Here is a 112,385-nt window from a genome sequence, read left to right as displayed (position 1 = left end):
TTACTAACAAAAAAGTTGTTTATTTCCCCCCCACCAACTCCCATTGGTATGATAGCTGGGAATGTGGCTTAGTGGTAGAGTGCTTGCCTAGCATGCATGAAGTTCTGGGTTTGATTCCTCAGTACAACATAAATAGAAAAAGTAGAAAAAGCTGGAAGTGGCACTGTGGCTTAAGTGGTAGAGTGCTAGCCTTGAGCAAAAGAAGCTCACAATCAGTGCGCAAGCCCTGAGTTCAAGTCCTAGGATTGGAAAAAAAAGAATATTGATATTCTGACCTGGTCAAACCTATAATCCATTAGTTCATTTATCCATGTATACATTATAGATATGTTAGATACTGAAAACCCAAAGATAAATGAGACAGATTCACTTCTTTCATGTAATGTTTGTCTGGCAGCAAGTTGTAAGTTGTAGTTCACTTGCAAAATGAGGACAGCCTTACTGTTCACATTGCTAAGGTTCTGGCATCTCAACAAGATTAGCCATGCAATATAGTGCCTGCTGCTTTCTAAGTGCTCATTAAGTATGTTTTCTCCAACAACTTTACTAATCATTCTTGGTAGCTGGGTTAAAGTTACAAATTTCCAAAAAGAGAACTTGACTCTGCTTCCAACCAGGAAGTAGTGGAATGCTTTGTTGTCATCTTGCCTGAGGAACTTCTTTGTTTCCAAGCTACTGAGTCAACCATATTCTTCAAAACAACAATGAATTGTATCAGTGGTCATCATTTCTCGTAGGTGAATACCTAGGAGTAGAATTGTTGGGTTATGAGATGCAATTATATTATATTGTGTGTTCTTGTGATGTGATGTCATATCATACTTGTTGAATGTTATAAGGAGCTTCCAATTTTCCCAAAGTGCTTATACTATAAGCACTTTTGTTGGAACTGTGAAAGATCACTCTAGTTCATCAACCTCTGGTATTGTATTAGTCTATTTTCTGTGGCTGTAACAAAATTCTTGAGTAACTTGTAAAGAAAAGAAGTTGATTTAGCTTATAGTTTCGGTGGCTGAAAGTCCAAAACTGGGCAACCCCATCCATTTTTGGCTTATAGTATTGGCCTCTTGGCAGTTATATAGAATAGACAACATGGCAAGAAAAGAAGCAGAGTGATTCAGAGGCCCAGGCTTGCTTTTTAACAACCACTCTCCCTATCTCTCAGGAGTCCCATTAGAACTGCATTAATCCTCCCAAGGCCAATGACTCTAATGTCCTAATTACCTTTTATTAAATGATTCCATCACATTTAATGTGCCCCAGGGGAGGCGAAGAACCCACTACATGAACCCTTGGAGACACGTAGAGGCTGTATGCAAATCATAGTATGTATTGTCTATTTTGTTTTGTTCATTTTAGCAACATTTAGTGTATTATATCGCTTGTGTTTTGGTATGGAATCTCAGAAATCATTTTATAAGGTCATAAAGATTTGCAACTGTATGTTCTTCTAAGAGTTTTATAGTTCTTAGGTTTTAGAACTGGGATCTCCTTTGAGAGAATTTCTCTGTATGGTGTGGTGACTGTTGAGTTACACTGGATGAGCAGATGGCATACTTAGACACTAATGCCCACTTCTGTGGGGGCTGTTAAGTCTTCCTTATTTAAAGTCATCTGATTATGTATTCAGTTCCCTCTCCTCTGCAAAATGCCTTCATGGCAATATTTAAATGAGTGTTTCATTGAGAAACCAGGAGCAACAATCTAGCTACATTGATTCTGGAAAATTCTATCACACTTTTCCTAGAGGATTTTGTTTGCACATATTGGTTCAACTGGTAACTAAAATGTCACTGCTGAGATTTGAGTGCTTCCTGCGGGTATTTTCATTTTGTGAGAAAAAAAATTAGAACAAACCAAGCTGGGCACCTGTGACTCATGCCTGTAATCCTAGCTACTCAGGAGGTTGAGATCTGAGGACCACGGTTCAAAGTCAGCCTGGACACAAAAAGTCCATGAGACTCTTATCTCCAAATAACCATCAGAAAGCCAGAAGTGGAGTGGTGGCAATAGCTGTGGGTAGTGGTAGAGCCCTAGCATTGAGCTGAAGAGCTCAGGGACAATGCCCAGGCCCAGAATTCAAGCCTCACAATGACATAAATAGATAGATAGAGGAAGAAAGAAAGAAAGAAAGAAAGAAAGAAAGAAAGAAAGAAAGAACCAGTGGGAAAGTAAAATTAGACAAGGAATGAGTTGGGTTGGGGTTGGGATAGGACTGAAAGCTACTACAAAAATCTACAGACATGTTCACTCCATCAACCTCTTAAGTCTCCTGGGATATAAATCCTTTCTAATATTTTTATCTGCACAAAATTTTCCACTACTATATCAGCATATGGCTCCAACACCTCCTCATCACCACCTCCAGGTTTCCTTTCATGAACATCCTTTGCAGTCTACACCCAACATATCTACTTTTGGCCTTCCTCAACCCCCAGCTCTGTGCATGTGTTTATGGACTATACTTTACTCTCATGTTTAATCTGTCTTTTATAAATCAAATGGTTATTATTTGTTTATTGGTCTATCAGATATTTATCAAGGGTATATACCTGGCAGGGTGGATTTAACTCCTCCTCTAAAGATCCTGACTTTTTTTTTTTTCAGAGGAAAGAATGAAACCACCGGATAGAAGGAAGCACAGAAAAATGAATAGTGTGTTTTGATTGGAGGAGATGCTGCACAGAGGCCTTCAGCTTGAAGGTTAAGGATTTTGATGGGGAGAAAAGTGTATCAGGTTATATGAACTAGATGAAGAAACACAAGCAGTATCCAAGATGAAGCACTAATTCAGAAACCTGCTTGTGTGTCTGGGTGTAGGGTACAGGTGGTTAGATAACTTAACACAGAGGTTTGCTTTGTTTATGTAATGCTGAAGCCTGCTGTTGCTTAGAAGAGAGTAAGGTTTAGGATCAACTTAGAAGTGGTTAAAAGGGTAGGACAAAGTTGGAGAAAACAATATTTAAAAATTAAGGGGGAAGATATAAATTATTTTTGCTTCCACAGAGGCTTATCAGCTTATGACCTGGTGTTCAGCTTTCTGTCCTTTTAGGCTGCCCAAGGCCAACACTGATCTGCTTTTTCTTTTTCTTTTTCTTTTTTTTTTGCCAGTCCTGGGCTTGAGCTCAGGGCCTGAGCACTGTCCTTGGACTTTCTCAAGGCTAGAGCTCTACCCCTTGAGCCTCAGCACCACTTCTGGCTTTTATCTATGTATGTGGTACCGAGGAATGGAACCCGGGTCTTCATGCATGCTAGGCAAGCACTTTAACCACTAGGCCAAACTCCTGGCCCCTGATCTGCTTTTTCTAACTAGATTCATTTTGCCAAGTCTAGACTTCGTTAAATCATACAGTATGTATGATTTTTTTTTGTGCCTGTCTTCTTTGTTAAGCCTGATGAACTTAAAAATTCTCCAGGGTTCACAAGCTAGTATTTGACCATTTGAAAAATGCTGTGTGGGCTGGGCAAGATGGCTCATGCCTGTAATCCTACTCAGGAGGCTGAGATCTGAGGATTGGGGTTCAAAGCCAGCCCGTGCACTAAAGACCATGAGACTTTTATCGCCAGTTAACCACCAGAAAACCAAAAGTGGTGCTGTGGTGCTCTGGCTCCAGGGGTAGGGCAGTAGCCTTGAGCTGAAGAGCTCAGGGACAATGCCCAGGCCCAGGGGTAAGGTGGGTGCCTTGAGCTAAGGAGCAAAAGGACAGCGCCCAGGCCGAGTTCAAGCCCCATGACTGACAAAAAAATGCTATGTGGTATTTCATTGTATGAATAGACTCTAATTTGTTTATTCTTCTCTTGGTAGATATTTGGGTTGTTTCTAGTTTTGAAATAGAGCTCTGAGGAAATTTGTTTAGCTGGGTATTAGTGGTCCCCCTTCTGTGTTCCTGTTCTTTTTTTAGATCTATATTCTTCATTTGAGAGAAACCATGGCATTTGGCTTTCTGATTTTAGTCTATTTCACTTAATATAATCTCCAGTTCCATCCAGTTCCTCAGTATCAAATGAATAGAAAAAGCCAGAAGTGGTGCTGTTGTGCAAGTGGTAGAGTACTAGCTAGCCTTGAAGTACAGAGAGCCCAGCCCCTAAGTTTAAGCCCCAGGACTGGTTAAAAAAAAAACTCACAACGTTCTATAATGTTGAGATATCAAGGTGTCAGCTATGGGCAATGATGTTTTGTGTCACCAATATGAGAATCTTCCAGACCCTAAGATTTTTGAAAAAGGCACAAAATTGATAGGCCTTTTACTAGGAATTGAGGAAAAAAAATTGTTGATCTGCCATCATGTATCCATGTGACCAAAGTTATTATGGTCTGGATTCTGTATGCCGTAAGAATCATCAAGTAGTAATAGGCCTGATAGCAGCTAATATAATTTGCAAGTAGTACATCCAGCAAGGTCACAGGACACAGGCAGGTTATTTAGATGGCCATTACATTTATATATATTGCCAGTTTTATCATGTTTTTGGTGGTACTGAGCTTTGAATTCAGGACCTTGCACTGGTTAGGAAAGTGTGCCACCTTTTGGTTTTGTTTTTATGCCAGTTCTGGGCCTTGAACTCAGGGCCCAAGTGCTATCCCTGAGCTTGATTTCTGCTCAAGGCTAGCATTCCTACCACTTGAGCTACATCCCCATTTCAGGCTTTTTTGTTTTGCTTTGTTTTGTTTTTGGTAGTTTATTGAAGAGAAGTATCATGGACTTTCCTGCCCCAAGTGGCTTTGAACCAAATTTCTCAGATCTTATCCTCCTCAGTAGCCAGGATTATATACATGAGCCACTGGTGCTGGGATAAGCATGCTACCTTTTATGCCACATTCCAGACCTACTTTTGTGGTTTTGGTTAACATTACCTAAGTGAAAACATACCCACAAAACTTTAAGTAAAGGTTTACCTAGAAAGACAGAAAACTTGTATTTTATGGATTTATTACACTTTCCATTATTACATTGTCATCTATAATCTGTCAGCAATGGCAGACAGCTTTTTCCCTTGACTGGACATGAGGTGTTGGTCCTGGAACCAGGGTAGGAGTTACCTGGTGTACCAACTATCAACTTATTGTGTCTTCATTCTGTTGCTGGTGGTGGTCATGGGGTCTGAACTTGGGAGCTCTTTTGGTCAAGGCTGGTTATCTACCACATTGAGACACAGTTCCGCTTCTGGTTTTCTGGTGGCTAGTTGGTAATAGGAGTCTCATGGACTTTCCTGCCCAGGCTGTCTTTGAACTTCGATCCTTAGATGTCAGTCTCGTAAGTAGGTAGGATTACAGGCATAAACTACCAGCGTTTGCATACATTTTTGTAAGTAGATTATTTGCAGAGCTTTCAGGTAATACTTACCTATCATTTTGATTTCTGCCTTATGACTGAAATGCTGAAATGCATGGAATTTGAATCAAACATGACAGATTCCTAAGACATAGAATCTGTGACATAATACACTTGTGTTAAGGGCTACATTTATGGTAAAGTGTTATACAGCAATAGAAAACAGGTATTGCAAGTATTTGTCAGTTGGCACGTTATTAAGCATTGTCAATAGAGGGCGCTGAAGAAACACAGCAGGAAGAAGGTTTTTGTCTTTTTTTGATTGGCAGATCACCTGTGTCCCTGCAAGATGTGTCATATTTACAAGGCACACGTTCTGCAGTGCCCACGTACTGACGTGCATACAGCTTCTGTAGTACGTACCTCCTCGTTCTTCCCTTACAGCAGCTTTGAGGTGGTATCTCCTTGTAGATGGCTTCCCTCAGTACCCTACCATGTTCTGCAGACATGGCCCCTCTGCAAGCTTTTCCAATACCCAGTGAGGTATGGCTGTTAGTGAACAGCTTGATAAAAGGACACATGCACCCCTCCCTTTGCTTTCACTTTCACACCTCCTCACTAAGCTGTCAAAGAGAGTTACAAAAACAAAAAGATATTGCTTGCTCAAATCATTAGTATGCTCTGGGAACTGAATAAGAATATTTTAAATGAATACTTAAAGACATTTATGCTGGGGAATAAAGCCCATCTGATTAAAATGATTGCTTTGATCATAGACATATTTACAAAGAAAGGGGGATATTTTCTCAGGGGAGGGACACTAAGGGCCCATGGCTGAAACAAACAAACAAAAAAACCCAAACGTAATGAAACATCCTTTGTTTTAAAGGGATGCTGGATGGAGTTGGGATAGATCAGGGAGAATGATGAAGCATAGATGTACTGAAACATGGTTGAATTGGAAATGGATGCTCAGAGAAAACAGATAAGATCTGTAAACTGACCAGACTTAATTCCTCTAGCTTTTACAATGTCAATTCAGTATAATAGCAAGAATGATTTAACATACAGATTGTATTTGGGTAAGTCATTGCAGATGCCAGGGCATTCTTATTTTTTTCTTCTCCCAAAGCTGATGGTTACTTGTTAGACTGATGTTTGTGATGGGGTAAAAGAAATGGCTTTTAGGCAAAACTCATTTATCTCTGCAGTAGATTTACCTTCCAGGCAACATTACAGTAAAATGGAGGATGAGGAAGGAGAGGCCATTAGTGGTTTAATCCTTAAATCCTCACCTGCTGGGAGCTTTATTCTTAATCTAATAACCTCACAGAAAAATGTAGAAGAATGTTCTAGTTTAAAGTTATGCAGGCAATTAGTAACCTTAATTACCCTTTGCGATGTGACCTAACATATCCGTAGGTCCCAAGAATAAATCTTGGGTGGCTAAGTGGTGAAAACTTATTGATAGGAGCCATGGGGGCCAGGTGTTGAAGCTCGACATAATTCTTACTGTTCTGAGGATGATATTGGCTACAGCATTAAAAATTGTTCAAACAGCTGGGTGCCGGTGGTTCATACCTACCTGTATTAGCTTGGGGTGGGTGTGTGTGTGTGGGGGGGGTGCTGAGACCTGAGAATTGCAGTTCAAAGCCAGCCTGGGCAGGAAAGTCCATGAGATTCTTATTTAAAAAAAAAATATATATATATATATTAAAAAAAAGCGACGCCGTGTCTCTAATGGTTGAGTGTTAGCCTTGAGCGAAAGCAGCTAGGGACAGTGCCCAGGACCAGAGTTGAAGCCCCAAGGCTCGCAAAAAGAAAAAAAAAAAGTTCAAACAGGCAAGCTTGGGACTGCAGTCGTGTAGATGGAGTGCAGGGAGGACGTGCAGGCGCCTGTCATTTTCTGGTTGCATAATCCATGACGTCAGCCCCCAGGATGACAGCACCCGGTAGCTCGGGTGACACCAGCGGCTGTTTTACTCCCGTCCTCCGGCGGCCAAGGGCGCCCACCCTCTCCCACAAGACACCAACAAGCTCCAGGAGTCCCAAACGGATGAAATTTCGCGGAGCCCCCACGGGAATAACGGGTCCAAGGCCTGCTGAGGGAGCCGGGGAGGGTGGGAGGAGGTGTGACGTGCAGTCACGCGGACCGGAAGTGACGAAGTACGACCGCGCCACTTCCGGGCGTGACTGCGGCTTCTCTCTGCCTGGGTCTCGCTGGAGGCGCGTGACGGCTCACGGGACCGCGCTTTCCCGCTACCCGGCGTGAGGAGACATGAGCGTCTCTAGGCCATTGCCCCTAGACGGGGACCGGACAGGGCCCACCAGCAGCGCGGAGGCCGGCGAGCCGACGCTGGGTACGTGCTGTGATGGCGGCCGGGGCGGGAAGGAGGATGGCGTCACCCCCCCCCCCACCTCTTCCCACACAGGGCCTCCGGCCGGCGGGCTCGGGCTGCCGCGGAGGCGGCCCGGGCCCTCCCCGTGCGGGTGTGGAGCCGTGCTAGGCCCGCAGGCCCGCGGGGAAGCTCCGAATTGGGTGCGGTCGGTGGCTGTAGGTGGTGAAATCGTTTCCGAGTTAGCTTTCCGACATATGGGTTAGTGGTTGTGGGGGGGAGGACGAGTTGATCAGAAATCTGATCCCGTTTTAATTCACGGAAATATTCAACATTGGCACTGGTGAAATGCTGTGCCTTGCCTGGTGACGTGCCTTTTTTTTTTTTTTCCCCATCAGTGGCCTTTCTCATTCATTGTTCCAGGAGAGATTTGAATCGTAATACATGGAGGTATCCGTTGAGAGGACCGTATTAGCTGGTGCTGTTTATGTGCCATCTTTGGAAGAATCGAGAACGTTGTCCCTCAAAAGAATTTTTGTAGTTCATAGAACCCTAGGTGAGAAAGGCTGTAGTGCTGCATAAAATAATCATATATTGCAGAAATACACGGGGTCACCTCAGTATTCTGTTCTGAGCACTTTATGGTCATGTTTTTTCTTCAATGACTCTTCTATTAAAATGGCTTCCATATAATACTTACTTGCACCTTGGGCCCCACTCCTAACACTCACGTGTTCCTCTTTTTAAAATTTTTTTTCTTCTGGGTGCCCGGATGTGGTTGTTTTGCATATAACTCATAGCTTGTCCAAAGGTAAAAGCAGACGTTAACGAAGTGGTGCTGCGGCTCAAGGGGTAGGGCAATATCCTTGAGCTCTGAAGCTCAGGAACAGTGCTCAGACCCAGAGGTCAAGCCCCATGACCAGCAAAAAAAAAAAAAAAAAAAGAATGAAATCAGATGTTGTTGTTGGAGGTGTTAATATTTTGATAGGAAACTTTGAAATTGCTCTTAACATTTTGCTCTGTTTCCTTCTGTTTCGTGTAGGGTATTCTATATGGTTTTCATATTCCTTTTGTGAGCCACGCCATCCCCAGTGTGTTCCAGTCTGTAATATCACTACACCAAGATTAAGCTCCAGTCTTGTCACTTCCTTACTCATATTCCTTAAATGACTCCTCAGCACTACTAAATTAAGGGCCGGAGCCACTAATTTGGTACTCGGGTTCTCACAGACTGGCCATATGGCATCATAGCTGCTTGTTTTGCTATGCTCTGTATTCTCCACTCCAGAGAGACCCTGTATTCTCACTTCCCTTCATGCTGATTCCTTTACCTGCACTCTTTTTTTTTTTTTTTTTGCCAGTCCTGGGCTTGAGCTCAGGCCCTGAGCACTGTCCTTGGACTTTCTCAAGGCTAGCGCTCTTCCACTTGAGCCTCAGCACCACTTCCGTCTTTTTTCTACATATGCAGAACAGAGGAATCCAACCCGGGTCTTTGTGCATGCTAGGCAAGCACTCTACCACTAGGCCAAACTCCTGGCCCAGCATTCTCTGCACTCTTGTCATAGATTTTATTTTTTTTTTTACTTATTTTTATTTATTTTTTATTTTTTTTGCCAGTTCTGAGGCTTGAACTCAGAGCCTAGGCTCTGTCCCTAAACCTCTCTGTGCTCAAGGCTAGTACTTGAGCCACAGCACCACTTCTGGCTTTTTTTGTTTACCTGTTACTGAGGAATCAAACCTCAGCCTTCATGCACTTCTACCACTAAGCCACATTCCCAGCACCTGTCAGAATTGTTAAGCATTTAGAAATAGTCCACCAATAGATTGTTGGTAGCAATGTGAATTGGTGCCATCTCTTAGGAGGGCAATTTTACAATGTCAGAAGAATGCAAAAGCCTTTGTCTCAACTGTACTTCTAACACTGTATTCTACAGAAACTGATATGAATGTGCAAAGATCACAGTGCAACATTATTTGAAGTAGCAAAAAGATAAAAATAACTTCAATAACCCACCCATAGGGGGTTGATTATACAAACTATGGTATAGTTCTATTTGTTAAAAAAGGAGATTAACATGTGTTGCTATAGAAAGATACCCAAGATTATATGTACATATGTATATGTATATGAGAAAAGTTGATGGGCAGCATAGTACGAAAATCTCACCACTTGAGAGAGAGACAGAATGATAATGAGTTTGAGACCATCTTTTGCCACATAGCAATAGCAAGACCCTATCACAAACATACAGAAATGAAGTGGGGGTGGGAGGGAACAGAGTCAGGAAAAAAGTGCAGCAGTGGCGCACACTAGCTGACTGGACATTGATGAAAATGAGCAATGCAACTTGTGGGTGGAAATTGGAGGGAGGAAATGGGGAGAAAATGAAGGAACAGATGACACTGTGAAAGAAAATTTATTGCCTGATGTGTGTAAAGGTAGCCCTGTATTATATCACTTCTAAAGCAATAAATTAGAAAAAAGGTTTCACAACAAAAAAAATAAAGATAAGGTTTCACCATGCTATGAGTTATATTTCCTTTGTCATGAAAAGTTGATTTCTGAAAGGCTATGTAAGAAACTCCACTGAGGATTAAGAGGATAAGAAGGGCATCTTTACTTTCCAGCTTTACCTTCTATAATGAAAATTTTAGCCTGGCGCCACGGCTCACACCTGTAGATCCTAGTTACTTAGGAGGCTGAGATTTGAGGATCAAGGTTCAAAACCAGCCTTGACACAAAAGGACCTGAGACCCATCTCCAATTAACCTCTAGAAAATGGGAAGTGGGACTTGGCTCAAGGGTAGGGTAGTAGCTTGAGCTGAAGAGCTCTCAGGGATAACCCCCAGGCCCAGGGGTTGGGAGTAATTGAGCTAAAGACAGCTCATGGACAGCACCCAGGTGCTGACCCACCCCCCAAAAAAAAAATTAAAATAAGACATACTTAGAAAAAAGAAGGGAAGGCTCAGAAGGAAAGAGAGAACAAGCAAGCTTCAACTTATCCTTTGATGGCTAAAGAAATAAAATGTAAATGCACTTGTTTCATTGTTATTTTACATCTCACTTGTCAAATTAGCCTCACATGAAGGAAAAAAATGGCAAAAAAAAATTAAACTCAGAATTTAGTTCAGTATTTTAGATCCTTGAGTGAAGATTTGAAAGTTTCAGTTCATTGTATGATTTGTTTTTGTTTGTTTTTGTTTTTGTTGGTCATAGGGGCTTGAGCTCTGGGCCTGGGTCCTGTCCCTGAGCTCTTCAGCCCAAGGCTACTGCCCTACCCCTTGAGCCAAAGGGCGCTTCTGGTTTTCTAGTGATTAACTGGAGATAAGAGTCTCACATTCTTTAGGGCTGGCTTTGAAGCTTGATCCTCAGATTTCAGCATCCAGAGTATCTAGGATTACACGTGAGAGCCACCACGCCCTGCTATATGATTTGCCTTTAATGCTGTGCAACACTCATTTTTAGTATTATTGCCTTTTATTGCTTAGTTCCACAGGAATGAATGCCAATTATTTAATCATGTGAGTTGTTGTAGGATCTACCTTGAAAAATACATAAATAAAGAATTTGAACATTCCTTTGTTTTGTTTTTTGCCAGTCCTGGTGCTTGAACTTAGGGCATGAGCAATGTCTTTGAGCTTTCCTGAGGCTAGAACACTACCACCTGAGCCACTCTGCACCATTTCCAGCTTTTTCTTTTTTATTCTTTCTTTTCTCTTTTTTTTTTGCCAGTCCTGGGGCTTGAACTCAGCATCTGAGCACTGTCCTTGGGCGGTTTCCTCAAGACTCAGCACTCTGCCTCTTGAGCTGCAACACCACTTCCAGTTTTTCTCTGTGATACCAAGGAATCGAACCCAGGTCTTTGTGCATGCTAGGCGAGCCAAACTCTCCCAGTTAGTGTTCTTTACTTAGCACTCTACCACTAGGCCAAACTCTCCCAGCTAATGTTCTTTACTTTGGACTGCCTTATACTAGTAGTTTAAATATACTTTCTCCGTGTTGTGGTGTGCTATAATCCCAGAACTCAGAAGGCTGACACTGGAGAAATGTTAATTACAGGCCACCTTGGCCTATATAGACCCTGTTTAAAGAAATCAATAACAGAAAAAGCAACAATGCATCAGAATACTGTCTTTTTTTTTTTTTTCCTTATGGGTCATGGGGCTTGAACTTGGCGTAGCACTGTCTCTGAGCTCTTCAGCTCAAGGCTACTGCCCTACCCCTGGGCCTGGGTGGTGTCCATAAGCACTTCAGCTTGAGACTACTGCCCTACTCTGGAGCCAAGCCCCATTTCCCCCTTTCTTGAGGTAAACTGGAGATAAGAGTCTCAGGTCCTTTTGTGTCTGGGCTGGCTTTGAACTTTGATCCTCAGATCTCAGCCTTCTGAGTAGCTAGGATTACAGGCATGAGCTTCTGTGCCTGGCTCAAAATACTTTTTGAGCATTTATAATCCCCTCACCCCTTTTTGTTTTGGTGTCCATCTTGGGGCTTGAACTGAGGGCCTGGGTGCTGTCCCAGACTTTTGTGCTGATGGCTAGTACTGTGTCCCTTGAGCTACATAAAGTTCCACTTCTAGCTTTTTGGGTGGTTAATTAGAGATGGGCTTTTAGCCAAGGCTGGCTTCAAACTGTGATCTTCAGATCTCAGCCTCCTGACTAGCTAGGATTACAGATGTAAGCCATTGATATCCTACTAACCCCACCCCCCCATTTTTTTTTTTTTAAAGAAAGCTTAGAAGAAAAAACTTTTAAGAGAAAAGAATCTTTGTAGAGCTTGGTGCTGGTGGTTTACACCTGGTGGTTTAATCCTAGCTAGTCAGGAGGCTAAGATCACGGCTCAAAACCATTCCTGGAAGGGTTTTATGAGACTCATCTCTTATTACCAAAAAAATCCAAAAGTGCGTTGGGGGTGTTTGGTCTAGTGGTAGAATGCTCATCTAGCATGCATGAAGCCCTGGGTTTGATCCTTTGTACCATATACATAGAAATAGCTGGAAGTGGTACTGTGGCTCAAGTGGCAGAGTTCTAGCCTTGAGCAAAATAAAGTCCAAGGACAGTGCCCAGGCCCTGAGTTCAAGCCCCAGGACTGGCAAAAAAAAAAAAAAAAAGCCAAAAGTACGATTGTGGCTCAAGTTGGTACAATGCTAGCTTTGAGCAAAAAAGCTCAGGGGTAGTACCCAGGCTCTGAGTTAAAGCCCCAAGACTGGCACCTAAACGAAAAAATCCATGTAAGTTAGGATGGTAGATTTTTGCCTTTCCTCTCCACTGTGGGCCTCCTTCCCTCCTTCTTGCTATGGAATTAATTTGTTTACTAAATTTGATTTTTGCTTGGGGACAGGATTAAGTGATGCTTCTCCAGATGAAGGATTAGTAGAGGACTTGATTGTAGAAGACAAAGCTGTGGAGCAGCTGGCAGAAGGATTGCTTTCCCACTACTTGCCAGATCTGCAGAGATCCAAGCAGGCCCTGCAGGAACTCACGTAAGCTAACAACAACAAAAAAGCTAACTACTTATTTCCCCTTTGCTATTAAAGCTGCATAAATTTGTGTATGCATACGCGCACACATACATGTGTATGTTTCCTTTCTTTATTTTTTGAGTGGGGAGGGGGTTTGTTTGTGGGGCTTGAACTTAGGCTTGAGTCTCTTTTTATTTTTTTTTATTTATTGCCAGTCCTGGGCTTAAGCCAGGGCCTAAGCTCTATCCTTGGATTTTTCTCAAGGCTAGAACACTATCACTTGAGCTTCAGCACCACTTACAGCTTTTTTCTATGTATGTGGCATCAAGGAATTGAACCTGGGACTTCGTGCATGCTAGGCAAGCACTCAACCTCTAGACCAAACTCCCGGCGATTTGAGTCTCTTTTTGTGTTCAAGGCTAGCACTCTACCACTTCAGCCACAGTGTCACTCCCAGCTTTTTCTAAGTAGTTAATTGCAGATAAAAGTCTTTCAGAGACTTTTTTTTTTTTAATTTTATTGTCAGGGTGATGTATAGAGGGGTTACAGTTATATTTGCCTGGACAGGCTTTGAACCAAGATCCTCAGATCTCAGTCTCCTGACTCGTTAGGATTTCTAGGCATGAGCCATCAGTGCCCGACTTGGAGCACTGTAATTTTAATATAAAACATAGCAGGTGGGATGTGATAGGAGAAGTTTGTAATCCCAGTATAATCAGTAGCTGTGATTGGAGAATCATGGCTTGAGGCTGGCATGGGTAAAAAGCTAATGAGACTTCTCATTCCATCTCAGCATGGAAGGTCACAGATGCAATCCCCGCTAGAAGAGGCATTGGTAACAGGATATGTGAGGCAATTCCAGGAAAAAATATAGGAGATTTTACTTAAACAACTAAATAAAGGACTGAGATGTGGCTTAGGTAGTAGAGTATCTTCTTAGCAAGCCTGAAACCCTGAATTCAAACCCCTAGGACCTGCATTTAAAGAAGAAAAGAAAAGAAAAAACATTGAGTTTCTTAGGCTAGTTATTATAAACTAACTTTTTTTTGAGGGAAGACAATATAGTTACTAAAACTAATAGTAAAATGTAAGTTATTTGATTATTTTAGTTATTAGGGGCTGAACTTGAAGCAAGAATAAGTTGGTGCGGTGGCTCAGGCCTGTAATCCTAGCTACTCAGTAGGCTAAAATCTGAGGATTGAGGTTCAAAACAGCCAGGATACAAAAGACCATGAGACTCTCTTATCTCCAATTAATCACTAGAAAACAGCAAGTGGGACTGTGGCTGTGGTTCTAGGAGTAGGGTGGTAGCCTTGAGCTGAAGAGCTCAAGGACAGGACCCAGTCTCAGAGTTCAAGCCCCATGACCCTCCCCCCCCCCAAATATATCTTGAAAATATTATGCTGGGTGGGAGCATAGCCTAGAGGTAGAGTGCTCGCCCAGTATGCATGAAGCCCTGTGTTTGATTCCTCCATACCACATTCACAGAAAAAGTGATGCTGTGGCTCAAGTGGTAGAGTGCTAGCCTTGAGCAAAAAGTGTCCAAGGATGACAGTGCCCAGGCCCTGAGTTCAAGCCCTAGGACTGGCAAAAAAAAAAAAAAAAAAGTTAACAAGCCTTGGAGGGGCAGTCCATTTCCAACTTTCAACATTGACCCAGATAAATGTGATTCTTTTTTTTTTTTTTGGCCAGTCCTGGGCTTGAACTCACGGCCTGAGCACTGTCCTTGGGATTTCTCAAGGCTAGAGATCTACCACTTGAGCCTCAGCACCACTTTCAACTTTTTTCTTTGTATGTGGTACTGAGGAGTTGAACCCAGGTCCTCGTGCATGCTAGGCAAACACTCTACCACTAGGCCAAACTCCCAGCCCAAATGTGATTCTTTTTAATGAACTAAAAGTTAAAGTGCATGAGGTTTATTTGTCCATGTGCTTTTTGTTTCAGACAAAACCAAGTTGTATTACTAGATACACTGGAACAAGAGATTTCAAAATTTAAAGAATGCCATTCCATGTTGGATATTAATGCTTTGGTGAGTATGGTTTTCTTGATGTAATGGCATTCTATTGTACAACTAGCTAGATTTATCTCACCAGCACAATAGAGATTGATGTATCTTTAGGGTCTTATCCTCTAGTTTTCTTTTTTTTCATATATTTTTTATTGTAATCAATAGAAGGGTAACATTATATTCACCAGATAGAGGGTGCATTTCTTCACATACATTGGTACCCTTTCTCATGTCTTGGTCCTCTTCTTTTTTTTATTTTCTGGTCCTGGGGTTTATAAACTAAGGGTCTGGGTTCTGTCCGTGAGCCTCTCTGTACCAAGGCTAACACTACCACATGAGCCACAGCCCACTTCTGACGTTTTCTGAGTAGTTTACTGGAGTTAAGAGCCTCACCGCTTTCCTGCCTGGGCTGGCTTCAGCTGTGATCTTCTGATCTCAGCCTCCTGAATAGCTGGGCTTTCTAGCTGACTGAGCTTTTGTGCTCAAGGCTAGCACTCTACCACTTTGACTACAGCCCCACTTCTGGTTTTTTAGTGAAAAATCAGAAATAAGAGTCCTGCAGACTTTTCTGCTCAGGCAGACTTTTCTGCTCAGGTTGGCTTCGATCTTTGAATTCTCAGATTATAGCCTCCTGTGTAGTGAAGATTACAGGAGTAACCAGGTGCCAGTGGTTCATGCCTGTAATCCTAGCTACTCAGGAGGCTGAAGAGCTCAGGACAGTGCTCAGGCACTCAGTTCAAATCCCACAAATCCCACAACTGACCAAAAAGCAAAAAAAGATTATAGATGTCAGCCACTGGCTCCCAGTTTTTGGTCAGTCCTGGGCCTTGAACTCAGGAACTGAGCTTTCTCCTTGGGCTTTCTCAAGGCTAGAGCTGTACCACTTGAGCACCACAGCACCAATTCTGGCTTTTTTCTATGTGTGTGGTACCAAGGAATCGAACCTGGGTCTTCATGCATGCTAGGCAAGCACGCTATCACTAGGCCAAACGCCCGGCCCCCTTCCAAATTCTTGAATCGTTGTCTTTTATATGTTGGACATAACAACAGGCAGTTAAACTTATGAGTCTAGAATAGATCTGCTTATAATAAAAGGTATAGAAAAGAGAAGTGAGAAGAACGAACTTTGGGGAACTGTTTTTGCCATTAAGGGAAGTACAGTTTCTCTCAGTTACCTGATTTTTTTTTTTTTTTTTTTTTTTTGGTCAGTGTGGAGCTTAAACTCTGGGCCTACTCCCTGAGCTCTTCGGGCCTGCCCCTTGAGCCACCGTGCCACTTGCAGTTTTCTGGTGGTTAATTGGAGATAAGAGTTTTATGGACTTGCTCTTGCTGGCTTTGAACTGCGATCCTCAGATCTGAGGAGTACCTCCTAAGTAGCTAGGATTACAGGCATGAGCCACCATGCCTGGCTGGTTATATGATTTCTTAGGTTGATATTTCATTATCAGGCATGTGTACTGCCCATTGTAAGTTCATTTTGTGAGCTGGAATGGACACCTTAAGATTAGTTAGTTTCATCTTTTAGGATAAATAGTTGAGTGGTTGAATTTCTTCAGAAGCTGGTGAGAGGAACTGATAACTCTATTTTAAGAAAAGGGAACAGTACAAATAGGTAGTGGCCATTCTTCACTTTGAACATTAGGAATTATTGATTTGCGTGATTTTTGTAGGGATTTATAACTACCTCAGAGATGGATTTTCCACTGGTTTAGTAATATTCTCCTTATATACTAATGATAATAACAATAAAAGTATGTATTAGCATTGGAAAAAGGCCTGTTGTAAAATGTGCAGATCTTGTACACAGTAGTTCCTAACTTCTTGTGAAAGAGGTGAACAAGGCTACTCTGACCCACTGAATAGCTAGGATTGCAAGCATGAGCCACATATGGCTTTATTGAAGCACATGGAATTCTGTTGTTTCAGTCTAAAGAGTCAAAGACTGAATTAATTTTTTTATCTTCTTTCAGTCCAAGAGCTTTATTTATTTATTCATGCATGCATGCCAATCCTGGCTTGAAGTCAGGGCCTAAACACTCTCCCTGAGGTTATTTTGTTCAAGACTAGCACTCTACCACTTGAGCCACAGTGCCACTTCTGCTTTTTTCTGTTTATGTGGTACTGAGGAATCAAACCCAGGGTTCACCCACACTAGTTACGCACTCTACCACATTCCCATCCCCAAGAGTAGTTATATAAGCATTGAAAAGTGGAAGGCTCTGAATGATGCAGATAAGATTTGTTAATTCTAGAGCTCATCAGACTATGATTTTACTCACAGCTACATTAAGGTTTCACATCTGTCTGACTGACACTTTTCTGGTTTCTCTTCTTTCTGTTGCCTTGTCTGAGAACTAGGTGTTTTTCCCTTTTCTCCTACCACTGTGATCCTGCCTCATCCTCCCATCTTCTGACAGGAACTGGTAGGCTAACAGAGATGCATAGTATGCACTTGTAGCTTCTGGGGAAGTAGAGTGTCCTCACATAGGCTGTTCTGTTTGGTCCAACCTCAGAAACCAAAGGAACATGACTGAATATAACTGCTGTGCCCTTGGGGATTTCTGGCTTTAGCTTTGATTTTCCTGATAAGTAGATGAGTCACACTATCCTGTCCTTATATATTCTATGTACTTTAACTGTCTTTCCCTTATAAAGGAGAGTGTTTTAGAGAGGTTTTACATCTCTTAAATGAAATAGGTGGCACCATTGGATAGTTTGAATATATTTTAGATCTATATTTCATGTTTTAATTTATTTATTTATGCATGCATGCCAGTGTTTGGGCTTGAACTAAGGGTCTAAGGACTGTCCTTGGGCTTTCTCAAGGCTAGTGCTCTACCACTTGAGCTACAGCACCATTTCCAGTTTTTTCTATGTCTGTGTTACTAAGGAATCCAACCTGGGTCTTCATGCATGCTAGGCAAGCACTCTATCACTAGGCCAAACTCCCGGCTCTTGCACATCATGTATTTAAATTACAATGTAGTTTGTACTAAATTTAATGTGAATATCTTTTTGTTTTTAGTAACTTTTTAAAAAATCTGAACTGAATCAAAAATCTTCAAATTCCTGCCAATGGTTTAATTGAAATTCTATTCTGGGGTTTAAACATTACCTATTATTAAGGTCTACAAAATTGAGCAGTTTAGGAAGGATGAAATATAATTTAGGCATTAACATACTAACCCACTGTGATACACCAGTCTGTATTAACCTGACTTTTCATTTACTTTTCTGTGGTGAAGTTCACTGAAGCAAAGCACTATCATACCAAATTGGTGAATATAAGAAAAGAGATGCTGATGCTTCATGAGAAGACATCCAGGTTAAAAGTAAGTTGAAAACTTTAACATTCTTTATAAACCATAAAGTTTTGTTTTCATTTTTATGTCTCTCCCTACAGTAACATACTTAACACATCAACTTCTTTTAAAGATTGTCTTTTTTTTTTTTTTTTTTTTTTTTTGCCAGTCCTGGGGTTTGAACTCAGGCCTGGGCACTCTCCTTGAGCCTTTTTAGCTCAAGGTTAGCACTCCAGCACTTTAGCCATAACATCAGTTCTCGCTTTTTCTTTTTGTGTGGTACTAAGGAATCAAACCCAGGGCTTCATGCATGCTAGGTAAGCACATTCCCAATTCCTAAAAAATTGTCATTTTTGACCCCTTCTTAGCTTTACTGTAAGCTTGGGCTTGACAAGCTCATATTTTCTGCATGTACAACTACCATTTCATTTAATAAGAGTTTAGAGTAACACATTTTGTTGACTCAAAGTATCTGAATTACCAAGATCAAATTTATAAGCTAGGAAGTGGTGTTGTAGCTCACGTGGTAGAGTGTTAGCCTTGAGCTGAAGAGTTCAGGGGTAGCACCCTGGCCCAGAGTTCAAGCCCCATGACACACAAAACAAGATCAAATTTATAAGCTAAATGTCACGTCTTGATTATCTCAAGCCAAAGGAGTGCCTTTAAGTTAGGTTATCATTTTTAAATTAGGCCATAAACTATAACCCTTGGTTGTTGTCTTGAGTTTTCATTTTCTTCTTCTTTTTTGACACAGAAAAGAGCACTTAAACTGCAGCAGAAGCGGCAAAAAGAAGAACTGGAGAGGGAACAGCAGCGGGAGAAGGAATTTGAAAGGGAAAAGCAGTTAACGGCCAAGCCAGCTCGAAGGACATGAAAAGTTGTGTCTGTGTGCATTTTCTTTCCTTGTCCCATAGTCTTTGGATTTAAGAGGAAGTGTGCAATAAGGTTCAGGTAGTGCCTTGCAGCTTTGTGGTGGTTGTTTTGAGGTCCTTTTTCTGTGCTCCATATCTTTTAGTCATTCAAGAAACCTTTTTTTCCTAAGTAGTAGACACAATATCACCTGTTTCTGATATTTATTTGTATTTTTTCAATTTTTGATTAATTTAAGAATTCATTCTTTTGATCTTGAAATTATTTATAAAGTAGGAAATACTTTGATTAAGAGTGTAGACTCAGCCAAGTGCTGGTACCTCATGCCTGTAATCCTAGCTTCTCAAGAGGCTGAGTACTTGGGATCCTACTTCATAGCCAGCCTGAGCAGGAGGAGTCTGAGAGTTTAGGTCCCAAGACCAGCATACACACAAGAGGCTAGATTTCTAAGTAGCTCAAAATGAGTCTGAATGTTTTAGCTTGTTTGAGTGTAGATTTAAAAGTTTCATTTTATTATATAATATGACTTTTTTTTTTTCTTAGTGCAACACTTATTTTGGATAATGCCTTTTATTGTTTGGCTAAGAGATACCAATTGTTTAATCATGTGCACTGCTAGAAAAAAGAGAGGATAAGTCTTTTTGAAGAATGTAATGGGAAATAATAGCACCTTAGATTTAGGCTGTTGTGGGTGCCAGTTTCTACCCTCCCCCCCCATGTATTCTCTTGTTTCATAGTGTTGATGCCTAGTCAGATTTTGTCTTAATGTAGGTTATATCCATTCCTAAAGTTTGGCCACAATAGCAGAGCTATCACACACTCATCTGCACTTAGTCAAATGTAGTTATGGTCACATCACATACTGAGATACAGTTCCTTTATGTACAGCTTTTAAAACTCCATAAAGCGGAATGAAATATACCAACTCCCCACTTTACAGGTAGCTATAGGATTGGTAAAAAAAAAAATTAGTAAATAGTATCACAAAAGAGGCAGCATGATACCTTCAGTATTACTTAGGATTTTCTTCCTGATATTATAGATAGGAATCCTCACGTGAGGAAAATTTATGAAGTTATAAATCAAGAGTGTATAGTATATCCAACTGGTCTTTGATGTCTTATTATGTATGTGCTGTATAAAACCTGTGAAAGTGTCTAAGTAGAATGTATATCTTGTACAATCCATATCACATGGTAAGCTGGAATCACTACCTCTGACAATCTGTCAGGCCAATGATAAAGCATTAAAGCTGAATGTTAAGAACTGACCTGTTTAAAGGTTTAAATAATTTTATGAGTGAATGATGGCCTTAGAATTCACCTGACTTTGACATTATATTGAAAAAATATATTGTGTTTGAAAAAGGTAAGTTTTGGCCTCTCTTACTTGCTAAGTAACTTGCCTGGGGCAAGATTTGGTAGGACTTGCAGGCCAGTGTCTCCTAAATTGTTTACTGTACTTATTTATAATATAATGATACTCTGTATTGTTTTGCTAGAGTAGTTTTAGTCCAACTTCAGTAGTTATTTAAAATGCTGGTTACTGGATACGACTTCTCAGTTTGTTGAAGCAAATCTATTTTTGTTGTTTTTATTGGTGTTGCTCTATTTCATTTTTATTTTAAAAGGTTCTCCAGTGATTCTGATATATCTTAAACCACAGGTCTAGTGGCCAAGGTCTGGGCTTCTTCCTACACTAATGTTAGCTTCAGTTGGAAACTTGAAATATAGAAGTCTTGCTCAAAGTTTTGCTCATTAGTTCTGATGTGAAGTCCTTATGTTGTTAGATGCTCCCCAGATAATTGTGATAAAGAAACCAGCTGTTTAGAATAGTTTAACAGTAGAGTAGTTTTAAAAATTGTTCAATAGCATTTGGCATTAATCTTAACTTTTAAACTGCTGTTTTTGATATATACTCAGAATTAAGACTGAACCCTCGGTGGCAGGAAATAGGTATATAAATCTGGTAAATTAATTGAACTTCAGTGAGTTGAAGTAAATGAATCATGTTTATTTTAATGAGTGGTAAGGCACAGGGGCTTTCAGAATTTCATTGCTGAAGTTTTAAAAACTTAAAAATCACAAAGCAAATATACATTACCCACTATTGTAAGGTTTATTGGTAAATCAGAAGTACTCTTATTAAAATCTGAAACTTTAGCCCTGTTACAGTAACCTAGAAAAATATCTTATTAACTAAATGTGGAGCCCTTAGTCTTACCATGTTTTTCACAAGACAGGGAGTTAGTAGAGAATAATTGCCCTTGTTTTGAAACTCTGAAATATGTACTGAGCTGAGATAAATGTTACTGTGCAGTGAGCATTGTATAAATATGCAGACTTTGAATCTGATGCAGATTGTGTCCACAGGGAAGATTTTCATGGTTTCAGCTTACAACATACCAGTTACTGAACCTAAAACATTTGTCTAGTTTTTGTCTTGTAAAACAAGGAATACTCTGCATTTAATAAAAAGTCTCTTAGTTCTTCAATATCAAGCAACATCCTGTGCATGGTGTGATATAGTTCCTTTTTTTGTCTGTTATTTATGCATTCTACTGTTTTGCTGTTTTTCCTGCAAGGTTCTTCATGAGTAACAAAAATGTCAATCTACTCTTCAAGAAAAGTGATAGAAAATAAGTGAAAAGGATAGTAGAAATAATCTAACTTAATAAAGTTCTCTGTTGTGACAGTTATAATATTATTTTGACAATATTTGAATTTGAAATCAGGGCCTTACACTTACTAAGCTGGCTCTCTACCATTTCAGGCATACCTCCAGCCCTGTTTTTTGTTGGTTATTTCAAGATTATAGGTTGTGAACTTCTTTAGCTTGCGCTGGCCTTGAACTACAGTTATTCTGTTCTCAGTCTCTGACCTGTCTAGGATTGCAGGTATGAGCCACTAGTGCCCAATTCCCTTTACTATTCTTTCAGAATAAATACCGTAGCCATAACCTAGTGATGGTAACACGTGTCTGTAACCCCTCAGAGGCTGGATGTGGAAGGGGCATGGGTTTGAGGCTACCCTAAACTACATAGTGAGGTCTACCTTAAAAAAAAAATCGTTTTAGAGGTTTGGCAGATGCTTAGCTCAATTTTAGAGGTTCTTAGCTCAGTTTGCTTTGTGAAGCCAAATGCCATATGGTCTTCAGTAAGAGAGTGAAGCAAGAAACAAGTCTAATGATAAATTTAAAAAGCACTTAATGCCCAGTGCTAGTGACTCATGCTAGCTATGCAGGAGGCTGAGATCTGAGGGTTGTGGTTTTAGACCAGCAGGGGCAGGAAAGTCTGCAAGACTCAATTAACTATCAAAAAGCTGAAAATGAAGGTGTAGTCAAATGATAGAGCACTAGCCTTGAGCAAAAACACTTAGGAACAGTGCCCGAATTCAGACTTCATAGACACAATATAAATAAAGGAAAGGCAATCATTAGATAGGTAAAATTTGAGTATGGATGATAATCTAGAAGTAGAAAAGGAAAGGCTATGATCAAAGAAGACCAGGGTAGTTTATTCCTTATGAATATTCCATGAATAAGGCCTGTAGGCATGAAAAGAAAAAATAACTTTCACTTTTAGGTTGAAAAAAAGTAAAAGGTTGCCCCCCCTATTATCACTTCATGGTCAACTGAAGAAAAGGCAGCTGTTCTGCTTTATACGATGGATGTATTCCTGATGAACTCCAGAAGGTCTGCAATAGTCAAGTTCAGGTAAGGATGGCACAGAAAAATGACTGATGATATGTGGATGCTGAACACTTGCTTTTATACTTAGGATTTCTTTGTAAACCCATTAGAAATGACGGTTACAATATGAAGAAATACTAAGACATCAGATCTATAGACCTGAAGCTTTTTGGCCTCTGATGGTAAAATTTAAAAATAAAGCATTACGGCCTTAGTAATGAAAAGGTATTGGCAGGCTCTGAAATGGGACTTGTCTTGGTTCATCTCCCTACTTGATTTTGGGGCCTTGGGCTTTCTCAAAGCTAGTGCTCTACCACTTGAACCACAGCACTACTTTTAGCTTTTTTCTGTGTATGTGGCATTGAGGAATCAAATCCAGGTTTTTATGCATGCTAACTAAGCAAGTAGGCCACACTCCTGGCCCCTCTGTTTTGTCTACCCACCCTCCAACCCCCAACTACTTTTGTCTTTTTTGGTATTGGAGATCAAACCCAGGACATTGCATTTGGTAGGCAAGTGCCTTGCTGCTGAGCTACATCCTAGCCCCAGTTTCTGTCAAGTTAGAATAATTGAGTTTCTTCATAAGGTGGTAAAGTTTTGCAATTTTTATATAACAGTCATAATAAAACAGGAAGAGTTCAAATGTTGGGTATTGTATCAGTAATTTGATATCACACGTACAGTAAGGGGAGGATACTATTTCTTTTTTTATACCATTTTGCTTATAAGATTTCTATTGCCTAGAATCCTTTGTCCTATAATCTTCTGCTTGTCAAGATTCCATTCTTCTCATTTTATCCCCAAGAACTTTTCCTTTAGTACTTTTACTTGCTTCAGGATATTAAAAAAACAAAAAGCAAAACAGCTTTTTTTTTTTTTTTTGACAGTACTTTGGTTTGAACTCAGGACCTAACAGTTCCTAGGCAGGTACTCTAAGCTATTGCTTGAGCCAGACCCCTAGCAAAATCTTTTCTTTAAGAAAAAAAAATTATATATATATATATATATATATATACATATATTTTTTTTTTGCACCACCCACCCCTGGCCTTGAACTCAGGACCTACACACTCAAGGCTAAAGCTCTGCCACTTGAGCCACAGCACCACTTCTGGCTTTTTCTACGTATGTGGTACCAAGGAATTGAACCCAGGTCTTCGTGCATGTAGGCAAGCACTATACTACTAGGCCAAACTCCCAGCCTTTTAAATTTCTTTTTAAACATCTATTTTCAGTACTAGGGTTTGACTCCACTTCTTGTACTTACAAGGTAGATACTATACCACTTGAACCATGCCCCCAGCTCTCAAAGATATTTCTTGATTTTTCTTTTTCTGATCTGTAGTTGATATATAAGGGCTTTCCAGAAACAAAACCAGTAAGATGTTTATTATTAGTAGTTTTCATATATGTATAGGTAGAAGTACATGCATTCATAGAAATAAATTGGGGTGTGTGTAATATGTGTGGGAGGATGTAAGGAAAGGGAATGAGTAATGTAAGATTGAGGAATTGGCTTACATCTTAGATGATTGCAGAGACTAGCACGTCAAAGTCTTAGAGCAGGCTGGAGACTCAGAAGAATGTATTTTTATTTTGGTTTTTTTATTGTAATTAATAAAAGGGTTACATGATATTTGCCAGATAGAAGGTGCATTAATTCACATACATTGATACCCTTTCACATGTCTTGGTACCCATTACCCTCCCCTCCCTCTTGGTTTTCCCCCCTTGACTCAGAAGAATTTAATTTGCAGTTCAGAAGCTGGCAGAGTTGCCTCTTCTTCAGGATCCCAGTCCTTTTTTTTTTTTTTTTTTTTTTTTTTTTTTTTGCCAGTCCTGGGCTTAAGCTCAGGGCCTGAGCACTGTCCTTGGATTTTTCTCAAGGCTAGAGCTCTACCACTTGAGCCTCAGCACCACTTCCGGCTTTTTGTATGTATGTGGTACCAAGGAATTGAACCCGGGTCTTCGTGCATCCTAGGCAAGTACTTTAACCACTAGGCCAAACTCCCAGCCCTTTTTTTTTTTTTTTTTTTAAATGGAGAAAAACCTTCAGCTAGTTTTAAGTCTGTAAAGCTCAGTAGTGATAGGATGGACAACCTGCTTCATATGATGTGTACCAACTTGTTGATTTAAGGGGATCAAATGACTTTTCAGCGGAGGCAGGAAGGTCTCACTCCAAAAAAAAAAGTCCCAGAGTATTTTGTTTGTATTTACTACCAATATTGATGTTTGGTAGAAAAGTAGCCTTTGTGTATCCATCCAATCAGTTTAAAAGGATTCAGGGCAAAATAAGTTCTTGAGGTGTTAAGGAACAGATGAGATGGAAAGTGTGATTACCATTATGCAGAACCTTTTGGGAAGGGACGGATTAGTGTTGGGAACATACTAAGCAAGTTTAGCACTAAGTTATAGCCCCAGACACTCAGATTGATTTTTTTTTTTTTTTTGTGGGTTTTGGGGCTTGAACTCAGCCTGGGCACTGTCCCTGAGCTAAAAGCTACTGCCCTACCCCATGGGCCTGGGCATTGTTCCTGAGCTCCTTTTCAGCTCAAGGCTACTTCCCTACCCTCCAGCCAAGCCCCACTTCCCTTTTCTAGAGGTTAATTGGAGATAAAAGTCTCAGGTCCTTTTGTGCCCAGGCTGGCTTTGATTCTTGATCCTCATATCTCAGCCTCCTGAGTAGCTAGGATTACAGGCATGAGCCACAGCCTGTCTGCAAATTGGTTCTTGAACCGATAGGACATGAAGGATGGGAAATGCAACCATGTTCTTGCCAGTAGTCTGGGCAACAAGCTCTATGGAGACCGCAGTGATTAAAACTAGGGTCCATACAGGGCTGTGTCATACTGACCTTGTCAGGGTACCATGTAAAATAAGCTATTTTTTTTTAAAGTATATATTTAGGAATCTAGTAGAAAAACAATACGTTTTAAATGACCATAATGTTTATGCAACTACCACTGCTTTCATGCCTATATATTTAATGAGACTAAAAGCTGATAACAGGTACCAAGATCTTGGCATAAATTCAGAGTCAATGAGTAGAGAACAGAAAAATATATGCTACATGTACTGTTTAGATTTATGCCATCTCCATTTAATTGTGGCTGGTCAAGTCTCTTAGAGGAGAGGCCTGTAATTCCAGAGCAAGCTCAGCAGCTGAACCGGACAATGGATAAAGCATAGATGGCAGAATGCTGCCATCTTGTGGTAATACTCCCCCACCTACAAATTCTGGCATTCTACAAATTTTATTAGTCTCAATAGATTTAATGAGATTTGCCTAGGCCATTTAAACTATAATTCAGATGAACTTCTGTTTAAACAGTAAATCTTTGAAAGTTATAGGATTCAAGCTACATTTTTCTCACTTTGCCTTATTTAGTTTGATATTGGCCTGAGGACTTCAGAGATTTTTGTTCTCTACCTATCTATCATCTACCTGTTCTCAAGTAAGCTCAAACTCTCCTAAGAAAAGCATCTCAAGATCTTGCTGTGGACAAAAGCCCAGAGAATTTTATGGGATTTTTTTTAAACCTACCTTAGCTGATTGAATCTGGGTGGATACTTGGCTTGAGGTCTGGTAAAAGCTGTGGCATATAGTGAATTTCACTGACTTAGGTACTGTCTTCAACATTTCTATAAAATTAATAGTAATGATTCCATTTCTGTTTTCATATTTTAATAGATTTAATGTTCTTTCTGTCTTTCTCTGAGATGAAGTCTCACTTGCCAATGCTAATCTTCAACTTTGATTTCTCCTGCCTCAATTTCTTTGGGGTAACAGATGTGCTGGGAATCAGAGGACAGTTTCTGGTTCTCTCTCTTTTTTTCCATTGCCAGTTTGATTGGTATTTTCAAGGAACCAAACTTTTTTATTTCGTTTTCAAGATTCACTTATTTTATTACTCTCTTAGGTTGTAAAGTTAGGTTGCTGATTTGAGATCTTGTTTTATTTTAAATAATGAGCAATACACCAAGTAAGAACATGTAACAAATTTTTGAATTTTATCATGTAATTTTGATTGAGAAGCCCAAACAAATATATTATATTCATTACTCTAAACCTTACCTAGAATGGGCTACTTCAAAGTTGGTCATTGCTTCATACACATGACAAACAACCACCTATTACATTTTTTCATAGACAAAGCTCCTGACCTTCAAAAAGAAGTATAAGGGGAAAATTATTGAATGTAAAGATTTTTTTCCTATATCTAAGAAAAAAGTCAATGTTGATAAACATGCTGCTTGTATTAAATAACATAGAGAAGCAGATAATATATGCCCTTTACATCTCTAAGAATATGATTAAAAGTGAAATCTTTGGCTAACTTCTGAGTCTGAACAAGTAAGGTAGATTTTGTGTTGTCAAGGTGAAGAAAGCCACTCTGTAATACGTGTAAATAATACCGTTTCATAAGAATGTAGTTTTGAGTTTTGCTAAGTTTCACATAAGGCATAAAATAAAGGCATTTAAAATACTTTTCTATTGAAATGGCTTCTTCTTGTCTTACACTTGCTGTCCCCTTCCCCCTGCCCTGAGTTGTGGAGCCTAAACTATGAGCCTGGGTGTTTTTCAGCCCAAATCTAGTGCTCTACTACTTAGAACCAGTGCCACTTTGGGTTTTCTGGTGGTCCACTGGAGAGAGGAGTCTCATGGACTCTTGTGCCCAGGCTGGCTTTGAACTGCCATCCTCAGAGCTCAGCTTCTTGAGTAACTAGGATTACAGGTGTGAGCCACCAGCGTCTGGCTCTTGTCTTACCCATTTATGTGGTAGTTCTCCTGTATTTTTGTCTGGATATAGCAGACAAAGGCAGGGAGTTTATCCAAGACTGAATTCATTCTGGTTCTGCCAGGAGGTCTGAAGGATGGATATTTCCCCATTCTCCTCTGTTTTAGTGTTGCAGTGGTCATAGGATCCCAGTATGGTTCCTTCCTTGATCTGAACTCTCTTTTTGCAGGTTGAATTTTGGTTAGAGCTTACAGTCTTGGACATCTTGTTAGCCTACATTTCAGCCTGAAGTAGCTGCTGTATCTCCTACAATATGGATGAGCCATTTTGGCGGCCAGTGAGGTAAGTGATTTAAGTTGATCCAGTATTTCCTGGTGTCAGTTGACCTGGCTGCCTCCTGTCTTTTAGTGTAAGCATTTACAGTGACAGTTTCCTCTTAGCACAGCTTTTGCTGTGTCTCATAAGTTTTTGTATGTTGTGTTGTTGTCGTTGTTTTTTTTTGTGGGTCATGGGGCTTGAACTCTGGGCCTGGGTGCTGTCCCTGAGCTCCCCAGCTCAAGGCTACTAGCCCACCCTAACCCTGGGCCTAGGCTTTGTCCTTGAGCTCTTCAGCTCAAGGCTATTACTACCCTAGAGCCACAGCCCCATTCCCCATTTTCTAGTGATTAATTGGAGTCTCATAATCTTTAATGCCCAGGCTGGCTTTGAACCAGGATCCTCGGATCTCAGCCTCCTGAGTAGCTAGGATTATAGACATAAGCCACTGCACCTGGCTTTACAAACTTTTTGATTTAAATTTTGTTTTATCTAGGCCTGTTTACATGAGGTACATTAAAAAAATTATTTCACTTTTTTTTGTGACTTTTGGTGGAGTGTTTTCAAGTCAGCAAAAATTGGATCATATAGTTTAATTCATTGTATTGTCATCTATTCATTGGAGAGTTTAAGCTGTTTTAAGTAATTACTTAAGTAATCTGTTTTAAGTAATTATTTAAGTAACTATTATTTTAGTATTTGTTTCTCTTTGCCTTAGGCTCTTTCTCCCTTATTTCCTGCATTGATTAGTTGATTTTTTTTGTAGTAAGCATTTAAAAGCCTTTCTAATTTCCTTTCATATACATTCTTTTCTTTTCTGTTTTTGTTGGTCATAAGGCTTCAACTCTGGGCCTGGAAACTGTCCCTGAGCTCTTCAGCTCAAGGCTAGTCGCTAGTGAGCGACAGCATCACTTTTGGTTTTTGGTAGTTAATGGGGGTAAAAGTCTTACGTTTGCCCTGGCTAGCTTTGAACCTTGCTCATATCTCAGCCTCTTGAAGTAGCTAAGATTATAGATGTGAGCTTCTGGTGCCCAGCTCTTTCATATACATTTTGTAGGTATTTTTTGGTGACAGGAATGGGTGTTGCATTTAACATCCTTAAATTATAATATGCTAATATGAAATTATGCTGGGTTAACTTCAATAACATATAAAACTTTGCAGCTTTAATAACTGTCTCTACCCCTTTTGGCTATTGATATCACACATTTAAATCTTTATGTACTATATCTTAAATATCAACCAATAATTCTTTAAAATATGTTATATAAAATATAGAATTATAAAGTTGTAATTGCATCAGCCTTTAGACCATTAGTTGTTTTTATTTATTTATTTATTTATTTATTTATTTATTTATTTTTGCCAGTCGTGGGCTTGAGCTCAGGGCCTGAGAACTGTCCTGGGACTTTCTCAAGGCTAGAGCTCTACCACTTGAGCCTCAGCACCACTCCCGGCTTTTTTCTATAGGTGGTACCGAGGAATTGAACCCGGGTCTTCATGCATGCTAGGTAAGCACATTAACCACTAGGCCAAACTCCCGGCCCATTAGTTGTTTTTAAAAAGTATATTAGTCTATTAAGACATTTAGAAAATAAAAAGTAGACTTACAAACTACCTTGTAATGAAACCTTTTTGTAATTGTCTACACATTTATCTTTTTGAGTACTGGTGGTACTGGAGTTTGAATTTAGGGCTTTGTACTAGCTTGGCTTATTTGCGCAGCTGGCCCTGTATCACTTGAGCCATGCTTCTAGTCCTCCTGCCTTTTGTTGGTTATTTTGGAGATGAAGTCTAGCAATCTTTTTTGTCTGGAATAATTTCAAACATTGATCTTCTGATTTCAGCTTCCTGAATAGCTAGGTTTATAGGCATGAGCGATCAACAAGTAGCATACTATGAGAACATTTGATAACTATATCCATCACTTTCTCAGTCTCTTTTGTACTATATAACAGAAATACAAAGTCCAAGTAACTTATTATGAACAGATATTCATTAATTTGAGCTTGTAATCAACAGAAACACTATTGGCTTGCACTCTGAAGGCTGTTCAATATCAGCTGATACTGGCTGTTCAAGGGCCACCTTGATGTACAGCGTGAGTGTAAGGGGTGGTGAAGAGGACAAGAGCAGCAGAATTTGCTCTTTTATAATGCCATCAACCTCACCCAGAATACTTCCCCAAAGCTCCACTTTGTAATATTGCTATAATGGCAATAAAATTTCAACATGAGATTTGAAAGGGACAGATCATAGCATTAACATTATGGCTATAATAACTAAAATCCTAGTACCAATCACTAACTGAATGCTTACTTTATTCCAGGTAGAGCACTAATCATCTTTGTTTGTTTGTTTATTTATTTATTTATTGTGGTCATGGGGCCTGGGTGCTGTTCCTATGCTCTTCAGCTCAAGGCTAACGCCCTACCCCTGAGCTCCACTTCACATTTTCTAGTGATTAATTGGAGATAAGAGTCTCATAGTCTGTAGTGCCCAGGCTGGCTTTGAACCAGGATCTTCAGATCTCAGCCTCCTGAGTAGCTAGGATTATAGACATGAGCTACCACGTCTGGCTACTTTTTTATATAAACTTACTTTGTCTCTATAAAGATCATATGAGGTGTTTTAAAAAATACCCACTTACTAATACAGTTAACTGATGCCAGTTAATGCATTCTCAAAAATAAAGGTTCATATTCCAGTCTCTGCAGTTCTCATGAATTTTCTGCCTTGTCTGACTTCAAACTTCAATCCTCCTAATTTTAGCTTCACTATTAGCTAGGATTAGGGTGCACTTTACCTTGAGCCTTTTAATAATTCTTTTTCTACTTAAGATATCCAGAGCTGGTTCCTTGTTCTCAAAAAAGTATGCCATCTGAGACAGAACACCTCCATGTATATTAAGTGTTCATGGTCTGAAAAATAACTTGATCTTACCAGATACAGTGGCTCATGCCTGTAATCCAAGCTATTCAGGACACTGAGATCTGAGCATGGAGGTTCAAAGCCAGCCCAGGCTGGCTTAACCACCAGAAAAGCAGAAGTGGCACTGTGGCTCAAGGGGTAGGGCGGTAGCCTTGAGCTGAAGAGCTCAGGGACAGTGCCCAGGCCCAGAGTTCAAGCCCCGTGACTGGCAAAAAAAAAAAAAAATCAAAAAACAAAAAAGAAACAACAACTTGATCTTAAATGACACAGATGAAGAAACTACTCTGGAGCCTGATAACAGTTTTACTTATTATTTGATAAGCAGTTTGGTGGTGAGAAAACCAGCAATTTAAGAAGTGTCGTGAAGCATAAAACACACTCATTATTCTCTGTAGCTTACTTATTCTCTCTTGGTTCTGTGACTTCCTGGTGGTGTGACATGATGAACATGCCTGTGGCAGCTGCTTGATCCTAGTGCATAGCAGGACCACACCCTCAGCCCCCTGTCTGCAGTCTCCATGCCCACGTTCTGTCTCATTCAATGTGTCAGAAGTGCTATCATTTCGCTGGGTTGCTGTTGTCCTAGCTAGGGAGGAAGGTTTGTTGGGGGGCCAGTGTATGTTGCTTCTCTAGCTATTCACTCACCCAGGAAGCATTTGAAGTAGGGAAGGGTTGAGGATGAAGCATCCTTTGCAGTGCCAGTCCCTCCTCTTACATCCTTTTGCCACTGTTTAACCATGCTTGTCCTAGTTTTCAGTCTCTTTAAGTGTGCATTCATTATGTTGCAAACTTCATATGGGTAGGAATGAAGTCTGATGTTTTTCAAAGGCATGCCTAGTCAACAGGCACATAGTTTACTTGGCATATACAGTTGTAGACTCAGAGAATATCTATCAGAGGGAAGAATGGCTAATGAGTGAGTTAATTTTAAGTATGCCCTTCCATGTCTGACAGGCAGTTACCATCCCCTGTAGTCCCGATACTCACTCTTCAGTGAGTGAGATGATGGAATGATGTCTCCAGATGTGAGATTTGCTCAGGAAATGTTTCTCACCTCTGAAATCTGATTTCATAGCTACCAACTTCAATGTACCTAGCAAGCAGAAATTTGCCATAATTCCTCCTTGTCTAAATTCATCCTATGGGAATCAAGATTTCAAAACTGGGGTGAGGAAGTGGGAGGGTTCAAGAGAGGGATACTCATTTCGTAAATATAAGGGGGGGACAATATTTATTAAAATTTGATTCACAATTTATTGGCATTTAGTGGATGGGAAGGAGGGATGCCAACCTCCTGGGCTAAGTAGATTGTGCCATATCAGAAGGAACTGTACTGAGTCCTACCTCCACTATCACTGAAGTATGTAAATTATTTCTTGGTAAAATAAATTCAGTTTTAGCTATATTTGTTCCAAAATTAAGCATTTTTTGTCTTTTTAAGATACTGAAGTGTGTACTAATGGCTCTATTGGTAAAAATCAGTAGGAGATTATACTTTATTTTGTTTAGAATTTAGTTGCTCATTATTCACTATGGTAGAATTGAGGTCACAAAAGTAGGGTTGGGGGCATGGCTCAAGTGGGTAAATTGCTAGTTCAGCAAGCTTCAGACCTTGAATTCAAACCTTAGTACCATAAAAAACCAAGATGACTAGAAACAATGCTGTAAATGCAATTGAAAGTAAAAATCTCATTATCATTTATAATTAAGGTGTTCATGGTGATTTTTACCATACATATATTTAGGAAGTAGAGTTGTGGCTCAAGTGTAGAACACTAGCCTTAAGCAAAAAAGCTTAGGGACAATGACCACGCCCTGAATTCAAACCCTAGGACCAACACACATACACACACACACACAATCGACAACCATAAATACATTTAGTATAGAAACATTTTGTTTGAAACAAAAACTTCAAAACTTTGTTAAAAATTCAGAAAACTAAATTAGTGTAAAAGAAACAAATAATTTATTTTTAAAATAATTTTTTTGAGAGCTGGTAGCACTTACATTTCTAAAGCTATGAAAACTCGAAAGTGTGGCAAGCTGGCTTATGCCCGTAATCTTAGCTACTCAGGAGGCGGAGATCTGGGGATAGTGGTTCAAAGCCAGCCTGGGCAGGAAATGCCATGAAACTTATGTTCAGTTAGCCACCAAAAGCCAGAAATGGAGCTGTGGTTCAAGTGGCAGAGTATTAGCCTTAAGCAAAAAAAACTCAGGGACAACACTCACGTTTGGAGTTCAAGCCCCTAAACTGGCATACATGCAAATAGTGCAGCAAGATGGGACAGTTTTTTTTAGAAAAAGGGCCTCCTCATCTGTTCAGCGCACTGTAGTTTTCCTGCTTTTGTCCTCGACTGGAAAGAAACAGCACATTGAAAATAGTGAAGTAAATGGGGCAGAACACGACCTGGTGGCCAGTGACTGAAAGGCAGCTGGCCCAGGGCCTGCAGCCATAGAAGGAAAGACCCTAAGCTTTTCAGAGCCTGCTCACTTCACCTCTCTGTAAACTGAACGCCAGGAAGTTTTAAGGCTGTTGTGGGAGCGAAGCAAGAGGTGCAGGGCACTGTGGAGGACCCAGTGCAAACTGGGTCTCTGTTCAAGCACCCTGCCTTCCCTTTGCCAGTTGGGATTGCATAATGCGGCTGGCACCTAGGACCGGGAGGTCAGGTGCCCTTGGCTGGGCCACATTCCCAGGGCGAGCTGGGCTGGGGCTGGGGCTCGGAAGGGGAGGGGGGGAGTCTGTGGTGCCAGTTGCCCCGCAGGAGAGTGGCTCTGACCCGGGTGCAGGGTTGTACCAGGCAGGGTAGCAGGGAGACCTTTCTGAACCTTCCCTTTCCTGGGGGGAACCTGGCTCTCCCCGTCTCGCCTCGAGCCTCCTCCCCCAGGGCTGGGCAGCTGGGCGGCAGGGCGGGGCTCCAGCGAGCTCTGATCCCCAGCAGGAAGCAGCAGCTTTTGCTGCCAACGCCGTGGCCCTGAGGCTTCTTCGCACACTCTTTGGTAAGAGGCATCCCATGGTAGTGGGCTGCTGATCTCAATCTCTGGACCCCTGCCAGGACGGGGGGATGAGGTGGAGGCAGAGATCACCACTGTCCTGTGCTCTCAACCTCTTCTTTCCTTCTACACTCCCCCCTCCCTCCCGGACACTCACAGCGTTTGCTGTGCTCTTCTGAACCACAGCTCTTGGGACGCTTACTCCTTTCTGGGAGTGTCAGAGTCTGGGTATGGGGTGGGGCTCTGGGTAGGCTGACCTGACAGGGAGGTGAAAACAGGTCTGTCGGAACACCAAAACCCGGAGCTTTCTGTACCTCCATGCGTGGGAATTTCCAGTGCCTTTCACTTGCTGACTGTGTAGCTCCATGTATGGCGCCCTGGAGCAGGAGTGGGTGGTCAGCCTGGGAAGATGGGGGAGAGACAGAGCAGGATTGAAGTTCCCTCCATCTGTCCACTGCGATGACATTTTCCACCAGCTAGGCCCAATGCAAGGCCCTCACGGGGTTAGTGCGGACCTGAACCCTGGAGCTGGCAGGAGAGAGCATTTACGGTACAGGCTGGTTAGGAATTGCTAGGAAGAGCCAGGAAGACTTCTCAAAGAAGCCAGGTTTTAAGCATAGCCTCTTGAGTTTGCCTTGGGTTGCCCCTTGCTATACTGCAGGTTTCAAAATCATTTTATGTCCTGTAACCCTTGCCAATTCTGGGAAGCCTAAGGGCCCTTTCTCAGAAGAATAATTTTAAAGGCATAAAAGGCCGTGTATTTTAAAAGTATGTGTAAAAATATTAAAAGAAACTGGGGCACTAATGGTTCAGGAGGCTACTAGCTATTCAGGAGCTACTCAGGAGGCTGAAATCTGGTGAACTGCTGTTGGTATTCAGCCAGGGCTGAAAAATCTCTATCAGTTATAGTGAAAATAACACATTTTCTTTTTCCCATCGAAGTTCCTGGGTTTCAAATTAAGATCCCCTTATAACAGAAAGGTCACTGCCCAGAAAGTTGGGTACCTTGCTTCTGGTCTTAATAGTTGTCACTGAAGAGCCTGGTGGCTTTCGTTTTGAACTTCTTATCCTATTCTTCATTGTCAAGTAAAAAAAGTAAAACCCAATACCCTTCCTTTATATTTTAAGGCACTCAGCACCGTACCAAGTATTGAAGGGTGAAATGAGTTCTATCTATTAGAACTAGTCTGTCTCCCTCCCTCCAGGCAATAGCCATCATTCAATCCTGGTATATGGGAGCTATTCAATCAGTCTTTATTGAACAAATAAGTGAATTGGTGAAGGTTGTTTGTGACTACATTTAAAAGCAAAATTAATCAAGGAGACAGCTGGTGGTTTGGGAAATGACTGTTTAAATTTTGAGTTTTTTTTTTTTTTTGAAAAAAAAAATCTGGCTGAATGAACACATAAACACCTGGAAGAGAGTACTTGAAATGTCAGTGAGGACCCATGAGTCTGTGTGTGTCAGTTTGTATGACTTGTGCTCTGCCAGAGAAAATGAAACTGAACGTTGACGGGAAAAACAGGATTCTTTTTGTGGAAGTTTATTCTCCATCTTGCTTGTCAATCTGCTGTGTTGCATCATAGGAAATGTCTTATAAGGATAGGAGGCAGACTTATGACAAGGCATTTCTACACCTAGATATAATTTGTCTTCTTTTATCTTTTCCAAGCCCTTTATTAAATATACAATTCCTTTCTGACTCTGAAGACTTGCTAAATAGCATCTGGGGGGAAGGTTTGTTAAAAGTTGCCCACTGAAGCCACTGAAACCTTGTTTATAGATTGAGAGCTCCCCAAGAGTGTGGGTTTTATTTTAAATTTTAAAAATTATTTAAGTAGTTGTGCAAAGGGGTTTCAATTCGACATGTCTATGAGCACAAAGTCGTTTTGCTTACATAATGCTTGTATTGGGGTGAGGTACCAAGCATTCTCTGGCCAACTTTGGTCCACATGATCAAATCTAATCTATGATTTTGAACCAGAGTAGACATACCTGCTAATTTTATTTTCAAGGAAATAAATACTTGTATTATGCCTTGGATCTTGCACTGACCTATACTAGCTACCCAGTGGGTGATTCACAGTGGATTATGGTGCAGGTGTGGGACTTGTGGAAAGATTGGGAGATATGTCTTCCCTTCTGACTTTGATGCAAACTCTGGCCAATATTCACAACAAAAAGTTTCACAGCTCTGATGAACCAGAGAAGTTAGAATAAATATTACAATGTGAATGTCTGTTGGTGAATCTCCCTGTCACCTTTCTTTCCTTCTCATCAAATAGTAGTTGGAGTTTTAGAGAAGGGAAGTAACCTTTGAAACTACCCAGCCAGTCCTTCTATCTATGAAGAAAGCATAGCCCTGAATGGCTAAAGATGAGCCCTACCTGGTCCCACCTGGAATATGGTCCAAAGTCTCATGACAATTGACTTACTCTTAGACAAAGCTTCACCAGGAATGGGGAGCTGTGTGGTCTAGTTGGACATAGAAAATGTGTGAGCTGTTAGGTAACCCATTACCTTTTATGCATCTCATTCTGTCCTATTAAAAGATTGAATTGAGCATCTCTCTGGCCATGTCAAAGAACATGTATAATTTGTGATTAGTCTTTTTTTCTCATTAAGACCTCATATATCAGATTCCAGGAAATGATATGACTGAGTAATGGCCAGTGTCTTGTTTACAAACAGTCTACACTTTTAGAGCCTCCTTGTCTGTGCTATTCTAGGGGGAAATCCTAATGCATCTCCAGCTGTTGAGTAATTTTATTGTCATAATACAGATTTAATAAGTCAGGATGCAATTTGATCCCTGCTGTGTGACTGGAAGCCAGTGACTTTCATCTGAGCCTCCCTGTTGAGTCTGAGGGTAGCCACATGCAGGTGTTTGTAGACCTTGAAAGGAAACATTTAATACTTTTCTGGAGGCCAACTCTACATGATGGACTGGAAGTGAAGCTAGGTTGTTCTTGGCTTAGTTTTCATATATTGGAATTTGAAAAGCCAAACTCCTTTAACAGACACTAAACAAGGCCTGTTTGTCTCTATATCACTTGTTCAAAGCAATCAACTTCCAATGATAATTCAATTTAAATATTTTCCTTTTTTTAGATGCAAGACTTTTACTTATGTAAATAAAATTTTTATTTTCTGCTTAGCAGTTGGATTGATATAGTGAAATGGTCAGCTCTCCCATTACAATGTTTTCTCTTAGTAAAGTACCATAACTATAAGCTAGGGATACTTGTAGAGACTTTCTCGTGAGAAAAGGGAGGTAATGTTGCATTTTATAGTCTCATTAAGTCCCCCCACCCATCTCTTTCCATACTGGAGTTTGAACTCAGTGCTTTAAGTTACCTTACTTACCTAATGCTCTATCACTTGAACTGTATATAGCTCTGCTTTTTTTTGTTGTTGTTGGTTGTTTTGGAAATGGAGTCTCACGGCTGGCCTCAAGTGATCATCCTATGGTTCTTAGCCTCTACAGTAGCTATGGTTACATTATGTCTTAATCAACAACTCTCTAAAGAAAATTCTTAAAGTTGGCCCTTTAAAGAATTAGTCAACTAAAGATCTTGAATTAACATGAGAATTGTGCACAGTGCCTGTTTCCTGGATGACTTAGTCTTGGTCCACTCCGTGATCACTTGCTTTTCAGCTTAATATTTAAACAAATATTTGAATTGGTAATAGCTCCTGAGGGAGTGTTCCATCATGGCCTGCAGGGATAAGTGAAGATTGCTCCATTTTCTTTATTTGTTAGCAATATAGTAATTCAGTTCTTGAACAGTGGGCAGGAGAGGGTGCTGTTATTACTCAAGAGAAGGTGACCTAAACAGGAAGGGTGCAGCCTGCATAGTTCTCTTGCTTTCTTTGTGTTGCCACATTTTGTACCTTCCTTTCACTTTGAGTAATCCCATATAGTTACTTACATCCTGTCTTCATTATATTTACCTGAACAAACATGCAGGTCATAGTTGACATCCTTCCTTCTTCTTTATCCCCCACATAGTTCTTTATCCCCCACATAGTTCAGGACACAAAAATTCCTTCATTGTCTCATAGTCCCACAATCTAGACTCAGCTTTTGCTGATGTCTGCATTTCTTTTTTTTTTTTTTTGCCGGTCCTGGGCTTGAGCTCAGGACCTGAGCACTGTTCTTGGACTTTCTCAAGGCTAGAGCTCTACCACTTGAGCCTCAGCACCACTTCCGGCTTTTTTTTTTTTCTATGTATGTGGTACCGAGGAATCGAACCCGGATCTTCATGCATGCTAGGCAAGCACTTTAACCACTAGGCCAAACTCCCGGCCCCAAGATGTCTGCATTTCTGAAACAACCCCTTAACAAATCTTCATCTTCCTGGTCTTTCCTGTTAAATTGTTCTAATTTCTGTCTCCCTGGTGCCTATCACAATGCCTGGTATGCAGTAAACACTGACTTCCTTTAGAGGAATCCAACTGAAAGCCAAAAGACAAGCAAAGTCCCTCAACCCTTATTGTTCAGCAGCTTTTACTAAGCTTTCTTATGTCATCTTGTTGTGTTGTTTTTCATAGTTATTCACCCTTCATGTTTTTCAACTGCTTCTCTTACCCCTATTCCCTTAAACAGTCCATAGTTAGAATTATGTTCTATGTACGTATGTGTATTTGGTATGTACAAACATACCTACATACATATATGCACATGTATATGTATATATATATATACATATACATGTGCATGCCCACAAATATGTATATATTTTAGGTCTAGCTTCTATATATGAGCAAAACCACACAATATTTGCTTTCCGTGTCTTACCTTATTCTTGGCATATATTAGTAGCCGATAATCCTTTCTGCTATTTCCTTAGCACCCAACCTAAAAGGCTGGGAGAGGGGAAAGACTGTCATAAGGAAATTTCTGAACATCACTGTGGGTCATTAGTAGATGTTCACTGAATACACTGTAGACATTCTTAAACAGCAGCAAAATGATGACCGTATATATTTCATATAGTTCTGTTTTTTTGTACGTATTCTCACATATTTAGAATAACTAGAAATTATTTAATGTGGTTTTTTTTTGCAGGAAATAAATTCTAAAAATAAAATACACATTAGGTTGTATTTTCTGATTTTCAGTTCTGAAAGTTAGTAATTGGTGATTGAAACGAGTTCAATATGGGTATAAAGCTGAATTTACATATGCATATAGACTTCCCAGAAAACTCATTTCTTAAACTCTTTTCTAAGCATTTCTGGCTGGTGCTGCTTCTTTGTCACAGTTAAGTGGATAGAAGAGATGTAAAGATTTCCTTTGATGGAGAAGGTATCTCAAGTTTCAATAGAGTACAGGACAGAGTGTGATAGAGAAAAGGAAAACTGGTGCTTCATTCTTCGAATAATTATCGCATAAAAAAAGTAAAAATCTAGCTATGTTATTTAGTTGCAAAAATCTGGCCCAATCACCCATGTAATTACAATATTTTGAGCAAGAGGTAATCAAATTGCTTTTTAAATGCCATCTGACTGTTCGACACAATCTATAAGGAGAAGGAATGGAGCAAAAATTTGTTAGGCATGTAAAATCTTCCATCTGACAGAGCAATTGGCACATGCATTTTAATGTAGGTGTTTTTAAAATGCACCTGGGATTTGCTTTAATCAAGAGTGGAGAAACCATCAGATCAAGAGATGGCTGCCATGAAAGAAAAAATTTTAACTCATAGTTCTCAAAGGAACCACATGCTCTGTAAGTCCCTGTGGGAAGTACATGGGTAGGTCAGGAGATAGAAAAAGTGAAGGCAAAGATGAAAAAGTGTACATTGCAGTTTTTGTGAGATAGGAAGAGGAGACTTGTCTGGGTTTGATAGTGGCTAGTTGGAATACCTTTACTGGGTTCTCAGTGTCTGGTGCTGGGGTGGTCAGGGTAGAGGAATATCATATGTGGAAGATAAAAGGCAGATAGAGGAAATCATTTTGAGTATAGTCTCTGGATTGTCTGTTTCCATAGCACAGGTTTGCTGACAGCTCAATTCTTTACTATCTGGAGGTTAGCTAGGCCTTTCAAGGACTAGTAAGTCTCTAAAATTTGAAAACATCTTACAGAAAAAATAAACCTGATTAATACGGGAGGACTTAAAATACCTCTAGGAAGAGAAAGCAGCCAGTTTTCTTTCCAGTTCATAAAGTATTTAATGCAGTATCATGAATGTTACTTGTATGTACTTTGGGTTAAAATAAGACCATGAGAAGGGATCATAGCATTTGTGAGCCAGTGTCTGACATTTTCTTGTCACTCAAGTCACTGCTCAGTCTGATAGTAACAATTTCCTTCCTGAGATTTTATTTTTTGAATCAGAGGATATGATGGTTATTTTTATATTTATCAACTTGATTGGGTATGAGATGATCAGATGTTTAATCAAACCATTTCAGGAATAAATATGTTTTTTGATTTTTTTGTGCCAGTCCTGGGGCTTGATCTCCAGGCCTGAGCACTGTCCTTGGGCTTTCTCAAGGCTAGCGCTCTGCCACTTGGACCACAGCACCACTTCTGGCTTTTTCTGTGTATGGGTGCTGAGGAATCGAACCTGTGTCTTCATGCATGCTAGGTAAGCACTCTACCATTAGGCCAAACTCCCAGCCTGTATAAGTGGTTTATTGATGAAGTTAACATTTTAATTGGCCTTATCCAGTTGTAGGCTTGAGTAGAACAACAAATAAAAGGCTGATGTTCCCATGAAGAAGAGAGAATCTTGCTCTCCGAGTGGCTTGAGGTGGGACATTCATTGTCCTGTTTGAGACTCATCTGAGACACCAACTTTTCCTGGCCTTTGAGTTAGAACCACACCCTGGACTATCCTAAGTCTCTTGTTTGCTGAGCAGGTCTTAGAACCTATCAGCTTCTATAATTATATGAACTCAGAAGTGTTGTCCACATAATAGGGAAAATTATGATGTTTGTTTTAGTTCCCTCCCTTATTCCTCCTTTTTTTTTTTCTTCTGGTCCTAGGGCTCAAACTCTGGGCCTGGGCACTGACCTTGACTCCATTTTTCTCCAAACTTGGCCACTGTCCCTGAAATCCACTTTTCTCCATACTTGTACTACTTGAACCATAGCACCACGTCCTGCTTTTTCTGTGATTAATCAGAGTCTCATTAGCTTTTGTGGCTGGGCTGGCTTTGGATCTTGATCCTCAAATCTCAGCCTCCTATTCAGGAGCTATTAAGCTAGAATTACCAGCATGGGCCAGCCCTCATTCCTGTTCCTCATTCCTTTTTATCTCCTTCAGTTGATTCTTGCCTTGTTCTTTATTGCTACATGACCTGTGCGTATAACCTATTTTTTCTCAGCCTCCATTTTCCAGCTGTGAAGTGGAGATAATGCCCACCCACTTAAGCACCTAGCATAGTGTCTGGCACACAGGAGTCTGATCCAGAGCAGTGATGGAAAAGCTTTATGTTAAAGATCATGATGTAGTTTCAGATTGTTCAGGGAAGCCATGTTAAGTAAAAAGAGGGTAAAACAGTGCTTGGAAAGTGTTACAAGGAACACTAGCTAGCTCAGGTGTACCAGAGCAGGCAGAGTGTCATCTTAGAGCAGTGCTATAGGTACTAAAGGTAAATTTACTGAAGAGCAAATAAAATTTATGCTTCATAGTTAGCCAGGTTCTATCCAGAAAAGCATGTCTATGGATGTTATTTCTGGTCTCCAAAGGATCCTGAATTATCAAGGATCCTACCATTTGTTATCATTTATTTTCTTATTCAAAATATTAGACATCATATCTAATTTTGTTTAGTCTCAATTTCTCTACTAGTAAAATCTTATCAAAACCTGCTTGGATTCTGTGGGTTAATTGTAAAACTCTTCACACACAAGAGGGATGGATGATCATAAGTTGTTACTATTCTGTGTATCACTATTGTAATATATTTTTGGGGAGTGGGACTTGAACTCAGGGCTGGGCACTGTCCTTGGACACTGTTTGCTCAAGGCTAATAGTCTGCCACTTGACCACTTGAGCCACAGGAACACTTCTGTTTGTTTTTTTTTTTTTTTTTTTTTGTCAGTTCTGGGTCTGGGCTTTCTTAAGGATAGAGCTCTACAGCACCATTTCTGGCTTTTTCTTTGTATGTTGTACCAAGGAATTGAACCCTGGTCTTTCTGCATGCTATGTGGGCATGCTACCACTCTCCTGGCCCTGCTATTGTAATATCTTTAAATAGGCCTGTAATTTAACATTTTAATTAGTAAAGCCAGTGTCCACTCGAATAGTTTTTTCTATTGCTTTAAAAAAATCATTCATTCATTTATTGTTACAATTTTTCCTTGTGTGAACTCAAGGAACATACACACACACGTATATTCTCTGGTCTCCAACCACTGTATAACTTTGAATCAAATTACAAATCATCCTGCTTTCCCCTCCTCTCCTTCCTTTTTCTTATTGTGTTCTTTTCCTTTCCCTTTCCCTTTTCTTTTTCTTTTTAAAAATAGTGTTGAGAGGGCCAGGAATTTAGCCTAGCGGTAGAGTGTTTGTCTAGCATGCATGAAGACCCAAGTTCGATTCCTCGGTACCACATACATAGAAAAAGCCAGAAGTGGTGCTGAGGCTCAAGTGGTAGAGCTCTAGCCTTGAGAAAGCCCAAGGACAGTGCTTAGGCCCTGAGTTCAAGTTCTAAGACTGGCAAAAAAATAGTGTTGAGGATGGAACCCATGGCCTAATATTTATTAAACTAGTACTTTGCTTCTTGAACTCTCTCTCTCTCTCTCCCTCTTTCCCTCCCTCCCTCCCCCCCCACTTTGTATTTTGTTTCCAAGATAGGGTCTTACTAACTTGGTCGAGGCTGCCCTCCAACTTGAGATCCTGCTCACTTTGACTCCTCTCTGTACCTGGGATTATAAACATGTGTTACCACAACTAGGGAGTTTTATCTAACTTCATAGCATGGCATCATTTGATTATAAAATATACTGCAGGTACTATTTGGTAAATAGAAGCTACTTTTTGTCCTATTGAAATTTTTAAGTATGTGTTTCAAATAAGAGCATAGAGATTAAGTCACTCTATCCCTTTGTGCTGTTGTTAGTTCATATTTCATAAACAAGGATATACATTTCAGGCATCTTCTGGGTGAACTTGAAAGTAATAGATTCTTGTTTCTTCCTTATGTTAACAGAGGGTTTTCATGACTTCAGATCAAGTTTACCCTTCTTTTTCTTTTTTGCCAGTCCTGAGGCTTGAACTCGGGGTCTGTTCTTGAGATTATTCAATGCTAGTGTTCTACCACTTGAGCTACAGCACCACTCCTGGCTTTTACTGTATACATGGCATTGGGGAATTGAACTCAGGGCTTCAGTAATCTATCACTAGGCCACATTCCCCACCCAACCCTTCTTTTTCTCTCACTTCCATGAATCATCTGGCTTTCTGATTGTTGCTATAGAGTTGGTTTAGGTCAATGCCAGAAATTCCTGGTGGTTCCCAAATGATGTTTTCTGGCAACACTTCTATCATCAAAGTCTGTTTTTCCCCACCCTATACCAGCCAGTTCTCCTATACCAACTGGGCAACTAACCATTCAATTTTGATATTCACTCTGAGTTAGTAGAGATCCCATTGGTGGTACAAGGCTTGGTTCCAAAAGACTGCCCTACTTCAGATGTACAGGCAACCCACATAGGTGTCTGGTTGATACAAATTCAGAGGTTCCAATAATCCTCACAAACTTGAAAATTATCTGGAACTACTTATAGAACTCAGCAAAAACACTTTACTCATGTTTGTTTCCTGTGTGTGGCTGCACACACGTTTGAGGTGGGATCTCACTGTATGGCCCAGAACTCTAGGCTGACCTAGAAATCTTGACTGAGTCAGGAGTACTGGGATTGTAAATATTACCAGCTATTTGCTGTGCCTATACAGGTTACAAGTCAGGAATGGCCAAATGAAAAGTATAGGGACACAGAGCTATCCTTCCCTCTGTCATGCCACTCTCCCAACATTGAAGTATATTCTTCAACCTGGAAGCTCTTCAAAACTCACTATTCGAGGGTTCTGATAGAATTCATCCATTATTCCCCTTTCTTCGTGAAGGGTCAAGGTTGGGACTCAAAGTTTCAATCTGCTAATCATAGTTTGGACCCAGCCCAAATCATCTCAACACATAAAGACAGGAAAAACTTTTAAGGGTTTTAGGAATGAGGGATAAAGACAAATGGACTATATAATAAATACAAATGAGATTTTAAAATAATTGCACATTATTGTTTCTTCTTTAAAAATATCTTTAAGTAGTTGAACAAAAGTTTCTAGTAAAAAAATAGAGTTTCCATTTAACAAAACCATCTGTGAATGTAATATGTACTGTTTCTTGTTTATAAGATTGTTTCATGTCTCACTTTCTCCACAATGTGAGGCCAGGGTCCTGAGTTTTCTGATCTAGATTTTTTTAGATGACGTTATGTTAGAATGAGAGAGTTATTGAGACTTTTTGAAATTTGAGACATTTCTTGTAACAATAAGGGAAGTAGGACTATAAAGGCTGGGTGGGGATCCTAGGGTGAATGATAGTTACTATTACGTTAATAAAACTGCCTAGGAGGACTGGATTTTTATATGGATTGAATCTAGAAACAGATTTTACGTAACCACTGAAAGAATACAGACTAGCCTTCTTAGTTAACTGAGGGAAATATCTGTGAAAATTTCAGGAGGTCGGATAATTCAATGTGCAGCTGGGTTGGCTGCAAATCAGAAACTTAGCCTGCTTGTCTCCAAGGTTGACTTAATTTCAAAGCAAAGCAAGGCAAAACAAAAGTTTCCATGCAGCTAAGAGGTAATATCAGGATATGGAAAAATGCTTTCCCTTTTCTGGGAAATGATTCTGTCATTCTGTGGGCATCTAGAAAGAAGGCTAAGATATAAAAGCTGTGTATTCAACACAAAATATCTTCTCTATTCCTACTAGATAGCTATGTACACTTGGTGATTCCTTCTACAATTCTATGTTAATATAATATTTTATATTATATTTTTATTTGTATCTTAACCATAAGCATTTTTCATTGTATAAACATGGTTTCAAAAGGTTACAAGAATCATCTTGGGCATCTATATTTTACTTAACGTTTCCTCAATATTTTGACATTAAGGATATTTTCTGTCCCCATATTAAGTGGAAATAGAGAGTAACCTCAGTTAAAACAGCCAGGTGAGCCAGGTACAGTGGCTCATGCCTGTAATCCTAGCTTCTCAGGAGGCTGAGATCTGTCAAGGTTCAATACCAGTCCGGACATAAAAGGATCTGAGATTCTTATCTCCAATTAACCCTTTGAAAATGGGAAGTGGGGCTTGGCACAAGGGTAGGGCAGTAGCCTTGAGCTGACAGCGCCTAGGCTGAGTTCAAACCCCATGACCCACAAAAACAAAAACAAAAATAGCCAGGTTCCAGGCACTGGTGCCTCATGCCTGTATCCTAGCTACGCAGGAGGCTGAGATCTGAGGATCATGGTTCAAAGCCAACCCAGGCGCTAAAGTCCATGAGACTCTTATCTCCAATTAATAACCAGAAAACCAGAAATGGCACAGTGACTCAAGTGGTAGAGCGATAGCCTTGAGCAGAAGAACTCAGGGACAATGCCCAGGACTAGAGTTCAAGCCCCATAATCAGAGAATTTAAAGGAGGAAAAGTTTCCTTTGGCACATTGTGCCAGAGGATTTGGTACTATTCACTTTACCCTGTTGCTTTGGACCTGTAGTGAGGCAAGAATGCATGGCTAAGAAAAAGGGATCAGATTTTGTTTCTTCAGTATTAGAGATTATTTACTGAGACTTAATTCTCAAAAATGGAAATACAGGATCAAGAAATGATAAGTATTATTTTCTTTCTTTTTTATTAGCTTATATTAGTTATGCAGTTACATTTCCATATCACGGCTGTTATTTTCTAGAACAGTAGATTGATTTTAGTCTTGCAGTAAGAACCAATGAGTCTGTCTTACTGTTTGTGGTCTTGCAAACACTTCCCTTTCTCATTGTCCCTGCCCCAGCTCTGGACCACTTCTCTGATTCAGAATATTAGAAAATATTTAGCATCAGGGGCACCAAACTGTGGGATGGAGTTAGTTTTAGTTAAAATGACATTCATTGTTCTTCTTCCTCACTTCCTGTCATTTTTTTTCTCACCTCCTTTCATAGCCCCCTTTTTCCTGTCAGCTTTATCTAATCCCTATGGCACTGATAAAATTAAGTCATGCCATCGTAGTTAGTGGCCATTAAGTTAGTGGCCATCGTAGCTAGAAACATTTCTCCCATGTGTGGTATTTGCATTTTATAAAAGGTTCTTGGAACAGTGTTGAACCCATAGGACTGATGGGAACATTTGAGGCACTGTTGAACCCAGAGATGGTAAGGTCTTGGATTTGAGCTCTCAAGCCATACAAGTCAATATTGTTCCCTATGTAAGCACAGTTTTATGGACAAGGGGAAGCAAAGGCTGGTCTCTGAAGAGCCTCAGTTCCCTCACTGCCAAAGGACCAACTGTTCAGAATAGAAACACACTTTAATGTCTCCCAAAGAAGCTATTAGGGAGAAACTATTGACTGAATTAAATCAATAAGACTGGTCAGAAGCATGTACAGATTCTTTACATAAAATGTAACTTTATGATACCAGGTATGGCTCCTTTTACAGCTTTGTTTTAATCATCTGGTCAAAATTGCTTAAGGCGTGGAGGGCCTTTGCTTACACATCTGTCACCAATGATTTGATTAAGTGGCCTGTGTCTGGGCCAGCAGATCTACAGGGCCTCTGTGACGATGACTGAGGCCCACATTACCACCTTCTGAATTCTTTTTTTTTTTTTTTTTTTTTGCCAGTCCTTGGTCTTGAACTCAGGGTCTGTCCTTGGACACTTTTTGCTCAAGGCTAGTGCTCTACTTCTTGAGTCACAGCACCACTTCTAGCTTCATGCATGCTAGGTGAGCATTCTACCACAAGGTTACACTCCTGGCCCCACCTTCTGAATTCTTGAGTGGCTGAAGATGGGGTTTTTGCTGGGTATCGTCCTTTCAGCAAGGTCAGGTATCCTTTATCACAGACAGTGTTACCAGTCTCTATTTGTGGATTCACACATCCATTTTAATGGATTGAAAAAGCTAAGGAAATAGTTGAGTGCATCTGAGAGGAAGACAAAAGACAACTGGACCCAGCTAATTCTGATGTCGATTTTGCAGCTGGACAAGGATAGATAGAGACAAGTTGTTAGGCAGACCTTGGAGGGTGAGGGATTTCAAGTTCCATTCTAGCTGTAGGTACCCTGAAATAGAAAGAAGGAGAGAAATGGAAACTAATGTCATTAGCTAGACATTAGTTGAGTATTTCCTGGAAAGCATAGGAGGCAAAGGGGAAAGTAGTCTTGACAGGCAATTGTAGGTGCCAGCTGGAGTTGGCCCGATGCCAGCCTTCCCTTCCTCTGGTTCTGGAGTGGTCTTCCTTTGGGATTAATAACCTTATCTGTTCTTTTGCAGGCTAATCCAGCCTGATGATGGCCCCATTGGTCTCTGTGGTATTCAGCCCCCGTGCCCGGCTCTTTGCCTGTTCTCTCAGGCTGGGTACCCAGCAGGCTGGACCCCTCCAGCTGCACACGGGGGCCAGCTGTGCAGCCAAGAACCACTATGAGGTGCTTGTTCTGGGTGGAGGCAGTGGTGGGATCACCATGGCCTCCCGCATGAAGAGGAAAGTGGGTGCAGAGAATGTGGCTATCATTGAACCCAGTGAAGTAAGTGCTCCCTTTTGCATCCATATGTGTGTGGCAGTGGGTGAATGACAGGCTCTGGCCTTAATATCTCCATATCTTCTTAGTGAATAAGAAGCTGCTCATCCGAAAGGATGGGGAGAAAGTGGAGGGAAGGGGGCAGGGAGGAGAGGCAGCAAAAAGAAAGAGGGAGAGAGAAGAGGAAGAGAGAAAGCAAGGAAGAGGAGAGGAAGAGAGGGGGAGAGAAGACTGAGGGAAAGAAGGAAGGAGAGATGAGAGGGAGTTAGAGAAAGGAGAGGAGGAAAGAAGAGAAAAAATAGACCATTTGGGGTTTTTTTTTTGTATTTTCTTCTGTTTTTCTCATCGGGCTGCCATAACAAATGACTACAAACTAGGTGACTCATGTAAAAACTGTGTATTCTGTCACAGTTCTGAAGGATAGAAATTCCACAGGGCCATGCTTCCGCTGAAGGCTGGATGACAGTTTTGGGCAGGGGAATCTGTACCATGCTTTTTCCTGGCTTCTCATGATTGGTGGAAATCTTGCTACTTCTTAGCTTGTAGCAACATCAATCTATCCTCCATCTACACCTTAACATGGTTCTTTCTGTGTCACCATGTCTCCAATGTCCTTCCCATAAAGACATTAGTAATTGGATTCAAGGAGCAATCTATTCAAGTATGACCTCATCTTTGATTACATTTGCAAAGACCCTATTTCCAAATAAGGCCACCTTCACAGGAACTTCATCACACCTTTTTGGGGAGACATGATTCAATGCATGATCTCTTTGCACTGTTACCATCTGGTGCAGAGAGAAACCAATGGATGTCCTTCCATGTTTGTTGCTGTCTGAAGAAGGGTGGTGGCAGGAGTCTCCTGGGATATTGTCAGTGGGCTTGAAAAATTTAAGCAGAAGGGAGCCATAAGTAGATTGTAAGGGAGTACATTTTCTGAAAAACATTGTATGATAAACATTTAAGATTATGTAAAAGCTTTTCAAGGATTGTCTAGATTTCTGGTGAGTTGCCTAATGTTTCCCGAGGAAGGATCTATGTGTGCGTCACTTAAGATCCGCCTCCTCCTCGGAGGAGAACGCAAAGTGGATTGAGTTTTGAGGGGGAGGGTTAAATGAGAAGGATAAGATGTCACCCCAACAGGAATGAGGCTATCCAGGGTCATATGGCAAAGGAGAGACAAGGGGATATTTCCTGTAACCTTCTTTATTTTTCTGGTGCTAGGACTTGAAATTTGGGCCTTGTACATGCATGGCATGCTTCCTACCACCTAGCCACATCTCTTGCCCCTGTCACTTTTTTAAAAGGAGACTTCTTTTCAACTCAAGCATGCCATATGGCTTGAGAGCTGTATCAGGTGCTGTCCTCTCTGGTGCATTTTATGTTGTGGTGAGTTCATATCTGGCTTTCCAGAAGTGCTTCTCTTTATGATTGTCCTAGCTCTTCTGCCTGAAATAGTTTAGCAGACCAGAATCCTGTGAGCCCTACCTATGAAGAAGCTCGTGATGGCAGCCACCTACCCTGCCGTACCCGCTTTAGTGATTGCTAGAGCTAAGATTGATAATCTGTAGCAAATCCACAACTTGTATTTTTGTTCTCCTCTTCCCCTTCCAGATGGACTTGAAGGTGATGTGCTCTCACAGTTGGACACCTTTGTCTCCCTCCTTCATAATCACATCTATCCTTGGTCAAACAATTCGTTTATCTTCTTCACTTCCCTGTCAGTTTTGTCTACTCTGGCTACTCAGTTTGGAGCTCTTTGGGAATATTGAGAGTTCTTGGTCCCTCAGTCCATCCATCCCCTCAGTGGATCCTCAGAAAGCGCTAAACCTACCTACCCTCTCCCCCTAAGCCTAAAAAGTCCACAAGTAACCTAGATCAAGAGCAGAGCATCTGAAACAATAGAATTCCAGAAAATAGTAAAAGTTGGAGTGTGCTTTGAGTTGTTAGGTGGGATCTGGTATATGTTGGCCTGAGGAAGGGAAAGAGGAGTTAATTGCAAGTATCTATAGTCTGTCATGGCTTGGGGAACATATTTCAAAGCAGACATGGTGGAACATGTCTGTAGTCCCAGAGATTCAGGAGGCGAAGACTGGGAGGGCTGTGGTCTGAAGTCAGCCTGTAACCTCCTCCCCCTTAAGAAATAAACTAGGCATAATAGCATCTGTAATTCTGGGAAGGGTATAGGAGGATCATGGTTTGACACCAGCCCAGAGCAAAAAGCAGGAGATCCTATCTGAAAAATAGCTAAGGCAAAAAAGGACCGAGACATGACTTAAGTGGTAGAGTCCTTGCCTAGTACTTAAAAAAAAAGTGTGGCCACAAACTTGCCAGACTTCCTCATCTCCATATACTTCTGAGGAACCTTGTGTAGGCATTGTGACTGTCCAATGTAATAAGAATTCACATCTTGGAGACTTTTCTAAGTGGTGCTTAAGGGCCAAGGATAATTAAGAAAATCTAGATCAGGTCCAAGTTGCAGTAAATAAGCAAATATTTTTGCTTTTCAGAGACATTTCTACCAGCCAATCTGGACACTGGTGGGTGCTGGGGCCAAGCAGTTATCCTTATCAGGTCGCCCCACGGCCAGTGTGATTCCATCTGGTGTGGAGTGGATCAAAGATACAGTGGTTGAGCTGAACCCAGAAAAGAACTGTGTCTACACGGACAACAATAAGGAGGTAAACATGAGGGCCTTTGAATTTTTTTGTTTAATGGAGAGCTTGTATTCATACAACTCTTCTCAAGCTAGATGGCTGCATGGTGATAGATGCTGTGTGTTTGTGCATGTCTATGTGGAGAGAAGTTTAGTACTGTACAAGATGGCAAGGTGGTAAATGGAGAATAGATGGAAGGACCACATGGTAGTGAATTAATAAAGAACAACAATTTATTTGTGTATCCTGTTGGGCTAGTGTAGGATCTTGTATCTGAATGTTTATTGAACAAATACGATTGTTCCATGTTAAAACAAGAGGCACCCCCTTCCTCTTCTTTTCCTTTGAAGTAGCTAGGTTGTTTGTGTTTTTCTTTTTACCTCACATCTATTCTCCTAGAGGAATGGGGTGTTAAGAAGACATACTAGAGTACTTGGGGTTTTGGCATTGCATGGCAGAAGCATGCTGGGCTCAAACTAGGTGGCCCTGTGCCAGAGCTGGGTTTGGGGAGGATTATGGAAAATTCTTGTTGCTAGAGCTTGAGGCTCCTAATTGCTCAGCCCCATTTAGACCATTACAGTGCCTTCTTTCCCCCACATGCCACTACAATGTTGAAAGCTTTTTAGCAACTGCTGTCCATGTATTTTCCTGAGGGGCTGAGGGCAAGATAATGAGACCTCAAGCTCAGAATCTACCTGCCACTTCATGTCCCCTCACCTACAGTGGAGGCCAGAATAGCTGCAGTCAGTTGTACCTTGTTTCACGACCCTGGAGCTTTCTTTACACAAGCTTCTCCCCTCAAATGGAGGCTGCCAGCATTCTCATAGAATTGTTGAATCTGAGAAATGATCTGAAAGGTTTCCCTTCCCCTCCTCAAAGCAAGCATTCTTTTTCTTTTTTTCTTTTTTTTTTTTTCTGTCAGTCCTGGGCTTGAGCTCAGGGCCTGAGCACTGTCCTTGGACTTTCTCAAGGCTAGAGCTCTACCACTTGAGCCTCAGCACCACTTCTGGCTTTTTTTTTTTTTCTATGTATGTGGTGCCAAGGAATCGAACCCGGGTCTTCGTGCATGCTAGGCAAACACTCTACCACTAGGCCAAACTCCCAGCCCAAGCATTCTTTTTCTTTTCTTTTCTTTTCTTTTTTTTTTTTTTTTGCCAGTCCTGTGGCTTGAGCTCAGGGCCTGAGCGTTGTTCTTGGGCTTTCTCAAGGCTAGCACTCTACCACTTGAGCCACAGCACCACTTCTGGCTTTTTCTATGTATGTGGAGTGCTGAGGAATCGAACCCTGGTCTTCATGCATGCTAGGCAAGCACTCTTACCACTAGGCCAAACTCCCAGCCCCCCAAGCATTCTTTTTCTATAGGTACACTTAAGCTTTCCTTGGGTCATGATCTTTCTGAGCACCCTATAAAAACCCTAGGAAAAATGCAGATGTGTACCAACCTTTGCATTTAATTTCAGCAAGTTCAGAGACTTTGAATGATGATGGGGAGTTCAAGATGTTTCAAAGATGTTTCACAGTTCTTGATACAACACTTAAGATTAGGATTTCCCCCTGGTGCAGCAGAACCACAAAGCTAGTAAAGTGTAATTTACTAGGAAAGCAGAATTGCATCACAAGGAGTGAAGTGGGAAGTCCAGGTACAGATTGATTGTGGAGAAAGTGGGATTGTGGCTCAAGTAGTAGGGGTGGTAGGCTTGAGCTGAAGAAGTCAGGGATAGCGCCTAGGCTCAGACAGAGTTCAAGTCCCACGACCCCCTTCCCCGCCAAAAGAATCACAGATTGATGGTGGAAGATGTCAGGGATTGCAGTTGCTAGCCATTGCAGAATAATAGCCCTGATTGCCTTGTGGCTCTTCTCAAATAGTTTGGCCCCTGCAGAGGCTGTCTGGGTGTGGGAGACATGGGCCTGCATGTTTGATTCTCTCTGTTCTTCCCAGTTAAGATAGGGAGGTGCTCCATAAGGACTTAGGTCTGCCCTCTTAATCCAGGCCATTTCCTCATTCCTGCTCATGGTTGCCTAATTGCGTATGCTAACAATTTTTTGGAATCTTTTCCTGTACCCTGTCAAGAGTACTTGCCTTATAGCATTTATTGTCCTTGGCTCTCTAGACTGAACTCATTCATTCATTCATTCATTCTGCAAATATTAAACATCCACTACAGCTAGGGATAGTTTTAGGCATTTGGGATATGTAAGTAAACAAAAGCTGGCAAAACCCTTACTGGCCTAGATTTATATCCTGGAGGATGAGGACAAATAAAAAAATAATAGAAAAATAAGTAAATTATGCAATATGTTAGCATGGATGAGTAGTAATAAAAAAATGATAGCTGAATAAAGGAGGCTTAGGGCCCATGGGTTTTGAGCTTAAAATAGCTTGCTATTTAGACCAGAGCCTTCAGCTAAGAAGTCATCTGCGAATAAATTAACCCCCTTCAAGCTTTAGACATGCAAGTTATATGAAAGTCCTCTCTTTTCTGAGTCTCAATCCTTATAACCCTTTTTCTTGTTCTTTTTTGGGCCTCCAGGCAATTATTGCCCTCAATACCTTTCCTATTCCTTGTTCTGCCCTTACTCTTTGAGAAAATACCTTCTTTCTCATCTGAGGGGAAGCCCTTAAGCTCTTTAAACAGGCTTCTTGGGCTGGGAGTTTGGCCTAGTGGTAGAGTGCTTGCTAGCATTCATGAAGACCCGGGTTCAATTCCTCGGTACAACATACATAGAAAAAAGCTGGAAATGGTGCACTGAGGCTCAAGTGGTAGAGCTCTAACCTTGAGAAAAACCCAAGGACAGTGCTCAGGCCCTGAGCTCAAGCCCAGGACCGGCCAAAAAAAAAAAAAAATTAAACTAAAAAACAGGCTTCTTATGTTCTGTGTAATTTTTCTTTTCAAGTAGACTTGTTCCCTCTTTTCCATCCCTCAACTTTTTCTTACCTTTCATGGTTTCCAGCCCCCTCAGTCCTCTTTTAACTCTCATGGGAAGTCATATGGCTCATTCCTTTCTGTCTCAGCGAGCTGCCTGAAAGAGAAGGCATCTATAGAACAATCTAGAATTCAGCAGGCTGTTCTCGCCTACAATCAAATGCTGCCTCTGAACATTTGCCTTAGCACTGACAGTCAGCATAGGCCTGAGCAGATCTGTTTGCATCTCTGAGTCCTGTCTATGTGATTTATTGTGATGTTAGGCTTCTATTATCTTAGAAGAGTCTGCTGGTCATTTTACCTGAAGGCAGGAAAGAATGAATAGGCATATAAGTATGTACATATAATCTTTTTTTTTTTTCCAGCTTGGGGCCTGAGCACTGTCCTTGGGATTTCTCAAGGCTAGAGCTCTACCACTTAAGCCTCAGCACCACTTCTGGCTTTTGTCTATGTATGTGGTACCAAGGAATCGAACCCGGGTCTTTGTGCATGCTAGGCAAGCACTCTACCACTAGACCAAACTCCTGGCCCTGTATATACAATTTTAATTAAAAAGTTTAATATTGAGAGAGTGTCTTCCCCCTATTGATGGCTAAGAACATCTTTATTTTTCCCAGTGTCTGTAAGACAAGTCTGGGCTAGGAGCTGTTTACATGGCTCATTTCTGGTTCACAGGCCAGGAAGCCTCTCTCACCCCTGGTTCAGCAGAACCTCTGATTCTCAGGGCTTTCCATAGTTGGGTTCACTTGTAATTATCCTTGTTTCATCTTTTGAGAATAAGAGGCACTGAGTAGGTATTGTCCTTGCTGTGACCTGCTTGCTATTGTGAAAGCTCAGAGACCCAGGGAAGTTATAGGGCCTTGTTTTAAGGGAGGAAGTTGGTACAATCTGGTGACTTTCTTCTAGGATTTATTTATTTATTTATGTATGTATGTATTTATTTATTTATTTATTGCCAGTCGTGGGCTTGAGCTGAGGGCCTGAGCACTGTCCTTGGACTTTCTCAAGGCTAGAGCTCTACCACTTGAGCCTCAGCACCACTTCCAGCTTTTTTCTATGTCTGTGGTACCAAGGAATCGAACCTGGGTCTTCATGCATGCTAGGCAAGCACTCTACCATTAGGCCAAACTCCCGCCCTTCTTCTAGGATTTTGGTATGCATTTGTACCTTAGAGACAGATCAGAAATCAGCATATCACATCTTATGTGAGTTGACATCTTGTTTTATCTTGCCCTCCCATTTGTCTGGATCTTTTGGATTTATGATTCTTGTCTTCTACTGAGCAACTTTTTTTTTTTTTTTTTTTTTTTTTTTTTTAGCTGTTATCTATAGATGGCTTTATTTAAGCTCAAGGTTTCAATTCTGTAACATGTCCTTAATCTTTTTTTTTAGACTACAGGAGTTAATCAACATTCTTTAACAAATATTTATTTATTTATTTATTTATTTATTTTTTTGCCAGTCCTGGGCTTGAGCTTAGGGCCTGAGCACTGTCCTTGGACTTTCCTAAGGCTAGAGCTCTACCACTTGAGCCTCAGCACCACTTCCGGCTTTTTTTCTATATGTGGTACCGAGGAATTGAACCCGGGTCTTCATGCATGCTAGGCAAGCACTTTAACCACTAGGCCAAACTCCCAGCCCGTCTTTAACAAATATTTAATTCATTCCATTTTTAGTTTATACTTCCTTATCTTATTCACTAGTTGAAAGATGGAATTCAAATTACAATTGAGAACTGCAATGAGTGTCTCTGTTTGCCCAGATGCAGGAGCCTGTTTGTTTCAAAAGCTCTTTGTACATGCTGGTCCCGCTTCTTCTGGACTTAACTTGGATGTATTCATTCCTCTCTTCTTGCTCTTGTCACACTTGCTTCTTATTTCCTCAAATTCCTCCTAATCCCAGGACATTTATACATGTTTATTCCCACCTCTACCCCTAGTTAACACCTATTCATCTTTAGCTTAGATTCAGCCCTTAAGCCAAATCTTCTTTTAACCCACCAGACTTGTATCAGGTTCTACTGTGTGATCATTTGTATGATTTATATTTGTGCCTGTACTAGGGCTTGAACTCGGGACCCGAGCTCTTATTTTGCTTTTTCAGCCATGGTTGGCACTCTTCTTGAGCCATACCTTTGCTTCTGGATCTTTGCTGATTAATTGGAGATAAGAATATCATAGATTTGTCTGTCCTGGCTGTCAGATCTTAGTTTCTTGGGTAGCTAGGATTGCAGGCATGAGCCATTGGTGCCAGGCTGTGATGATCTGAAAGTATTATCTTTTGTACTAGTGTAGATAAGAACTGTGTCTATCTTGGCATACTTGTCATCTATGTCATCATGTTATACTTGGGACCTAACACATAGAAGATATCCAGGAAGTATTTATGATCAACCATGTCTCAATTTCTTCATTTGTAAACGTAACACCTTACTGGTCTGTTTTGACCATTAAATGATTAGAAACAGGGGGTCCCAAGAAATAGAATTACTGTTTTTAGAAGAATACATATAAAAAGAGACATTGAGTACATGCTATTTGATAGCATAGTTCTTGATTCCTGATTGAAAGTAGGCTTATCATCTCTGATCTCTTGTTGGTGCTCATTTGTTTCCTAGATTACTGACATATCTAGTTAGTAGTTGAGCTTAGAATTTTTGCAAGGAATCATCAGCTTATTTGCTAGGTTCTTAGTGTCAGGATTCCTCTTCACATCCTGTCTAAAGTGAGAGTATTTGACCATATTCAGTTGTCTGTCCAGGTCTGCGCTGATGTCTGCAATTGCTCAAAAGTCTTGTGTCTGAGTGTTTGCATTTCCTAGGGCTTAAGTCATATCTGGCTAGAAAGTTGAACTTGAGACTTTCTTTTTGTAGTATGGACTTTTGCTTTTGGGAGGTTCGTATATTATAGGCATGAACAACTTTGCCAGCGTATCTTGTGGGTTTTGTTTTTGTTGTTGTTCATTTGCTTGTTTGTTTGATTTTGAGATAGTTTCTCATCATTTAGCCTAGGTTGACATTAAACTTTTTTTCCTGATCCTTCTGCTTTAGCCTGTCTCCATTCCCCGAGTGCTGAGATTACAGGTGTGTGTCACCATTCCTTATTTAGTTGATTGTCTTTTAACATTAGAAATTCATTCTCTTACTTGTCAATATAAAAAAGTTTACTGGGCAAATAATCAAAAATTTTTTTGTTACTCTCCATTATAAAAAAGCATAGGCTGGCACCTTAAGTTCTTTTTGGGGGGAGGGGGCAGGTCACATAGTATTTGTGAGCACTGAGATGAGAGGCCACAGAAAATGGGATAGGTTGGCCAATTGGAACATAAATCCCTCCCTGCTTGCCCTGCCCACCACCCTCCTCCCCATGACATGCACATTGAAGTATAGATGCATAGTGGGTGCTGTGGCCACACATTTGGGGCCAAGGTCAGTCCTGGAAGTGTTACTTTTAAAGTCCTACTGTAAAAACATCTTTTTGTGTTGCAGATCTCCTACAAATATCTTATTATCGCTCTTGGAATCCAGCTGGACTATGAGAAGGTACTGTTTGAAGTAGTTCATATGTTATACTGGCCTATTTATGCCAAGATTAGACACTGCATTTGTTGCTATGCATTCATTTTGACAAGAAAGGTTTTCTAAGAAAACCTCTCCTAGCTTTATTTTTCAGTAGTCCTTTTGTTGTAGAAAAAAGGTCTTTTCTAAAAGTCTGTTGGTAGTAACAATGTTTTTTAGCTTTAAACGTGAGTTGGAATTCATCATGTCCATGTAAAACAACAGCCCTTTCTGTGCTAATAGAAAATTTACCTTCCCTGCAATAGACTGAGTTGGTTGTAGTAAAGATAAAGATTTCTTTTATATATTAAATTTATATTATAAATTCTGAAGTAGCTGGCTGGAAGCTTTATCATGTAATTACTGAGTTTGCTAGTAGTAACCAAACACAGTATAAATACTGCCTAGATATGCCTCAGACCTCTTTTCTGTGAGCTTGGACCATATGCTAACTGACAGGGGTAGGTTTCAGGTTTATTTTTCTAAATACAATGGAGCAAGCCAGTAATTGTTACAATGTTCAGAAGTTTGTTGGGAGATAGTAGGTAAGTGGAGCATACAAAGAACAGCACTAACCAGCTTACAGGCTGCAGGAATGTGATCCCAGAAAAGACCTTAGGTGAGATGGCCTGGGAAAGGTCCTTCCTTCCTTCCTTCCTTCCTTCCTTCCTTCCTTCCTTCCTTCCTTCCTTCCCCCCTCCCTCCCCCCCTCCCTCCCCCCTTCCTCCCTCCCTCCCTCCCTCCTTCCTTCCCTCCTTCCTTTGCACTGGATGTGAATTCAGGGTCTTTTACTTGCTAGGCACTTTTCCATTGAGCCATGCCTCCAGCCTTTTTTTCCTCGTCATTTTTGATATATGGTCTGACTTCCTGCCTGGTATGTATCTGTGTTTCAGTATACCTATTTTAATCTTCTCATTGTTAGTTCAGATATCAGGTGTATTCTATCATGTCCAGCTTTTGGTTGAGAAAGGGTTTGGGCCACTTTTCTGCCTGGTTTGGCCATGAACTGCAACCCTCCCAAATCTTAAGTAGCTCCCAATCTTCCCTATCCTCATACCTAGAATTACATGCATGAGTCACTGGTGCCTAGCTGGAGGTCAATTTCTAAGTCTGCATACAGATTTTCTGATTCAGTAAACTGAGGGTGAGGCTTGGCAATCTGCATTTCTAGCAGGTTTCCAAATGGAGCTGTTGTTGGTCTGGTAGCCACAGTTAGAGACCTGGAGGATTAGAAATAACAGATAATTTCTTCTAGTTACAACAGTATTAGGTAGAAAAGTCAGGTTACAAACTTGGTCTGTGCAATTCCAAAGTCCATGCTTTTAATTACCTAACTTTACTGCACTTACCAAGAATTTGATCTTGTACAACCTGGTAGAGAGTAATTTGAGTTTGGTATTATTGGCAATATAAATGAATAGCTCTTGGTCCAGCCTACCTTCTTCCTTCTAAGAAAGGCACATAGTTCTCCTGAATGGAAGTGTTATTGACATCCTGCCTTTATGCTGAAGGTGGGGAGAACTTGATTTGAATCACAGCCTGAAGGCTATGCAGGGGACAGGGAGAGGTCTTTATGGACTGGGCCCATTGAGCAGCTTGACAGTTTACCATAGGTATCATGGCCCTGGCCTAAGAACCCTTATTCTCCTGCCTATTCCAGGAAAAAAATAATAATGTGGGGATATTTGGTAAAAAAAAAAAAGGACTTTAAAGGCATCTATGCTGTTACTTAAAAACAGTTTTCTCTGTACTTGGTTGCAGATTAAAGGCCTTCCTGAAGGTTTTGCGTATCCCAAAATAGGGTCCAATTATTCAGTTAAGACTGTAGAGAAGACCTGGAAAGCTCTGCAGGACTTCAAAGAGGGAAATGCCATCTTTACCTTCCCCAATACCCCCGTGAAGTGTGCTGGAGCCCCCCAGAAGATCATGTATTTAGCAGAAGCCTACTTCAGGAAGGTAAGCTGCCTCTTCAGCATAGCATGAGACAGCATAGATGCTTTTGTTTCTAAATTTTATTATATGCATACATTAGGTGATTGCTTTAATAGAGCTGCTGCCATCAATTTGATGTGTCCTTCTACAGTTCAAAAAATATGTTCACATTCATACTGTAAAAAATTTAAATGTAGGCTGGGAGTTTGGCTTAGTGGTAGAGTGCCTGCCTAGCAAGCCCGAAGGCCTGGGTTTGATTCCTTGGTACCACATATATAGAAAAAATCAGAACTGGCTGGGTGCTGTGACTCACGCCTGTAATCCTAGCCACTCAGGAGGCTGAGATCTGAGGATCAAGTTTCAAAGCCAGCCCTGGGCACAAAAGAACCTGAGACTCTCCAATTAACCTCTAGAGTGGGGCTTGGCTCAAGGGTAGGACGGTAGCCTTGAACTGAAGAGCTCAGGGACAGAGACCTGGTGGAGATCAACAACAACAACAAAAAAGTGTTGACATGGAACTTCAAAGCTCTATGGAAGGAGAGCTTTAGGGCAGCCATCTTACACCAGGCACTTTATGCTCAGCTTTCCCCAAACTGCCTGTGTAAGAGTTATGTCGGCAGCCAAGGTCCACTTGGTGTGAGATTACCCTACCTGCCCTTGCCTAGAGGTGGCATTTTGTCAAATCATTTGACCAGTGAAACTGTTAGAGCTTGAAGGAACCTGTGATTCTGTAAAGGGAGAGAGGGGAGCAGGGATGAGAAAGAAGAACCGAAGGTTTTTTTTTTTTTTTTTTTTCCAGTCTTGGGGCTTGAACTCAGTGCCTAAGCCCTGTCTGGGCTTTCTCAAGGCTAGAGCTTTACCACTTGAGGCATGGCACCATTTCTGGCTTTTTCTATGTATGTAGTACCAAGTAACTGAACCTGGGCCTCTGTGCATGCTAGGCAGGCACTCTTACCACTAGGCCAAACTCCCTGCTCCTGCAGGATTGTTAAATGGATGATTGTAGCCAGGCAGCTGCCAAGATCTCACTGGAATTCTGTAAATCACAACAGCTCCATTGGGTGGTGATTGAAGAGACAATTCTAGTGATCATTTCTGACTCTGAAAAAGTTTATTCTGGGTTATGGGGGCAGGGGTTTACACAAACATTTTAAGACTTCAAAAAGCAAGCAAGCAAGCAAGCAAGCTAGCTTCTTATGTTGAGATTCAGGCAAGCAAAGCTTAAAAGGAGCGGAATTAAAGGAATGAGTAGAAGACTAGCTGAGCTGTTTCTTCTAAACTGAGAATTATTTTCCCAACTCTTGAATGGCTGAAGAAGAAGGGTCTCTCAGGTGTCATAGGGTCTTAGCATGTGGGAGAATACTAGCCTGTTCCAAACATGAGAACACCAAGGGAACTTTACTCCACCAGTGCCTAGTACTCAATCTGACCAACTCTAGGCCTTCATTAAATATTGATTGAGTGAATGAGTCTATGAATAAACAAGTTTATGAATAACAGTTGGAGTCTTGTCTTTCCCAGCTTAAACTTAGTCTTTACCTTTAGCCTTGACTAAGCAGTGCCTATCTCTACCTCCAAATAAGGAGGCATTGGACTGATTCACACATCACCTTCCCATGGTGGGATACACATCACCCACCACCAGCAATGCAAATTGTTGGTGGCAGGGTCTTCTGGGGGAATGTTTTAATTTGTACCTGGGTTAAAAAGGAGATGTCTGGAGTATTGCTCTGGTGTCAGTTGTTTTCTTCTTTCCTTTTGCTCAGACTGGCAAGCGATCCAAAGCCAATATCATCTTTAACACTTCTCTTGGAGTAATTTTTGGGGTTAAGAAATATGCAGATGCCCTTCAGGAGATCATCCAAGAGAGAAACCTCACTGTTAACTACAAGCAAAACCTCATCGAAGTGCGAGCTGATAAACAAGAAGCTGTTTTTGAGAACCTGGACAAGCCTGGAGAGACACAAGTGATTTCAGTAAGTGTCTCGGTTAAACTGTCTTCCTGAAGGTTCGTCTGCTACACTGGGTTACAGACACTGTGGTACCACTGCTCTATCCATGACTGTTGTTTTCTATCCATGACTGTTGTTTTCTATCCATGACCAGAAAGGCTGGTTACAATGAGTACCTGAGGGCAGTGATCAGGTGAGATGGTGGATCAAAATGTGTAGGGAAGAGCAAGATGGAAGAGATTATGGAATTGGGGATTGAGGGAGATTTACATGCATGTGCCAAGTGAGATTTTGTTCTGTCCTTTGTGTGTGTGTGTGTGTGTGTGTGTGTGTGTGTGTGTGTGTGTGTGTGTGGTGGCTCATGGGGCTTGAACTAGGGCCTGGGCACTGTCCCTGAGCTCTTCAGCTCAAGGCTACCATCCTACCCTTGAGCCAAGCTCCACTTCCCATTTTCTAGAGGTTAATTGGAGATAATAAGAGTCTCAGTTCTTCTTGTGCCCAGGCTGGCTTTGAACCTTGGTCCTCAGATCTCAGCTTCCTGTGTAGCTAGGATTACAGATGTGAGCCACCATGCCTGGCTGTTCTGTTCTTTTGTTTCTACTTTTTGTAGCACTAAATCACTTGAGGTATCCACACACACTTCACAATTTCAGTTATTGTCTAGGGAGTTGAGGAAGGTCTCTTTAAAAGCAGGATCTAATGATTGTCTCAACTTGTGCTTGAGAGCAAGAAACAACACTGTGGCGACTTCAAGAGAAACTTGGGGTATCTTTCACCCGTGGCACAGGGCATTGAATTAGGCTGTCTTTGAACATCTTTCAACAGTGATAAAATGCAGTCCTTGAAAGCAGAGCAAGTACCTTCCTTGGAAAGATCTAGCCTTAGTTGTATGGGGCTGGACCTTTATGTGTCTCTGTTTCTTCTTCCATGAAATGGGAATAGTACTTTTATAGAGGCATCACAATAAAGAACAAAATGCAGGACATCTAGGGAGGAATACTTGTTTACATCATTATGACAATGGTGTTAGCAATGAGAAAGCATCACACCCTCTCATTTTTTTTTTTTTTTGCCAGTCCTGGGCTTTAGCTCAGGGCCTGAGCACTGTCCTTGGACTTTCTCAAGGCTAGAGCTCTACCACTTGAGCCTCAGCACCACTTCCGGCTTTTTTCTATGTATGTGGTACCGAGGAATCGAACCTGGGTCTTCATGCATGCTAGGCAAGCACTTTAACCACTAGGCCAAACTCCCGGCCCCACACCCTCTCATCTTATTCATAAAGCATTTTTTTTTTTGTCAGTCCTGGGCTTCAGCTCAGGGCCTGAGCACTGTCCTTGGACTTTCTCAAGGCTAGAGCTCTACCACTTGAGCCTCAGCACCACTTCCAGCTTTTTTGTATGTATGTGGTACCAAGGAATCGAACCCGGGTCTTTGGGCATGCTAGGCAAGCACTTTAACCACTAGGCCAAACTCCTGGCCCTCATAAAGCATTTTAACAAAGAAATTTTGATGCAAACTGAAGATACAGACTTCTAAACACATTGAATTGAAATATTAAATTTAAAACTATAACTCAAGCTGTGTGTGTAAGAGAGAGAGAGAGAGGGAGTGGGAGAGGGAGAGGGAGAGAGAGGGACTGGCTTTGAACTATGATTCTTAGCTCTCAGCCTCCTGAGGAGCTATGATTACAGGCTCAAGCTCTTTCTCAAATCGATTGCACACATCTTTCCTTTCTTAAATGGACTATTTAAATATCATTAAGACATCACTGATTCAGGACCAGACTTGAAGAAAATATTTGAAAATCATCTTAAACTTAGAGAGGTTGCATAAAAAATAATACGAGTGTGATTATTGTTCTTAATGTACTATTTTATTATTCTTCTCTTTTTTTGCCCTTATGGTTAATCTCATATTATTACTGTATCTGATTTTGTTACCTGGTATATTGTATATGCATTTATTCGTTTATTTGAAATAGGAAAGGGAAGGGAGGAAAACAAGATGATTAAGAGGGGGTGGGAGAAAGGAACAAAACATGAGATAAAACATGAGAAAGGGGTATCAATGTGTGAGAAGGAATGCACCTACTACCTGATGAATGTAACTGTAACCCCTTTATACATTATCCCAACAATTAAAAAAAAGTCACAGAAAAAAATAGTACATTAAAGACTGATTATATCCTAGATTTACATATAGAATGGTATACAATTTGCTTAGCTTTATCATTTGGTCTTTCTATTTATATGCTTTCATGTATGCAGTTTTCCCAAAGATAAATTGTGTGCATCAAACATTGTTCACCTTTAGTCATAATGACTTTGTTGTAAACTTTTTTTTTCTTTCTTCCAGTCCTGGGGCTTGAACTTAGGGCCTGAGCACTGGCCTTGGGTTTTCTCAAGGCTAGTGCTCTACCACTTGAGCCACAGCACCACTTCCGCCTTTTTCTGTGTATGTGGTACTAAGGAATCAAATCCGGGTCTTCATGCACGCTAGGCAAACTCTCTACCACTAGGCCAAACTCCTGGCCTTGTTGTAAATTTTTTAAGATAGGGATATTTTCCTGTATAACCATAGTTATTTATCAGCTCAGATAATGTAGCATAAATAATATTTTAATCTGTTTATATATAATTTTGTTGATTGGTTAAACATTTGTATTATTTCTCCCTCTTCAGTATGGGATATAGTCTACAGTCAACTATTACACTTAATTGTGATATCTCTTTAGCTTTCTTGAATCTGGGATGTTTGTACAGCTTTTCTATTTTATGTGGTACCAAGGAATTGAACCTGGGCCTTTGTGCATGCTAGGCAAGCACTCTACCACTAGGCCAAACTCCCAGCCCTTTGTACAACTTTTCTTTTTCTTCTATCACATTGACATCGGAACTATACAATTCTCCCATCACTCTTTTTTTTTTTTTTTGCAGATAAAAATATTTTTTTATTGTAATTAGTAAAAGGGTTACATGATATTTGCCAGATAGAAGGTGCATTAATTCACATACATTGATACCCTTTCACATGTCTTGGTACCCGTTTCCCTCCCCCCCACACCCCCCACCTCTCCCATCACTCTTTAAAAACACATGAATCTTCTTCATTTTTGAATTGTCTATTTGCTTGTGATTAGTTTTAGGCTATACTTTTAGACTGGACCATTTGCATAAGTAGTTACTCTTTTAGGTGATCATATTTGCATAGATATAATGTTCACTAGCTCATTTTAATGACTTTCATTTTGATCACTAGTCAAGATATGGTTCATTTTCTCCCTTGTTAATAAAAAAGTCCATTGGGGGAGATATTTTAAGACCATATAAACATCCTACTATTTAAAGTCTCTCCCTACACTTATTACCCATTTATGGTTCTTACCCAATCTGTTTTCACTATGGCAGTTGCAAAGTGATTTTTCTATCCCTAGAATTATACCCACATTTACTACCAGGATCTTGGCATTTTGTCAGTAACTCTGCTTTTTTTTTTTTTTTCTTGTTGTTGCTGTTAAATTAATTAGTCACTGGAAAGAACTGATGTATTTAACTTTTTCCCGGTAGTACATCATACCTTAATGCCTTTAATTATGTTGGTACTCAAGTTGTCTCAGATTTGGTTAGTGGGAGCCCATCTGGCTCACATGTTCCTGTGACAGTTGATCATCTTGTGGTTGTATATGGATAGTTATCAGTTTACAAAGGATTTCTTTTTTTTTTTGTTCCTCTATATGAGTCTTAAAAAAATTAATTTCCAGTGTTTCTACCTGCTGGCAAGTTGAGATGTTGGATCATCTTTAGTTTCTTTTAAATTGCAGTTTTTATTTTTTTACTGGCTAGAACACTGGAGAGCTCAACTTGTTAAATTTTATGTAAGGTAGAAATGAATGGGCTGTGAATAAAGGTCCAGAAGATACTTTTTTTTTCTGCCAATCCTGGGGCTTGGACTCAGGGTTGAGCACTGTCCTAGAACTTTCTTAAAGCTAGCACTCTACTACTTGAGCCACAGTACCATTTCTTGCTTTTTCTGTGCATGTGGTACTGAGGAATTGAATCCAGGGCTTCATGCATGGTAGGCCAACACTCTACCACTAGGCCGCCATGCTCCTGGCTTTTAGTATATCTGTCCATCTTTCTTTCCTTTTTTTTTTATTTGTCAGTTGTGGGTCTTGACTTTTGGGCCTGGGTGCTGTCCCAGATCTCTTCAGCTCAAAGCTACCGCTGCCCCTTGAGCCACAGTGTCACTTCCCAGAAGAAAGCAAGTGTGTTAGCTTGAGTGCAGGAAGAAACTATGTGATTTGTTTCCTTTTTCCTTGAGTTCTCAGCTATTTTTCTGGATAGTTGAGATTGTAGGTAGGGACTTAGATTAGTGAAGGCTTATTGTTTTTCTAGAACATCTGAACTATAGAATTTCAAGAAGATATTCTTTGATTTCCACTCTTGAAATTTGAATTTTGAGAAACAATCATCAGAGGCCTTCAAGCAGTGGTTGTCAATCTTTCTATGGTGGAGTCACTTTTAAGGATGATGTGGGAATATTGAAAAGATGTAAATTTGGGTGTTCTTTTGTGTAGTATGAAATGCTTCATGTCACACCACCAATGAGTTCTCCAGACGTCCTCAAGAAGAGTCCTGTGGCTGATGCTGCTGGCTGGGTGGATGTAGACAAAGATACTCTTCAGCACAAGAAATACCCCAATGTGTTTGGGATTGGGGACTGTACCAACCTTCCTACGTCGAAGACAGCTGCTGCTGTAGGTAGGACATCCAGCTTTACTTCCACTTCTTTCAAACTCACATCTTCCCAAGGTACCATCCTATCAGAAACCAAAGTTTGTTAGGAACAACATCCCATTTAATAGAAGACTTTGTGGGATAAACATGACTTTGACCTGCCTGAGGTAGAAGCCACGTTGTCAACAAACCCAGTGTTCCATGAAGATTTTTTAAAAATTGTGTTTTATTGTCGGGATAATGTATAGAGGGGTTACAGTTAGATTTGTCAGGTAGTGGGTACATTACTTCTTGAATCTTGATACCCCTTCTCATGTTTCCCTCTCCCAGTCACCTTGTTTTCCCCCTTCCCTTCCCTGAAGAAATCTTTATTTTTTTATTTTTATAAAGATTTTAGATTTGATTAACATCGATTTTTATATCATATTTCAAATGTCAAGTTTAATCGGGAAATATTCAAGAATAGAATCTCTATATGCAATAACTAGCACATAAACTTAAGAACAAAATTAAAATTAAGCTTAGAGTTTGTATGTCATAGATACATATCTATCTGTATAACATTATGGCTATAGAGTATATATCCCATCATAGATTTTTATGTCTATGTAGTTATATATCAAAGATCATGTCAATGACCTTGAGTACCTGCTCTTGTACCTTGAGTCATTTTTCTTGTACTGTTTGATTTAATATCCACATATCAAGGAGACCATGTGTCTTTTGTTCCTTTGGTCTTGACTTACCTCACTCAACATGATTTACTCTAGTTCCATCCACTTCCCAGGAATGAGATTATTTTGTCTGTTGGCTATGTAGAATTCTATTGTGTATATGTACCACATTTTTTTGTATCCATTCATCTTTAATGGGGCATCTGGGTTGTTTCCATCGCTTGGCTATTCTGAATAGTGCAGCGATGAACATGGCTGTGCAGGTGTCCTTTTCATATATCTTGGGTTATCCTGAAGAATTCTTCTTTTTTTTGCCAGTCCTGGGCGTTGAGCTCAGGGCCTGAGCACTGTCCTTGGGCTTTCTCAAGGCAAGAGCTCTACCACTTGAACCACAGCATCACTTCTGGCTTTTTTCTATATATGTGGTACCGAGGAATCAAACCCAGGTCTTCATGCATACTAGGCACTACCACTTTCCCAAACTCCTGGCCTCCATGAAGAATTCTTTTGAACACTTTTCCCCACCTCCACAATCATACCTGCTTTTTCTGGTTTGGGGGGGGTGGTTTCAGGGCAAGGGAAACCAAAAGAGCACATTTCACTCAGCAATTCTGCTACTTCTCATAATGCCAAGCTTATGTCCCTGTATTTTCCCTTGTGCTAGGCAAGTTTACTGTTAGTCTTAGGCCTGAAACACACACATACACACACACACCAAACAAAACAAAACCAAGGGAAACATTTGCTTTTCCATAGAACACATGCAAGTTGATGGAAGTTTGCAGAGTAGAAAATTGTTCTGTTAAAACAAATACAGTGGAGCGTGGTCTGACTGGTACATGATTAAGATCTCAGTCTGGAAAACAACATTCTTTACCTTGGTGTTCTGCACTAGCAGTGATGGGGAGAATTGCTTTTTAGATTCTGTTCTCTACAGACAGGAATTGTCTTTGGATGCTGTGAAATGTGGACCTTCCTGCTGATGGGTAGTGTTGTGTTTTTGTGAGAATTAGATACGTGCAGAACAAGTTATATTATTTTCACTATTTCAAAATTGAGAGCCTCTCTAGGAAATCAACTGGAGGTAGTTTTCATGTTTTTAAATATTTTTTTTCTTGTGCAGGTCTTGGGGCTTGACCTCAGAGCGTGGTTATTGTCCTGGACCTTTTTGGCTCAAGGCAAGCACTGTACTACAATTTCAGTTCTGGCTTTTTGATAGTGAATTGGATATAAGAGTTTTATAAACTTTCCTATCTAGGCTATCTCTGAATAGCCATCTTCAGACTTCAGCCTCCTGAGTAGCTAAGATTATAGGCATGAGCTGCTGGCACCTGGCTGGTAGTTTTCATTATTAATGGTGATTATCTTCCAACTCATTAATTTCAAAACTCTCAAAGTTTAGGAAAGAAATACTCATATGCCCTCAACAATTAACTAATTGTTAATATCTTGTGATATTTTCTCCATCATTGGAGAGCTATTGCTCTTCAATAGCTCATTGCTGAGCTATTGAATTAAAATAGGGTTAGATATGATGGTTGGTTATGACTCTGGTGTGTGTGTGTGTGTGTGTGTGTGTGTGTGTGTGTGTGTGTGTAGGGCTAGGGATTGAACTCAGGGACTCACACCTGCTAGGCAAGCATTCTACCACCGGAGATATGCATCTACTGGAGCTATGCTTCTAGTTGTTTTTACTCTTAGTTTTCTAGATAGAGTCTCATGTTTTCGCCTGGGCTGAACTGGGTCCTCAGTTTTCTTACTTCCTCTTCTTTTAGAGTACTTGAGATAAGAAGTGTACACCAGGCTTTGAGATAAGGTCTTGCTGTCCTATCCCTAAGCTGACTGCAAACCATGATCCTTCTATCTCAGCCTCCTGATTAGTCTGAAATACAGGCTTCCACCACCATTCCTGGTTTGTGGTCTCTTTTATTCTAGACTAGGTCTTTCATGAAACTGGCACTTTTACGTTAAGAATATTTGTCTTTTATTGTTATTGTTTGTTGAAAGAGGTTTCTCAGGCCATCTTTTAATTCTGAATTTTCTTCCCTCTGTCTCCTGAGTTCTGGAATTATAGGCAATTATCATTATATCTAACTGACATGGGCATTTAAAACTTAAAGTTGTAGGGCCAGGAGTTTGGCCTAGTGGTTAAAGTGCTTGCCTAGCATGCATGAAGACCCGGGTTCGATTCCTTGGCACCACATACATAGAAAACATCCGGAAGTGGTGCTGAGGCTCAAGCCTTGAGAAAGTCCAAGGACAGTGCTCAGGCCCTGAGCTCAAGCCCAGGACTGGCCAAAAAAACCACAAAACTTAAGGTTGTATTATTTTGTAGGTTATTTCACAATTTAGAAATGTCCAGGTGTTTTCTTTCTTTTCAGTCCTGGGGCTTGAACTCAGGATCTGAGCACTGTCCTTGGGCTTTCTCGAGGCTAGAGCTCTACCACATGAGCTACAGTACTACTTCTGGCTTTTTCTATGCCTGTAGTAGTAAGGACTTGAACCCAGGTCTTTGTGCATGCTAGGCAAGCACTCTACTACCAAACTCCCAAACTTCTGGCCCCTGGGTGTTTTCTTATGGCTATTTAAGTTCAATGTTTAGGTTAGTTTTGAAACTGGAAACATACCTCCAATGCAAGCACTTCATGGACTTGTCCTGTTAAATTTATCTTGTTTTTGATAAAGCTAGACATCATTGATGTTCATTGTCTCTTCCTTCTCCCTCCCCCCAGAAGAGGGCACCTTTTCTCTTTGTAATTTACAGTAGTCTGAGATGCAGTACTTTGAGTTTATATTCACTTAATGTAAGCCTATTCTATTTCCGTGGTAGAAATGCCTGTGCTATGAGGCCTGGCTTATCCAACTTTTACTCTATTTCAACAAACAAAACATTTGATTCACTGTTTGAGATAGATAATATTCCTATGATTAAGCAAAAAGTTAGATAAAAAGTCTTGCTGCAAGTCCTACCTTCCGTCTGCATGGTCCCCCAACGATGTTTTCACTAGTCTGTTATATGATTGCCCCAGAATTATGGGATAGTCATCTCTGAGTTTATCTGCATTTGCAACTCATTTTATTTCAAACAATACTGTAGAGAATGTTCTTTGTCATTTCAAAGTGTGGATAGCTATTTACTCATTCTTTTTGGGCGGGGGGGGGGGGTCATGGGGCTTGAACTCTAGGCCTGGGTGCTGTCCCTGAGCGCTTCAGCTCAAGGCTATTGCCCTAACCCAGGAGCCACAGCCCTACTTCCTGTTTTCTAGTGATTAATTGGAGATAAGAGTCTGAGGTTCTTTAGGGCCTGGGCTGGCTTTGAACCTTGATCCTCAGATCTCAGCCTCCTGAGTAGCTAGGATTACAGGCATGAGGTACCGTACCCAGCTTATTTACTCATTCTATAATGTCTAAGTAGCAATTGTTCTAGTTTTTCCCAGACAAATCTGCATTTCTTACTACATTTGTGTTAAGTATTCTTAAGCAGTGCCTATACTTCTCTTCTTGGGTTAACTTGCCTCTCATCTTTTGTGCAGACTACTAAGAAACTGTGAGTGAGATCCTGTCTTGCTGGGTTGAATGCAGCTTTCCTGTAGCTCAGGCCTTTTTCTTTGATTGTCTCTGTGCCAGGATTTTCCCTTAATTGCCCACAGTACAGCCAAGACAGGATGTGGCATTTATCAGAGTTTGACTGAAGGCTTGGGCATAATAGAAGAGGATTATCATACAGGAAAGAAACATGACTCATGTTGGCTTATACACATACACACTTTAAAGCTGGGCATTGATGGTGCTTCCTGGGCTCACAGGCCTGCCTTCTCAGCAGTGGTGCCTTTGGTCAACTCTTTCCTTTTCCATTGACCTTGATGCCCTGAGCAGGGATCTCCTCAGATCCTCTCAGTGCAGATTCCACAGTTTTAAGACCTCAAAGATGGATAAAAATTTCTCCAGAGAAGCATGATCTTTGGAGATGTTACTTTGCCCACAGTAAAGACAATCATTTAGTAGTTGTAAACAGAGCTATCTACCCCTTACTTTTTGGAACTTCATCATTCTAAAAATTAAAAACAAAGCAACAAACCTCATTGCTTTTTTGATTTGAGTGTCAGCCAACTATAGTTTAATCCAAAATGTAGTCTGCTGCTTATTTTTTGCAGCTGACTACAGAATGCTTTCCATAAGTGAATATTCATAATCAGTTTAGTGATAGGGAACTAGTTATCATTCTAAAAACTCTCCTCATTCTAAAATGGTTCCCTTTTTCGATCGAGAACTAGTAAAAACTATATTATAAAATATTGTCATACTTTACATTTTAGCAATAAGATTTTTAATGGATTTTTTTTCTCTTGTTATATAGTATCTTTCATTTTAGACCTCCTGTCCCACAGGCCTAAATAAGTTTTCTTTACAGGAAAAATTTTATGACTCCAATTTTGGGGATTATTCTTTAATGAACACTTTTAGTATAAAAATAACTTATTTCTATCTCTAGAGAAACAAACTGCTTATAGCCTTAAAAAGATAGACTTCACTAATTAAAATTGAATGTAGACTAGGATTAGTTGATATCAGGAATTCTTGCTAATGTTTTTCGATGTGAAAATCCTATTGTGCTTGCATTAGAAACATTCTTCATATATCAGAGATGTGCATGAGGAATATTTGCAGGTGAGTGGTGATGTCTATTCTAAAAAAAATTAAGAACAAGTAGTGCATGTGATGGGATGGTTGAAACAAGAATGACAGTTTGAACATTTTCATAATTAAAAAGGCAGTGTTTCTACTCTCTCCATTGAAAACAAAAAGAAAGTATGTATACAATATGAAAAGATTGATGTGGATACATACATATATCTATCTGGTCAAGCTTCAACCAGAGAAATATCTTAGACAGGCAAGCCAAATGTTGTACCAGATCGGAAAAAATCTAAGGCCTGTCAGCAAACAGGAATGCAGAAATGTCAGGATAGCCATAGGCCACTGGGAACCCAGACTAACAGATGCCAACAGAAAACCAGAAGTGTGTCAAGGTAGGGCCATCTTTGTAGTCCTGTTGGACTACAAATTAAAACCAGCAGAAACATTTATATGGGCCTTTGATAAACTGAAGGATTCCTTTTTTTTTTTTTTTTTTTTTTGCCAGTCCTGGGGCATGAACTCAAGGCCTGGGCACTGTCCTTGAGCTTTTTCAAGGCTAGAGCTCTACCCCTTTGAGTCACAGCACCACTTCCAGCTTCCTTTTCTGTGCATATAGTACCAAGGAATTGAACCCAGGGCTTTGTACGTGCTAGATGAACACTGTACCACTAGGCTACACTCCCAGCACAAAAGATTCATTTTTGGAGTTAGAACTTCGAGTAGTAAGAAGAGTTTTATTCTACTTAAAATCTAAAGGAAGGATGAGGGACTGGAGTCTTCCTTACTTGTTTATGCTAAAGTTGTTTGTAAATCTATTTCCATGGAAAATTTATATATGCTCTTTTTTTCTGACTTTTCCATATCTCTTATAGCTGCCCAGTCAGGAATACTTGACAGAACAATTTCTCAGATTATGAAGAATCAAACACCAATGAAGAAGGTTTGTATGCCTAGTAAGAATTACCGTCTCCTGTGCTTTGTGAAGGTAGTGTTCTCCCACAATTTGGGAAAGAAACTAATTTTACTAGTTATCCAATATGTGGATTTTTATTTTAGCCTTTTGTAACATTTTTTAAAATTTAATTTTATCATCAAGGTGATATACAGGGGTTACAGTTACATATGTAAGATAATGAGTATATTTCTTATCAAATATTGCTGCCCCTGCCCTCATTTTTCTCCCCTTTCCCCCACCCCCCAAGTTATAAAGATATATATATATAACATTTTTTCATAATATAATTTATGCATATTCTTTTGCGTGTATGTGTCCGTATTGGTACTTGAATTCAGGGCCTTGCACTATTCCTTAGATTTTTTGCTTAACACTGGTGCTCTACCAACCAAGACACAACTTCTGGCACTTTTTCTGGTTTATTGGAGATACGTGCTAATATTTCCCTGCCTGTACTGGCTTTGAACAATGATTTTCAAATCCAAGCCTCCTGAGTAGCTAGGAGCTAGGATTATAGAGGTAAGCCACTAGCACTGCCTGGCATAATTTGCTTTTTTAAAAAAATAGTATACAAAGTTAGCATATGCAAAAACGTATGGCTATTCAGAGCAAAGAATAAATTCTGAAGTATCTATATATTACAATTACAAAAGCTACTTCCTAGTTCATTCTTTCTTACAATTCTAGTATGATGGTTACACATCATGTCCACTGGTGACTGGCTACAACCGTGTGATTCTTGCGGAGTTTGACTACAAAGCTCAGCCAATGGAAACCTTTCCCTTTGATCAAGGCAAAGAGCGACTTTCCATGTTCCTTATGAAGGCTGATATGATGCCTTTCCTGTATTGGAATGCGATGCTCAGGTGAGTGTATTACTTGTTGTGGTGGAGAGTGTGCACCTTTTACTGCACTGCACTAAGTTGTGCAGGTGTGATCGTTTCAAGAAGCCTTCCAGCTTCTACCTAAACCAGAACTTGCTAATGTGGTCTGGGGTAAGTTAGTTTAACTCTGTTTCAGTTTCTTATCTGCAAAGTAACATTGCCTGCCTCCTAAGATGGAGGTCTAGTTAACGCATACAGATAATTTTTGGAGACATTTTGGTTCTTACAACTGGAGAGAAACTATGGTCATTTGAGGAGAGACCAGAGATAGTGCTAAACTTGCTACAGTGCACAGGATAGCCCCCAGGATAAAGAATAAAGAAGTATGTAGTCCAGAATGTCAACAGATGGGATTGAAAAGCTCTGACCTCCCTTTAATTCATGAGCAAGTAAAAGCAAGAAGCAATTTAAATATGGTAGATGATACCTACAAGTTTGTGAAGTGATCTGGATTCATGGAGCAAGGCACTGTTTATGCTAGGATTCAAAGCAGGCTGTCATGGATTCTCACTACCTTGCTAGACAGAATCTTTGTGTGCTTCCTGACTTCTCCTTTGCTGGCTGAAGTCACCTAGTCTCTTTTGTCTCCAATAACTGTTCTGTGTTATTTTACAGGGGATATTGGGGAGGACCAGCCTTCCTGCGGAAGTTGTTTCATCTGGGTATGAGTTAAGAATGTTCTTTGGATGGCTTCTGGGCCAGTTACTGATTTACCAAAATGGCACAGAATGACCAAAATGGCCCAAAGGACTCAGAACCTAACACTATAAGGAGTTTCTTGCTGGATATGAGGACCTCAGTACCATTAAACAGCCACTGTATGGGCAGCTCAAGATGGCCTTGACTTTTTGGAAGTAATCGAATGAAATAACAGACTTCTATTTTCCAAATAAAAGATTGTCATTGATTGATTTCTATGAGAAAATTCAATCTTCACCAGTAGGAGCAAAAAGTTAACACACTTAGGAGAAGAGGCAAGTGTTGGTGGATTAACAAACTTGTTATCTACTGTGAGTGTTCAATAGCTAGATATAACTTCACACACATATTTGAGGTTATAACAAAAAAGAACCCCAGAGACAACATTACTCTAAACACGGGGTAGAAACCTTGAACATGACTGCTTAAAAGTTCTGCTTGACACAGCATTGTTGGACTGAGAGTCCAGATGCTGTCTTTAGCTTCCTCCATCCTTTTTGTCTGGAGATGATGGTTTCTCCAAGCCAGTGACAGACACCATGGGGCACCGACGCCCGTTCCTTTTGTGGGATATGGGACTCCTCTACTGAGCAGTTTTTTTTTTTCTTTCATCACTGTTAGTCTGTCAGCACTCTTCTGAATCTGAACCGCTATTCCATCTCCCCTATCCGCCTCCTTCAGTCTGTCCTTCAGGGGTCCTACCTGCATCTGGATCTGCAGGGCTATTTTCTGTCATGGGCATATGTCCCACTAAATCTTTTGTAAATTGGATTTTCTCAGAGAACTTCACATCCAATGACTTGCATTAGAGGAATTCTGATTTTGTGGCATTTGTTCAATTCAGTCTCAACTTAAGTCATCATGATCCAAATTGATTTGAACCAGATATTGCAGGAAGACGTATATTTGAAATTCAGCAGTAAACTCAAAATAATTTGCTCCCGGTCAGCTGATTGTAGATATTTGGTTTCAGTCAACCTGATACCTTACAACTATACATATTTTCTACTTAGAAATGCTACTAAAGTGAAAGGTCTAACAGTCTGTACAATGCCTTGTAACACTCAGAGGTCAAATCCTCTATGTGTTACGGGATGCCTTCATGTTACAGAGCTAAATGTAGAGGAGACAGGAAAGGCTAGTGAGGATGGGGATTTGGAGGCTGGATGACTCCCAGGCTTGGGCAACTGTGTTGAATTGTGGTGTCATCATTGGGAAGGAGCAGGGACGAAAGACAGGGATACTGGACAGGAGGGGAGGCCATTGAAAGGTTAGATTCCCAACCCCTGCCAGTGGCAGAGTGTAGTCATGGCCATCTGATCCAGCGGGGTTTAATCAGAGTTATTCATAAAGGAAAACCATAAAGTGCTTTTGACATAAAAAGTTCTTGATGTGGCTGATGAATATCCAGCTCACAGGCTCACACGGCCGTAAATCTTCCTTCAGTGGGTTTTAGAGAAAACCTTCTAAGAATTGGAAAACATTGGTGATCTCTTTGGCTCAGGGGCCCTGTTGGCAAGCACAGGATGCCAGGATGCCAGAGATGGGTGCAGGGGAGGATAGAGGGAGAAAAGGGAAGGGGAAACAAAGCCGCAGTGAGAATAGTAAACTGGAGGGGAGGTGGTAGGAGGCAGTGGGTAGAGAAGGGAAGAAGAGGGGAGGCCCCTGTGGTGGGCCTTGTTTACAAGATGATACATTACTTGTTCCCTGTACGGAAACCTTGAGATACTTTAGGAAAAGATCATTGGGACCACACCTGCTGAGACCTCTGGTCTCACCAAGTCAGTCAGGACTCTCCATTCCTTCCCAGACTAGGCTCCCCTATTGTTGACTAGAGATCATACTCTGAAACTTGACAAGATTGTGGCAAAAAACTCTCCAGACTCATATCTGAAAAGAGACCCAAGAACAAACCTCAGTTGTAGGCCTAAAATGAGATATTACTTGTACTTCCCTCATTGGTAATATTTAGCTTGCAAATCCATTGTTATATACTACTGTGACACCTAACTAATTAAAGATTGTCATCTAAATAAAGGATGCCTTCTAATAGTTCTTAGGTGCAAAGGCAATATTGTGGTTACTGACTGTGAAAACAACATAGTAATTGTGATGCAACACACACACTGGAGCCTGAGCTCCAGTATGCATGTATTTAGAGATACATGTGGCTCATGCGGGTAATCCTAGCTACTTAGCAGGCTGAGATCTGAGGATCAAGGTTCAAAATGAGCTAGGGCAATACAAAGTTGGAGACTCATCTCCAATTAATCACTAGAAAATGGGAAATGGGGCTGTGGCTCAAGGGTAGGGTGGTAGCCTTGAACTGAAGAGCTCAGGGACAGTGCCCAGGCCAGAGTTCAAGCCCCATGACCCCCCCCTCAAAAAAAAGAGATAGGGTCAGTGTAGAAGTAATTAAGTAATAAAGTTTCAAAGGAGGTTCCTGATCCAGTGATTAATTTTCTTAGTTTTCTTATTGCAAAAGACACCCAGTAGGCTTTCTTTCTCTGCATGTGAGGATGCAGTTAAAAGGGAGTACTTGGCCGAGAGCTGGTGGCTCATGCCTGTAATCCTAGCTACTCAGGAGACTGAGATCAGAGGATCATTGTTCAAAGCCAGCCCAGGCAGGAAAGTCCATGAGACTGTTATCTACAATTAACTACTAGAAAAGTGGCACTGTGGCTCAAAGTGGTAGAGCACTAACCTTGAGTGAAAGAACTCAGGGACAGCACCCAGTTCCTGAGTTCAAGCCCCACAAATGAAATGAAAAAGAGTTGTGTGTGTGTAAGTGTGGATTCTCTGATCTTGGGGTTTTAACATCCATAACTATGAGAAAAATATCTGTTGCTAAAATGTATCAGTCAGCTGTTGCTATGACAAATTACCTGAGAAAATCAACTTATAAAGAGACAATCTTTATTCTGGCTCATGGTTCCATGATCAATTGGCCCCATTACTGTGGGACTGTGGCAAGGCAGCATATTATGGCAGGAATAGATGATGGAGTAAGCTGCTTGCCTCTTAGGAAGCAAAGAGAAAGAAAGGATAGGGCTGAAGTCCCAATATCCCTTTCAAGGGCTCACCCTCAATGATTTATCTTTCTTTTTACTAGGTCCTACCTCTTGAAGGTCCCAACATCTCCCAACAACACCTCGATGACACCAGTCATCAGATCCCATGTCTGCAATATACAGGTCTCTAGGGTCACTTCTAAGCCATAGCATTGACCCATAGAGTTTATAACATTTTGTGCTGCTGTTTGCTATGTCTGGTCCCAGCCTCACACAGCAGGTGGGCTATTCCTACTGCTTTCCTGGAAGTATTCAGCAAACATTCCTCCGACAAAGGAGGAAATAAGTGAGACAGCACATAGGCTCATGCCTACCACCACACACAAATGCATCCAACTACAGAATTTTGTTATTTTGCTTCAGCCTCATATTTTAATTATGAGGCATTTATGGGCCAAGTAGTCACAAGCTGATTAATGCTGATTTCTAATTACTCTTGTAGAGTGAGACATGATGGTTGGGTGATGAGCCAGTAAATAAGATGTAGAGCTTATGTTTTCAGTAGGTGAGATTTGTTTTATATAAGGGCAGTGGTAGAGAACAAAAGAAAGTCAAGGTTAAACATGGTCATTTTGGTTAAAATTCTGAGGTGTTAGAAGCAGAGTAATACCATTTATCACACTGTGATAAAATATATGCTAGTAGTTACAATTGATTGACAAATTTGAGGCACAAACTGGGTTAAGAGCTTTAAATTTCTTTATTTAATCTAGATCTTCATAAGAGTGGACATTTGTGTTTTACAGAGGACTGAAGATGAGAGGAAGTAACTTCTCCAGGTCCTGTGGCTAGAAAAGTGGCAAGGTCAGGCCCTAGCCACATGAGGGCGCACCTCCCTTTTCTATTTGTTCTATAGGCCTGGCTTTTCCTCTGTGGCACATTTGATAAGGAGGAAAAACAACCCCCCCCCAGAATACATTACCTTCTGCCTGTCTCTTCCCAATAAACCTTATTGGTTTATTTCAGGGGACAGAAAGACTTTCTGGTCTGTAGGTAGGATGAACATTTTTCTTCAGGAAAAATTCTGCTTGTTTACTTTTTTTAATTTAAATTTATTTTATTTTTAAAATTTTATTTTCTTGTCAGTCATGTACAGAGGGTTTACAATTACATATTTTAGGTAGCCAGTACATTTTTTGTCAAACGTTGTTACCCACTCCCACATTTTTCTCACCTTTTTCCTCCTCCGTTTACTTTATTTAATTTTTATTTTTTTATTAGAGAATTTATTAATGTTGATTTTTACATCATATTTTAAATGACAAGTATAACAAACAAGTGTTCAAGGAGGGAATCTCTATTTACAATCACTGGGACTTAGTATTTAGAACTTAATCAAAATTAGGCTAAGGGTTTGTATGTCATAGAAACATATTAATTTATGAAATAAAACATTATGTCTATAGAGTCATAGGTTTTTATGTCTATATAGTTATGTTTATATTTCCATTACCATGTCCATAGCTTTGGGTATGCAGTTATTGAGTCCTCGCTCTTGTACTCTTTGGATTTAATAGCCACATATTAAGGATACCATGCGCCTTTTGTTCCTTAGTATTTATTTACTTTTTTGGTGGGTCATGGGGCTTGAACTCTGGGACTGGGTGCTGTCCCTGAGCTCTTCAGCTCAAGGCTACCCTTGAGCTAAGCCCCACTTCCCTTTTCTAGAGGTTAATTGGAGATAAGAGTCTCAGGTCCTTTTGTGCCCTGGCTGGCTTTGAACCTCGATCCTCAGATCTCAGCCTCCTGAGTAGCTAGGATTACAGGCGTGAGCCCCTTCCACTGTGCCCCACTTGTTTACTTATATTTTTAACCTTATGGTTTTTTTTTTTTTTACTTATGTGTAACTTTTACTCATTTTTTAATTTAATTTTTTTGTCAGTCCTGGGGCTTGAACTCAAGGTCTGAGCACTGTCCTTGGGCTTTCTCAAGGCTAGAGCTCTATCCTTTGAGCCATAGCACCATTTCCAGCTTTTTTCTATGTATAATGGTACTAAGGAATCAAACCCAGGTCTTTGTGTGTGCTAGGCAAGCACTCTATCACTAGGCCAAACTCCCGGCCCTCATTAAAAAAAAAAAACAAAAAAACCCAACTATACCTAAGAGCAAAAGTTTACACTCCAGTGATGTTAATCATCAGTACTATAGCAAATGAAACTAGAACGATATGAGAAACCTTTGTGAGCTGGGATTGACAAGCAGTGCTTGTTCACCCATATGAAACTCTCCCACTTACTTAGAGCTGTTTTCAGGCTGATTCTGTGTATTCTCCCTGACCCTCATTACACAAAGGACTTAAGCCTCAATCACTTCTATTGGTTTACTCATGCTGTTCGGATCCCCAGCACTACTGTAGACCTACATTCTCTTTATTATTTTTCCCAGAGTAGTGTTGGCCTTTTCTGGTGATCTCATCTGTGATTGAGTAACTGCTCTAGTTTCTGATTGTCAGTTAATTAAAAGTGATGGCTTTCAAACCTTCATTAAGGCTTTTTGTAACTACTGATGCTCCCCATCAGATTTTAGGTGTCGGAATGGCAAAGACCTCGACTACTTTATGTGCTGAACCCTTTTTATGTATTAGTGTTGGGTCTTGCTGCTGGGTCCCTACATATCTGTGGCCTCCAAACCTGGAGGTACATTCCAATTAGCTGTTTTCAAAATATGGCCTCCATAATCCTCATTTAGAGATTCTGACTAGCTTGGTTTTGATGAATCTGTAGAATGAAAGCAGTGCTCATATCTCCCTTTGGCTTCCCTAACTTATTCTGTAGCTTCATGGAGTAGAGAGGTGGGGGCTCCCTCTGACCCTTTGCTTCGGTCTGTAGTAGGGGCTAAACGTGGACTGCAGCCACATGACCACCTTAATGTGGAGTGGATTAAAAGGATGCCCATCCTTTCAGTCATAGCCTCAGCTATGCCTCCAGGGCCAGAGTGTATGGTTCTGTACCTATATCTATATCTATATCTATATGTATAATTTTGCCTTTTCCCTAAATAGATAAGCCTTTATTTTGATTATTATTCATTTAGTTCTATTCTGAGGACTCAGGGCTATCATTTCATTAGAATAACTGTAAAGGTTAAAATACCAGCAACAATAAGGATAATTACCTATCTCACTGGGATATTCTGGGGATGTAATCAGATGATTGGCTAAAAAGTGTTTTGCCATTCAAAAAGAACCATTGCTATACTGGTGTTTTGCTAAGTACCATTATTATTATTATTATTATTATTATTATTATTATTATTATTATTATTGCTATGCAGACGGTGGGGAGTGGTCAGATCATTTTGTCCTCATATGGGCTTTATCTTTTTATGTTGATGTGGCCAGTCTTTTCACCCTCATCAGAGTGGTAAGACACTGTTCCCCCCTCCATTTTTTTTTTGGTGGGAAGACAACTAACCAGTAATGCAGATAAACCAAATGTCAAGTGCTTTATATGTACCATTGTATGCAATTAAAAATAAAACCTGTTGCATGTAGTCACTATTATTCTTTTTTAATGAGCTATTTTAAGGCAAATTATAGATACAAAGCAGTAATTCTTTTAAACACACCAGTGGCTCTATTTCTGAAAAAAGGCTCTTTTCTAAATAACCACCATACAATCATTCAAATTAAAAAACACCCCACAACATTGGAACATTCATCCAATCTGTAGACCCATGAACTCAGCTCTTGCCAAAATGTTGTATTTGCCTGTTTTGTCCAGAATCCATCCTAACATAGCATATTGTACTTAGTCTAGCCTTTAACCTAAAATCCTTCCTTAGTGTCTTTTTGTCTTGACCGAGGCTGGCTCAAAGAGTTATGGCCTTTTTTTTTTTTTTCCCTGAAGGCTGACGTGGGTTTGCTTGTTGTGTACCCAGGGCCAGATCCAAGCCATGTTTTCTTGGCAAGAACTTTACCAAATTGATTCTGTTCTTTGTGTATCACATTGGGAAACACTTGGTGCTGCCTCTTTTGATATTCATCCTGCCATTTTGTCAGCTCAATTTATCTACTATGAAGTGACTGTTTTTTCCATTGTGATTAATAAATACTTTTTTTTGTCAGTCATGGGGTTTGGACTCTGGTCCTAGGCACTGTCCCTGAGCACTTCAGCTCAAGGCTACCGTCCTACCCCTTGAACCACAGCACCACTTCTGGTTTTCTAGTGATTAATTGGAGAGTCTCACGTGCTTTAGTCCCTGGGCTGGCTTTGAATCCTCAGATCTCAGCCTCTCAAATAGCTAGGATTACAGACCCGGCAATTAAAAAACTTTATGAGGGAAACATTATGGCATTATCCCAGTATCCTGTTCTTCAACAAATATCAGCAATTAGGGACAACTACTTTCATAATGGTGACCAAACTGTGGTTTTCTGTTTCCATCATTCTATCTATATTTATTAGTTGGTATTGGGTGAAAGGAATACCCTTTTTCTTCCTCCTCTCCCCTCCCTCTTCCCCTTCTTTCCTTCCTTTCTTCCTTCCATCCATCCATCCTCTAGAAACTACAGTGTGTCAGGCACTGACCTAGGTAGTGAGAACACAGCAGTGAATGAGGAATGTTCCTCTGCTTATCATAGAGAAGGTAAGCTCATACACACACGTGCGCGCACACAAGTGCACACACACAGATTGGCTGATAAATGTGAGAATGAATAAAGCAGGATAAGGGGAGTGTAATGGAATGGAGTGTAGCTGGTGGTATATCTGTCTCTGCCTGGTGTGTGTATGGATGGGTGTGTGTAGTTTTATATAGGGCCCTTTAGTATTTTTCTACTTCCACAGCTTTGTGCATATAATTGTTTCTATTAGCTGTGACATTGGAGCTTGAACTTGGAGTATGATTGTTCCCTCCTCAGGAAGTCTTCTTTCACTTCTTTCACTCAGAGATCCTTTGCTTCTCTGAGCAGATGGAACTACCGCTTCTTATATTGAAGTGACAACCTATAATGCTTGGCAGTTATCAATGGTAGAAACTTTTAGGGGTAAGAATTCATTTAATCTCTGTGTTCTTTTTTCTCTTTCCATCTCCTTGTATCTTACAGTAGATGACTGGTCAGGGCTTGATAGAGAGAGGAAGAATGCAGCTTTCCATTGTTAGTGTGAGAGGTATCTGTGGGCTCTTCTCAGAACACTTAACTATGATTATACCGTGATCATAAATTTAAGGGATGTAAGGACTAAGGGTTTACTTAACGAATTTCAGAGAAGGCAGATGATCGACTGAGGGCACACACCGTATCTCAATATCGAATGCTCTTCATCATTCTTTCTTTCTTTTTCTTTTTTTTTGGCCAGTCCTGGGGCTTGAACTTAGGGCCCGAACACTGTCCTTGGGCTTTCTCACTGCTAGTGCTCTACCACTAGAGCCACAGCACCACCTACCGCTTTTTTCTATGTATGTGGTACTAAGGAATCGATCCTGGGTTTTCATGCATGCTAGGCAAGCACTCTACCACTAGTTCAAACTCCTGGCCCTCTTCATGGTTATTTCTGACTGGCTTTACTCCCTGGTGACTTCTTAAAACAGTTCATGGGGATAAAACAACATTGTGTTAGAAATCAGTTTTGCCAAAATGAATACTAGGGAGGTGAAATGTGTTGTTGGGAGGTGGGGAGGTCAGTGGGAGGCAGTGGAAGACAAATGGAGAGAGGAAGGATAGGTGAATACAGTTAAAATATTCACTGTAAATAGGTGACAATGAAACCAGGTAACTTGAAACCATGGAATGTGTAGGGCTGGGACAGGTGGGGGGTGAATGATGGAAAGGGTAACATTGATCAAAATATGTTATACTTGGGGCTGAGAGTTTGGAGTGATAGAGTGCTTGCCTAGCATATATGAAGACCTGGGTTCAATTCCTCAGTACCACATACATACAAAAAGCCGGAAATGGTAGTGTGGCTCTAGTGGTAGAGCTCTAGCCTTGGAAAGCCCAAGGACATTGCCCAGGCCCCGTGGTCAAGACCCAGGACTGGCAAAAAAAAAAAAGAGAGAGAGAAAAAATGTGTTGTATTCATAAGCTGATATGATAAAATGAAACCCCTTTGTTTTAAAATATATTTTAATTGTAATTAATAGAAGGGTTACATTATATTTGCCAGGTAGAAGGTGCATTACTTAACAATCATTGCTACCCCTTCTCATGTTTTTGTCCCCATATCCTCCCACCCCCTCCCCTCATCTTGTTTTCCCCCTTCCCTATCCTATTTCAAATAAAGAAATAAACATATATACAAGATATCAGATAACAAGGTAAGATACTGTAACAATATGAGATAACCAAGGGACAACAAAAGAGATGAGAAATAACATAGTACATTAAGAACAACAGTCACACCTTATATGGCTCTTGTTTATATCTTGGAGGTCTTTTCATATAGCCTCATCCTATATGGCCTTATATAACTAGGTTATGAAACCCCTTTGTACAACTACTTAAGGATAATAAAAAGAATGAACCCCCCCACCCACTCCCCAAGAAATCAGTTCTGTTCATCTAAAGCAAAGGAGAAACAAAACAAAGCATAACAAAAACAAACTGACAAGTCATATGTTCAGTCATTGACGCCTTCTCTATAATATTTTTTCCTTCTTCTCTGTCGTATTTTTTCTCCAACGCAATACCTGTCAAATTTAAATACCAAATCAGATGCTTTCTGCCCTTCACAGGTAGCAGAAGGTGTTCTTCCCGGGTTTCTGGGATGAGAGTTATGAGCAGTCGCTCTCACTATGCTGTAGGGGGCGCTGTGTACGCGGCGCTCGGCAAGGCTGTAGCAAATGTCTTCTAAGATTGCTTTTTAGAGAAGAGATGGAGTCTGGCATCTTTTTAGTTAAACTTGATCTATCCCTTCAGCTTTTGTGAAGCAAGTCTGAGAAACAGATTAGCCAATTTCTGACCCTAAACGGAAGGTCATCCATTCTTTGCTCAAATGTAGCATTTCACTGTCGAGTAGATCATGTCCTGGGCTAGGCTTTGGAATTATGCCCATCGGCTGTGAAAATGACCCCAAGGTGTTTTTCTTCTAGCCTTTGCCTGGGTGTCACTTCTGGGTTTTGTACCTGAAAGCATAAACTACATTAGCTTCACTTCACGTTCCTGGCCTGTGGGAGGTGCGGGGTTTGGATAGAAAGTAACTCAGCTTCCTTGTCAGCACATGGTTGCTAGTTGTTTTAGCTGACAAGGCACAATCTCTAAACCCTTTAGAGTGAGCACCCACTTGAGCAAATCTTTACTGCCCCCACCCTATCCCCAAGACATTGGAATTCTTTCTTTGTTAGAAACCATGACTGCCATCAAGGAAAATAGGCTTAACCATACAATTGTATGGTTGTGTATGCAGGTCTTCTCATAACAGTAAATTGGGTCCTAAGCATGTCATTCGTCAGCCAAGTTGCAGAATCTCAAATTCCTTAATTAAAATGGCAAGTTTCAGGTTTCATATAATGAATTTCTGTTTCATTTGTACAGAACTTGAACATGTAAGATTGAAAGAATTGAAGAGCTCCTTAGAACAGTGGGCTAGTTGACCTCCTAGTATATTACCATTCTAATTCCCTAAACACATTCACTAAAGGCATGCCTGACTTGGAGTGTCTCTCATATTTTCTTGCATTGAAGAAAATGAAATGACATTTCCCATCACATTTCTAGAATGAAGTTATTAAAGTTGAATTTATTTTTCCTATTGATTGATTGTAGAGTCTCTCTCTCTCTCTCTCTCTCTCTCTCTCTCTCTCTCTCTCTCTCTCTCTCTCTCTCTCTCTCTCTCTCTCTCTCGTGTGTCTCTCTCCCAGTAGATGGCTCTGTAAGCATTCCTTGAGTTAACACATTTGGTATCTTTTCATGCATGAAAGTGTCAATTTTGCCCTGGCCAGTGGGAAAAATCTTGAGCTGTTTTATTCCATCTCTCTGTCTCACAGGTCAGAATGGTTGAAGAAAATTCTTTTTCTTCCATACCATCACCATCAGTGTCCTCTGCCTCCAAGTCCTTGAGAGATGTGGGGTGTGTGTGTGTGTGTGTGGGTGGGTGAGTGAGTGGGTTATCCACTCTGAATAGTCAGAAGCCCTTTTGGGCCTCAGTTCTTTGCGCTGACTACTGCTGGTAACATCTTTGCCAAATGATAGAAGGAAGGGAAGTTAGCATGGATTGGCAGTATGGTGGTATAGAATGCTTACTCTAATGAGAATAAATCTTGACCTCAAAACTGACTTGGCTTCCATTTGTTTCCATGGTGCTGGGATTGTTATTCAAATTCAGGAGTGGGTGATTGTAGGGACATAACCTCTTAATAGTACTACTTCCTGTGGTCTTCTCTACATAATCCCTCCAAATAGTGGTCCTTTGTTAATTACTGTCATCACTCCCTTTTTATTTATTTACTTATTTTTTGTCGGTCATGGGACTTGAACTCTGGGCCTGGGTGCTGTCCCTGAGCTCTTCAGCTCAAGGCTACTGCCCTACCCCTGGAGGCACAGCACCACTTTCAGTTTTCTAGTGGGTAATTGGAGATAAGAGTTTCACAGTCTTTAGTGCCTGGGCTGGCTTTGAACTGTGATCCTCAGATCTCAGCCTCCTGAGTAGCTAGAATTACAGCATGAGCCACTGGCTAAGGCTATACCTTTAACCTTCAATGCAACTATATTTGGGGACAAGACCTTGAAAAGATAATTAAAGGCAAATGAGGTTATAATGGTAAGGACAGAGATACAAGCGATGTGCACACTTAGAGAAAAGGCCAACAAAGACCCAGAAAGAGGGTGGCCCATCTGAAAGCCCAAAAGAAAAGTCTTAGAAGAAACCACATCTACCAACTTCTGCCAACTTCCAGAACTGTGAGTAATCAATTTCTGTTGAGTTACTCAAAGTCTTCAATATTTTGTTATGACAGCCCTAGAACTAGTGTTCTCTGTAGGCTGAGGATCTTCAAAGTGAATGTGAGTTGTTCATTTTCTCTCCTCTTTTGCTCTATCATCCTTCAAGGAGTGTGTTCTAAATGATGTTGCTAAATGTTGGAGTAGAGAGGCCCAACTGAGCAACACTTCTTATACCAAGCTCCTGATTCAGTTCTTACTACACTGTGATCTGATATCAGTCAGTCACACTCATTCAATCTGGACCTTAGCTTTTGAAAGCAAAAGACTAAAACAGTGAATCATTTGGCTCTGCCTGTTTCTTGGGATGAATCCTCATGTTGACAATAGAGGCCTCATACTTAAATGCCTACATGACTCACTGCAATTGTGGAAGTGAAAAGAGTTGGTCAATTTAATACCTAGGCTCTGACTAAATTCCAACCCTGGTACCAGTGTGTGCAGGTGTGTACCCTCATGCATGCCACCACACGCACGCGTGCGCACACGTGTGCGCGCACACACACACGCACACACACACGCACATACACACACACGCATACACACACACACACGAGTTGGTCCATTGCTTGTAGAATTATACTTTGTATAGGGATATGTGTGCAATTTAAATGAAGAATTCTGTTGTTAAAGACAATTTCTACAAAGCTGGGCACTGGAGACTCATGCCTATAACCCTAGCTACTCAGGGGGCTGAGATCTGAGGATCACAGTTTTAAAGCCAGCCAAAGCATTAAAGCCCATGAGATTCTTATCTCCAATTAACCACCAGAAAACCAGAAGTGGTGCTGTGGCTCAAAGTGGAAGAGTACTATCCTTGAGCTGAAGAGCTGAGGGACAGTGCCCAGTCCCAGAGTTCAAGCGCCACTACTGACCAAGAAAAAAAATAGTTTCTACAAAGAAATGCACACGTTCCAAGTATACAAAGCCCTTGTACCTTGAAATTAGCTTGTTCAGCTAGATCTCTGTGATAGATTTAAGGGCAATAGGCCTCAGTTTAGCTCAGCTCCTTGATCTTCTGGATTCTTTGGGGAAAATCATTTCTGGCTCATGGAAACAGATTTCCACAAAGTAAAATAAGTATTATAGGTCTTTATATATTAATTTGCATTTGAGAAAGTATTTTTGGAAGGCCCTATATATATATATATATATATATATATTCTAAAATCACAGCCTGAAAAACACAGCCTAAAGTGCATTTGTGTTTATTTTTGTCGGTTGTCGGGCTTGAACTCTGTGCTTGAACTCTTCAGCTCAAGGCTACTGCCTTACCTACCCCTGGGTCTGGGTATTGTCCTTGAAGAATTCAGCTCAAGTCTACCCTATCCCTTGAGCCACAGTGCCACTTCTGGCTTTCCAGTGGTTAATTAGAGCAAGAGTCTCATGGTCTTTAGTAGAGCCTGACTGGCTTTGAACCACGATTCTCAGATCTCAGCCTCCCGAGTAGCCAGGATTACAGGCGTGAGCCTGTAATTTTAAATATTGCTACTCCCTGCTCTGTGCAGACAGTGCTAATTGGTTACAGAACTCATTCCTGTAGAACCCAGATGTAGTCCAATAATTCTCAGTACAGGATTCTATATATCGTTACTCACTGGTAGTACTAACGTATAAAATCAGACTACTTTTTTATTTAAAGAATGTATTAACATTGATTTTTATGTCATATTTCAAATGATGACTACTTTTTAAAAATCATTTTTTGCATAATGTGATTTTTGGATTATTTATTTACATCTTTAAATGCTGTGTCACAGAGCTGTGGTAAAGTTGGTAGCTGAGTGGTCAGTAATTCTTGGTCAGTGTGTTCCATATGAAGGTCTTAGTAAGGCTGAGTATTTGAACCACAAATACATCAGTCAGTCAGGCCTTCTAACAAACATCTAACAGACATAACACCCAAAGAGATGATACTGCAGAGAACCACTCGGAGGTGATCCTAATAGGAGCAAGGTCAGGATCAAGGAAGACTAAGAGTGATAACAGGCACCTAAGAACAAGTGGAGTGAGAAGCCACTCCTACCTCTTGATCTGGGTGGGCAACAGTCTTAGGGATTCTGGGAAAAGGAGGGGATCCCCACTAGGAACTGTGGCCCTGGGCCCAGGAATGTAACAATTGCCAGAACAGAGGGAGGGGGAGATCTGGGCCTCTTGAGATCTCATGCTGTATGGTTTTCAAGATAGTAGCACTTTTTAGGTGGTAACTGTCCCCTGAAAGGAAATAAAAATTTCTAGGAATGTTAAGGGATGTGCCTAAAATGTGCAGCCACTTTAGCTGTACCTTAGTGATGGAGCGATCATAGGACCTGCCCAGACTCAACAAGGTGGAGACACATGCTCATGAAAGTTACACAATTAGTTTACTTGACAGAAGAGCAGGTAGGATGGTAGATATTGCCCTGAGGGGGTTTTTCCTGTCTCTGCCAGAAGATGGAAGATGGAACCTTTCTCTCTTTATTAGTTTTGCTAGTGATTTTTAAACCAAGTCATAAAAATATGTAAGAAAAGAAAGGAAGGAAATATTAAGCAGCAAAAGCATAGAACATTAAGAGACTAGTAAAAACATTGAGTCTTAGTAAGAAAAGTGTAAAGAGAAGAAATAGAATACATATAATAAATGAGTAAAAACCTACTATTGAAAAATGTAAAACAAAGAGCTGGATAAAATAAGGTCCAGGATAAAGAAAGAGGAAGAGTGTAACTACTAAAGGAAAGTTGGAAGGTAAACATAGCCAAAACTAAAATCAGACTAAAGTTAAAGAAAGATAAGAAATCTGGAAGCTATGAACGAAGTTTTAAAGCAAACTAAAAGACCAGATTTAATAGTAGATAAGATAATATACAAAATTTAAGATAAAATAATATAAAGTAGCCAGGTAAAAGGTTAAATACATCAAAGTGACAGAGATAAAAGATTAAGAGGATAACAAACCAAATCTGCAGGAAAGAGTGTTAAAAACATAACAGGAGATGGGTTTGAAGCTAGAAGTAGAAGATTAAGGAATTAAGAATGCTCTTTTGAGTGTTAATACTTTGACAAAGAGGATTAAGGGGGAAATACTTTTAAAAGAAAAGAGAAGAAGCTTTGAATTTAGAGGACTAGATAATAAAAAAGAAGTGAATCAGCGGGAATCAAGACAGCAAAACTCTCTGCAACAGTAACTATAACATCAACAAAATTAAAAAAAAAACTGCTGCGTAGAAAAATCCAGGATATTTTCTTCTTAAGCAACTACACAACAGCTATATAAACAATATCTATTACAGATTCTCATTGTGGGTCTGGGTCTACACTAGAGAACCCAGGAGCATTCCTGGCAGGATCAAGAAGGAAGCTTGCATTCCTAGCTTTTACGTTTTTATTTTGCAGCAATGAAATGACATTTTTTTTTTTGCCAGTTCTGGGCCTTGAACTCAGGGTGTGAGCACTGTCTTTCTCAGGCACCACCTCCAGCTTTTTCTGTGTATGGGGTACTGAGGAATGGAACCTGGGCCATATTGCATGCTGGGCAAGCACTCTACCACTAGGCCAAACTCCCAGCCCATGACATTTGTTTTTTAACTCAACCAGCTGGAATTTGGCACAAGCATTGGTCAGCCATACTATGCAAAAAAACAGCAACAGTAAGACCCACATGGGAAAGTAATCTGTTCCCTTGAGACGGAAGGGCAAGATGGTGGAGAGATGGTGAGAGCCCCTGGAGGAAGCAGTGAGAGTTCTGAATATCAGTGTACAGTAGTGGTGGGTAAGCATTGGCACAGTGGATTTAAGAGGTTGAGTGGAGGTGGTAAAGCAGAAAAAGCACATAAGGATATGTGGATCATTTCCCCTGGGTCCTGGAATTGGTGAAAGTAGAAACCGTGAGAAGGAGGAAAGTAGGTTTTGGTTAAGAAGTTGAAGTGGAAGGCGAGAGGACGTAAGGAATGAGAGGTAGAGAGAATCAATATCTTTTGATACAAGTATGGTAGAAGAGAAGGAGATTCAGCCCAGGAAGTGGAAGACTAGAGTGAAATAGGCCTGAAAGGAATTTAAAAAGGGAAACTACAGAACTTGTGGTATGTTGGTCATTGATTGCAGGTCACTGGGAAAAAGGAAGTTGGTGAACGTGTTGGGAGGATAGGATAGGATCATGGAGAGTGCTGAGCGCAGTTTGCTCATTTGCCATTTATGGAAATACAGCTTAACATGACTGCAGGCATCTTGGTTGTGACTGCCCTATTGCCTGCCAGGTAACTGGAGTGCAGTCCAAGCCCCGTCGGGAAATAAAGACATTAAGAGAGTCAGCCAAGTAGGTCTTGTCAGCCACTGATACCCAGGCTGTTTCCTACCTGATGTTTGACATATTAGTCTTTTTGTTTTTCTGAGAGTGCCCAACTACTTTCCAGTTGGCTGTGATTCACCTTTTTCTAGTTTAACATGACTTCTTTCTGCCTCAAAGTGGACAGATTCCCTTATCTTGCTGCCCCAAGATAAGCTCCCATTGGTAAGCCTGGAATATACTTCACTTGGTATAAGCCTAGATTTGTCCACCTATTCCTTTGAGCTCTTGGCATATCCTACCTTTGGTGGTTAGTTTCCATATACTGTTTCTCCTCCCACCCCTCCTTGCCCCCAAACACCATGGGACAATTCAGTGTGTGAATTATCCCATTCTAAGGTTTGGTATAGCAGAAATGAGTCTATATATACTGCATCCAGTAGAAATCCAAAGGCAAGGCTTTTATTGTAGTGTTTAGGGGTCCATGAGTGCTACCAATAGAGGCTGGGAAGTAGTCTCATTAATATAGATGCCTAAGACTTGCTGTTTACAAATACAATTGTAACCAAAGATGAACGGTAAGTATTTAGGATTTATGAGTCATTAGGAAGAATACTGGTTGGAGACTGGACACACAATAGGTATTTACAGAGAGTTGGATTGCTAATACTTATGCCAAAGTACCTTCAATTCCTGGCATATTAAACAATAGACATAAAATACTCCCATGTGTCTGAAAAAAATTGTTTTGGGGCAATAGCTGCTGGCGACTCTTCTGTAGGTAATTACAACACCAATTTTTACACATCTGTTTAGTGGATGGCCTATCAGTGATGCTTAACGATTATGATTTGTTTCTGGTTGGATATGTTCAGTTGTCAGCTATCAAACGTTTAATGTGTGAGGCTGCTGGGAAAGATGAGATTGCAAGAGCTTTTTCAAAGCATGCCCTCCACAGGAATATCTCAGTATCCTCGAGCACCATTCAGCATCCACTCCCGTGAGGGATACAGAATCTGGACCATCAATTTGAATACCAATTAAATGGCTTAAAATGTCCTGGTAAATGTATTATCCTAGCTCCAACAAAAAAGCCCTTGGCTACTATGTAAATTTAAATGAACGCAATGACAGATGTGACTGATTGGCTGGCATTCTAGGAGCCTCTGGAGTTACGCAAAAGGAGAGCAAATGACCTCTTTGACCTTGAGCTCTAAGGGACCAGTTATGAGAACCTCTTTTCCTTGGAAAGGAGTTGGAGGAGATCTTTAAAGGCTAGTTAGGCTTGATGTCCCCGCCCCCTTATCTTTTTCTCTTGGTAGCCTAGGAAAGAATAATGGAATAAGTAATATGTTAAAGTTATATAATTGGTATCTATTATAGGTAATACTTGAACTCAAGGCTCTCTTACCTTTCTTACTTTCCTACTTTCTTACTTTCCACCATGCCAGCACTCCCACTCAAGTTCAAGTCTCATATTTTAATGTTTCTTTCCTTGCCCCCTCCCTTACTTCCTCTTCCTTCCTTCCTTTCCTCTCTCCCTTCCTTCCTTCCTCCTTCCATTTCTTCTTTCTCTCTTCCCTCAGGAACTTTTACATAACTTGTATATATTCAAAAGGATGAAAATTTTTTGTTTCCATGTTTGCTCATTCCAAATGTGTGTGTGTGTGTGTGTGTGTGTGTGTGTGTGTGTGTGTGTGTGTGTGTGTTGTAACATGTGCTACTTGGATGAATCAGTGATTCATCAGGGAATACTGCATGTGGAATCAGCCCCATAGAAACAAAAGCCCACCTCCTCTGGCACAGACCCTCTGTACCAGTACATCAACCAGGCCTGAGAAGGGACCTGTACATGGAGAGAGAGTGGGAAGGGATCATTGTTCAGGCCTGAATGCTTTTCTGGTGCAAAGTCTATTGTTCCAAGGCTTCCAAGGCTTAGCAGTCTCAACTCATTACCTCTGTACTTTCCTGTCATCCTTTTCTCTAGCCTAATGGAATTTCTTGTATTAATAAAATAGGGTAGTATAATAAGATGCCACTTTTTTTGGGGGGGGGGTCATGGGGTTTGAACTTGACCTGGGTGCTGTCCCTGAGCTCTTCAGCTCAAGGCTACCACCCTACCCCTTGGCTTGGGCACTGTCCCTGAATTCTTCAGCCAAAGGCTACTGCCCTACCATTGAGCCAACCCCCACTTCCCATTTTCTAGAGATTAATTGGAGATAAGAGTCTCAGGTCCTTTTGTACCCGGGGTGTCTTTGAACCTTGATCCTCAGCTCTCAGCCTCCTGAGTAGCTAAGATTACAGGCGTGAGCCATCACGCCGGCAAGATGCCACTTTTGAGAGTAAGTTATGATGACTATAACTTTCAATCTTCCTTCCCTTTCTTACCCTTCTGCTCTTTCATTCTGAGGGAAGCAAGTTGCCATGTTGAGAGTTGTCCTAATGGAGAGGCCCACGTAGCAAATAACCAAGGGTGGCCTTGGGTCAACAGCTTGTGAGGAGCAGAGGAGCTCACTCTTACAGTCTTCAAGGAGTGGAATCCTGCCAACAACTATATGAGCAATCTTGGAAATAGGTCCTTCTTCATTTGAGTTTTGAGATAATGGCATCCTACTAAGAGATTCCAAGATAGAGGACTCAGACAAACCACTCCTAGAAGTTATGAGACAATACATGTATTTTTTTAAGCTGCTAAAGTTTGAACCATTTGTTATGCAGCAGTAGATAACAAATGCAAACCCAATGCTCACCTTCACTGAAGAGCACTTTTTAGAAGGCATTTGTAGAATGGAATGTTCCAGTTTTCCTCCCCAAGTTAGTGTTTTATAGAACATAGTCTAGGGGAAGGATCTTCTTTGCTACTGGTACAAAAGCATCTTTGGATAGCTTTACTATTTTGTATTTAGCACTCATGAGATAATGGTAGCCTACAACCTTCATAACCTCAGCCATGGCCTTGTGTCACTTGGGTACTGAGGTGATAACATGTTTGCAGATAAGAATTGGAAACACAGTGAGAATAATACCTCTTATACCAAGCCACCAGCAATAGATTACCGTTGCCATTTGTGTATTTTGCAAATCATAGTAAAGGTTTGGAGCACATATAAGTTTTATGTAATAATCCATGCACTTTCACCCAGTCAGCATCATCCCCTTTGCTATCCATGTAGACATCTAGAAGCAGTGCATCTCAGACTTTCCTCTGGCAGTCATGTGAAGAGCAGCTTCAGAGAGGAAAGATGTGCCAGGATCCTTACCTCTGATGGTCAGGGTACTCTTCATAGTGCTTGCATCCAAGAACTGCTTTGGATATTAGCTGTAAGGATATGTATACACCCCCATATATATTTATATATGTCCAGAAGTGTTGAGAATTATGTAACAAGAGGTATCAAGATTTCACCTCCTTTGAGTCAATCTGCTAAGCCAACATTCAATCTCATAGAAGAGGGAGTAGAAAGCTAAGGTCTTGGGAGTTATATGAACTTGAGTTCAAATACTGACATAATCTTTTGCTTGCATGGGAGCTGGGGCATCTCAGTTACATTCCTGAACCTCTGTTTTATCATACACACAATGTACCATTTCATCATCATCATCATCATCATCATCATCATCATCATCACAATAATATCCAACTCCAAGGATTGCTATGATTTGTTTTATTATTATATATGCACTACCTAATCTCTATGGCAAAAAGTCTTGCTATGAATGTCTTATGATCTAGCTTGATATCAAACAAAAACACAGATAACTCAGAGCTAGTAGTTGCTAATAGACTTAAAGGGAAATAAACAAAACCATTACTGCCTTTGGGTGCTTGGGCTGCAGAAGGATAGAATTTTGTGTTGATTTCCTTTCTTAAACTTACAGTTGGGTATGTAGATGTCTGACTATTTTTTGTGACATTAATGTTGATCACTTGGTCAGAGTGGTGTCTCCTAGACTTCCCCTTCATGATGATTTTTGTTTTATTTTGTAATAAGTAAGATTAAGGACATACTTCCATGCTATTTTCTGAGTACTTACTATGTCTAGCCTATTCTAGGCAATTTATGTACTTCATTTAATCTTCATAAACTATGAGGAAGTTTATCATTGTATTCTTCTTCTCTTTCTTCTCTCCTCAAACAAATGAGAAAACAGGGCCAAGATTCCTGCAACATGTAAGCATGATTGTCTTTGATTCTGGAGCCCACATTTGCTACTCATACACTGTCTAGAGCTCTTAGTACCCAAGCAAAGCAACCTCTTACCACAGAGTCTGTGGAGGATATGGAAAAGCCTTAAATACATATTCCTGAGTGAAAGAAAGAGCACGATATGACATTCCAACAGTGTAGAGACAATAAAAAGATTAGATGGTGGCCAGGAGTGAGAAGGAGAGAGGAGTGAAAGGGATACACAGAGCACACTGGTGATTAAGAGCAGGGTGGTGGATACATATCAGATATTTATTCAACACTAGAGGATGTTCAACATCCATGGTGAAGCCTATGGTAAACTCTGGCTATTGGACTATTCGGGTTGGTCAACACATTCAGGTTTATGAGCTGGAATAAATGTACCACTCTGTATTGGAAGAGGTATTGATGTCAGGAGTCCAGGCATATGTGTGGTCAGGGAGCATGTAGGAGATTTCTTTATTTGTACACAACTTCCTGTGAAATTAAGGCTTCTTTCAAAACAACAGCTGCTAGCCCTGCAACAGTGGCACCTATCTGTAATCTTAACTACTTAGGAGACTGACATCTGAAGATTGTAGTTCAAAGCCAGTCCAGGCAGGAAAATTGGTGAGACTTTTACCTCCAGTGAACCACCAAAAAGCTGGCAGTAGAGTTGTGGTTTCAAGTGGTAGAGTGCTATCCTTGAGCATAAAAAGCTGAGGGATAAGGTCCCTGAGTTCAAGCCCTAGGACTGGTACAGAAAAAAAAAAGAGTGGTTTTTCCTTCTTTCTTTCTGTGATCACAAATGCATTATCTTATATTTTCTTTCAAAATGAAGAGTATGTATAACATCAGCTCTATTGAAATCAGTGGTTATTCTAAAGGCAGGAAGGAACTAGGAAAGAAAAGGAAGAAGAAGTTCTGAAGATCAAATTTTAATGTTTCTGGGTTAGAGGTGTGTGTGCGCGTGTGTGCATGTGTGTGTGTGTGTGTGTGTGTGTGTGTGTGTGTGTGCGCGCGTGGCATGCATATGTGTGTACATATGTGTGCCTGTGCAGATTTTCAGAAAGGAATACCAAGGGGAAAAAAACTACTCTTCTTGTGGCCTTCTCTGGCTGGCAACATTTGCATTTTCAATGGCAGGCATGAAGGAATGAGTTACTCTTTGATTCATGCCCTAAGGTAGTCTGGACTGACTGTGGGTACACTGCTACAGAGAGTAAAGGGCTCTTTCTGACCCCATAAACTGCCAGCTGAGCTGAAGCCTGCCCTGAGGCTCGTTCCTGGCTCTTGTCTTCAATTTCCAGGCTAACTAGCTCCACCTGCCACCCACTTGGAAGGTAGTGCTCAGGCCAGCTCCAGTCACTGACTGCTGGGTCAAGGCCGCGATGGTCAAGATGCTCATTCATGCTTGTGGGATAGCCTTGCAGGATGTGACACCAACCATATGCAAACGACAGGCGAGAACCTTGAGGAAAACTGCCTCCCCAGGGATGGACAGACTTTAATCAGGAGGAAAGAAGGTAAAAAGAAAACTTCTCTGGATAGCAAATGGGGTAGTTCATTTGTTTTTCTTTGGGTGCTGGTCCTGGGCTTGATTTCAGGGTGCTATCTCTGAGCCCCCTACCTCTTGCATGGCTCCACTTTTGGCTTTTTGATGACTAATTGGAAATAAGAGTCTCAGGGACCTTTTTGATCAGGCTGGCTTTGTGTGTGTGTGTGTGTGTGTGTGTGTGTGTGTGTGTGTGTGTGTGTGTGTGTGTGTGTGTGTCAGGGACCTTTTTGCTCAGGCTGACTTTGTGTGTGTGTGATGGGGCTTGAACTCAACCTGAGCATTGTGTCTGAGCTCTTCAGCTCAAGGCTACCACCCAACCCTTGAGCCAAGCCCTACTTCTCATTTTCTATAGGTTAATTGGAGATAGGAGTCTCAGGTCCTTTTGTGCTTGGGCTAGCTTTGAACCTTGATCCTCAGATCTCAGCCTCCTGAGTAGCTAGGATTACAGGTCACCGCACCAGGCTGGCTTTGAACCGTGATGTTTAGATTTCAGTCTTCTGAGTAGTTAAGATTACAGGCTTGAACCACCAGTTCCTGGCTTGCAAATTAGATATTTTTAAGTAGGCTGTTAGCTTCTCTTTTGTCCTTGAAGATATTTGGTTAAACTAATGGGCATTGCAAGGGATTTTTCTGTCGTATTGTCTGAAGTTCTACAGGACGAGGCTGAGTGATAGATGGCCCCTGGAGAAGGCCAACTCAGTGCTTTCAGTTGTTTCACAGTGGAATCAGCTGAGTAAATAGGCCTCATAGCAAATAGCTGAGTAAATAGGTCTCCTTTAAAATGATAAAAGCTGAAGTGAAAGAAAAGAAGGGGAAGGAAGAAGAGAAAAAGGAAGAAAGAAAAAGAATCCAGTGATAAGATAGAAAGAAATGTCCATTTTGTAATGGGCTCCACATTTCTCCATCAGGATGACTCAGAGTCAGCTTGGTAATGGGGTGTGTGTGATCAAAGGATATCACATGCACTTGTGAAAATGTCATAATGAAGCCCATTGTGTTGTATAAAATTAGTCTACATTAAAAAAGAGCCAGGTTGATAGTTAGCTCCATGAAGAGGCTATTATACTTTGATAGAAACATTTCTCTATGAGCAAATAAATGAATATACCTAGAGTAGGAAATAGGAATCAGTATTGCTGATAGATTTGTGTTGGTGTTTGAAGAACATGTGCATTTCTCAAAACATGTCCTGCTGGAGAGTTTCTCAGAGATGGAGAGCCAAATCCACTAGTGAAATGTCCTCATAGCTCCTGGCAGGTCATCAGTGTCCACTCACTTGCCTCTTTCCTTCCTGCCTGCTATTTCCTAGTGTACTTGGTTATCAGTAATTGTGAGAGTGAGGCTCAGTGACTTACCCAGGGCCTCTGGTGAGGAGGAGCCAGGTGGAGTGTTCTCTAGGTGGCCTCTCGGGTCCAGCTTTCCAAATGGAGTTAGAGGGCCATGATGTAAGCTGTCTTGCATGATTGGATTTTCTTTCATCAGAAATATCCAGATAACAGCTAAGAGGGTTGTGAAGCTGCCTTTGTGAGGCAGAGGATTTGATAACCAGCTCCACTCAGCACTTCTCCCTTCTCCTCCCTGGGCACTGAGGGCAGTGCGCTGGTGCGCATTGGTCTTGCATCCATGCAGCTAGGTTTGTTGAAATCCAAAAAGCAAAAACCAGGATTGTAGTTTGCAACCAAGAGTGATTTTCTTCTGGTTTTATTTTAATTTCGATTTTTTTTTTGCATCGACGAGCTTATTTTTATTTAGAAATGTTATCACTTCTGTAATTAACCTCACATTAGAAGTGGGATCAGCTCCTGCCTAGATTAATTTGAGCAGGGGAATAGAGAGCTGGGTGAAGGACAGGATTAGCAGCTGGGGAAGTCAAATCCCCGAAAAGCTGTCAATCAGGCTAGATGGATGGGAGCAGAGGGAAAAGACAAATGCCTAGTTATGAGATCTGGGATGCCAGCCCTAGATACTTGGAGTCGGGCAGTAAGGCAAGTGGGGAGTGGGAGGGAGAAATGGGATGGACAGGGGCAGGCAAGACCACAATCCTGGGGAATTTCAGAGGAGACCACCAGTAGCTGTCCTGGCAGGTGGGCAGTGGCCAGGGGGTGGCAGCACCATCATGGCAGTCTCAGCCCATTCAGAACTGGCTGTGTACTAGAGTCTGACTTCATTATTAGCAGTAGATAGGAAAGATGGGATGCTAGTTTTCTAGGTAACTAGCAGAGTGGCCAGGCTGAATCCATCTCCCAGTATAGAAGACATGAAAGCAAAGATTTGGAAGTTGAGCACAGAATGGAACTGGTAGACATACAAGCTTTGTTGTAAGAGAATCGATGCACTGGATCCGAGAGCAAAGGTTGAGCCTGTACACCTTCACTCAGTAGATGTGACTCCCTTGGCTCTTAAGATCTTTTGGTTTCTCTGACCATGGATTAATCCCAGGGCCTGAAGGTGGGCAAAAGGATCCCAGCTGGGAGTTTGTAAAGATGCAGGAGTGGGGAACACTTTAGGTACATCATAACAGTTGTAACACACCTTAGATTTATATATTGTGTGAAGTAAAAAACCTATTGGCTCTCTTTTTCCCAAACAGAATGTGGTTATAAATGATCCTTAAATGAACATCCTTGTGAAGATATTTTAGAATTCATCTAAGTGTGCACTGGTCTTTCAGTGGAAAAAATTTCACAAGGCAAATTGTTTCAAATCAACTAGCTGTCAATATGTAAATCTATATATTGGAGCCACTGGTCAAGCATAAAATACTGCACTAATTTTCAAACAATAGTCCATGGCAAAGACTTGACATACTCAAGCAGATAGAAAAAACTTCTCAGGTAATAATCCTCCTTCACACTTCCAGAGACTTTGGCAGAGACTAACGGTAGTATGATTCACCGTCACTCAAAGTTAAGATCACTGCAGAATTTACCAGGATTCCAGAATGCTTTTTACTGCCAAAAGTTCACTTCCTTTGAGCCAAGAACTCATAAAGCACCTGGCTGATTCATGTGGGTTTGTGGGGCCATGTGATTGTCCTACATTCCCAAAAATGATTCCTTCATTTTCTGATGCGAGTTAGAGACTTCAATACATCTTAGTTATTCCTATATTGCCTTTTTCCCCTCCAAATCTGTTTTTTTTTGTGTGTGTCTTCCCTTCCAGAATCCATGAGAATTCTGTAGATCTTTGGAAACCCAAAGAACAACCCTTTGTTTTACTATGGGAGAAGGACAGGCAAAGGTGGTTTGAGTTCCTCAGTGTATCCCTGAAGCACTGTGTAGATTTAATCTAGTGACTTAGTTCTGCATGTATAATTAATTTTGGAGTATTCTCAGCTTCTAGTAAGCTGTCTGATTTACATGGTTAAAAGCCAGCAGATGTGGGACTGATCTGTTGGCCAATCAGGATTCCTAAGGCCGGACAATACAAGGTCACAAATGAAGATTGGGTCCTGACAAGCCTTGAAGGGAAGTGAAAATAACCAGGTTTTGATTTTTACCTATAGGCACTTCAGGCTGCAAAAAAAATGTCATTTTTAGTTATTTCCTGTGTTTTCCTTCAGAGTCACAATACGTCAGGCTCAGCTAAATGAAGAACTAAATTAAAACTGTCATTTCAGCTCATAAATAACAGATGTCTAGTGCATTTAATTATTTATAGTCTTGAATCTTTCAAAAATGAAAATGACTATACACATTTTTTTAATATAGTTCCTGGTAATTTGCCGCCTGACTGATAAGATTTGCCGATAATCCTGGCTTGCAAACATGAAAAATAAAAGTGAGACTGACTCGTTTATTTCATGAGGCTGCTTCCTGCTCCCTCGTGGCTATGACAAAATTTAAATTAAAGTGAAATCTAATCAAAACAAAATGATGTTCATACCCTTATATTAATCAGTTTTCCAAAATCATGCTGGTAGGTACTTGGTTGCCAGGGATTTCTGACTGCCTGAAAAAAAAAATCAGTATTTTTGTCCTCTTGCAAACAGAAAAGTGGAGCCTCTGCCCCCTGAACATGCTTCTGGGATCATGCTGGCACATTTGGTAGTATAAAGTAAAAGGTGGCCATTGCAATGCTGCAACACTGGGACGTTCCATCCTTTTCTAGTTCAGTGCAAACTCGGTTAGATCTCCATTTCAAATGACTTGATTTCACACTGAAGTGTAATTGGCCAGTGGTAGATTCTGAGAAAGGTTTTCTTTTATTTATTTATTTTTTTCTTAAAGAGAAACAAGGTCTATTAGAATGTCTTGTGTAATTTTTTTTTTGAAGGCATACTTTGGCTTTAGTCTAGTGATGTAATAAATAGTGAATTAATTTAGAGGATGTCATGAAAACCTAGGTTGAATCCTGGTTCTAGCAGTTACAAGCTAGTATTGTGAGAAAATGATACTTAAAATCCGCAGGACTGAGTTTCTTTTTAAATGAACAGAGCCATCCCTGCCTTCCAGGGATATTGTAAAGACTAATGAGCTATGCACAAATACCTGTAGTTAGTAAGTAATTGGACTATTTCTGTAGTCATTATTGTTCAAATGTGTACTTTGGTACCAGGCCACCAGTCCCTACCTGCAGAAGAAGGTTCCTGTACCCAGCTTATTCATAATCATGTGTGAATCTGATGGGTTACTATCATATTTCAGAATTCCTAGTGTACAACTCAGAGGTTATTTGGGATGGCCAAATGCCTTTAGGGACCCCAGGAAAAATCTCAAAAGAATCTGTTGTAGTGCAATGACCACCACTGTTAAAATGGCGCAACTGCTCGTCCTTGACTCTGGATAATTGATGCTGTGGAGAAGTATGGGCCCTATATTGCCACAGCTTTGGATTTTTCAAGTGAAGTCAGAAAACAAGGTATTTATGGGAAAGTTTCCAAATTTTAATGGCAGCAAACTATTCACGCTCAACAAAATAGAACAAAGCTTTTGAGTACTGCTGTTGTGCCACCCAAACAAAGCAAGCCTGTGGGTTCTCACTTCTGACCTATGGATTTAAGATTTCATTGGCCAGAAATCCTAGGTGCCATTTATCTCTCAGAGGTTTTAGACCTCCTAGGAGAAGTTTATAATTTCTCCTTTCGTAGCTATAAAGATTTCCTTCTTTCTCTCCTGGGGCTCATGACATTTTGATATAGCCATTTGGTTGCTGTAGTGATATTCAGATCTATTTCGTGACCATAAAAGTAACTATTGAACTTAAAAAAAAGTCAAGTGATACCCTTAACCTTCATTTTATCCCTAGCTTTCATTCCTTCCCCCCTCCATTGTCCTCCTGTCCCTGATTTTCACTTTTTATACAAGACTTCTCAGAGGTAAGAGGAGTTCAGAGATGAGATAAGAATATAGGGCACAAATCTCAGAGATGAAAGGGCTTGTGTTTTTAATGGCTTAAGTTCAGGCCTTATGGAATATCCCAGTGTTTAAAGAGAATATCTTGCTTGTGGTTTTGAAGAAAGGAGTATTCTTAGTCCCACTTCTTCTTGGCAGAGTTTGTCTCTCAAAGATTGGGAGATTATAAGTTTATGATCTCCTACCCTGCACTTGGGACAGGTAGGTTTCAGAGTCATAATAGTTTGAATTTTGGAAACACAATGTGTATATTACAGATGACTTCTTGCAAGGCCTAGGGCTGCACATCCTAATGCTATTAACACAATAAAACTTCTGTCATGAGATATGAATACTCATCCTAAGTAAGATAAAGAAAAAAACAACATAAGCAGCCACATATTAGTTCAGGTTTGCTTTTGACACAGACTGCAGAGAAGAGTCTGATTTTTTCAGGCCATTTTGGATGTTGGAATTATGGATGAGGGATTTTAAGCCTGTCCAATAAATCATAATTCTGCTGATGCCCAGAGGTGAACTGCTCAGCATGGCTTCATCAGAAAATTCCATTTTGATCTTCTTCTTCTTCTTTTTATTTTTTTTTACTAACCCATGCCTTCTGAGTTACAAAAGGGTATTTTAATTTTCCCTATATTTTAAGGTCTGTGGCTATGTATTTTATAACTGGAAATTTTATATTAATAACTTCACTTCTAATTTTGTAAGATCAGGACATGTCCATGTTGGTGTGTGTGTGTGTGTGTGTGTGTGTGTGTGTATACGTGTGTGTATGTACCCATGGGTATGTATCCTGCTGAAAACTTTAATTTTACTTTTCATGCTTTATCAAAAAATTCTCCAGTGTGAGAAACCTCCACAGGGAGAATTCTCTTCTTGACTACCAGCCTCTTCTTCCTCTTTCCATCCCTGCACCTTCACATGAGTAAACAGACCCCTGTGTTTTTAAACTCTTGTTAGGGTGGACAGCTAGGACTTTTGCTTTCTGGGACTAAGAAGACACCCCTTGAAAGGGAGATGCTGTACGAAAGTCTATGAAGATGAAAGGCTGTGTTGTTGTTTGGATCCTCATGGATGACATCTCCTAGCTCTGTTCACTCTACATCTTCCAAACTCCTCTACTCCACTCAAGATTCTGGGCTCTGCAGATTATTTAGAATGGCAGCAGGCTTTCTAGCACATTGTACCTCATGGAGAAGTTTTGTCAGCAGGAAAGGTTTGTTGAATCTTAGGGAAAATTAGAATTTTGCCAACATATTAAATGTACTTATTTAACATATATAAACGTGTGTGTGTGTGTGTGTGTGTGTGTTTGTGTTTGTATATCTCATCGTTCCCCTACCTCCCGCATCACAAACTCAGCTGTATGCCTGAGAATCTTTTAGCTCTAATGGAGGATTTTGGAGAGAGCAAACTTGAAATGGGAAATACAGGTGTTTTTGGCTGAATTGTTTCTCTTTCTCCAAACTCATATGTTGCATATGAGCCATATCCAAACCCCTGGTAGTTCAGAATGTGATTATATTCAGAAAAAGAGACTTTAAAGAGGCAATTAAGTTAAAATGAGGACATTAAGTAGACTCTAATCCAATTTTACTGGTGTCCTTATATGAAGAGGGAATTAGGGCCACAGCAGAGATAGTAGGAATGCCTATGGGCAGAGACCAGGTGACTCACTAGCAAGCGGTCTTCCCAGGAGAGAAGTCTCAAGGAGAAACCAACCCTGCTAGTTCCTTGATCTTGGGCTTTGAGACTCATTAAATAGGACTATAAGTATTACTAAATTGGAGACTCAAACTGCTTTGGTCCGAAAGGGAGGAATGTTAGATGGTCATGGCCATAGCATCAGGCCACATTGATCTAGCCAAATTACCCATGCTCCCAATGCTTGAGGACAGATTCTGCTTCTCAGGGTAGCAGAGGGGTTGTAAGTTGTAGTTCTGGTGCAGTTTGTCGGAGCGCCTAGGTCTCCTGCCTTTTTTGCACTGAATAGAGAGAACACTTCCAAGGACATAATCATTTCCAGTTGTGTTCACCGGACCACAGCTACCTTTCCCATCCTCATCCCTTCTCCAGAGACATATGGTATATCTGGGAACATTTTTGGTTGTTTACAACTAAAGCCAGGGAAGGAGGTGATACTGGTATTCAGAGATGATACTAGCATCCTACTGCACCAAAGACAGGCACCAGAACAGAAAATGATCAGGCCCTAAGTATCACTAGGGCTGAGTGCTGGATCTGCTGCCTGGTTAGCTCTTGCTAGTGGAAATCTTCCCTCCCCATTTCCTTACCCCCATTTCTTCTACTTTGCTCTAACCTAGATTCATCTCCATTTCTAAGGAACAAATCCTTTTTTTTTTTTTTTTGTCAATTGGTCAGTCGGTCATGGGGATTGAACTCTGGGCCTGGGTGCTGTCCCTAAGCTCTTTAACTCAAGGCTAGCACTCTACCATTTGAGCCACAGCACCACTTCTGGTTTTCTGGTGGTTAATTGGAGATAAGAGTCTCATGCCTGATCTGCCTTTGAATCACAATTCTCAGATCTCAGTCTCCTGGGTAGCTAGGATTATAGGGGTGAGCCACTAGCCCTTAGCTCTAGGGAACAATTTCTATAGAAAGAAACAAGCTATTTTTCCTTATATTTTTATTTTGTGGGTCATGGGGCTTGAACTTGGCCTGGACACTGTCCCTGAGCTCTTCAGCTGAAGGATACCTCCCTACCCTTGAGCCAAGTCCCACTTCCCATTTTCTAGAGGTTGATTGGAGATAAGAGTCTCAGGTCCCTTTGTGCCCAGGCTGGCTTTGAACCTTCATCCTCAGATCTCAGTCTCCTGAGTAGGTAGGATTACAGTCAAGAGCCACCACACCTGGCAAAAAAGCTATTTTTCTGAGAGGAAATTAAGAAATTCAGATGGAAGATTGAAGAGAAAAACAGAGGATTAGAGCTATTTGATTTCATTGCTACTAAATATAGGAAGTAGTTTTTAAAGCATGAAGAGGAAATAAAGGGCATGCATGCAAAGAAGACTGTCATGTGCAAATAAAATACAGTGGGGGCCAAAAATCAGGGAGTGGAAACAGGCTGTAAATAAATGGCATCCATTTTCCAATAAAAAGAGGACAGTGGGTCCCATCAGCCCGAAAAGCATATTGACTTGGCAAACAGATTTCACGTTGACATTTCGCAGCTACCACAGGAACGACAAAGGCAGTAAAATACAAAAAAAAAAAAAATCTGATTCCAGCAGCAGTGGCACTGCTTGAATGATGTTTTTACACCAATGTGGGATTTCACAAGGTAATGTTGGTGAAGAGGCTGCCCTTTTCCAAACTTCCATGGAAATATTTTCCATCATTTTGACATTTCATTTAAAAATGAAATATCGATGGTATTAAAAATTCATGTTCATGACAGGCATTATTTGTTTGACTTTGAAATATGCAGTGAACACAGTGTTAATGAACAGTGAGGAAGTGTCCGCGCGCTGTGCGTGCATATTCATGTACCACTTCTGACTTCAGAAGAAAACAATTGCAGAATCAAAGAGGGCTGACCTTTTACGGTTCTAAAACCTGTGCACATGTGGTTATGAATAATTGAATATAGAATACTGAAAAAAGACCCTTTTTGGGGGGTGGGTAGTTCACGTGAAAGCAAAATGCCACGACTTTATCCTAGAAACATGAACCTCAATTATGTTTGAATTTGCATGGATTATATGAATATCTCACTTGAAACATTACTGAGATGCAATCACATTAATTCACAGGACTTCCAGCGTGCCATCTGTGTTTTTCTGTGGTTTCTCCCTTTTACAGTCCTCAGGTGGGGTAGATGCAGCTTCCTACCATGGAATTTTCTGTTCTCTTTCCATTTCTGAACTCAAGGAGAAAATCTTTTTTCCTGAACTGGGAGACACATGTCCTGCACTCTGCTGGGTCAGGTGCCTATTACCAGAGGAAAAAGAGAGAAAAGAGGATCAGAAATGATGAGAACAAAGGATAGGAAGGCAAGCACAGTTCCTTATTTAGTGAGATCAGGGATCTTACTACTACTTTCTTTTATTCAGGAAACATAAGTAATTATTATTACTTTTTACAACTAGGCAACTGTTACATTCTTCAAATTTTTTCTATCACGTGAAATCTGTGATTATATCCCAGGTTTCTCAGTGATTTGTTCTTTTTGTTTTTGGTCATGGGGCTGGAACTTAGGGCCTGGCACTGTCTGTCCCCCCACCCTGAGTTCTTTTGCTCCAGGGTAATATTCCACCACTTTGAGCTTCAGTGCCACTTCTGGTTTTCTGGTGGTTAATTGGAGATAAGAAGCTCACATACTTGGGGCTGGGAGTTTGGCCTAGTGATAGAATGCTTGCCTAGCATGCACAATGACCCGGGTTCGATTCCTCGGTACCACATACATAGAAAAAAAGCCAGAAGTGGTACTGTGGCTCAAGTGGTAGAGGTCTAGCCTTGAGAAAGCCCAAGTACAGTGCTCAGGCTCTGAGCTCAAGCCCAGGACCGGCAACAAAACAAAACAAAAAAACCTCACAGACTTTCCTGCCAAGGCTGGCTTCAAACCAAGTATATTTCAGCCTCCTGAGTAGCTAGGATTACAGGCGTGAGCCACCAGTGCCTGGGCATAAATTAGTTTTTATGTATTACATAAGAGCTCCATTTGTTTACAGATCTTCTCAGAATACCTGCCATGATCCAAACACAAAGGAGAGATCGGTTCCAGGCTAGGATAACTTCATTGTCTAGTAGAGGAAGACAAGTCAGAAGCTAGAAGTAATAACAATGCTGGCAGGAAAGGGTGGGTTGGGGCAGTTGTTTGAAGGAGTGGTGAGACTCTGCCTGGCAGAAAACAGCAGGTGTGAGGGCCCTGGGAGAGCAGCCTTTCTATGATGAGCTCCCAGAGGTCATGAGGAAAACAACAGTAGGGAAACATGGAGAGAAATGGATCGTCAGGGATAAAGCAGAGTGAGATTCAGATTCTGGATTCTGGCATTGACTCTATAGCTTGTTAGGAACAGAGAGCTGGCAAGATTTGCCCTATTTGGGGTTCCTGTGTATGCAGATTGGGGTAGGGTAGGGACTTAAAGACATAGGGATTGAATAAGATGACCTGAAAGTCTATATTTGAATACTCGTCAATCTCTGGTTATGTTCATGCTTGCCCGTAAATGACAATGACTCAATACCAATGCATTGTTTTCCAGCTCCATAAGGTTTCCTTTTCGAGTTAAACATGTCTCATCTGCAATGGCCCTAGAAAATAAGTTCTATGAAAACAGAGACTCTGTCCTTATTTATCATTGGCTTGGGAGAGTTAGGGAGTAAAGTAGATACTTAGTTCATAAGACTGGAGGAGTAAATAATAGTTATTAAAAATCGGCAACTTTGGACTGGAAATGTGGCTTTGTGGTAAAGTGCTTGACTAGCATGCATGAAGCCCTTGGTTCAATTCCTGGGTACCACATGCACAGAAAAGGCTGCAAGTGGCACTGTGGCTTAAGTGGTAGAGTGCTATACTTGAGCAAAAGAAGATCCGGGACAGTGCCCAGGCCCTGAGTTCAAGCTCCAGGACTGGCAAAACAAAATCAGCAACTTGCCTGTCAATGAACATAATGTCAAAAGAGCATGGGGCACAATGCTGGGAACCCCTACGAAGAGAACAGCAGGACCAGTGGGTCAGCGTGTCAATGGGTGGTCATGTGAGTGAGGTTTTTCACCTTTGACTTAGCTTTTCTGTCATGTATATCCAGTCATCTTTTATATTGGCACCTTTAACATACCTTATTTTTTCAAAAAATAATGATTTTTCCAATAGGGACAATTAAGAAAAAAAGGCTGCCCCACCCCCACCAACCAGAAGGGTGGATAGGATATGTGGTTCACAGTAAGAACTGGTCTTTACAGACCCCAGTAATTCAGATAAAGCCCAATTTCTTCCTTCTTGTCCTGCCATTCTTTTCCTATTGAGTTCCTGTGTTAGGAACACACTCTCATTCTTCCTTATTTCCCTAGCATTTGATTCCTTTCTGCTCTGCAACCTCATGAGGCTTTCACCTAGTCTGATTTGACATAGTATTTTTTTTTTTTAATAGTTGGTAGCAAGGATGACAACATGGAGATTTTCAGAAGAAAGAAAAAAAACTGCCCACCTTTCAAAAAAGGGGCAATGCTTTTTATTCTATAGATTAGGAAGATGGCTGGTAAGGAGAACTACCCTAGAGTCCTGCAGTGATTAGTCTGAGCACATTCAAAGCAGGACAGATAATTTGAGGCAGGTTCACAGACCCCTCACAAAGGTTTGCGTGTGATGTAGGGGAAATCAGAAGGGATGGCAAAAAACCCTACGAGCTATGAGCAGTGGGTTTAGTTAAACTTCTTCTGTAAAGGACAAAGGCAAGAGATAATTAGCAGAATCCAGACTCAGGGAAGGATGGGTAGAGAGGACCTCATACAGGAGACCAGACTTTAGATGGAATGAGACAGACATTCCTTTGTGACACCACCAGGGGAAACCTGAAAGAATGAACATTTTTATTTTTTTCCTCTTCCTTCATTTGTTTATAGGACTTCCCATGCAACAGACTCCTGGAAGCCAGAAGCAAGGAATTCTATCCACACTCCATGCATACCGACCTCCTGGCATCCAACAGAGTCAAAAAGGTGGACAGGGATCCCACACTCATCAGCCTGAGGTGAGTAAGACACTGTCTACATGCTATTCATTCCTAAATAGGAAAGAATATAAATCTGTGTCACCCGGCCCCTTGCCAGCTATTTGATCACTTGACCACAAGGATTTCTTCTTAGAGATAAAAATTGGGGGTATACAACATTTACCCATTGATTATTCCTGTGCATTCTTAATATGGACCAGGTGACATTGACAGCTGTGTAATTGATTCTCCTGACCGTTAAATATGAGAATTTGTGTCCTCACCACAACTGCAAGGTGGTTTTTGATTCAGAGCAAATGATTATGTGCTCTAGCTGCATGCATCAGCATGCTGATTATGTGAAATCTCCCAAGGAATTATAGTCAATGCCAATCATTGCATAAGTGAAGGTCAAATTTTACATCTTCTATTGGTGTCATCAGCATTTTTGGGATAAATCTTTGAAGCACACAAATTAATATTGGGATACATGTCAGCGAAGGGATCTGTGAGAAATTAAATGCCTGTGGACTACCTGAGACAAGAGTGTGGGAAATAAAGTCCCCACACACAGAAGTATTTTGTTTAAACTACAAGAACTATGAGCAGTCAGCTTTTTACAAGTGCCAAATGCGGCACAGATATTCAAGTTAGTCAGAAATACTACTTCCAAATTTTTAATCTTCAGTTAGTGAGCAGCTGTGGCAAAAGACTTGCATGCATTTATGTTTCTCTCTCTCGCTCTCTTTCTCTCTCTCTTTCACACACACACATTCTGTTGGTACTTCATTTAGATTTATAGCTGGGGTGCATCTGTACGGGTAATATGTATAGTTTGGTAATATGAAGTTTGGTAATTCTAGATTATGACAGCCCTGGTTCAAATCTTGGTGGCAAAGCCTTAGTTTCACACCTCTATATAATAGGAATAACAGTATTCTATTTACCACATAAAGTTTGTATCTGGTAGCTTTTGTTACAGTAATGCTATGCCACAACCACAAAAGCTCAGGAATGTAGAACAGCAAGTTACTCACGGGTACAGGAATTTGGCTTTTGATCATGTGGTTCTGCTGATCAGGACTGGGGCTTGATCATTTCACCAGGTTTTAATGGGCAGTTGGTTAATCTAGAGGGCCTCATGTGGGATGACAAGTTACACCCCATGTGTCTTCCATCCTCTAGTAGGCTAGCTCTAGCATTGTCTTGTGGTGAATAGCTGACAGCAAGGACAGCTAGAAGAAACATGGAAGTACTGTTCAAAAGCTTCTGATTGCTTCATAGTTGGAACTGGTCTATTGGCAAAAGTAAACCAGATGGTTGGATCCTCACATCAGGGAGAGGGCAGTAAAATACATGTGCAAAGAATATGGATGTAAGCACATGAAGAATGGGGGCAGTTCATGTAGCCAATCACTGCAGGATAGTTCAAATGAAATCACGTTTAGCAAGTATTTAGCACATGGTAATCATTTAGAAAATGGTAGCAATGATCATATTATTCCCTATTTACATCACAACTAGAATTATTGCCGTTTTCATATTTATAGCTGCTCTTGGTGGTGCTACTTTATGAGCTTATAGAAATCCTTGCTTTAAAAAAGAAGAAAGCGATTTGGGTTGTAAGCTCACCTATGAAACACCTCTTAATATACCCTTGCCATGTTATGTGCTAGAGAAGAGTGTTCACTGCAGAGCCAAAAGGCTCTGGTTAGATAATTACTTTGCTTTCTGTTCTTTGGCCTAGTATATTTATTTTCCCTCAGTCTTCTTGGCTATAAAAACGCAGATAATTGTATTCATCCTGCTGGGTTTTTGTGATGCTTAAATTTAAAAAATGCCTTTGGTATCTCTCTTAATGTTTGTCACACACAGTAAATGTTCAGTAAGTGGTAGCTGTTATTTATGACTTTAGTACTCTGTTTGTTGAGAGATTAGAAAAGACAATTACCAAAACTCTGCTATCTAAAGATAGTAACTATTATGGATTTTTAAATTATAATTTTGTACGCATATATGTATAAAATTAGGATTAGATTACTTATCTAAAAAATCTTAATCCTCACTTAATATTAACATGACAATAATTTCTTTATCCATTCATCTGCTGAGGGACACTAAGATACTTGACTATTGTGAGAAAGCATTAATGAAAATGAACTTCAGATACTTGAACTATGTTTTGATTTTGTTTCTTTTGTATATGTAAATGTACATATATATGTGTATATGTGCATTTGTGTATAATTTCTGGATTGCATAGTGGTTCCATGTTTAATTTTATGAAGGACCTCTGTACTATTTTATATAATGTCTATATCAAGTAATATTTCCATCAGTGATACACAAGAGGTACCTTATCTACTTCATAACTGATATCTGTTATTTTGTGTGTGTGTGAATATCCATCCTATCTGGTGTAAATTGATATCCCATTGGGTTTGATTTGCATTTTCCTGATTACTAATGTTGAACAGTTTTAATGTACTTATTGTCCATTTTTATGTATTCGTTGGGAAAAAATGTCTTTTCAGGTTCTTTGCCTGGACATTTTTTTTTTTTTTGCCAGTCCTGGAGTTTCAACTCAGGGACTAAGCACTGTCCTTGAACTTTCCTCAAAGCCAACACTCCACCACCTGAGCCACAACACCACTTTGTGCTTTTTTCAATGTATGTGGTACCAAGGAATCAAACCCATGATTTCATGCATGGTAGGCAAGCACTCTAGAACTAGGCCAAACTCCTGGCCGCTAAGCTCATTTTTTAAAGTTAAATTTCTGGCATAAAATTTTGAGTTAAGGATTAATTTTCTTTTCACAGGTCATGGGGCTTGAACTCTGGGCCTGGTTACTGTCCCTGAGCTCTTCAGCTCAAAGCTAGCACTCTACCTACCTCTTTGAGCCACAGTACCCATGTCCAAGGGTTAATTATTTAAAAAACCTTTTCTTGTCAAGATGCTAAATACAGAGAAAAGTGTGACGTACATAACCTACAGATGGGCAAATTATCATCAGCACTCATGTTGTCAGCATCCAACACAAGACTTAGAAAAGAACCAGGCCCCAGAAACTCTCTTCTAAGTCATTAACCCTACTTACTCTCCAGAGTAGACCACTGTCTAGACTTAATATATTTAGATTGCCTATTTTTGAATTTCATATAAATGAGTTCATATTTGTATTGTTTTGTTGCTGGTTACTTTCTGTCAGCATTCTCTTTGCAATAGTCAACCATATTGTTTAATATAGAATGAGCACATTCATTCGTGATGCATATGATTTTATTCTATCAATATAGAATTCCTTACTATTGCTGGATAATTTAGGTCATTATCATTTGGCCCTCCAGGGTAATGATGGTATTTGCATCATAAGTGTATATGCCTGTTTCTATAGAGTATATACATAGTAGTAGAATTCCAGAATTATAAGGTCTGTGTAGATTTATCTTTAGTTAACTAGATTCCAAGATGATTGCTCTAATTGTTGCTTCTATATGCAGTATATAACAAATCTTGTTGATTCCATATTCTTTAGCACTTGATATTAAAAACTGAGCTATTTTGGAGAGAGCATTATGGTTTTACTTTGTATTTTGCCAATAACAATGATGCTGCAACTGAACACCATGTCACTATGTGAGCCACTTGAGTACATCTTGTGATATACTTGCTCAAGCCTCTTGTTCATTTTTCTCATGATTATCTGACTTTAAGAAATTGGTTTGTAGGAGATCTTTTATATTCTGGAGAAAGTCTTTTGTTGAAAAATGTGTTGCAAAATATTTTTCCGCACTTCAGTTTACTGTTACATTCTCTTCCAAGTGTCTTTGGTGGACATAAGTTCATCATTCCCCTGCCTTCCCTATCATGCAGTATTTGTGTGTGTGTGTGTGTGTGTGTGTGTGTGTGTGTGTGTGTGTGTGTGTGTGTGTGTTTGTATGTATGTGTTTTAATACAGCATGTCTTATCAGAGAAATATTTTCCTGACTTGGATAATGTCTTATTAAGTTCTGGATGCTATAACCAAATACTATAGATGGGTGGCTTTTGCCAACATTTCTAGAGTCAGGAAATCCGTGATTAGGGTGCTACATCTGAGTTCTGGTGAGTACTGTCTTCTGGGTTTTAGTCTGCTGATTCTCTTTGTGTCCTCTCATGGAGGTGAAGCCATAGTGATCAACTAATATGGTAGTAGTACTTAATATGGTATTAATCTTATTCATGAGGGATCCATCCTGATGATCTTATATCTCCTGAAGGTCACAGCAACTAATGGATCATGTGAAATTATAATTTTATTATATGAAGTATGGTTGTCTACACTCTGTTGTTTGCATTTCTTCTATTTTGTTTATCCATTTATCAATGATAGAAGTATATGCTGTTTCCACCTTATATTTAGGATGAACAATGCTGATATGAACATTTTTGTGTAAATAAATTTGAGTACCCAATTCTTTAGATTATGCAGTCAGATGTTGAATTGCTGGATCATGTAATAGATCTGTGTAACTGCTGACTTGTTCTTCACAGTGCTGTGTGGTTTTGCTTTTCTATTAGCAATTTAAGAGGGTCTTGATTTACATACATTTTATTTATTTTTTTATTTTTATTTTTTTTTACCAGTCCTGGGCTTGAGCTCAGGGCTTGAGCACTGTCCTTGGACTTTCTCAAGGTTAGAGCTCTACCACTTGAGCCTCAGCACCACTTCCGGCTTTTTTCTACGTATGTGGTACCAAGGAATCGAACCCGGGTCTTCGTGCATGCTAGGCAAGCACTTTAACCACTAGGCCAAACTCCCAGCTTGATTGACATACATTTTAATAAAAACTAGAGTTTTGGGGTTTTTTTGCTAGTCTTGGGCCTTGAACTTAGGGCCTGAGCACTGTCCTTGGGATTTCTCAAGGCTAGAGCTCTACTACTTGAACCACAGCACCATTTCTGGCTTTTTCTATGCATGTGATACCGAGGAATTGAACCTGGCTCTTCATGCACGCTAGCCAAGCACTCTACAACTAGGTCAGATTTCCAATGAAAACTTTTTTTTATTATTATTATAATCATCCCAATGGGTATGAAATATATCTCATTTTGTCTTTTTTAAATAATTTTTTTATTGTGATTAATAG

The 112,385-nt window shown here is 40.5% G+C and overlaps 2 protein-coding genes across 3 annotated transcripts; both read left to right on the top strand.

Moving 5' to 3' along the window:
- The first annotated feature begins 7,454 nt into the window (after positions 1-7,454).
- Bloc1s6 (biogenesis of lysosomal organelles complex 1 subunit 6) lies at positions 7,455-21,755 on the top strand. The gene is made up of 5 exons (XM_090358476.1): positions 7,455-7,633; positions 12,948-13,089; positions 15,013-15,100; positions 18,325-18,411; positions 19,136-21,755. Exons 1-5 carry the CDS (start codon positions 7,552-7,554, stop codon positions 19,253-19,255), a joined length of 519 nt encoding a protein of 172 aa, XP_090214602.1. The 5' UTR covers positions 7,455-7,551; the 3' UTR covers positions 19,256-21,755.
- A 102-nt stretch (positions 21,756-21,857) lies between these two features.
- Positions 21,858-73,500, top strand: Sqor (sulfide quinone oxidoreductase). 2 transcript variants are annotated; one of them, XM_090358475.1, is made up of 12 exons: positions 21,858-22,147; positions 22,835-22,965; positions 27,910-28,022; positions 47,441-47,691; positions 50,196-50,366; positions 56,754-56,807; positions 58,584-58,778; positions 60,521-60,730; positions 65,283-65,466; positions 71,627-71,694; positions 72,397-72,575; positions 73,209-73,500. In XM_090358475.1, exons 4-12 carry the CDS (start codon positions 47,455-47,457, stop codon positions 73,264-73,266), a joined length of 1,356 nt encoding a protein of 451 aa, XP_090214601.1. In that variant the 5' UTR covers positions 21,858-22,147; positions 22,835-22,965; positions 27,910-28,022; positions 47,441-47,454; the 3' UTR covers positions 73,267-73,500. The 2 variants fall into 2 exon arrangements, with proteins under 2 accessions (XP_090214601.1, XP_090214600.1); XM_090358474.1 differs by lacking the exons at positions 21,858-22,147; positions 22,835-22,965; positions 27,910-28,022 and adding an exon at positions 33,844-33,926.
- Positions 73,501-112,385: the final 38,885 nt, after the last annotated feature.

The sequence above is a fragment of the Megascapheus bottae genome, chromosome 25 (genome assembly GCF_031878675.1).
Source record: "Megascapheus bottae isolate mThoBot1 chromosome 25, mThoBot2.hap1, whole genome shotgun sequence".
Classification (NCBI taxonomy): Eukaryota; Metazoa; Chordata; class Mammalia; order Rodentia; family Geomyidae; genus Megascapheus; species Megascapheus bottae.
The sequence above is the reverse complement of the archived record's forward strand: the minus strand, read 5'-3'. Positions and strand labels throughout refer to the sequence as shown.

Bases quoted from the DNA above. Each gene is read 5' to 3' on its own strand.
- Sqor (XM_090358475.1), top strand. From the start codon at position 47,455: ATGATGGCCCCATTGGTCTCTGTGGTATTCAGCCCCCGTGCCCGGCTC. The intron at 50,367-56,753 runs GTAAACATGAGG...TTTGTGTTGCAG, and splicing joins ACACGGACAACAATAAGGAG to ATCTCCTACAAATATCTTAT. The intron at 56,808-58,583 runs GTACTGTTTGAA...ACTTGGTTGCAG, and splicing joins TCCAGCTGGACTATGAGAAG to ATTAAAGGCCTTCCTGAAGG.
- Bloc1s6 (XM_090358476.1), top strand. From the start codon at position 7,552: ATGAGCGTCTCTAGGCCATTGCCCCTAGACGGGGACCGGACAGGGCCC. The intron at 7,634-12,947 runs GTACGTGCTGTG...GCTTGGGGACAG, and splicing joins GGCCGGCGAGCCGACGCTGG to GATTAAGTGATGCTTCTCCA. The intron at 13,090-15,012 runs GTAAGCTAACAA...TTTTTGTTTCAG, and splicing joins CAGGCCCTGCAGGAACTCAC to ACAAAACCAAGTTGTATTAC.